General features: G+C 45.5%; 2 protein-coding genes and 3 non-coding genes across 7 annotated transcripts; all 5 read right to left on the reverse strand.

Moving 5' to 3' along the window:
- Positions 1–5914: 5914 nt before the first annotated feature.
- On the reverse strand, positions 5915–118619 carry LOC117005073 (60S ribosomal protein L17-like). Its single transcript, XM_033076313.2, is given in 8 exon segments — positions 5915–6004; positions 6520–6711; positions 7334–7432; positions 7841–7975; positions 9111–9151; positions 9241–9293; positions 9897–10064; positions 118575–118619. Coding segments are annotated over 6 exon segments (555 nt in total). The 5' UTR covers positions 9281–9293; positions 9897–10064; positions 118575–118619; the 3' UTR covers positions 5915–5956.
- LOC117005103 lies at positions 6363–6434 on the reverse strand. The gene has a single exon (XR_004419771.1). It is a non-coding gene; the product is annotated as a small nucleolar RNA SNORD58 (small nucleolar RNA).
- Positions 6928–6997, reverse strand: LOC117005105. The gene has a single exon (XR_004419773.1). It is a non-coding gene; the product is annotated as a small nucleolar RNA SNORD58 (small nucleolar RNA).
- On the reverse strand, positions 9391–9459 carry LOC117005104. The gene has a single exon (XR_004419772.1). It is a non-coding gene; the product is annotated as a small nucleolar RNA SNORD58 (small nucleolar RNA).
- Positions 110154–118925, reverse strand: LOC117005072 (nuclear factor interleukin-3-regulated protein-like). Of its 3 annotated transcripts, none has more exons than XM_033076311.1 (2): positions 118727–118925; positions 110154–112329 (listed from the first exon to the last, which is right to left on the reverse strand). In XM_033076311.1, exon 2 carries the CDS (start codon positions 112318–112320, stop codon positions 110962–110964), a length of 1359 nt encoding a protein of 452 aa, XP_032932202.1. In that variant the 5' UTR covers positions 112321–112329; positions 118727–118925; the 3' UTR covers positions 110154–110961. The 3 variants fall into 3 exon arrangements, with proteins under 3 accessions (XP_032932202.1, XP_032932201.1, XP_032932203.1); XM_033076310.1 differs by having other exon boundaries at positions 110154–112517; XM_033076312.1 differs by lacking the exon at positions 118727–118925 and adding an exon at positions 118579–118635.
- Between the last annotated feature and the right edge of the window lie 25254 nt (positions 118926–144179).

Raw genomic sequence — 144179 nt, forward strand, 5'->3', positions numbered from 1 at the left:
CCACTGTATGATATCATTAGCATTCAGAGGAAATCTGAACCCTTCAAAAACTGGTGGGGTAGACCCAAAAATTTGGGTGAGGGGTTGGGAGAAAATTTCCCCTGGTGTTATTCCCTCACAGTAGGTGCCATTATTAAAGTAATCCCAAAAACATGCATTTAGTGTGTGGTATCCCTGAATCCATGTACCCACCATCCAAAGGAAGTTAAAAATCCATTAATTCCTCACCTTATCAACCCATAAAGCAAGTTCGATAACAGTCACAGTAGCCTTAGTTACAGGGCCCATGCTTATGTAAGGGTTTGCAAATGGGAGATATACATGTATGAACACGTGCAGCCCAAACCAGATTAAACTGGACCACATGTTGCTGGACCACATGTTGCTAGCACACAAAAAAACAATCTCAGGCAACTGAAGAACTGTTATTCCTTAACCTCATGCCCCACGTTCCAGGCACCAAGATCTGTCCTGGTTTAAAGGGACAGTATTGCCAGGAAAAGGAAATTCAGGAACTCTCAGGCAAAAAAGGTATAGGTTGGGAATAACAGTTCTTTACTGATATATTTACTAGACAAACAAAAACAGCATCAGCTATATGAAAGAGAACAAAAAACCCAGTGACAGAACAGAACGAAACAGTCTCAGTCCCTTTTTCCAGTCACCGATGCCCCTCCTCGTCCGCACAGTCGAGATGGAAGCAGGGCAGGGCAGTCTCTCAGTCGCAGTGGTTGCAGGAGCAGGGGAGCGAGGTGGCACCGGCCATCCCAGGTAGAAGAAAGGGTGAGGAAAGAACTCTGCTCACCGTGGGCGTCCCAGTTCCCAGTTGTTCAGAGGAAGCAGGAAGCTTTTGCAGTCCGAGTCCAAAGGAGCCTGCTCTCACCACGAAGAAGAAACAACCTCTCTCCTCTGCCGGCGAGCTGCGAGAGAGTGTCCTCCTACTCGCCGAAGGACAAAAGCAGGACTCCACCTTTCCCTAATGGAGCCATCGGGCTGGTTCAGCCATTCCTTTGTCTTCAGCTCTTAACGGCTAATAGGGGAGCCATCCCGGCTAGCTTAACATAATAATGGGAAAAATTTCTAAACCTCGACAGCCCACAACACCTAAATAACTCAAAATAATTAATTATGTACACTTTATAAATTGACTGCATAAATTTATAAATTGAAAGAGCCCTGGTACAGCTCTTGCTCTACTTTTTGTTGTGCTCACATCTGTTAGGGGTGGATATACTCTAAAATTTTGGCCTGTTTATGAGATGCCCAACATTTTAAAATGATGACTGAGGTTACCTGCCCTAGGACAGGAAGCAAAGCAGAAGGGACAGTATTTTCAGATATCCTCACAATGTCAGAACACATATTTCTGTTCAGCTGCATGCTTGCCATCAAACTCCATTTCTACAGCCATTTGAAATGCATGGGAGTGACTTTCTCAGGAAGTTTATACCTTTCTCATTGCAAGGTGATTCCAGACCCTTAGAAAGTTCCCAGTTTTCAGATTTAGAGCATGAACTGTGACAGTAGTGGTAGCAGAGGAACTTATTGTTTAGGGTGAGATGGGGGTTGATAGGTTTAGAAAACCCAATCCACTCCAGCAAAGATTACACCCACCTTTTATCATGTGAAGTTCTCATTGATAAGGGTACCATTTGTTGCAACAATGTGGGCAAAAATATCCAATGATACAGAGGTGAAAAACAATGGGAAAATAGCATAGCCTTTTTAGGCATACCTTAGGTAGGAATTTAGGGAAAATAAATCTTAAATAACAATCCAAAACTGCTGAAATGGTTTTGGTTTTGAATCTTTTAAAGAGCACTCTGTTTTGGCATAGAGGACAAAGTGGGAATTGATTTTTATTCTGTACTAAGCACAGGGACATCTAAAACGCTTCACAATTGGGATGCAGGTCAGTAGCAGAATGCATCTTCCCAGGAGGAGGCAAAGATGGTCTTTATTATGAAGTCAGTAGTTTTATGGTCTCCTGCCTGGGACCTGTCTCCAGGTTTTCAAAACTTTGTTACCACTTTATATATTTATAGTTCAGAAGTCTAAGAACAATTGTATGAAGTAACTTATTTTTAAATAAAATTGTGGTTTATTAAAATTCAAATTCCTCAAGCATGTTAGAGATTTTAGTTGGAAGATGGGGTTTTCTTTGGAAGACAGGACTGCAGCATTCTAAACCACTGCAACACAATATAAAGCAACAATTCTCTTGCATCATGCCTCTGCTGCTCCTCCAGAAAAGAAAGGCACAATATTTCCAGGAAAATGTTTAATGGAAGTATCATATCAAGACTTTCTGCTTTTAGTAAGTTAATTTTACATATAGCATAACTCCTTTAGCTCATCCCTAGATTTGACATGAAAAATCTAAACTCTTCATAATTTAAACATGACACGTCTGTCACCACAATGCAATCCGTAGTTCTCAAGCAAGGACAAGAATATCCATAGCTTTTAAGGTGAAAGCCTGAAGAATTACACTAGCAGTTAATGCTAAGATACATTTACCATTCAAAGTTAGATTTATTCATAAGTTATTAAACATAAACTCCAATCACACCAAATAGATGATAGATGAAAAGTAGTTCCAGTGAGGAAAATAGAAGAACTTCAGTTTTCAAACATTTTAAATTAATAAATGTGCTAGCCGCCATTTTTGTGACAAAAGAAACTCTCTCCTGTAAGTGATAAGGGGTTTTATTCAGCTAAAACATACAAAGAAAAAAAGTCTCAGCATGAGAGGAGAAATACCTCTAGTTCATATCGGACACAAGGGAATAAAATCCTTAAGACTGAATTCCTTTAATCCATTTTCTTGTCCCAAAATTCTGTGGACCTCTCTGCGGCAATTCCAATTACACCACCATTGCTTTCAAACTGCAAATAAAAGACAGCATGATAAATGGGATGTCAAAAAAGGACTTCACACCCAGAACATTAACAGCTGGTGATGAAAATGACTTTTAAAAGCAGGGCCAGTGATCTATGAAGAAATTTGCAGCAAAAATCAAAGTGGTGGTGCCTCTTTAGATTTAGAAATAATTATTACTTCAGGAGATGAACGAGGGCAGAGACAAGATATATAAATCTTTGCATTTCCATAGAAGAGATAAATAATAAACACACAATTTAGATGCACTAAACATTTTCCCCATTATAAAAGGCAGAGGTGGTTAAAGAGTGTTTTTTGGGTTTTTTAAATTCTGCTTCATGTATCTGGTATGATGTACCAATTATTTGACTTTTTTCTTCTCTTTTTTATTCTCTGAAAGAATAGTCAGTCATTAAAAAAAATTAACTAAGCTGTTTCAGAAAACAAGTGCAATTCCTATCCTCCCAAGACCTACCAGAAGCTGTCTTGAAGCAACTATTTCTAGTTGGCTCAGTACCAGTAACTCCCTTTCATAAGAAAATAGCCACAAAAATGTCTAAAAACATGCAATGATTTACTTTTTTGCAGTGTTCCTGCTTAACTATGGCTGGGTACTTTTTCTGCACTTTCCCTGCTTAGCTAAACGCATTAATCTTACTTTATAAATTCCAGATTCATTCTCCTGATCTCTTTTCATGGCTGAAGGTGCCTGTGGATTTCCACCGCTACCTCCTCGACCTTGTTTTGTGGCTATTGTTTCTTGCACAGCTTTCTTGGGCCACACATGCTTAATGAAAGGTGCGATAATGGGATAGATATATGGTTCCAGGAATTTCTTGTAGACCCAGAGGAGGACTGGAAGGAATGCACACCATAGTTTCCTCTTGTTCTGTGACAAAGCTGGTGAGGAAAAAAAACAAAAACAACTTAGGATGACTGTTTGTATGCCATGAGCTAAAAAAAGTGTCTTTAAATAATGAAGAAAGATTTTACTTGATATTCAAACATAAAAGATTCTTAAATTTTAGACTAGCTGTTAATGTTTCAGAACTGATGCATGTTTCAATTTTATAAAGTTCTCAACAAGGGAAACATTCTTGATATTTTAACAAAAAAGGAGTTTGCTATTAACTCATCAGTCCTACAGCTGCAACTTTGAAAAACAAATTCAGAAAATAAAATTTTTTGCTTAAACCACACAAAAACAGTTTAAATACCAAGCTGCGGATATTAGCCCAGTTCTTACTATATTATAACAGTGGGTCCAAAAGGTTTGCTTTTCATATTTCCCTTTTTATTTAAAGTGAAATTTAACAGCAGGACTCCAATCTACCCAATGGCTGGCTACCACTGAAGGGCAGGTCAGTGGGAGGGGGGAAGAGAATCCCGGTCAGGATTTGAGACAAGCAAAATATGGGTTACTTCTTCCTGTGCAAGAGGAATCACTTGATCTCACACCAATCCCATACAACTGGCCAAACTATTAGAAAATTAATCCTTCCCTCTCTCCCCAAACCAGGAGGAACTCATCAAAAACAGGAGCCTGAAGTCCACAATGAAAAAAAAGGGGAAAACCAAAGCACAGGTGCAGAAAAGTACAACTGGGAGAGGAAGCAGTTAAGTAGGATTAGAGCTGTCCCTCTCAGTGCTGATGAGCAATATATATTGCATTATATTATATATATCACTGATGAGCAATATATACACTCTTCTGCACAGCAGCAACTTTGCCCTTTACATTCCTCCTTTGTAGGCTGCTATCTGAATTCTTACATTAAGAAGCAAAACAAAAGTTTTCCAAGATGGAGAATGAAGAGGCAGATATGCACACTTCATCTGGGATCAGTTTCACCTTTTTTTTTTGAGCTATCCTAAAGATTTTTAGCCCTATGGAAGAACAAAATATCAATTTTCAGTTGACTACTTCCAAGTGTAGCTTTAGCTGCTTCAAATATAGTTTTACAGGATCGACTTTCTGAAGTCAGAGAGAAATCTTCAGTCAAGAGAACACAAATGAGTTAATCCTTTAAAAACATTCAAAAAGATAATTCAGATACTCTCTCTGCCAGAACTTCCTAGATATAAAATTTACAGCAATATCTTGTAGATTCGTCCACCAGCTAAAGAACGTGGCTGGAGAAAACACCCCAGGCTGACCTTCTGAGCCAATTATACGTGTCTCTGCAGCCAGTTTGTGTGAAGATTTCAGACCAAAAAATAAGTCGTACCTCTGTCAGATGTAAAAGCAAGCCACTGGAAGTATAACACCCGTTCTAATAGAGTGAAATACCGTTCACAAGTTTCTTCTGTGATTTGGTGATGCTGTTCCTTGGTTAGCAAAAAACAAAAAACAAAAACAAACAAAAAGTGGCAGCGTTTCCCCCTCCCGCTGAAATAAAGGCAGGAGCACATTTTTCCGAATCGGTGAAGTTCCACTCAAACACGCGTTGAAACCTAAGAGCTCCACACCTTACCATAGGCTATTACATTTTGGGGTTCACTCCGTCCGCTCCCGGTTAATGAAGCCGCTCCGGCCTCATAGAAGGGCAGCCCCCAGCCAGGCTAGAGAAGCGGCAGACCATGAAAGGACCCTGGGGGAGCAGTCCAAGTCCCGTTGGAATCTGCCCCACACTCACCTCCGTCAGCACTGACAGCTACAACTTCCTCCACCACACCGAAAATAATCCCCACGTTTTCGACTCCCTCGCGGTCAATAGGAGAAGGCGGCGTTCGCGTCATGTGGTCGACGCCCCGCCTCAGGAGTTGCATTAGCGCCCGGCGGTGGCCGTCAGCCACCGCACTCGGGTCGCAGCCACCATCAGGCGCCCCGAACGAGCCAGGACAGTGGGGCAAGGAAAGTGAATGCCTGCGCGTGTTCCAAATTATCTCGCTTTATATATGAATAGCGGTAAATCAACAGCATCCCCAGCGTTGCAACAACAAGCATCCCGACTACCGTGGTCACTGCCTGTGGTTGTCCCACAGCAACACCCTGCTGAAGCCAAAGCAGAAAACCACACACAATAAATCTAAACTTTCTCTTTTTATTTATGTACATCTGTCAGAGCAGATTTAATCTCGAGCCATTAGCTTTTGCTTCTTCAGCTTCTTCTGGGATATCTGAAAACAAACACAGAAATGAGAAAATGACAAAATGAGAAAACATCTTCCCAAAAATGAGACAACACCTTCCCAAAACATGCTATATATAAATTTGCAGTTATCTTTTGAAGATACTGAGAACTCTTAGAAATTTCTTTACCTGTTTACAAAATGATCCACTGATCGTACTTGTAAGTATATAAGTGTCCCTACAAGTACTACATTGCTTACAGGCTCGCAACTTAAAATTTATTGCAGCACCTGCCAGTTTCACACAAATGGACTGACGAAGGTAAGAACAAACTCCCTGTATGATATAAATCCCTGAAAACCATTTTCTGAAGTTATTAATGTTGTGTTCACAGTAAGTATTAAGATTGCTCAGAAAGAACTTATCGGATTTTTTCATAGGTATTCCAAAGGTGTCCTAAGATAGTCATCACAGCAACCCTTCTGCCTGAAAAATGCCAAGTATGAACACTCGGCTCTCCTTCTGCTGACATTAAAGAGGACTTAAGGGTATGACGCTCTACCTTTTTCTTTTGAGCAACTTCCTCCTCTGGCTTGGGTACGATCTGCTCCTTCTCCGTGAGGATCATCTCGATGTGACACGGGGAGCTCATGTAGGGGTTGATCCTACCATGTGCTCTGTAGGTGCGTCGGCGCATTTTGGGAGCCTTGTTGACCTGGATGTGCTCAATGACCAGAGAATCCACATCAAGACCCTAGCAGGGAGAGGAATAAAACTTGTGACTTGTTTTTTATCTTCAAATAAATAACCTCCACAGCAAAACTGTGAATAATCACCCCCCCCCCGACACATACCACTGCTGGCAAATAAAACAACTGAACTTGGCAGTGTCACAGAACTGAGCAAGCTCCAAAGTCAGAAAAACAGAGACCACCCTTCTACACATCATAGTCAATTCAAAATTATGCCAATGGTTCAGAAAGAGACAATTATTATTTCACGGTTACTCCAAAGGTGTCCTAAGACAGTCACCACTGCCATCAAAATTACTAAATTAAGCACTAAGTATATTACAAAGACACAAACTTACCAAGAGTTCATATTTTGCTTTGTTTTGTAGTTTTAGGAGACCTAAACACCACTTAAACAGTTGATAACCATGTGCCAACTGTCTCCCTGTGAAAAATTATTACTCCCATTTAAACTTGAAAAACACACAGCCTAATTCAAAGAGTATACCAATACCTTGATACAATTCAGTTTCATTGACAAAGCAGGCATTGCCTGGCCTTCCATGTCAGAGACACCCAGTTCAGGAGTGCTGACATGCAGCATGACATAAACACTTTGCATTCAGTAATGCTGACACAGCCTACCTTGAGCTCAGCATTGCTCTCTGCATTTTTGAGCATGTGCAGCAAGAATTCTGCACTCTTCTTGGGCCAGCGTCCCTGCATCCAGCCCCACTGCTTGGCCTGGAAGAAGACAACAATAATTCCATTTTTGACCCAGTACAATACAATTTACCCTTCAGGCACCATTAACTTACCATTACATCCCCTTCCATTAAGACTGCATAACAAAACAATTAAATTTGATCAATTACTTGACACTGCAAGTAGATGCAATGCTGTACTAGAATTAAGATCAACTCTTTTCTCCCTCTTGAGCAACCTGGTCTATTGGAAGGTGTCCCTGCCATGGCAGGGGACTGGAACTAGATGAACTTTAAGGTCCCTTCCAACACAAAACAATCTATAATTCTATATTATAATACAATGATATAATCAACAATGACAGACTATTCTCTATACCATCTCAAAATCATCTTTTCCGCTTAACCAGACACAGCATCCTTCCCACATTTTCATCTTGAACCTCACCTGGGCGCATCTACCGACTCCCCCGTTGTAGCGCCAGAAGGGGACACACTGCTTCTTCAAGGTGACATCCTTTAAGTATTTGGTGGCCTTGCGGATGTGCATGCCCTTGATGGCCTGGGCAGTCTCTCGAGTGTTCTAGCAATACAGAGCACAGAGAAGTTGTTAACACATCTGTACAAGTTACAATGTGAGCAAAACTACTCCTCTGTCCTGGATCCTATTCTTTTTGCTACAAACTCAATTTAAAGGAAGCACTCACACACATAAAAAAACCCCACACCTAATTTAAGAATGAAGAATAATTAAGAACACTTTTTTTTTTTTGCTACCTACATTTCTAACACTTGGTGTGACTGCCATTACTGAATTTGCAGCTCTAACACATCTTTATTGTTTTTTACCTAATGCCTAGATCTTTCCAGCCAACAAAATTAAAATTTGAGTAGTTATACTTTTCATAGCTCCTCCTTGGCCACTAATCCAAAGAAGCAGGAGTGTGAAGGATAAATTCCTAGCAAAATGTCAGATATGGTACCTCAGAGGAAGTGATAAAAACACAAGATAGAAACAATTTAAATATCTCTGTAAGTGAATTATAAAGGGAAGAAAAAGAAAGAAAAATTAAAGCTAAAGTATCAGTGCTTAAGACATTAAATACAGAAGTCAGAGAGTAACTATAATACTACCTGATCATACTGAAAAAGCAAATCAAGATAACTGAAATCTCTTTTCACATGAATCATGTACCACTGTGGAGCAGAAAAGCATCTACTCAGCTTTGGTTTCATGGTTAACTCAAATGTGTCCTGGATTTACTGCCATACCTAAACCTTTTCCAGAGGGATCTATGCCCTCATGCCAAACACCACATGCCTCCCCTGTCATACTTCTTGAGCAGCAGCATAAGCAGGTGAATCCAATGTTCCTTCCAAACAACCAGAAAGGCAGAGTAAGACAAATGAAATAAATGTCACATCTCACTCTAGCTCCATTCCGCCTGGTAAATTCACTGTAACTGTTTTCCTAGTATATTTTATTTTCTGTATTAGAGAGAAAACTCTTTAGGACATGTTATCTTATTTTTGATCCTATGGATGAAAACCATTACAAGCAGCTAAAGCAAACATAGGCCATAACCTACACTACCACCCTTAAGTAACCATGTAATGACACACAGTGAGAGACACTTCAAAAAATGCCCAACAAAAAATAACAAAACCAAACCAAAAACAAATGAAATTGCATTTCTTACTATGCACACACTGCCTACCTTGAAATGCACTCACAGGTTGGATCCCCGTGACTTGCATGCTGCAGGAGAAAAAAAAGATGAACTTTCAGAATTAAAATCTTAATGACTTTGGTCAAGTTCTACTCAAACATTCACAAAAACAACTCACATTTTGTGGGATTGTCTGGATCCAGAGAGTAGTGCACCATTTTTGCATCTCAGCTGCAAAAAAAGCAATTAAAAACCCCATATTAAAACTTCTAACAATGATAAGCAGAACCTGGATTGTTCACCTTACTGTCGATAACTAACTACAGCAGCTGCTCAGAAATTACACGGTCATTTCATTATTAAATCCAAAGGTGTCCTAAGAAAGTCATCACCACTGCCATAGCCTCTCCCTAGGTCCTGCTTCTACCTCATGCCATCCAACTACCCCCAAGCTCGCCATCTCCAACCCCTACCTGTCCTCCCCTGCGCCAGCCCCGCAAATACCAAGGGGCAAATACATTGAGGCAGACCAAGACCTCAAGCCCTCGCCCCCTCATCGTCTCTTCAGGGCGCCCTGAGCAGGATGCGGGCAGATTGAGACGGTTCACTAACGGCCGTAAGTCCTCACCTCCAGACACTGTCAGGCAAGAGGAAATGTAGGAGGTGACCGGAGCATCTAAGGCCGCCCCCTCTCGCGAGAGTCCTGGCGAAATTTCGGGCTGGGAGCGTGAGGGAGGTGCCGCGCTGTGCCGCGCAGAGCGAAGGGAGATGGAAGGACTGTCAGTAAAGGCGCGGCGACAGGAGGGGTTAGGGACCGGTCAGGACGGTACATGCCTATGTGCGAGCCCGAAGTGTGGAAGTAAACCGTGCGTGCGCATCAACCAGCGTCCTCCAGTCTGTGTCCGGTTCACACGGTCTGTTCACTCGCAGTTCAAGGTCACTGTTGTTTGCAGACCACAAATCAGCCGAAACCAGACTCAGGAGAAAGGTCAAGGGTTGCAGCTAGATGGCAGCCCAGGATGAGAATAGAGAAGCATATAGTTTAACAGATATCCAGCAGACGAGACCGAAGAGATTCATGCTTATAAATCGAAACTGGTATTTATTGCACAATTTTGAAAAAATTTAAATTACTTGTTAAAGCAAAAAGTTTTGGGTTTTTTTTCCACCCATTTCAGACAGCGTTTGTGTAATAAGGGTAAAACATAGTTTGTTCATCAAACTTAGTATAAGTTTATACTGCAGCCTTAGAAACTTAGTTTTTATTTACTAACAAAATTCTGTTTACTAACAAAGTTTAGTTTGTTTACTAATAAAGTAAAAGTTTTAAGTTGCTTAAACTATATAGCTTTAGAAGTTTATTTTTTTTGCTACTCAGTATAACTAGGGCCCCAAAACCTTATCAAACAGGGAATAGATAAGCTTGTAGGCCAATTATCTTTAACCGTATATGGTAAAGTTGTTTCAAGTTTGCCAGGACAGCAAGACCTGAGACCCCAGCCTCCCCCTTCAAGCACCTGGAAGACTACTGCCTAGCAAATGAGACCAAGCACGCAAACAAAGAAGTTGAAAGAGAGAACAAATCCAGGAAACGATTCCAGATAAAAGGGGGGAGAAGAAAGGGAGATGTGTGAATTGCTGGAGAAAAACGGAATTGTAACGGGTTTTCTCAGCAACACCCAGATCTGTTGGTTCACTTGTTATTGCCTGCTCTAATTATAATAAATTACTTTTAATTGACTACTGCTGATTCGCTTCAAATTTATCACAATTTGGTGCCGTGACTCGGATCAAGGTGTGTGTGGGGAAAGGAATCCTCAGGGGGGGCACCCCACCTGGAGTTAAGGTGGCCCCAGGGCGGTCTCCTTTCCTCCTGCCTCAACCGACGAACCTAAATTCAGTAACAAGTGAGAGGAAAGGTCGGCAACCCCTTAATCTTTGTGCACAAGGCCCGGGTGAAGACACAGGATTACGTGAGTATATATATTGAAAACGGTAAAACCGTCCGGGGGGGGGTGGGTATCCCGGAGCGTGGCGTGTGAAACGTCTCCAAGAGAGACGGCGCGAGTGAGGACCCCGAAGTAGTGCGGTTCTTACGATCCCGCGAGGGACTAGGCCACGAAACGGGGGAAGCGTGTTTTGTGTGTGTGTGACTGAAGGCACTCCGGAAGATGGGACAAAGGAAGAGCAAGGCCTTTGATCCCATGGGGGAAATGGGGGGTCGTATTCAACTTCCCCTGATTCCGCCAGATAGTCCGTTAGGATTGATGATTAAATACTGGAATGACTTTCCCTCCTGAAAGGGGAAGGATAGAGCAAAAATTATTCATTATTGTATGGAAGTTTGGGGAGGACAGAAAATAAGAGCAGATAATATTTATTGGTCGGTGTTTGGATCATCGGAGGATTGGATCTGTCAGGCTTTAAATTTATATGCTAATTCTAAAGAAACCTTTAGTCGGGAAGAAAGAGAATATGCAGCTCTATGGGTAGCAAATGAAGCTAGAGTTCGGCTGTTCGTTTTGAACGAGGGGGAAAAGAAAAAGAACAGGGAAGATAAGGATTTTGAATACTCTCCCCCGCCTTACCAACTGCCTCCACTAGATAGAGCTCCTGCCCTACCTCCAGATCCTCCTGTGAACCCAATCTATCCAGCTTTGTCACCTACCGTCCCAGACAGGGACTCAGAGTCTGGACCGGACTCGCCGGCAGAATCTAGGAGGATCACCCGGAGTCAGCTGAGGGGGAGGCAGGATAACACCCGGTTATTTCCATTAAAGGAAGTTCCCATGGGAATGATCCCAAATCCCAATGCAGGACAGGTGGGGCAGCCTGCACAGATTCCAGGGGTGGGCTATATAGCTTTGCCCCTGAATTCGGGGGACGTGAGGGACTTTAAGAAGGAGATGGGGCATCTCCTAGAGGATCCCTTAGGAGTTGGGGATCGGCTAGATCAGTTTTTGGGGCCTAACATATATACTTGGGATGACTTGCAAGCTATCCTGAGCATATTATTCACCCCAGAAGAACGGGGAATGATTCGGATAGCGGGAATGAGAATCTGGGACAGAGATCATCAGGCAGGCCCACAGGTAGATGTTAAGTGGCCTATACAAAAGCCCAATTGGGATAATCAGAACCCAGAACATCGGGCACACATGGCAGATTTGAGAGCAATGATAATCCAAGGGTTTAAGGAGTCGGTTCCCAGGGGGAGAAATGTGGGGAAAGCCTTCAGTGAACAGCAGAAGCAAGAGGAAAATCCTACTGGATGGTTGGAGAGGCTAAAGAAAAGTTTTCAACTATATTCAGGAGTGGACCCTAATTCGGAGATAGGACAGGTTTTACTCAAAACGCAGTTTGTAGCTAAATCCTGGCCAGATATTAGGAAGAAGTTGGAGAAACTGGATGATTGGCAGGATAAGGGACTGGATGAATTGCTGAAAGAGGTTCAGAAGGTGTATGTTAGAAGGCCTGAGGAAGAGGAGAAGAGGCAACATGAGAGACATAAGTGACAGATGAGAATAATGGTGGCTGCTATCCAGGAGAGACAAAGGAAAACATTCCCTAAGCGGAATGAGGTTTCTGGTTCTCGAGGAAGGGAAGTAGCAGGGAGAGGAGAAAGGGACCGAGGGATGGTATGTTATTATTGTGGAAAGAAAGGACACATGAAGAGAGAATGTAGGAGAAAGAAGGAGGATGAGAAACAATTTAGTGATTAGGGGTGTCAGGGGCTCTATTTATTTGGGACCAGAGTGGAAACAGAGCCCTTGATAAAACTTAAAGTAGGTCCCCAAGGGGAGGTGTATGAGTTTCTTGTGGATTCCGGGGCTGAAAGGTCAACAATCCAGACCCTCCCCCAAGGCTGCAAAATCTCAGCAGAAATGGTACAGGTAATTGGAGCTAAAGGTGAACCTTTCGGGGCTCCTGTGATTAAAGATGTTTTGATTGAAACACAATCCAAGATAGATATAGGATCTCTGTTGTTAGTCCCAGAGGCAGATTATAATCAGCTGGGGAGAGATCTGATGGTCCAATTGGGAATTGAAACAGCACTCTGGGGGCCTGGTGCTGTACCTCAAATATCCTGCAGAGCTAGCCTGGGATGCTGTTTCATGTAGAACAGAAGAGATATTAGAGGCTCTTATCCCAGGGTTGATATTCTGTTTTATTCTTAGGCTTCCATGTGGTCAGAGCGGGAGATGAGGATAAAGAGGAAGTTCCAGTGGAGGGCTCAGGTTTTTAAGGGTCAGGAAAGGGGAGGGGTCAGCCTTGGCTTCAGGCCAATCCCATTGCAGGGGTCAGTCCATTGGTCTTGCAGGGGTTACAGGGTTAAAGGGACATACCATTCTTAAAACAGTAGGGTATTGGGTTACAACATCGCACCCTTTTTTTGTTTAAAAGGAGAGAGAAGGGTATTAGGTTGTTAAAAGGAAAACAAACATTTTAAAACATGTTAAAAGTCTCTGAGTCTGCCGGAAGGTTGTCTTCCATGTTGGTTCTCTCGCCTCTCCGGCGGCGTCTTCTTTTCGAAGCAACTGCGACTTGCTTCTCTTCCTCTTCAGCTGGTGCTGGTTGTTTGGGGACAAAAGGCTTCACCCATTTCTGGGGAATCTACCGAGGGCCTGAGGGAGTGGATACGCACGCATAACCACGTCCCCAGGTAACAAGCTCATAGGGACTTTTGGTTTCCCAGGTTTCTGGATCCCTAATCAAAACTGGTGGATGCTGAGACAGCTTGAACTGTTTGCCACTGTTAAAATGACGAACCACAGGAGGATTCATGTTTTCAAATGAACAGTTCAAGAAATTGATAGTGAACAGGGCTTTACACAGCTTCTGCTGTGGAGACATCCACACAGTTGAATTGCTCTGTCTAGCCAGAACATGCTTGAGCGTCTGATGTGCACGCTCAATCACAGCTTGGCCTGTGGGGGAGTGGGGGATGCCTGTCTTATGTTCCACTCCCCACTGCTGGACAAATTCCAGGAACTCCCTGGACACATACGCTGGGCCATTATCTGTTTTGATTTCCTTAGGGATCCCCAATACTGAAAAAGCTTGCACTAGGTGTTGTTTGGCATGCACAGCTCTTTCTCCTGCGTGGGCAGAGGCATAAACCGCACCTGAATATGTGTCAATGCTTACATGAACGTATTTGAGGCGACCAAAACTGGGAATGTGTGTGATGTCTGTCTGCCACACCTCACAGCTGCCAAGGCCTCGGGGGTTAACCCCTGCACCCAGCGATGGCATGGCCTGGAGCTGGCAGCTGGGACATGTGGCCACAATGGCTCGAGCCTGACTCCGTGTTAGCTTGAACTGACGGATCAGACCTGACACATTCTGATGGTATTGCTGGTGGCTCAGCTTTGCCTGTTGAAGTTGTCTGGGAGGCGTGCTTGTTCTGCTGGGGTGGCAAGAGAGTCTGCCTGACGATTCCCTTCTGCGATCTCACCTGGCAAATCGGTGTGTGACCTCACATGCATCACATAAAACGGATGTTCTCTATGAGAAATCAGATAGATTAGTTTTGACAGTAACCTGAAAAGCTGCTCATTGTCAACCTCTTTGAGCACTGCCTGCTCCGCCCTGGACACTACTCCCGCTACATAAGCTGAGTCTGTTACCAAGTTGATTGGCTCTGAGAACTTCTCAAAAGCTCTTACCACTGCAGCCAGTTCAGCTACCTGAGGCGATCCCTCCACAAATTCAACATCAGCTTCCCAATGCTGAGTCTGAGGATTTCTCCAAGTCATCACCGACTTGTGGGAAGCCCCAGAAGCATCTGTGAACACTGTGAGAGCTTTGAGTGGTCTCTGACTCCTCTTCTCACGAGGAATGAGGTGGAATTCCTCATTGAACAGCTTGTGAGACGGGGCATGGACTGATATTTGTCCACTGTAGCTGTCCAGAGACAACTGGAGACTGGCATTGCTCTGGAGCAAGTGCTCAAACATCTCCTTTGTCAGCCTCTCAGGAGAGTTCCTTCCCTCCTCAGAGAGTTTGACTGGAAGGTGAATACATGTGAAGTCACAACCTGCCAGCTCATACAGTCTCATCCTTGCCTTACGAATCAGCTGAGCTATGAGTTCTTGTGGCTTAGTGATGGTTTTGGATCTTTGGTGGGAGAGGAAGACCCACTCTATGATTAAGAGCGAATCTCTCTGCCCCTCGATCCACTGGAATATCAAACCATGTAGGTGTGGTAGTTTTCCCAGAATTATGAATTTGAAAGGCAGTTCAGGCTTGTAGCGATGAGCCTGCCTCTCTGCTAGTGCTTTCTGTACCTTTTCGATTGCAGTTTTTGCCTCTGGGGTCAGTTCCCTGGGAGAAATCAGCTCTCTCTCCCCCTTCAATAAATTGAAAAGGGGCTCTAGGTCCTCATTAGTGAGGCCTAGCCAGGGCCTAACCCAATTCAAAGACCCACACAAGGAATGGAGATCTGCTAAGGTCTTTGGGTTACAATTAATGTCCAATTTCTGAGGAACAATGGTCCTTGCAGTGATTTCCAGGCCCAGGTACTTCCAAGGTGGCATCCTTTGGACTTTATCCTCCTGCAATCGAAATCCAGCAGAGGTTAAAACCTTAATCACTAGGTCAAGCGTGTGTTGGAGTATAGAGTCATCGGGGGCACACACAAGCAAGTCATCTACATAATGTAGGATGATAGCTTCCTTTCTCTGAGCACGCACTGGGGACAGCAATGAGGCCACATACCACTGGCATATGAAGGGACTACACTTCATCCCTTGAGGGAGCACTTTCCAGTGGTAGCGCTTCATTGGGGCTTCTCTGTTGATGGTAGGAACAGAGAAGGCAAACCGTGGAGCATCTGCTGGGTGTAAAGGGATTTGAAAGAAACAATCCTTAATATCTAAAACTGCCAATTTCCAATTTTGAGGGAACATCGTTGGAGAGGGCATCCCTGGTTGAAGTGATCCCATGTCTGCTATAATTTTGTTTATTTCCCGGAGATCATGTAACAATCTCCATTTGTCCTTCCCTGGTTTCTTAATTACAAATACCGGAGAATTCGAAGGACTTGTAGTTTCTTCTATGTGTCCTTTTGCCAATTGTTCTGCTACAAGCTCCTCCAGCGCCTTGAGTTTTTCTTTACTCATCGACCACTGAGCTGTCCAGATTGGAGAATCATCTAACCATGTCAATTTGTGGGCAGGGCGCTCCTCAGTGGCTGCCTTTAAAAATCCTGAGGACTTTTGGGGATTACCATTTTCATTCTCCACTGGGACATGGTATCTCTTCCCCACAGGGGGTACTTATAGTCTGTAACAAACAGACGGACACTAGCTATTTTTCCATCCGGCCCCTCAATTTGCACAATGTTTTTTGATATTTTTGCCAATTTGATTCCCCCTATACCTTGGATTTTGCCTGCCACGGGTTGCAATTCCCATTGTGACGGCCACATCCTTTCGGGTATGATCGTCACATCTGCCCCTGTGTCCAGAACCCCCTCCACATAGAGATGGTCTGAACCATGGGTCAGATTGCATGCCAGAGAGGGTTTTTCCTCACCCACCACCTCTGCCCAATAGACTTCAGGTGATTTTCCTTCTACTGTGATTTCCTTTGGAACAGGAATGGCCTGGGCAAGGATTTGCCCCTCGTTCAGGTAATAAGGTGGTTGTGAGCAGCGTGCTAAGAGAACGAAACCTGAGACATTTTCCTTCTTGGATAATGGAAGTAATTCCATCTCCAAGGGTGTGTGTGCTGTGTCCCCCATAACTAAATACTCACAGCGCAGTTCCAAATGCAACAGCGTCAGGTCCAGTGAAGTGCTAGACAGGTCCACTGTAATTGCTGTCCACTCGGTTGACATAAAATAAACAGCTTTAGTGGTCTTAAGATTGAGACAACCAAAAGGCATCCAACCTTTGCTAATTGAATATTTAACATTAATGCTATCATTAATCCCCACACCATTTGTCCCGTCCTCCCCCTTATTTTTAAAGAGAGAGGTTTTTTCCCGTGTGGAACCCGCAGTATTTATATCTTTGCGCGTGATGATATTTATGGCGGGTACGTGCTGTACACCTAGTTCTTTTTGTTTGTTGTTCTTCTTCTGTTTCTGGCTGTGTGGGCAGTCCCTTGCATAGTGTCCTGTTTTCTTGCACTGGAAGCAGGTGATGTGTGGCAGCTGCCTCGGTGGTACCGGTTGCTTCCTTGGTCCTGGTGTCATAGCTGCTGCAGATCTTGATTGTGCTGGTCCTGGATTTCTCTCTGGTGCACTGAACAGTTCTGCTTTTCTGGTGCAGGCTTCTATCATCTGTGCTAAGCTAGGTGGTGGGTCGAGGGGAAGACTAAGTATGACCCTGCGACATGATTCATTAGCATTTTTCTGAGCCATCTCCTTTAATATCTCTACCTGCACCTTTGGGTCCAAGACTTGTCTCTCCACCTGTGCACGGAGGCGATCCAGAAACTGTAAGAAACTTTCGGAAGGAAACTGTTTAATATTAACATAACTACCTGTAACTTCAACAGTAGGTAATTGATGGAAAGCTTTTTCTGCTGCTAGAGAGATCTTATCCAAAACAAATTTAGTTAATAAACGTGCCTGTTTATCAGGGGTTTCATACTCTCCTTCTCCTGTTAGGTGTTCCTTTATAATATCATTATTATCCTCATCTTTTGCACTGTCTGGGCTTTGTTGTAGTTCCTGCAAAAGCACTCTTAAAGAACTTTTCCAAATACTTTCCCATAAATCAAATACAGAAGGGGATAATAAACATCTGAATAAATCCTTAATATCATTGGGTACCATCTCATTAGAACTAAATGTTGCTCTTAAAAATCCTTTAAACATTTCACTGTGTCTGCCAAATTCTCTTTGAACCTTACAAATTTCCTTTTTATCTTGGTATGGTAGCGGTTGATATGTTCTCCTGCCATTTCTCCTACCCATATAAATGACAGGAGTCACAGACGGAATCTGAGTTTCCAGATCCAGGGTTTTAGGGATGGGCTCTACTCCTCCCTCTGCTTTGGGCTGTGTTATCTGTTGGTTATGTGCCTCTACAGAGACAGTGTCCTGAGGAATGGGCGGAGCCGAGGACCTTATCTCAGAGGGAGGTCTTGTAAAACCTGTAAAACCAGTATTCCCACACCCACCCCCACCCCCACCCCCCTCTGTGCTAGCCTGATAGCTTGGGGGAAAGTATTGTGAAACGTGAATAGAGTGAGAATTGCCCTGAATACCCAGGGGCCAGGATGAGTTTGGGGAGGGGTTTGAGGGTGTTAGTAGGGGAGAAGGAGTATTATGGGAAGAAGAAGAGTTGAAAGCCATGTGGCTGGAGCCATATTGGGGTCTGCTTTCAGCAGGAGACACGTGGCCGATAGCCTGAGTTAGAGAGACAGAGGAGTCAGATTTCTTAGGTGAAGAGGGAATATTACATGCAGAGGGACAGATAGAAGAACTGGTTGACTCTGAAGTAGTTTGCTGTGGCTGGCTGTTAGTTTCTGTTTGAAGTAAAAGTTTTCTAATTTGCAAAAATATTGGGATGAATATTAAGGCTTTTTTATCTCCATTTTTGACTTTTAAAGTTAATAAATCTCAAATTTCATTCCAAAATAAAACCGAATTCATATCTTCCAAATTAAGATCAGATCTTTCCATAGACAGCCACTTAGCAAGGCGTTCTAGTTCTCTGTTAGTAATATGCACATTTGCAATCTTTAAAAGTTCTCTAATTTGTGAAGCCACGCTCTTTTTCAAATTAGAATGCTGGGAGCCCATATTTCCACAGCAAGTTACTCTAATATCTCACTACAATGCACAGTTAAAACACAGTAAGAGAAGGTTACTAGCTGCCGACAAAGCTGGCACCTCCCCCCACAGAGACTCACAGGCTGCAGCAAAAACGGAGCGTCTCTTTGAAACCAGCTGTCTGGCGTGATACTGTACACACGGCAGAAACTGTTTCAAGGCTACCTTCGCTACCCCCACCAGCGTCTCCAGCTGCATACAGCTCCAAAACCCCCAGGGAGGACGCTGTGCAGCCCAGCTCCCGGCACCTCGATGTTACAGAGAAAGTACCTCAAAATCTCCCTCCCCACAGAGGAAAATTTATACTTACCAATCTCTGCGAAGTACCAAGGAGCTGAAAAACTGTACTTTGTAATCTGTTCCGAAATCTGCTCACCCTTGGGCTGGATGAGTTGTAGATTCCCCCCCTGTAAGCTAGACCTGCTAGAAAGCAAGTTTCGCCCACAGGGCAGTTGACTTCCCGTCGGCTTCCTAACCCTTCAAGGGTCACAGCCTCTCACGTGGGTTTTAATTTAAAAAGCACCACGGACCGGACGCTAACTGAAACAGCACTCTGGGGGCTTGGCCCTGTACCTCAAATATCCTGCAGAGCTAGCCTGGGGTGCTGTTTCATGTAGAACAGAAGAGATATTAGAGGTTCTTATCCCAGGGTTGATATTCTGTTTTATTCTTAGGCTTCCATGTGGTCAGAGCGGGAGATGAGGATAAAGAGGAAGTTCCAGTGGAGGGCTCAGGTTTTTAAGGGTCAGGAAAGGGGAGGGGTCAGCCTTGGCTTCAGGCCAATCCCATTGCAGGGGTCAGTCCATTGGTCTTGCAGGGGTTACAGGGTTAAAGGGACATACCATTCTTAAAACAGTAGGGTATTGGGTTACAACAGGGAATTGGATTGTAAATTATAGAAAATAAGTTAACTATAAGGCTATGTCCACTGCGGACAGTGGACGAAGAACAAATAAACACTGAAGTGTGGTATACACCCGATCAGGCTGGGAAATTGGATATTGAACCTTTTGAAGTAAACATTAAGGATCCAGACTTTCCAACTCGAGTAAAACAATACCCCTTGTCCAAGGAGGGTAGGCAGGGACTAAAGCCTGAAATTAACAGGTTGTTACAGCAAGGGTTATTAGAACCCTGTATGTCACCTTTCAATACACCGATACTGCCTGTTAAAAAGGCAGATGGAAGTTATAGACTTGTCCATGACCTCAGGGAAATTAATAAAAGGACCATTGAAAGATTCCCAGTGGTAGCTAATCCATACACACTGCTAAGCCAACTGGGACCGGAGGACAAATTCTACAGCGTAATAGATCTTAGATGCATTCTGGGCCTGCCCCCTTAAGGAAACCTCCAGAAATTATTTTGCTTTTGAATGGGAAGATCCGGATACCCATAGAAAACAGCAACTCAGATGGACAGTACGCCCGCAGGGGTTTACAGAATCCCCCAACTTATTTGGTCAGGCCCTAGAGTAAATTTTACAAGATTATCAACCTGAAAAGGGGACGACTCTAGTGCAATATGTGGATGACTTGCTAATTGCGGGAAAAGAAGAAGAGTCAGTAAGGAGAGGAAGTATAGCTCTTCTAAATTTCTTGGCTCTAAAAGGACTGAAAGTGTCCAAGTCTAAATTGCAGTTTGTGGAGAGGGAGGTAAAATATCTGGGGCATTGGCTAACTAAAGGGACTAAGAAACTGGACCCGGAGAGGGTCCAGGGAATTCTCTCTTTATCATTGCCAAGAAATAAAAGGCAGATTAGACAATTATTGGGACTCCTTGGTTATTGTAGACAGTGGACAGAGAATTTTAGTGGAAAAAAAAAGTTACTACATGACAAGTTTACTAAGGAGGGATTAATAAAGTGGTCCAAAGAGGATGAAGATCGATTGAAAGAATTGAAGGGTGGATTGGTAAATGCACCCGTGTTGAGCCTTCCCGATTTAAAAAGACCCTTTTGTTTGTTTATTAATGTGGAACAAGGGGTGGCTTACGGAGTCCTGGCTCAGGACTGGGCCGGAAGTGAAACAGCACCCTATGGGCCTGCCTGCTTCCCAAATACCCTGCAGAGCTGGCCTGGGATGCTGTTTCATGTAGAACAGAAGGATATTAGAGGCTCTTTATCCCAGGGTTGGTATCCTGTTTTATTCTTAGGCTTCCATGTGGTCAGAGTGGGAGAGCAGGATAAAAAGAGGAAGTTCCAAACCGGGGCACAGGTTTTTAAGGGTCAGGAAAGGGGAGGGGTCAGCCTTGGCTTCAGGCCAATCCCACCGCAGGGGCCAGTCCACCGGTCCTGCAGGGGTCACAGGGTTAAAGGGACATACCATTCCCAAAACAGTAGGGTATTGGGTTACAACATCTCACCCTTTTTTTGTTTAAAAGAAGAGAGAAAGGTATTAGGTTGTTAAAAGGAAAACAAACATTTTAAAACGTGTTAAAAGTCTCTGAGTCTGACGGAAGGTCGTCTTCTGTGTCAGTTCTCTCTCCTCTCCGGCGGCGTCTTCTTTTCGAAGCAACTGCGACTTGCTTCTCTTCCTCCTCAGCTGGAGCTGGCTGTTTAGGGACATAAGGCTTCACCCATTTCTGGGGAATCCACCGAGGGCCTGAGGGAGTGGATACGCACGCATAACCACGTCCCCAGGTAACAAGCTCATAGGGACCTTTGGTTTCCCAGGTTTCTGGATCCCTAATCAAAACTGGTGGATGCTGAGACAGCTTGAACTGTTTGCCACTGTTAAAATGACGAACCACAGGAGGATTCATGTTTTCCAATGAACAGTTCAAGAAATTGATAGTGAACAGGGCTTTGCACAGCTTCTGCTGTGGAGACATCCACACAGTTGAATTGCTCTGTCTAGCCAGAACATGCTTGAGCGTCTGATGTGCACGCTCAATCACAGCTTGGCCTGTGGGGGAGTGGGGGATGCCTGTCTTATGTTCCACTCCCCACTGCTGGACAAATTCCAGGAACTCCCTGGACACATACGCTGGGCCATTATCTGTTTTGATTTCCTTAGGGATCCCCAATACTGAAAAAGCTTGCACTAGGTGTTGTTTGGCATGCACAGCTCTTTCTCCTGCATGGGCAGAGGCATAAACCGCACCTGAATATGTGTCAATGCTTACATGAACGTATTTGAGGCGACCAAAACTGGGAATGTGTGTGATGTCTGTCTGCCACACCTCACAGCTGCCAAGGCCTCGGGGGTTAACCCCTGCACCTAGCGATGGCATGGCCTGGAGCTGGCAGCTGGGACAGGTGGCCACAATGGCTCGAGCCTGACTCCGTGTTAGCTTGAACTGACGGATCAGACCTGGCACATTCTGAAGGTATTGCTGGTGGCTCAGCTTTGCCTGTTGGAAGATGTCTGGGAGGCGTGCTTGTTCTGCTGCTAGAGAGATCTTATCCAAAACAAATTTAGTTAATAAACGTGCCTGTTTATCAGGGTTTCCAAATTCTCCCTCACCTAAGAGAAGTTCCTGTGTAATATCATTATTATCCTCATCTTTTGCACTTTCTGGGCTTTGTTGTAGTTCTTGCAAAAGCACTCTTAAAGATCTTTTCCAAATACTTTCCCACAATTCGAATTCCGAAGCTGAAAGTAAACATCTGAATAAATCCTTAATATCATTAGGTACCATCTCATGAGAATTAAATGTTGCTCTTAAAAATCCTTTAAACATTTCACTGTGTCTGCCAAATTCTCTTTGAACCTTACAAATTTCCTTTTTATCTTGGTATGTCAGTGGCTGATATGTTCTCCTGCAATTTCTCCTACCCATATAAATGACAGGAGCCACAGACGGTATCTGAGTTTCCAGGATCGGGGTTTTAGGGATGAGCTCTATTCTGGGCTGTGTTATCTGTTGATAATGTGCCTCTACAGAGACAGTGTCCTGAGGTATGGGCAGAGCCGAGGGCCTTATCTCAGAGGGAGGTTGTGTAGAACTTGTAGAACCAGTTCTCCCACACCCATCCCCACCCCCACCCCCCTCTGTGCTAGCTTGATAGCTTAGGGGAAGAGATGGCAAAACCTGAATAGAGTGAGAATTGCCCTGAATACCCAGGGGCCAGGATGAGTTTAGGGGTGGATTTGAGGGTGGTAGCAGGGGATAAGGGGTATTATGGGAAGAAGAAGAGTTTAGTGCCATGTGGCTGGAGCCATTTTGGGGTCTGCTTTCAGCAGGAGACACGTGGCTGATAGCCTGAGTTAGAGAGACAGAGGAGTCAGATTTCTTAGGTGAAGAGGGGATAACACATGCAGAGGGACAGATACAAGAACTGGTTGTCTCTGAAGCAGTTTGCTGTGGCTGCCTGTTATTTCCTGTTTGAAGTAAAAGTTTTCTAATTTGCAAAAATATTGGGATGAACATTAAGGCTTTTTTATCTCCATTTTCGACTTTTAAAGTTAATAAATCTCAAATTTCATTCCAAAATAAAACCGAATTCATATCTTCCAAATTAAGATCAGATCTTTCTACAGACAGCCACTTAGCAAAGCATTCTAGTTTTCTGTTAGTAATATGCACATTTGCAATCTTTAAAAGTTCTCTAATTTGTGAAGCCACGCTCTTTTTCAAATTAGAATGCTGGGAGCCCATATTTCCACAGCAAGTTACTCTAATATCTCACTACAATGCACAGTTAAAACACAGTAAGAGAAGACTGCTAGTTGCCGGCAAAACTGGCACCTCCCCCCACAGAGAATCACTGGCTGCAGCAAAAACGGCGCCTCTCTTTGAAATCAGCTGTCTGGCGTGATACTGTATACACGGCAGAAACTGTTTCAAGGCGGCCTTGCTACCCCCACCAGCGTCTCCGGTTGCATACAGCTCCAAACCCCCAGGGCAGATGCTGTGCAGCCCAGCTCCCGGCACCTCGATGCTACAGAGAAAGCACCTCAAAATCCCCCTCCCCATGGAGGAAAATTTATACTTACCAATCTCTGCGAAGTACCAAGGAGCTGAAAAACTGTACTTTGTAATCTGTTCCGAAATCTGCTCACCCTTGGGCTGGATGAGTTGTAGATTCCCCCCCTGTAAGCTAGACCTGCTAGAAAGCAAGTTTCGCCCACAGGGCAGTTGACTTCCCGTCGGCTTCCTAACCCTTCAAGGGTCACAGCCTTTCACGTGAGTTTTAATTTAAAAAAACACCAGGGCCCGGGCGCCACATGAAACACCACTCTGGGGGCCTGGCCCTGTACGTCAAATACCCTGCAGAGCTGGCCTGGGGTGCTGTTTCATGTAGAACAGAAGGATATTAGAGGCTCTTTATCCCAGGGTTGGTATCCTGTTTTATTCTTAGGCTTCTATGTGGTCAGAGTGGGAGAGCAGGATAAAAAGAGGAAGTTCCAAACCGGGGCACAGGTTTTTAAGGGTCAGGAAAGGGGAGGGGTCAGCCCCGACCTCAGGCCAATCCCACCGCAGGGGCCAGTCCACCGGTCCTGCAGGGGTCACAGGGCTAAAGGGACATACCATTCCCAAAACAGTAATTTATTGGGTTACAACACGGAAGCAAGAAACCAGTAGCATATCTATCAAAATTCCTAGACCCAGTTAGTAGGGGGTGGTCCACCTGTTTGCAGGCAGTGGTGGCAGCAGCATTACTGGTGGAAGATGTGGGAAAAATTACATTTGGGGGAGAGATTCAGGTAAAATCACCTCACAATATTAGGGGAGTTTTGCAACAAAAGGCGGAAAAATGGATCACAGATGCTTGGATTTTGAAATATGAGGGTATTTTGCTAGAATCTCTGAAGCTGAAATTGGAGGTAACCTCAATACAGAACCCTGCCCAGTTTCTGTATGGAGAGCCTCTAACAGAAAACACACGATTGCCTTCGGCAAATAGAGGAACAGACAAAAATTCGGCCAGACTTGGAGGAAGAAGAATTAGAAGATGGGGACAGACTATTTGTAGATGGTTCCTCACGGGTAATTGAAGGCAGGAGACGGTCAGGGTATGCAATAGTAGAGGGAAAGACATTGTCTGTAATAGAATCTGGGCCTTTAAGGCCCAGCTGGTCGGCCCAAGCATGTGAACTCTATGCAGTATTAAGGGCTTTGATGTTGTTAAAAGGAAAAGCAGGAACAATTTACACAGACTCAAAATATGCTTATGGGGTTGTGCATACCTTTGGCAAGATATGGGAAGAAAGAGGCTTAATCAATTCCCAGGGGAAAGGTTTAATACATGAGAAACTCATAAGGGACATCCTAAAAGTCATCAGATACCCTAAAGAAATAGCAGTAGTTCATGTGAAAGGGCATCAGAAGGGGGTAGGAATGGTAACTAGAGGAAATAACCGAGCAGATCTGGAAGCCAAAGCAGCAGCCTTGAGAAAAAGACCAAAAATTAAACAGATAGAAACTAAAAGAGAGGACTGTTCAACTTGTGGGAAGGATTTAGAAGAAGACCCCTGTTATGGGTGTTGGAAGGCTTTCGGGGTAGATGCTATACAATGTGCTTGTGACACTCCATCTAAGACCAGATGCTGGCATCACGGCCCAAAATATATTCTGTCCTTCACAATTCAAGAAAAAGAGAAGTTGAGACAGATGGGGATTAGGGAAACTGAGGCAGGCAAGTGGGTACTACCAGATGGATGGGAAATGCTTCCGAAATCTCTTGCGCTCAGAATACTACAAAATATACATGATAAAACACATTGGGGTACACAAGCCTTAGTAGATCAATTTGCTATTAAATACATGTGCATTGGGGTGCATGATTTGGCAAAACAAATTACTCAACGTTGTTTAACTTGTCAAAAAGTTAACAGAAGACAAATGAGAAAACAGCCCCCGGGCGGGCGGCCAATAGCACATAGGCCTTTTTCTCACATACAAGTTGATTTCACAGAACTCCCAAAGGTGGGCAGATACAAATACCTATTAGTTCTAGTAGATCACTTGATGCATTATGTGGAAGCATTTCCTGTAGCCAGAGCTACGGCTCAGGTGGTAGTCAGAAAAATCCTGGAAGAAATAATTCCCAGATATGGGCTAATAGAGACCATTGACTCTGATCAAGGACCTCACTTCACATCAAAAGTGATTAAAGAGGTGTTCTCAGCCTTGGACATAGTATGGCAATATAACACTCCTTGGCATCCTCAGAGTTCTGGGAGGGTGGAACGAATAATTGGGGAGTTAAAGAAACACCTCACTAAATTAATGTTAGAAACTAAAATGTCATGGGTAAAGTGTCTGCCGTTGGCTTTGCTAAACATCCGCACCCAACCCCGAACAGATGTGGGAATCTCCTCTTTTGAAATGCTGTATGGGGTTCCCTATGATATTGAGGTCCCTGGGGATCACCCGATGTTAGAAAATAACCAAATAAAAGGGTATATTATACAGCTAATGAACTGGAGGAAGGAACTCTATAAGAAGGGGTTAACAGTGCAGAGACCGCCCTTAGATGTGGCGATCCATCAACTTAAGCCTGGAGATAAGGTACTAATTAAATCCTGGAAAGAAACTTCTTTAACCCCTCGTTGGGAGGGCCCTTATGTTGTACTACTCACTACAGAAACTGCGGTCCGGACAGCAGAGAAAGGGTGGACACACGCCAGCCGAGTGAAAGGATCCGTTGAAGCTGACAACCCGTGGAGAGTAGAGGACGACCCCAAAAATCTGAAACTCAGGATCACTCGAACTTAATTGACTCATGAACTCTGTATTGGTTATTCAAATAGCTCCCAGGGGAGAGAGAAACGGATACCCCTATCCGCTGGTTAGAGATTACATTATATATTGTGGAACCAAGGGATGCAACTGTTATCCATTTGTGTATTTTGTCTGTAAGGTTTGCCAAGAACGGTGGTGGGTCCATTGCCATAAAGGGAAACCACCAGTTGGGGTGTGTAGAGAGTGTTATAGAACGGAAAGGAAACAGATGGAAACTGCTTTGAGGATTGGAGAAATTTTGGGAAGTGCGAAAAAGGATCCCCTGAATGGTGGGAAATATTTACTAAAGGAGTAAATCCGGAGAACTTCTGTTTCCATTCAAACGAGCCTTCCCCTTTCGTAGCTCATCTGGTAAAGAGCTGCTGTCGGCACAGAGTACCGGGAGTTCCCTGCAATGCGCTTCCTGTAAAGGATAGGAATTGGGAACAATACCGGGTGAGGCAGGAGCTGAAAGGGAGACCCGATAGTGAGTACCCCTGCTGCCGAGAAGATGGTACACCCCGCGGCTCGAGGCAACTGTGTCGGCGGGCAAGGCAGAGGAGGGAAAGCAGGGGTACTTACCCAGTTGAGCCGGACATGCTCCAGATGCTCCAACAACTACCAGCCGACTATTCAGACTTACCACGGAGCAATTGGTGAAGGAAAGGGGAAAAGCGGAAACAGGAATCAATCAAGAGTATCCAAGGGACAAAAGGGTAGAGGAAAATTGAATACTGGGCGATTTGGACTCCACCCTTGTTGGCAAACTATCTTAGTCCATGTAATTTTGTGGGGACAAGGGTCATCGGAGGTGATAGACCACCAGCCCTTTAAATGGATACTGGAACGAGCTGATGGTGAAATACTCCAAGAATGGGTAGGGTCAGGATCCCCTAGTTTTCGTCTTTCAGGATGTCAGTTAATTCCCACTAAACCATGTCCGTACAAGTGGTTTTATATGTGTCCTGCTTCAAATCCTGGTAAAAGCTATTGTAACTATCCAGGAGAATACTTCTGTGGGTACTGGGGATGTGAAACTATTGCACTTGCTTGGATTGGGAAAAAGGGAAATGATAGATTATTACAGGTAGCATATGGTCCCAGTGGGTGTACCCCCCCCTTCAAGCAAAGTACCTGAAAATGACTGGGATAATAGCTGCATGGTGAACCTTTGTCAGTATATTTACATAAACATATCAAATCCCACTGACCAAGGGTGGATAGTAGGGAAGACATGGGGTGTTAGGTTCTGGGAGTCTGGCTCAGACCGAGGAAATATGTTTACTATTCAGAAACAGCCTGTACCCCAAGTCTCATAGGCAGTAGGACCTAACTCTGTACTCAGTAACTCCATAATCCTTATAACTAGGCCTCCTGAAGTGACTATTCAGGCTACTGATTTGCCCAAGAAGATAAATATTACTGAAAATCTAAAGAGTGAGCTCCCTACAAATCCCCTCTGGGACTTACTAAAAGGAGTTTACTCCATGCTGAACCAAACCAATCCGGAAATCACCGAACACTGCTGGTTATGCTATGATGTAAGACCCCCATTTTACGAAGCAATAGGCATACCGGAGAGGTTCCAGTTATCCAATTTAACAAATCCACCAGAGTGCAGTTGGGGAGAGACCAAATCATCAGGTATCACACTTACAAGTGTGAAGGGGAAAGGAAAATGTATAGGAAATGTGCCTCCTTCCTCAATGTCCCTCTGTTCAACAAGGACTCGCAACATTCACAGGCAATCTAAATGGATAATCCCAGCAAATAATACAAAGTGGATCTGCTCGAAAAGTGGCCTAACCCCTTGTCTCTCTAATGATCTCTTAAATGAAACTGCAGAGTACTGTGTTCAGGTGATGATAATCCCCCGCATCATTTACCATCCGGAAGAATTTGTGTATAACTACCAAATGACTCCCTCACACTATATGCAACGGAGGGAACCTCTTACTGCACTCACAGTTGCTGCTATGATGATAATGGGAGGAGCAGGAGTAGGAACTGGGGTGGCTTCCCTGGTAAATCAACACAAGGAATTCGGTGTTTTAAGGAAAGCAGTAGACGAGGATTTAGCACGAATACAAAAGTCCATATCTGACCTGACTACCTCGTTAAACTCACTTGCAGAGGTCGCATTGCAAAACCGAAGAGGATTAGATCTACTCTTTTTACAGCAGGGGGGGTTGTGTGCTGCCCTTAAGGAAGAATGCTGTGTTTTTGTAAATAAAACGGGTGTAATTAGGGATACTATGGCACAATTGAGGGAAGGTCTTGAGAAGAGGAAGAGAGAACGGAAAATGCAGCAAAGCTGGTATGAATCCTGGTACAATGCCTCCCCCTGGCTAACCACGTTGTTGTCTACAATAGCGGGTCCAGTAATATTGATGGTTTTAACACTCACTTTTGGTCCTTGTATTTTCAGCAAAATAATTGAACTAGTGAAAAGCAGACTGGAAGCAGCTCATCTAATGTTAATTTGGGCAGAATATGAACCTGTAAGAAGAGATCCAGAGGTATGGGAAGAAAGAACTTTGAGTCAGGAGGTATTAAAAAGATTTGATGAACAAAATGGTTAAAAAGAAAAGGGGGGAATTGTAATAAGGGTAAAACATAGTTTGTTCATCAAACTTAGTATAAGTTTATACTGCAGTCTTAGAAACTTACTTTCTTTTTACTAACAAAATTCTGTTTGCTAACAAAGCTTAGTTTGTTTGCTAATAAAGTAAAAGCTTATGTTGCTTAAACTATATAGCTTTAGAAGTTTATTTTTTTTGCTACTCAGTATAACTAGGGCCCCAAAACCTTATCAAACAGGGAATAGATAAGCTTGTAGGCCAATTATCTTTAACCATATATGGTAAAGTTTTTTCAAGTTTGCCAGGACAGCAAGACCTGAGACCCCAGCCTCCCCCTTCAAGCACCTGGAAGACTACTGCCTAGCAAATGAGACCAAGCATGCAAACAAAGAAGTTGAAAGAGATAACAAATCCAGGAAACGATTCCAGATAAAAGGGGGGAGAAGAAAGGGAGATGTGTGAATTGCTGGAGAAAAACGGAGTTGTAATGGGTTTTCTCAGCAACACCCAGATCTGTTGGCTCACTTGTTATTGCCTGCTCTAATTATAATAAATTACCTTTAATTGACTACTGCCGATTCGCTTCAAATTTATCACAGTTTGCAACTATAACTGCTTGGGAAATCTCACAAAGCAGTGGTTTAATAAAACCAGAACATTTCTTGAAAGTGGAACCCAGCTCCAAAAAAAGACTCATAGAGAAAAGTTTGACAGAATGGGAAGAAAAAGAGAAATTACTTCCCGAACAGCCAGTAGTCTGGTGTCCAGGCACCTCCCTGGCACAAGAGTCTGGGTTTAACTCTGTGTTTAGAAATACACCTTACTCTCTATATAAATGCTCTGAGCAGGAGGCTATTTTTGAATCTCTTGTTTAAGGCTAAAATCTCCCATACCTCTGAAGCTAGGATTTCAGACAGATGAGAAGAAGAAAATATTTGAACTATGACAAATATTTACATGGCTGGAAACTGTAGAGTTCTAATTGTGACCGCAGCTCTCTATTTACCTGCCTTAAAATGTGCCTTTGCTTTCAAGGGAAAGCTTTCTACAAATTACATGTACTGCCAGTGGAGCAAATAGGCCTTTTTATGGGAAGCACCTTCACATGCAGCTTCTTGTTAGCAGCAGATCACAGAAACAACAAAACATTCAGAAAAAGCTGGAAGAGAGATGTGAAACATAAGCAGTTGACACATGGTGGGAATTATTACCTGGTCATTGTGTTCATCAATCGAGTCCAAAACAAATGGCACATTTTTTGTTACTTAATTCTGCTTCCCCGACACATGGAATTGTTTACACTCAGCTGCTGAGGGCTTGTAGTGGTGGAAGTGTAAAGGTAGGAGCTTCTGCTGCTGGTGTCAGGAAATGAGATGCATGTTTTCAGCTTTGTTGGGAGGTTAACAACTGCTCTCAGAGGTAGCCTAGCACATATCTGGTGCTGAGATCAAGAATGAGGCAGCTGAGCATGTCCCCTTCTTGAGATTTACCCAGATTATTCCCCTAGTTCACCAGCTGCCTTGGATATTTAACTTGTATGAGCTGACTCAAAAAGATCTTTTGGCATGTAAGTCCAAAATAATGTTCCTGAAATTTGCGTAGGAGGCAGCCACCTCCTAATCCTACTGGAATCTCAATTCCATAGGCTGTGCTGTGCATGCCCAGGAAGACCTCAGTCTTTTAGTGGGCATTGAACACAAAGATCCAACGCTGTTCAGACCTGAACTGTTCCTCTACTTTGTGTTCTTGAAGCTTCTGCCTGTAGCATCCTTCATCAAAGGGCTCATCATAAGGGTGATGTCGTCTTGATTTTTGCCCTTTTTTTCTTTTGTATATTCTCTGTATTCTTTACACATATATTTATCACTCTGTAATCTATTATTGTAACTTAGCTTCAGTATTTTCCTAGGCAGAAAGACAAAACAAACTCCAGAATTCCTATGCTATCTTGGTTCTCCTTAGAAACCAAGGTTGAGACCAGTTCTTCGAGACATATTTTTTATAAAAAGAGTTTAGTCCTCATCTGAGGGGGGAGGATTTAGAAGGTGCTGGAGCTGAGGAGCATGACTTCACTGAGTGTCCTTCTAATTGGGGACTCTTGTCAGATGCTAATTTGCAAAATCTATAAAAATTGTACACACATTATGCGGGGTGTGCATCTTCGGCATTTTCCACCTGACAAATTGTGCACCTAAGGATCCTTATATAAAAGTAACACCTTTTTATCACCCTGTGTCTGGCTTCTATTTCTGGAGCCAGAGAAAAAAGCATCAAGGGCAGTAAAGGTTTCTACCATCTCCTGATGGTAGAGACAGTGCCAATCTTAATCCAACAGCATGGTGGCCACAGCACAATACCAGGACATGGGAGATCCACTTTGAATTTTCTTCCCTTGAGAGATTTCAAAGCTTCTCCCTAATCACAAGGCCAGAGACTTCTATGGCAAAGATGTTCCCACCCTGCCTGCTGCAGGTTTTCTGCCAAGCAGCCCACAATGTGCCTGCTTCACATCTCTCCTCTGGATGTGCTCCTAGGGCTGAAGGGGGCTGCATCCCTTAACCTTAACCTGTCCTGGAAGAGACCAGCAGGCAGCAGGGAGTATACAGATACAGGATTGTTGTCTCATATTAAGTCCTTTTGTGACTTTAGTTGTAAACAAACAAGTGGTCTTATCAGTCCTACTGGAATTGCCAAGCCCAATGTCATCCTAAGTGACAATCAACCACCATCCCTCCTGTCCAGAGAGAGAAGTGAGTTCCTAGACTGGCTAGGGTTATGTTTTCACAGCAGGTCTGGAACCAAAAAGAAAACTCCATTCCAGCCTGTCTTGGTTTGAAAGACAGGTGTCTGGCAAGGAAGGCAGGAATCTCCCTTGGAATTGAAAATATGACCTCTTCCCTTCAAATTATTATAACTTTTAAATTAAGGGGCCTTCAGGCAAATATACGGGAAAAGGAATAACAGTTCTTGAGTAGTATGCATATGTATAACAAGACAAACAAACAACAGCAACAACAAACAGAAAAAAACCAGAAACCAAATAACAGCCTTCTGTGGGCTGTCAAGCACTTTCCCCTTTGGTGTAGTTATGGCCACAGCTGGCAGGGGCACTGTTGGCTCCTGTTGTGGGCTGGCAAGGTTTAGAAATTTTTCCCATTATTATGTTAAGCTAGCCGGGATGGCTCTCCTATTAGCCGTTAAGAGCTGGAGACAAAGGAATAACTGAAGTAACCTGATGGCCCCATTAGGGAAAGGTGGAGCCCTGCTTTTGTTTTTCGGCAAGTAAGAGGACACTGGGAGTAGGAGAACTCTTACAGCTCGCCGGCCGAACTCGAGGAGAGAGGTTCCTTTTCTCCTGTTGGGATCAGGCTTCTTGGATTTGGACTGCTAAAGCTTCCTGCTTCCTCTGAACAACTGGGAACTGGGACGCCCACGGTGAGCAGAGTTCCTCCCTCACCCTTTCTTCCACCTGGGGCAGTGAGGTCACCTCGCCCCCCTGCTCCTGCAGCAGCCGCGACTGAGAAGCCGCCTGCCCTGCTCCATCGGAGAGCCATCGGTGACTGAAAAAGGGACTGGGACTGAATTCCGTTCTGTTCTGTCACTGTTTTTTTTTTTCTTTCATATAGCTGATGCTGTTTTTGTTTGTCTTATAATTATATCAGTAAAGAACTGTTATTCCCAACCTATACCTTTTTTGTGCCTGAGAGTTCCTGAATTTCCTTTTCCTGGTAATACTGTCCCTTTAAACCGGGACAGCTCCTGCCCAGGCAGGGCAGGTGTGAGAGACTGAGACAGAGACTCAGACTGGCAGGGAATCTGAATTATATATTCAAAGAAACGAGCTGGTTTTATACACTTTTTCAAGGTACAGTATTTCCTTACATAGTAATTCTCACTATGTGACCTATCCCATGTTGCCATGTCATCAACATGCTTTTAAAATGTCCTTCTGTGGGATGACCACATGCTGTTCACCTGTCTGTCAGCTTCCAGCAGGCTCCTTTCTGCAGGGGTCTGCCACGTCACACCTCCTCCCCCCCCAAGGTCAGGCAGAGACAAGCCTCTCTTTGCTGCCATGTGCTCCTGCAAACGCATCCTACCACCTGCAGCTCAACTGCATCCCATCTCTTCCCACGACTCCCTCTTTTTTGTTTTACACAAATAAGAATCATAGAACAAAACACTTTTAACATTATAACACATTTGACCCACCGTCGGAACCAAACAAGCTCCATTCCTCACAAAAGCAGGATCTTTCCTATGAATAAGGGGATAAATGAAAACACCCAATAACTGGGAATCACACACATCTTCCCATGAATGGAGACAGTGATTAAAGAGATAGAACCTTGAGAAACAACTTCAAATTATCTAAAAACATTACCATCACCGAGAGTCTGGCATTGCTGGGGAGCCCCATTTCATAGTGAAGACAGAGAGCCTTTCCCAGGAAAGACTTCCAAGTTTACCTTGATAGGAGGTCCAGTTTTTATAAGATCAGATCAGCAAGTCAAAGTGACTTGATTACACTTTTAGTGGCAGAAACACCTGGGTCTGATGGTATAATCCCCAGTTAGCCAGGGTTAGGGCATGGCCAGAGCCTCAAGCCTTGACTGAGAGGGTTTCCCTAAAACACCTACAAAATTGCCTAAAAACCTTTATTAATATCAGTTAGGAACATGACTTCAGAAGATTTTATCTTCCCCACAAGATGATTATGAAGGTGGAGTATCCAGCTCTTGCAAGTACCAATCTTGGACCAGAATCTGTGGAAACACTAGCATATCCCTCACCCCCAGGTTATCAGTGGAAAGGGGCCATGCCATTTTTTACTTTCAAGATTCCTAACAAGTACCTTAGCTTTTTCTAAGTGAACCTGTGATTCAACAAAATGTTGTTGGATGGAGGTTTGGTCATTTTGAATGCGATTCAAAAAATTGATAACACATGGGACTTTCTGCAGTCCTTCATGGGAGGTATAGCCCATTCCCGCACTCCCTCTTTTTTGTTTTAACATCATGGACTTGAGGTCACTGCAGCCGCATTGCACAGCACCGCCTCCACTAGCCGACATAGCCCTGCTACCGCAACCTGGCACTCAAACTCTGCAACAGACAGGGGGAGAGTGGAATGTGCCAGCTGCCTTAACTCATATAGGACAGACAGAGAACTATTTTACACATGCAAATGCTAACCCTTTGATCCCAACACAAAAGAATTCCAAAACAGAACTGGCGCCATTCCCTAAGAGCTCCATAGCCCCACCAGTGTTTGGGACTGATTTCTCAACCCAAAATGATACACAAACCCTGGAAATTCACTAGCATTACTGCCAAAAGTAGAAAACACCCAAAACTGTTTGGATAATTTGCAGGTAACAGATTGGCATGAAGTAAGACGCCAAATTTGCAAAGAGTAAAGCCTTGATATTTTAGCTATGCCAGTAATATTCAGCCAACAAGCTGGGGGTCCTAGAACATGGGAACCCCCTCAAAAAGATTTGTTGTTAATAATTGAATGGGTTTTCATTTCTTACAGGTTACCAAAGACAATCCACACACCTTTAGAAATGATGTCTCAAATCATCATCAAAGGCAAAGCAAGCCTTCTTTTGATAGCAGGTTGTGAATTTGCAATTATCTATTTGCCCATGAAGAAAACTTATTTTGAGTGGGAAATGCAAAAGTCAGAGGACTTGCTGTATGCCTTGCTCAATTTTCCAGACATTTGCTCCATTCATTATCCTGCACACAAAATGATCAAAGCTAAATTATGCTACAAAGAAAAACCTCTGATCAGTGAAGAACCCTTAGATGCAATTACGGTCTTCACTGACGGGTCAGGGCAAACGCACAATTCACTAGTTACGTGGCAGAATAAAGACACAAAAGTCTGGGAACAAGATGTCCAAAAAGTTGAAGGTTCTCCTCAGATTGTAGAATTAGCAGCAGGTGTGAGAGTTTTTCAGCTCTTCCCAGAACCTTTCAACCTGATCACTGATTCGGCATATGTCACTAATATTATTAGGAGAATTGAGGGATCAGTTTTAAAGGATGTGAACAAAGACAAGTTGTGTCTTTGGCTCACCTGTCTCTATGAAATTCTGTCTCACTGAACTAATCCTTGTTTTGTCTCTCACATTAGAGCCCATTCGGGCCTCCCAGGATTTATGGCAGAAGGAAATGCCTGAGCCAATGCATTGGCATCAACAGCATCTGATGAAGAAGGTGCAGCAGACATTGCAGATTCTATCTCAGTGCCTGCTGCAACTACTCTGCCTAACACTATTGAACAAGCCAAATTGAGCCATGCATTTTTTCACCAAAATGCACAGGCAATCAAACGAGATTTCCATATTACTTTGGAGCAAGCACAAAATATTGTACAAGTTGCCCAGATTGTCAACTTGTTCAGCCTCTTCCTGCTTCAGGAGCCACCAACCCAAGAGGGCTGGAGAGTTTAGAGAAATGGCAAACAGATGTTACTAAATATCCCTCTTTTGGGAAGCTTAAAAACATCCATGTGTCTGTTGATACATTCTCAAATGCAGTTTTTGCTTCTGCACATACAGGAGAAACAACTAAGCATGTTTGGCAGCATTTTTCACAAGCCTTTTCTTATTTAGGTATCCCCCATTAAATTCAAACAGATAATGGTCCTTCATATACTTCACAAGAATTAGTTGCATTTTTAAATGACTGGAGTATTTACCATACATTTGGCATTCCCCACTCGCCCACAAGTCAAGGAATAATAGAAAGAACACATCAAACTCTAAAACGCATTTTGGATCAACAGAAAGGGGGAGAAGTTCAGGCTACACCTCAAAGGAGGTTGAATAAGGCTTTGTATGTTTACAATTTTCTGAACAGCTCTGCAGAAGAACCTGATCCCCCCATTTATAGACACTTCTTGAACAACAAAAAAGCAAAACTAAAAAAGCACCCCGCAGTTCTGGTTAAAAACTTAGGACAAATAGAAGGACCAGACAATCTTATAACATGGGGAAAGCAGTTTGCATGTGTTTCCACAGATGGAGGACTCAAGTGGGTTCCAGCAAATAATGTGAAGCCCTACTGCGCATCGAAGCCTACTGACGCCTCCACATCAACCAGTGACCCCGCAAGAAGAAGCCAGGAAGCAAGCACCCAGACCTGAACTGTGCAGAGTCTTCAGGGAAAAGCAATCTGCCAGAAACAGCTCAAGAAAAGAATGGAGTTTTATCGTTTGCGCAAATGCATGTTGTTCTTCTTCTTTTGTTTTAGTTTGTGTAGTGAAACTTTAACTGTAAATCAACCAAAGACGAATGTCTGGGTTGTTTTGGCTAAGTCTGCAGGCTCTGATACCATCTGACAATCTGACACAAATCCTGACAAACCTTTCTCAACCTGTTTACTTGGAGTACCTTTCCCAGAGGGTTTTGATAATGTTACTCTTGAGAGATATTGGCCATATGACTATCATCATGTATTCCCAAATCCCAGCCAGAGACGCCAACCTTATATTGGTGATTTTAAAGTTGATAAATCTGATCTTCAAGAGCTCGAAATCCTAGGCTCATTAACTATGGATACATGTTACTTCTTTCATCTCCTGGAAGAAGACAATCCTCATTTAAATGTCACCCCATATCACTCAGTTTATAGCAATGTGACATTTTGGTGTAATCAAACCAGACTTCTTACATATTGTGAACCTTATGGAGAGTGATTTAGCAAACTTCCAATACGATTTTCCAAAGGAATTTGGCTTATCTGTGGAGACAGAGCCTGGCAGGTTATACCCTCATATCTAGAGGGTGGCCCCTGTGCCCTGGGACAACTTACAATAATTGCTCCCTGTGTCAAAGAGGTAGTCAAAAAGAAAAACAAAGATTACATCCCCCACAAGACTTCAATATCAGAGTGACTGTGATAGTGACTTTCAACCTTGGAACTCTGGAAAATCAATTGTCACAAGCATTTTTTTACCTCAGTTGAGTTCTTCAGTTGCACTGAGACTGTTAAATGAGTTGGGGTGTTGGCTCAGTAAGTAAGTAAATGCCACCTCAACTGCGATCAGTGATTTGTTGGCAGATGAAGAGGCAGTCAGACATGCCACTTTACAGAATAGAGCTGCCCCCGATTATCTTTTAATAGTTCATGAACATGGGTGTGAAGATTTTCAGGGATTGTGCTGCATGAATTTATCAGATCATTCTGTTCCCATTCATAAACAGCTGCAAAATCTAAGGGATTTAACTAACCAAATTACAACACATGACCCATCATGGCTAGACAATTTGTTTGAAGGTTGGAGCTTTGCACCATGGCTAAAGGAACTCTGTAAAATAGGCTTGTTTATTCTAATAGTAATAATTGTAGTTTTAGTATTGGTACCCTGCATACTCCAGTGTGCACAGCAAATAATAAGTAAGACAGTGTCCAATATCTTAGTTGTTCAACCAAACAGGGGAGATGTTGGGGAGGATGAATCAGGAAAACCTTATAAATGTGATTGTCTAGCAAAGGATTTTGAGAATATGGAAACCCTAAGCAAGATAGAAATGATAGCAGTTTTTGACTGTGTGGTTGAGAGCAACAATGTATATGCTTGACGGACTCCTTCCTTTGTTTAGGTAATGCCAGATGCCAGAAATACCAAAGAGCCAGCAGAGACCCTCTCCAGGAGTAACAGGAAGGGTCTGGGATAAGGTTTAGAGATAAGAAAGCAGTAAAACATGGTAATAAAGCGATTTCTATAGGTTGCATGCAAATGTTAGAGAATTTGCATCTTGTATTAGATTGGTTAGTGGAAATTAGAATATTCCACACAGAAGACGATTTATTGTACTGTAACGGGAAACTCGCTCTCTTAAGCTCTGAATTCCTTCTCTGAATTCCTTCTCTTAACTCTTGCTTACAGTAATTTCACGAATATAAGCCGCACCATTTTGTCTAAAATTTTGGTCTCAGACCGGAAGTGCGGCTTATAATCAGATGCGGCTAATATATGAACAAAGTTCAGAAATTTGCCAACCCAGAAATACGGGCCCGCCACCCCCAAGGAATGGCACCAAGCGGCGGCAGGCATGCCCCAGCCCTGTGGAGGTGGGGCGAAGTGGCGGCAGGCATGCCCGGGCCCCGTGGTGGTGGTGCCAAGCTGGGCCCGCTCACCCCGAGCCCAGTCAGTAAACCCCGCGATCCCACGATTCTGTTACTAATTGGCAATTTTGTGAAAGTTGCGTGAGGATCCTCACTGTGAACGAAAGTGCGGCTTATAATCCGGTGCGGCTTATATACGGACAAAGAACGAAATGTTGCCGACACCCGGAAGTGCGGCTTATAATCAGGTGTGGTTTATAATCATGAAATTACTGTACTTCTCTTACCTCTCTTACCTCGTCCTCTTACTTAGAACTCCTACCACCCCACACTCTCCTTCTGCCCTGCTCTGAGCTGTGGCTGGCAGCTCCAAACAGGGCCCTCTGTTCCCACGCTGTATGCAATAAACTGCAAACATCAAGATCTGCCTATAGAGATCTCTCCGTTTGTCCCGACTGTTCAGCCTGTCACTCCCCTCATTAATCCCACAGACCAACCCACAAAGACAATTACCACATTTCAAGAAATCATGGCACACCTGATCAGAAAAGCCTGAACTCTCCTACGCTCCCTTGTGGGTTGTGAGTTCACCTGCATTTACCTGCCACTCACCACTGGAGATCTGGAGCACTTTCTCCAAACCAATTATAGTCTCCAGTTTGCCCTAGATAGCTACACAGGTCAAATTTCCATCCATTTACCAAAACACAAACTTTTCAATCTAAATGCAGTTTTTCATTTAGTCACAAAGTTAGTCCAAAGCAGAGCACCCCTCAAAGCTCTGACGCTTTTCACAGACGGCTCAGGTTCCTCTCACAAATCTGTGATAACTTGGAAAGATCCCAAAACCCAGAAATGGGAATCTGATGTCCAGATAGTGAACGGGTCCCCACAAATTGCTGAGCTAGTAACTGTCATCAGAGCCTTTGAGAAATTCAAAGATGAACCCTTCAATCTGGTCACGGATTCTGCCTATGTTGTTGGTATAGTCATGAAGGCAGAACACGCTTTCATCAAAGAAGTTTCCAATCCCAAATTACACCAATTGATTTCTGAATTGACTCAATTGATTTCTAGCAGAAAACAACCCTACCATGTTATGTATGTAAGATCGCACACAGATCTCCCCGGTTTCATCACAGAAGGAAACTGGAAAGTGGATGCACTGGTCATGCCAGCACAATCTGCAAATGTTCCTGACATATTTGCCCAGGCAAAGCTGTCGCATGCATTCTTTCACCAAAATGTACCTGCTCTCATCAGGATGTTCAAACTATCAAAAGATCAGGCAAAAACTATTGTAGCAACATGCTCAAATTGCCAAAATTACCAGATACCCTCTATGGGTACAGGAGTCAATCCCAGAGGCCTGATGTTGTGGGTTGGGGGAGGTTTTAGAAATTTTTCCCATTATTATGTTAAACTAGCTGGGGTGGCTCCCCTTTTAGCCTTTAAGTGCTGAATACAAAAGGATGCCCGGGTGGGCCCTGATTTTCTTGATTGCCAAAAGTGGAGTGTTGCTTTTGTCCTTCGGAGGGTGGGGGGACACTCGCAGCTCGCCGGGCGAACTGGAGGAGAGAGGTTGCTTTCTCCGTCGTGAGATCATCAGGTTCCTTGGACTCAGACTGCCAAAGCTTCCTGCTTCTGAGAACTGGGACGTCCACGGTGAGCAGAGTGTTTTCCTCACCCTTCTCCCACCTGGGACGGCCAGTGCCACCTCGCTCCCCCTGCTTCTGCAGCAACCGCGACTGAGAGGCTGCCTGCCCTGCTCCATCTCGACTGTGTGGATGAGGAGGGGCATCTGCGACTGGAAAAAAGGGACTGAGACTGAGATTCGTTCTGTTCTGTCACTGGTTTTTTTGTTCTCTTTCATATAGCTGATGCTGTTTTTCTTTGTCTAGTAAATATATCAGTAAAGAACTGTTATTCCAAACCCATACCTTTTTGCCTGAGAGTTCCTGAATTTCCATTTCCTGGCAATACTGTCCCTTTAAACCAGGACACCTGAACAGCTACCAACTGTGGCAGACTGATGTTAACCATTTCCCATCCTTTGGGAAGTCAAAATATGTGCACGTGTCTGTTGACACATTTTCTGGAGCAATTTTTGCATCAGCTCATACAGGGGAAAAGGCCACTCATGTTATCAAGCATTTCCTCCTTGCATTTGCTACTCTAGGGGTTCCAAAAAAGATAAACTGATAATGGGTCCACTTAAAAATCCCCAGAACTAAAAAGGTTCCTCAATGAATGGGGAATTGAACACATTAGGGGAATTCCAGAAAACCCAACAGGACAATCCATTGTAGAAAGAACCCACCAAACACTCAAAAGAATCCTCAACCAGCAGCACAGAGACACAGAAATTTTGTCTCCAGTTGAAAGACTCTGCAAAACTCTGTGTCATCAATTTCCTCATTGCACAGCATCAGAACCTGATCTTCCTAACCTCCGTCACTTTGCAAACTCAACCCAAGCTAAACTCACGGAGGAACCACCAGTGTTGGTAAAAGACCCAGAAACACACCAAGTTTCTGGACCTTTTCAATTGATCACCTGGGGACGGGGATATGCATGTGTGTCCCTACCTTCAGGCCCCAGGTGGTTCCCAGGGAAAAATGTAAAATCATACCTAGACCCTGCAAAAATCACACCTAAAAATACCAACAAAAGTTCTCCTGAGTCAAACAACAAACCTCCTCAAAACCAGACCAGCTCGGTCTGGAGAAGGAGACGCCGCAGAGCTCCCACACAACAGAAAATAAATCGTCCTATCACATGACAGCAGACGAAACAGAAAACTAAGCAACCTTCTGCTCTTTCAGTCAAATCGTAGGCCAGACTTAGCCTGGCAACAGAACAGATGTTTAGATGTTGTTAACCCTGTTGAAAACCGCATTGCTCCCTCCTTAAAAACCCTTAACAAGCTCCTAACCCTATACCCACTCCCTTATCCTTAGAGTTAAGTCAAAAGAAAAAAAAAAAAACAACAGGCGGGGAGACAGGAGGGACGAAGGAACTCTATTCCTCCTCTCCCAACTTAAAGTTAACAAATTTTGCTTGTGTTCCTATCAGAAGCCACACCCTTGTCCTGGGATGAAAAGCATCTCCGTTGGTGTTGCCCTCAATGTTGCCTGGATGCTTCTCACCGCACTGCATGCCTGTGGCTGGATCTCCCCACAGCCCAACCAAAATGTCTGGGTGACTTTACCAAAGACGCTAAAACAAGATAATCTGTGTTTATCCATAGGAAACCTTGATAACCCACTTTCCACCTGTTTAGTAGGAATTCCTTCAGTAGCAGATTATTGGCCAGTTTATAACTCAAAGCTCCTTCGCACCACAGGTAAGAGACCCAATCTAGTGGACAATTGGGATGTGTGGACAAAAATACTGCCAAATGCGCAGGAGGAACCCCAAGAATTGGATTTGCTGGGGTCCTCCAAGGCTACATTTTGTGTCAAATTTTACTTTTGACGTCCAAAACAAAATTTTACCGATTTGGATTTGACAAAAAACACATACAGAAAAGATATCTCACCCATCAACAAAGCTTACAATTCCCTGGATTGGTGCAATTACACTGCTCACACACTTTCAGAATCCTCTCTCCACCCCAAAACTTTGCCCAGAGGAATGTTTTTGATTTGTGGTGATTGACTTTGAGCCAGAATTCCCTCCTGCCTTCAGGGAGGACCCTGTAGCCTCGGCAGGCTTTCTACCCTCACCCCAAACATCACTCTGTTGCACAATTGGAAAAAAGATAGTGAATCAAAACGTGAAAAAAGATCCTACACTGAATATGAGGAAAGTTGTGACCCTAAATTGTACAATTGGAACAAACCCAAAAGAGTTGCTGTCTCCCTGTTTCTACCCTGCGTAGCAGCAGTAAAAGCCCTTGACGAAATTGATCATTTGGGGTGCTGGTTTAGTAAGTAGGCCAATGCTACATCTGTTGCCCTGAGTGATCTCTTGAAGGATGAAGAGACCACAAGATATGCCTTCCTGAAAAATCGTGCCGCAATCGACTTCCTGCTGCTTGTCCATGGACACGGTTACCCATGGAATTTGAAGGGATGTGCTGCTTCAACCTCTCATCACACTCCACATCCATTCACACCAACATCCAGGAGCTGCACGAACTTGTGAAGGATGTGAAAATGGAAACCACCCCCAATTGGGTCCGTGACCTTTTTGGCTGATGGGGACTGACGGGATGGGCTGTATCTTTGGTCAAGGGAATTTTGTGGATTTTAATTGTAATTGTTGTTGTGTTAGTTATGTTTGCATGCTTTGTTCAATGCTTCAAGAAAGTTGCAGAAAGCGTCTTTTTAGTAAATACAGAGAGAGGAATTGTGGATGATACAATTCCTCCAAAGCCCTCTTCCCCTGGCCCCTGGAACTTACTATAATTGATAAGGTCTCCTAGATACCAAGGTTGAACCAAATTCCTTAAGAATTTGGTTACTCTCCTAAGACCTTGGAAGATAATTGGTTAGAAATTAGTTTGTGTAATTGGTCAGTTAACCTTTAGAACTTTTGACTTAGATTGGATGCTGTTCTTTGTATAACTTTCTATTGGTTGCATTTTGAATCCCCCTTGAACCTATTAATATGACTGTCTCCCCTTTGTCGCTAGGGATCCTTACTTGACCACCCTTCTCATGAAATAAAGATTCTTGTGGAACGTGTCTAGTAAGGTCTCTGGTCTTTCTCTACTGGCTAATGTAAGTTACTGAGAGGTTGCTGATCGATATCAGCACTCTCAGGTCCTGGTAAAACACCTACCAGAGACAGGAGAAAAATTACAATTCCCTGCTGAAATTTGCAAAATTGTTTGGAATAATGCCTCTGAAATGAAAAAAGAGCTTCAATCTTGGTGAGTCTTGATCAATTTTACCTATGACCCTGTCACAAATATGACAACAGCTTTCGTTTTAACTATACACAATGTATCTGTGATCTTGATACATCCAATAGTTGCTCTGGGACTAAATCATGAAGGGACTGTATTGTACCCTTCTGAGCACAGAATGTGGGCACGAGAAATTGAAAAAAATGGCAGACCATTAACCTAGAGCCCTGTTCTATGAGGAAACAATTGAGATATATGTGAAGGAACTTCAAAATATGACAAAAATATTTGCCTGAACACAAAAGAAAGCATTTGCCACTTTAAAATGCATCTAATCAGCCAGACAACTTCACTTGTGTGTATAAGACAAGGTTGTGTCTGTCTCAGAACAGCATGTACCACCATAATGATAGATGACCAAATTGTTGATGAAACTCACTTTAATTTATGTGTTTGCAATTTTGCTAAAATCAAAGAATGTGACTTTTCCTATCAGGCACCTGTAATATCACATCAATACATAAAGGCAAACCTGGTTATTGTGCAGGAAATATTGTTTGTGCCTATAGGAATGAACTTAATCCTAGTCGTTCAGCTACTGAAACATCATGAATTAAGAAAAAATTTAAGAAATATTCAAGATGCAGGGAAAAGGACTTTGATCATGATACACCATGACGCGGAGTCCATAAAAGGGGTTTTTAAACTATTTGAAAAACACCTGTCTCATCATTGGTAGGATGTGCTATTTGGATGGTCACCAACCGCAAACGGTTTGTTTAATGCCTCAATTCACCCAATCAGTGTGCTGCTTATTTCAGTTAGTATAAGTTTGATTTTGTCTATTGCACTACTTGTTTGGAATTGGAGGGTACTATGACAAGTGACAGACTCAGCATCACTATTGAAGGCATATAGTTTAGTTTTAAGAGATTGCTGCCATGTGTCTTCGATGGATGAGAAAAAAGCCCCATATTGAGTAAAAGAATTTACTCATTTCAAAGGAGAAGTGAGGGATGAAACACTGATCTTAAAGAAATTAGGATTTTAGTTAAAAGTTAGAAGAAACTGGGCTTGAGATAGTTATCTGAAACTTAAATAATTAATTGCCTGTCATTTTATGTATGTTTGCAATGGGAAAGGATGAAACTAGTAGGTAGGTCCAAAGAACACAAACAACTGCAACCAGAAACTCATTCTTTGCAAAACTGGAGTTGCCCCAAAAGCCATTTGTACTGTCATTGATAGAAAAGGTTGAGAGTTCATGGCGAGGAAGACTCACCTTACTTCCTCCTTTAAAGACCCCTCCCCACAAAAACAACCCCAGACTTAATTCAGGAAGCCAACCATGCATGCTTAATAGCCATTCAAGCTAATTACCATAGGAAGTGGGGAATGGGAGGGGTTGGTATTATGAATATATATTTGTTTGAAGCTTTTGTCAATAAAGACTCTGTGACTACCTGTAATTTTGCAGTGCGTATTAGGGGGCTACCCCACGCTGCTGCCCAGCACTGAATAAACATACACTTTCTAACTTTAAATTTTTAGAGAGTCTTTTGTCCATCACAGTTGAGTATCAATATTAGACCAATACTCATATTTTGGTAAATCAATTCTACTTCAAAAATTCTAAACTCATTCAATTTTAATTTACTCAAAATTTGCAAGAGAACAGAAATTGAAGAAGACACAGAAATAGAGAAAGACAAATAAGATACAGAGAAACACACACACAGCTACCAACTCCTGGATTCCAGCAGTGTTCAGATAGAAATTCCAAGAGGAGGTAGGGTCAAGATGTGTGCTTGCCTTGTGGTCAGCCTTAAATACCCCTTGGTGTTCCTGGGCCCTTCTCCCAGCTGGCACTTCCAGTCATTTGGTCACTCAGGAACTGGGCTGGGGCTCCAGAGGTGGGAGTGGAGCATTGCCTTTGCTGTGCCAGGGTCTGGCAGATGCTGCTGGGCTGGGATAGAGGCTCTGGGGGGATTGGGGTTACAGGGCAGTGCAGTGGTTGGGTTACAGGGCCAAGTAAGGTTGCACCTGCCCCTTCCTCCCACACACATGAAATATTTCAAGTCAACAGTCTCTCACAATAAGGAATGTTGGAGATGGAATCCCAATTCTGGTCATGGGTGCCTGGAGAAGCAGGACAGTTCTTTCCCATAGGAAGGAAAGCACTGAGCCTTCCTCACGGTTTCAGGGACAAATGAGAGGTGACCCTCATGAAACCATTGCCAGTCAGACTTGTCCTGGCAATATTCCTATGGGAACAATCCCTGGATATAAGGAAATTTGGCAGTGAAATCCCAATTCTGGCCATGGGTGCCTGGAGGAGAAGGACAGTTCTTTTCCATAGGAAGGAAAGCACGGAGCCCCCATGTTTCAGTAGCAGAGGAAAAAAGACCCTCAACATACCAAGGTCAGCTGGACCAGTCAGGTGACCTCCAGGAGGCCAAACCAACCAGATCCGTTCTGTGTTCCTTTGGTTTTATGGGGCCCCATGGTGTCACAATGGCACCTTGGCTCCATGGGACCTGGCAGTGTCATAATGGCCCCGAGGTTTGATAGGGTCCCACAGTGTCACAATGGTCCCAACAATTCCATGACGCCTTGCAGTATCACAATAGTCTCTGTGGTTCCACAGGCCCCACAATGTCATGTGACTCCTCTGTTCCATGAGACCCGCAATGTCACAATGGACCTTTGGACCATGGGGGTTTCTGGTGTCACAATGGTCTCCTTTGGCTCCACAGTGTCACAATGGACCACTGATTACAAGGCCTCGCAATGTTACAATGGACCTTTGGTTCCATGCAGCCCCACAGTATCACAATGGTCCTCTTGCTTCTGTGGGAACCCCCAGGGTCACAATGGTCTCACTGGTTCCATGAGGCCTCAATTTCACAATGGTCTCCATGATTCAATGAGGCCCCACAGTGTCACAATGGTTCCTTGGTTCCACGGGGCCCTGTGCTGGTGCATTACCCCCTCCCCTTCTCAGGCCACCCTGTGAGCTGAGAAATGCTCGTTCGACCTCAACCTTGGCCAACAGTCCCTGGGCTCAGCTCCTCTGGAGCTCATCAGAAACACTGTCTGCTCCCAGGCACTGCTACTTCCCAACGAGCTCCTGGTTTCTGTAGGAGCAGCCCTGGGAACTGTTTTTGTTCCCTCAGTGGCACAGTATCCCTGTTTTCACCCTTCCAAAGAAAGCTGTTGATGCCAAGTGCAGCCAGGATGAAACACTGCTGTAACTAAAACCCCTCTCTTGGGGCCCTAGAAACAGTACAGTAATTTCACGAATACAAGCCGCAGTAATTTGACAAAAATTTTGGTGGAAACCCAGAAGTGCGGTTAATAGTCGGGGGCGGCTAATATGTGAATAATTTTCTGACATTTACAACCCCAGACGTGCCAGCCAGGGCGCCGAGCCAAGCACCTGCCAGTAAAAGCCGGCATTCCGCGATTGTTACAGTGTTACTGTGTTGCCCTGGCTCCCTGCAGGCAGCACGGGGGGCGGGGAGAGAGGTGGGAGAGCTCTCTTCTTCCCTCCTCTGCCGCGACTCGGGGAGCCGACGGGGGTCCTGCGCCGCCATTGCCGCGGCCCGGGGAGGACAGGGGGGGGGTGCGCCGCCATTGCCGCGGCTCCGGGAGCCGACGGGAGCCCCGCGCCGCCATTGCCGCAGCCCGGGGGGGGGGGTGAGTGCGCGCCGCCATTGCCGCGGCCCAGGGAGCCGACGGGAGCCCTGCGCAGTCATTGCTGTGGCCTGAAGAGGCGGGGGGAAGCGCGCGCCGCCATTGCCGCGGCTCGGGGAGGAGGCGGGGTGCTTTGTCCGCCCCTGCCGCCGGCGCCACGGGCGTGGGAATGCTCCATCCCCGCCCGCCGCCGCTGCCGTAGGAGCGGGGGAAGCTCCGTCCCTGCCTGCCACCGCGGGGCAGCACCGACCCGGGGTGACCGAGTCAAGTGGCAGCGGCGGCCGGCCCCGAGCGGCAGCACCGGGCTGGGCCACCTGACCCCGTCAGCAACCCCTAGTGGGCCGAGCCTGCACAACCTTTGCTCAGCCAGTAAACCCCGCCCTGCCGCGGTTCTGTTACTAATTGCACGCGGGTCCTCGCTGCGAACGACAGAGCGGCTTATATTCGGGTGCAGCTTATTTATGGACAAAAACCGAAATATTTGCCAACACCCAGAGATGCGACTTATACTCAGTGCGGCTTGTATTTGTGAATTTACTGTACTCCAAAAGGAGCCCCTTGGAGTTCTCCTGGGCCAACGACCTCCCTCTGAGTGGCGCCTCTCCGAGCCAGGAACTCTCCCATTTGCTGCACTTGGGGGATCCCCGAACAAAGACAGAGTCTGGGTCAATTGCCCCACTCCTCGAGGTTCAACCCTTTGCCCACTGGGGAGATGCCAAAGCATCCAGAGTGAATATTTCCCTGCCCTCCAGGGGAATTTCTCACAGGTCCTGTGCACTGACTCTTTCTGTCTGTGCACACATGAGCGCCTGTGCCCTGTCAAATGTGGCAGAAATGCTGCTCTCTGAGGGGTTTGAGTGCCTTTGATATCTGAATCAGTCAGGCCTGTAAGTACTGTTAAGTCACAAGGTGCAAGTTAAGATAAATGCTGCTAAAAGTTGTTCTTTTACTAAGTTGTTAGTTTTAATATAAGTTATTAGATAAGTTAAATAATGTTGTGTTATTCCTCTGTTAAATTATTAAGTCATAGGTTATAAGTTAGGTTAAATACTGTTAAGTGCTGTTCTTTAGTTAAACTGTGAAGTTGAAGGTATCAGTTCAGGTTAAGGTATAAGTCAAGTCCTGATAAGTTTGAGCTCTGTAAAGTTTTTAGACCGTATCCCTTTTATCCTTGCCCTCACTGTCCTTTTCTCACACACACCTGAGCACACACACACGGACATGTCTCGGTTCATTTCTGGTTTGATTCCCTGGATTTTGTTTGGTTTTGTTGTTGCTTTGTTTCCTTGGTGTGCCTGAAGTGTCCATTCAGGAGTAGAGTGACCCATGTCAAGGAACTATGCAGTGTTGTTGCTTAATATTAAATCTGTTTTTTGCTGATCCCTTGCTGGGGATTTTTTAAGGACTCTCAATCCCTTGTTCGTAACAGGATGAAGGAGCCCTGGTACAGACTCTGGCCCTGGGGGACACGGAGATGTTGTTACTGGCCGTTTTAAATGGGAAACAAAACTCACGGCCCCAGTTTGCTAATGTCAATTTGGAGGAGGCGTTTGGTACTCATAAGGCAGGCAGGGTTCTAGGTGGTGGTAGTTTGGGTCTGGGAGAAATCCTGGGGCATTCAGAATTTTAGCAGGAAGAAGCCCAGACCCAGGAACAGGGACCTGGACATGAATGCTGGTGAATTCCCATGGGAAACAAATCACATTTCCCAGTTACCGGATGTCAGTTTGGAGGAGGCATTTGGCACTCCAAAGGCAGCCAGGATTCTAGGTGGTGGCAGCTTGGGGTTGGGAGAAATCCTGTGGTATTCAGAATTTTAGCAGGAAGAAGTCCAGACCCAGGAACAGGGACCTGGACATGAATGCTGGCGAATTCCCATGGGAAACAAACCACATTTCCCAGTTACCGGATGTCAGTTTGGAGGAGGCATTTGGCACTCCAAAGGCAGCCAGGATTCTTGGTGGTGGCAGCTTGGGGCTGGGAGAAATCCTGTGGTGTTTGGAATTTTAGCAGGCCGAAACCCAGTCCTGTGAACTGGGCCCTGGACATGAATGGTGGCCCTGTGCCATAGGAAACAAAAGTCACCGCCCCCCCCTCGCCCCAGTTTCCTGTTGTCAGTTTGGAGGAGGCATTTCATTTGGCATACCATAGGCAGCCAGGGTTAAAGCAGTGGCAGCTTGGGTCTGGGAAAAATCCTGTCCCATTCGGAATTTTAGCAGGCAGAAGCCCACTCCTGGCCACAGGCCCCTGGACAGGAACGGTGGCCCTTTTCTCTGTGAAACAAAACTCACCCTACCAGTTTTCTGATGTCAGTTTGAAGGAGGCGTTTAGCACTCCAAAGGGAGCCAGTGTTATAGGTGGTGGTAGATTGGGTCTGGGAGAAATCCTGTGCTGTTCAGAATTTTAGCAAGCAGAGGCCCACTCTGGGTCACAGGTCCCTGGACACGAACAGTGGTCCTTTTGCCTGTAAAACAAAACTTGCAGCCTCAGTTTCCTGATGTCAGTTTGTAGGAGGCGTTTTGCACTGCAAAGGCAGACGAGGTTCTAGATGGTGGCAGATTAGTAGAATCAGCAGCCTAGTAGAAACAATAGCAGGGCCTCATGTCACCCAGGAGACCACTGTGATGCAATGCAAGATCTGGAAACCAGGAGTCAACTGCAAACATAGCCAGGCCTCATGGAATACATGTGCCACTTGGATATTGCCAGGGCAGGTGGAACTCATTGTCCATTGTGACATAGCACAGGCTCATGAACAACAGGAGAGCACAGTGACACCATGCAATCTTGGGGAAGCAAGTGTCAGTTGTCACAGCTGGACCTCATAGAAGCCAGGTCACCATTTTGACATAATGGAAACTCAGAGAACAAAGGCTCCAAACTTACTAAGAGTTACTAGAGTGATTTAAAGTTATTTGTGTGTATGCAATGTGGTAAGATCTATCCTTTTAAACAGAAATGTTGATAATATTTGTTATATAGAATTACACTAAATTGATACTGAGTTTTTTGCTAGGTTGTGATTTGGAAACTTATATACTTAAAATATTTATAGGTGGATAATATTTATATCTCTTTAGTTTCAGGAATTTTTTTGCAAATATTTTACTTACAGTAATTTCACGAATACAAGCCGCACCAATTTGACCAAAATTTTGGTGGAAACCCGGAAGTGCGGCTAATATTCCGGGGCGGCTAATCTATTAACAAAATTCTAAAAGCTGCCAACACGGAAGTGAGAGCCCGCGGCAGCCCCAAGCCAAGCTGGAGCCCGGCCGGCCCCGGCAGAGGTGGGAAAGCCTGGCAGAGGCGGGGCCAGCAGTGTCGGGGGCGGGCGGCAGAGCCTGAGCCAGCAGGGCGGAGGAGCCCGGGAGAACTGGGGCTAGCAGTGCAGGGGAGCATGGCAGAAGCAGGAAGGCCGGCGGGTGGGGCTGCCTGGCAGCGGGGGAAGCCCAGCATAATCGGGGCCAGCAGCGTGGGGGAGCCCGGCGGTGCGGGGGCCTGCAGTGCCGGCCAGGGCGAGGAAACGCGGCGGCGGTGCAGACGGGAGGGGGCGGCCGGCGAGCGTGGTGGCGGCGGCGGCAGCCCTGCCGGCGGGGCGAGCGAAAGCGGCGCTCGCGAAAGCGCCGCCCGGCGAGCGAAAGCGCCGCCGCGAGCCGCGAGCCGCGAACCGCGAGCCGCGAGCCGCGAACCGCGAGCCGCGAGCCGCGAGCCGCGAGCCGCGAGCCGCGAGCCGCGAGCCGCGAACCGCGAGCCGCGAGCCGCGAACCGCGAGCCGCGAGCCGCGAGCCGCGAGCCGCGAGCCGCGAGCCGCGAGCCGCGAACCGCGAGCCGCGAGCCGCGAACCGCGAGCCGCGAACCGCGAGCCGCGAGCCGCGAGCCGCGAGCCGCGAACCGCGAGCCGCGAACCGCGAGCCGCGAAAGCGCCGCCGGGAGCCGCGAACCGCGAGCCGCGAAAGCGCCGCCGGGAGCCGCGAACCGCGAGCCGCGAAAGCGCCGCCGGGAGCCGCGAACCGCGAGCCGCGAAAGCGCCGCCGGGAGCCGCGAGCCGCGAAAGCGCCGCCGGGAGCCGCGAACCGCGAGCCGCGAACCGCGAGCCGCGAGCCGCGAACCGCGAGCCGCGAGCCGCGAGCCGCGAGCCGCGAACCGCGAGCCGCGAGCCGCGAACCGCGAGCCGCGAGCCGCGAGCCGCGAGCCGCGAACCGCGAGCCGCGAACCGCGAGCCGCGAGCCGCGAACCGCGAGCCGCGAACCGCGAGCCGCGAACCGCGAGCCGCGAACCGCGAGCCGCGAACCGCGAGCCGCGAACCGCGAGCCGCGAAAGCGCCGCCGCGAGCCGCGAAAGCGCCGCGGGTCGGGCGCGGCGCGGGGCGGGCGCGGCGCTCGCGAGGCGCGGCGCGGGGCGAGCGAAAGCGGCAGCGGGGCGGACGGCGAGCCCGGCGGCGGCAGCCCTGCCAGCCGGGCGAGCGAACGCGGCAGCGGGGCGGTGCTGACGGGAGAGGGGGGCCAGCGAGCCCGGCGGCGGCGGCAGCACCACCCGGCCAGCCCCGCCGAGCCGTGGCGCTGAGCTGGGCCACCCGGCCCCGTCGGCAACCATGAGCGGGCCGAGCCTGCCTGGCCCCGCCCCGAGCCAGTAAAGCCCGCTATGCCGCGATCCTGTTACTAATTGGCCAATTTGTGAAAGCTGCGCACGGATTCTCGCGACGAACGAAAGTGCGGCTAATATTCGGGGTGCGGCTTATCTATTGACAAAGACAGCAACATTGTCGAGGCACCGGGGGTGCGGCTTATAATCCGTGCGGCTTGTATTCGTGAAACTACTGTACATTCTAGTAGAGCAGTAATTAATTTTTGAGCTCAGACAGAAGGGCAATTATCTAGGTTCTGTAACCTTTAATTTTATCTACTAAGCATAGCTATAATTGGTACATGGAATTCCACAGCATGGGCAGACAATATCGTGTTAATTTTACTTTTTTGCTTGCTTTTTGCTTCACAAATTCAATAATTTCATTATTTATTTTGCTATGATTTTGTTTCAATGGGTACAATATAGTGTATTTCAAAACACCTGGAGACAGTTAGCTGAGCAACAGGCTTTAGAGAAATCTTTTACTAACCTGGACTTACAGACCAGGTAGGATCCTTTAGTCTTGGCACAGGCTCAACAGTTAGGCATGAGTGCTTTAACTAAAACAATGGAAATGGCATCTCCGAAACAGATATGTTACTATACAGTAAGGTAGCACAGAACTTTTTTGCAGTTTGTCAAAAAGATTGCTGCAGCTGTTGAGAAATAAGTAGATGATGAAAATTTGAGGAAAATTTTATGTAAATAATTGGTTAGAGACAGTGTAAATGAGGATTCCTGAAAAATTATTGAAATAAAAATTATTATGCCAGGGGATCCCTCATTAGCTGATATTATAATTGTTTGCTCGAAAACTGGTACTGTTACGCATAAGATGGCTGCTTTGGCAGTAGTCCTAAAACCCTCACAGAGATGCTTTACTTGTGGAGAGCCAGGGCATTTGATGGCACAGTGACCATGTAATTATGAACAAAAAGTAAAACCTAAGATAAATCCAGGTAATAAACTGTCGTCGCAGACATAGTGACTATTTTGACAAAACAAATATGTAAGGTGCCCTTTGGTGCCTATGGTCCTATAGGGGAGAGTTTAAGTGCTCTTTTATTAGGAAGATATAGTACTACTATTCAGGGTATTAATGTTGATTTTAACGTTATTGATTCTGATTATTTGAGACAGATTTATGCTATGGTATCGGTTAGTGACCCTCCTGTTGTTATTCAAAAAGGAACTTATATTGTTCAACTTATTCCTTTTGTGAGTTGTGTTCCAATTGCAGTGGACTGGAGTCATGGCACAGGAGGGTTTGGATCTACAGGAGTATCTCTGGTATTTTGGACTTGAGAAAATGACAGATCATCATCTGGAAGAACAGTGACATCATCCAGAGACTATAATTATCACAGATTTGATTGACATGGCAGCAGATGTGACTGTTATTTCACAACTTTTTTGACCTTCATCGTGGCCCCTCACTCGAGCACATTTTGGAGTTGTAGGGTTGGATGATGCTACTGTAGGGGATATATCTGCTATTGTATTTAATGTGAAACATCCTGAGGGCCAAACAAGCTAACATCAGGTCTTATGTTACCACTGTCCTGTATAATTTATGGGGACAAGATTGTTTATCTCAATGGGGTGTAGAAATCACTATGGGCTTTTAGAAAGGGCCACTGTGCTGCAGGGTCTTAAGCGTCTGGTTGTAACCTTGACATGGTTAACAGATAAGCCTGTCTGGGCCCTCCCTATTGAAAAGTTTACTGCCCTGCAAAATTTAGTAGCAGAACAGCTGCAAGATAAGCATATCGAAGAATCATTCAGCCCATAGAATATCCCTGTTTTCGTGATAAAAAAGAAATCAGGAAAATTGAGACTTTTGCACGATTCATGGCAGATAAATGCTGTGATGACCACAATGGGAGCTTTAGAATCAGGTCTCCCAACACCCACAATGATTCCACAGGGATGGAAAATAATTATCATTGATTTAAAAGATTGCTTTTTTTACTATTTCATTGACTGAACAAGATACGGAAAAATTTGCTTTTACTGTGCCTTCTTTTAATTATGCTGAACATAGCAAATCATTTCATGGATGATATCTTGTTGGCATCTGAAAATGAACTGCAATTATCAGTTCTTGAATAATCGCTGTCACAAATTTGGAAACTTTTGGTTTGATTATTGCCCCAGAGAAAGTACATAAACAAATGCCTTGGAGATATTTGGGGTTGATAATAACCGATACACAGATTGTACCTCAACTTGTTCAATTAGACATTGAAGTTAAAATTTTTATTGATGTACAGATATTGGTTGGTGCAATAGGTTGGATTAGGTCTCTCAATTTAAGTTATCACACAATGAAGCAAAGTCAATTATTTCTTCTTGTCCTGATTGTCATATGACTCATGTTTTGCAATATTATGGTTCCAATCCTAGGGGATTGGAACCATAATATCTCCCTTTGCAAGAATGGTAAACTGATGTTACAAAAATGCCTGAATTTGGTCGTTTAAAGTATGTTCATGTTATAGTTGATATTTTTCTCATGCTATAGTCACATCAGCATTTGCAGGTGAAAAAGCTCGATATGCTATTCGTCATTTTTGTCATACTATTTCTATTTTAGGTGTTCTCTTGCATATAAAAGCAGATAACGGCCCAGCATATGTTTCACAGAAATTGCAAACATTTTTTCGTGTCTGGGGGTTGAACATTCTACCAATATCCCCCATACCCTGATAGGTCAAGCAATTATTGAACACGCTCATGGTGTTTTGAAGTGCCAAATTAAAAAATAAAAAAGGGGGAGTGTAAAGGGGAATCACCTGAAGTGAGGTTGGATAAAGCTGTTTATGTATTAAACTTCTTGGGCCCTTCGCCTGATTCACAGTTGTCTCCTATATTTCATCATTTTTCTTCTCTAAATTCTAAACAGCCAAATTTTGGTAAGGATGTTAAGGTATGAGTTAAGGACTGACCCAGTAGAATTAATAATATGGGGAAGAGACATATGCTTGCGTTTTGACAGAGAATGGCCCTCGTTGGGTTGCTGCTCATCGTGTTAAGCCGTACTTGGTGCACACTGGAAGGAACAGGATGGACGGTTCCATAACCGAAGTAGAATGCGTGGGAGACACCGGCCACCAGATGGATTGAAGCATGGACTCTTAAAGAACGTGCTGTGAATATGATCACTCAGGGCAAAATAAATGGGGATATTGACACAGGTAGAAAACTCAAATTTAAATTGGTGGATATTACCCTTACTTTGGGTTTTTGCTCTCCTGTACAGAGAGGGTGTCAGTACTGAGTAATGTGTCTTGTACCATTTCCCTTCACATAGCATTTACTGCCCCAAAATAGAGGAACTTAATGTACCTTGGGGAGAGGTTTTGCTTTTGCATAAGGGTGTTGAATTAGTAGCTGAAAGTCCACACATTAAACAACTAGGTTGGTTACCCATTATGATAGCAGCTGCCAGTTGTAAAGAGGATGCTGCTTAGTTCTAATCGGTGACTGGACAGATGACTTGGTCTTTTGGCCACAAAATGTAACTCTCTGTGGAGGAAAATTTATTTTACTAAAAGTGAAGGTATCATTCTGCCACAAATGTATCATCAGTGGATTGTGGCATCTGCAATGGCATTTGAAAATCCATCTTTTATGTGCCTTGTTAATGTACTTTTTTATTGTTAGCGCATGGTCATGGATGCCAGGGTTTTGAGAGTACAGTAATTTCACGATTATAAGCCGCACCATTTTGACTAAAATTTTGGTCCGAACCCGCAGTGCGGCTTATAATCAGGTGCAGTTTATATACAGACAAAGAACAAAAAGTTGCTGTTTTAGTTTGGAGGATAGGTGTCTGCTGAGAAAGGCAGGAACTTCTTTTTGAAATGGAGAATGTAAACCCCCTCCCTCCAAATTATTATAATTTTGAAATCAAGGAGCTTTCAGGCAAAAATATGGGAATTAGCAATAACAGTTCTTTTCTAGGGAAATTAAAATAGAAATACAGTACTACAAAGAAACAAACTCCAAGCCCTGACAAAGTCAGAGTACAACCTGACACCCCGTCAGGCAGGGTGTTGGTAGCAGTCCCATTAAATGGTGGCTGCATCCTCCTGCAGTGACAGATGTGATTCAGTTGGAGCAGTGCTCCTGTAGAAGGTGCAGTTTCCCTCCGGAGGTCCAGTGGTGATGTGGAGAAATCCGGTTTTCCTCTGGAGACCAGTGGAGAAAGGGGCTCCCTTAGTGTCCCAAAGCCTCTGTTTTTATCTTGGTAAGAAATGTTGGGCTCTTCCCCCTGGCTGGAGCAACTTCCAATGAGATGAAGTACAGTAATTCCACGACCATAAGGCGCACCGGACTATAAGGCGCACCCCGCGGGAGTCGGCAAAATTTGCAACTTTGTAGATCAGATAAGGCGCACCGGACTATAAGGCGCACTTTTTTTTTGCAGCGAGGCTCCGCCCCCAACTCACTCCGCTCAGTTGCTGACCGAGGCCCTGCCTCAACCCGGCAGCCATGGGCCCCCGGGACTGCCTGGACCCAGGAAGGGGGTTGCCGCAGGCCCCCTGGGCGGCATTCACCCGGCAGACATGGGCCCCTGGGACTGCCTGGACCTGGGAAGGGGGGTGCCGCAGGCCCCCTGGCCCACCTTCACCCGGCAGGGGCGGTGCCGCGGGCCTCCGGGCATGCCTCCACCCAGCTGCTGTGGCACTTCCGGCTCCCCCCACAGCTCACAGCTCACACTTCCGGTTTGGTAAATTTTGCAACTTTGTACATCAGATAAGGCGCACCCGACTATAAGGCGCACTTCCGGGTTCGAGGGAATATTTTAGTCAAAAGGATGCGCCTTATAGTCGTGAAATTACTGTAATTTTATCAGTCACACAGTGGGACTCAATGGGCCATTAGCAGAAAATGACTCCCTGGAGGAAGGATTGGTTGTGAAAAGATAAAGAACAATGCCCTGCCTGGTTTCAATGGATGACCCATTAGCAGAATATCTGCCACTGAGATAAGGATCACTGCCCTCACCCTCAACAGATGATGATAGAATAGATACCTTTTATCACACTCTTTATTGTAATGTGCGGCTTATAATCAGGTGCGGCTTATGTATGGACAAAGAATGAAAAGTTGCTGGCACCCGGAAGTGTGGCTTATACTCAGTGTGGCTTATAATCGTGAAATTACTGTATGTATTGTAAGGACTTGTTAGATTGTAATGGGTCAGTTTACGGGAATATTTTCAGTTTAAGGATGAGAATAATTGAATGGGGTTTTTTGTAAGTTGAGCTATTGCTTTGTCCCCCTGCTGTCTGCTTGGATTTCTGCAAGGACCCTGCAAAATCCTTAGCAGCTGCATTCATGGTTCAAATAACAAAAAAAGGGGGAATTGTGGAGAGGCTTACAGTTGGTCTGTGAGCCAGAGAGGGTTAATGAATAAGGGTTATTTCTGAAACTCATACTATCGAGGCCATTGGCCTGGAGACCAAGAAGAGAAGAAGGAGAAGGAGATAAGCAGGAAAGAAAACCAACAACTGGGAAAAGTATTTTTAGAAAAGTCTTGGGAAAAAGGGAGGCGTAGATGTTTTACATCAATGAACATTACGTTGATTTATTGTAACCAATGAATAAAGTGCAAACTTTGTAGAGCGTATCAAAGACAGTTGACTGCTGTAATAAATGGAATATTAGCCTTCTGAAATGTAGTGCGTCTCTTTGTATGTTGCACCTGCCTCTACAGCGACAGTAAAATTCTGAGCAAGCATGAGCTAAGTCCCTTAAGCAAGGGGTAGCTCAAGCATTACTTTTATTTTATGTAAAAAACATGACTTGGCCTGTGTTTATCTCATCTACTCCATTAAAAACTTACAGTAATTTCACGACTATAAGGCGCACCCTTTTGACTTAAATTTTCCCCCAAACCCAGAAGTGCACCTTTTAGTCCGGTGCGCCTTATCTGATGCACAAAGTTCAGAAATTTGCCTACCCGGAAGTAAGAGCTGCAAGCCGCAGGGGGAGCCAGCAGGGCCATGGCTGCCAGGTGGAGGCGGGGCGGAGCAGCGGCGGGCACGCCCCGGCCCCGTGGAGGTGGGACGGCTCCTCCACAGGCACACCCCGGCCCCGTGGAGGCGGGACGGCCCCTCCAGAGGCACGCCCTGGCCCCGCGCAGGCGAGACGACCCCTCCAGAGGCACGCCCCTGCCCCGTGGAGGGGGCACGGAGGGGCGGTGGCCATAGCCCGTCCCCGGAGAGGCGGCACGGAGCAGCGGTGGGCACGCCCCGGCCCCGCCGGGTACAGGCAGGCCCGGGGACCCATGGCCGCCGGGTTGAGGCAGGGCCTCGGCCAGCAACCACGCAGGGGGAGCTGGGGGCGGAGCCTCACTGCAAAAAAAAAAAAGTGCACCTTATAGTCCGGTGCGCCTTATGGTCGTGAAATTACTGTACTCTGTCTTATATTCCTTTTCAGGGATACCAACTCAGGCTGTGAAACTGCATGAAAATTATGATTTAAAGAATGATATATTTGACGAATGGAATAATGGTTAATTTTCTTTTCCTTTTAACTGCTTTGTAAGCTGCTTTTCATTTTTAAAGGACATTGGTCTCTTCTATTATTACCATGGTAGCACTGTAGCAAGTGTTCTAAGTTGTCCATATTGCCAGCTTCTGGACTACCTTCAGAAAACTCCCCACCGGTTTCCTACAGAAGTTGCAAGCATTAAAGATGACTAAGACTGTACAAATCTCATCTAAGTCACTCTCCTTCTAGAAAAGGACCATGTCTTTGATGCACTCCTAATTAGAAAACTTTCACCAGTCATAAGGGAGTCTCACATTCAGGAGCTAAGCAATGACAACTCTAAATGACAGATGTAAATGACAAAATGCGCATTGGAATTCTCTTTGGACTTCAACGTACAGCAATGACGGAGGTTGAATTCACATTCTTGGGAGGTTTAAAATGCACATTAACTTTAGGACTTCAGCTAAACCACCCTAGCCTTTGTTGCACATGTCTGCGTAGACAGTCTCCAAGTTTACTGCAGAAGGAATGTCATTTAACCCACATTATCATCACTGGATGCTAAGCTGCAGATACTGCAGAGTATAAGCAATGTATTTTACAGGGTAGGCTTTTATGTTTAAACCCTGAGTAACATTTCAGAGAGAGGTATTTTATGGGAGGAAATAACCCAACCTTTAAAATATTCAAAATAATGGTTATATTTAAAAGTAAAAAACCGATCAAAAATCTTTTATTTCTAGATGTATTGCCAGCACAAGTTGTACCAGAATTAAGGACACTTTTGATTATGACACATGACTCTAACCCTGGACACTCTTACTCTGGAATATTGCTTAAGAAAAAAAGCCTTCACTAGAAATAAAAAAAATAGCCAAAATATTGGACTTGATTTCAAAGACTATGTGCTGAAGGCCAAACAGTTAGGACAGTAATTAGTAGACTAAAAGTTAAATCACTACAGCATAACATAAATCAAAGATGTCTTGCGCCCTAATGTTCTCATAGCAGACTGTACACACCTCTGTTTTTGTGGGTTTATTCTATCCCTTTAGATGCACCTTATCTCATTCCCACAGTATGAGAATGTTTATGACAAGGTTGAATGACCTCATACAACTTTCTATAAGTAAAGAATGAGAAGTCAGAAAAGAAAGGAAAAATTGTTAATTGCAGATGGAAAGAAGGAGGCAGACAAAAACAAAAGAAAGAAAAAAAACCAGTTAAAACTCCCACTATTTTCTGTGAAAAGTAAGTCACAGACAAGAAAGAACAACTTCAAAATCCTCACTAGAAAAGTGCAATTTATCCAGCTCAAGTATTTTGTGGTACATTCCTTGCTGTTTTCTCATGTCAAACAACTTAACCATTGAAGGTGTCCGTTTTTCTCTTTTTGTACTTGTCTCGGGTTGCAATACAGGATGTGATCAGAAGTATCTATTCTATCACCATCTGTTGAGACCAGCTGTGGCAGTGATCCTTATCTCCATGGGAGATATTCTGCTAATAGGCCATCCATTGAAACCAGATGGGGCATTGTTCTTTATCTTTTCACAACCCATCTTCTGCTAATGGCCCATTGAGTCCCACTGTATGACTAATAAAATGACTTCATCCCATTGGGAGATGCTTCAGCCAGGGGGAAGAGCCAAACCTTTCCTACCAAGATAAAAACTGAGATTTTGGGACACTAGGGGAGCTCTTTTTCCACTGGATTCCAGAGGAAAACCGGACTTCTCCACATCACCACTGGACCTCCGGAGGGAAACTGCACCTTCTACAGGACCACTGCTTCAACTGAACCACATCTATCACTGCAAGGGGACTGTATGCACCATTTAATCGGACTGCTACCAACACCCTGCCTGACGGGGTGTCAGGTTGTATTCTGACTTTGTCAGTGTTTGGGGTTTGTTCTTTGTCGTACTGTATTTCTATCTTAATTTTCTTAGTAAAGAACTGTTATTCCTCATTCCTATATCTTTGCCTGAGAGCCGCTTGATTTCAAAATTATAATAATTTGGAGGGAGGGGGTTTACATTCTCCATTTCAAAGAGAAGCTCCTGCCTTTCTTAGCAGACACCTGTCCTCCAAGCTAAAACAGTACTACAGCTAGAAAGAATGCTGTGTCATTGCTGACAAACTGCTATTCTCAGAGGTCTCCAGCTGAAAGTCCTATATAAACTGTTTTGCTGTCTTACTTTAATATGACATGTCCTCAAATGCTTTCAGTTTCAGCACCGGCCCAACCCTACAATTCTTTGCCCCTTGAATGACTACGTTCCTTGGCAAGTGGCATTTTTAAGTACCTGAAACTATGCAGAATTTGCACTATTAGATCATACCAAATTAGTCACACCGTCAGATTAACTAGGGTACGCAAAGGAGAAAGGGGGGAATGAGAGCACAAGGACAAAGTACACAAGAAGAGAGTATCGGTTTTTTTCAATTCTTAAGCAGCAGTGAAACCAGCAACAGGGCTAACACCTTAGAAATCAAAATTAAAACATATCCTCCTAGGGATAACTCTTGCAAAAACCAAAGACTGGTCTTCAAAGACCTGGAATATTTAGCTTTGGAAAATCAACTCATTTATAAATGCAACTGCAGGGACGAGTCACCATTCTTTTAATTAACCTTTATATGTTTATAACCTTTAGTGGGGATCCATCCTTGTGACGCACATCACATTTTATAAGTAAAGAGGCATTGTTGAATTGCTTCAGTGAAAAAAACCTTGGATGTACTCTGAATAGAATTAGGATCAAAAAGAGCGAGTATATCAGGAAAGCCTGAGATATTGACTGGGATGAGATCCCTTCTAACAGGTTCACATAAGGTACCAAATGCTCCATGCAAATACTGGCAGATTAGTCAGAGGAGAAAAGTAATCTTTTTTAATGGTCCTTTGGGAAGGCAGGGCTTGCAGGGAATTTGGTACTTTCTGGTCTATTGCCTACATTTCAAGGAAGAGTATTAAATACTGAAACAACCTATGGAAGATGAAGTTATTGTGAATGGGAAAGTCCAGTGCATGGCAGTCTCAGAAAGGGACCCATCAAAGCCCTTGAAATTCCAACACACAAGTTGTGTTTCCAGCTTTTACCAAATCACGGCAAAATGTAGATCACAAAAAGAGGTCATTACGTCAGATACAGTATGAAGCAGTATGAAAGAGGAAAGCAGTTGAGAGCATCAACCCTGTTAAGTGGTATAAGAAATGTCAGTATTCTTATTGACATTAGCAGAAATTTGCAGTGAGTCTATGAAAATTACAAATTAGGCAAAAGAAGAGGGGACTGATGACTACTCTGGGATAGTGTTTCCTAACAGGGATTTTCAAAAGATAGAGATTTTATCATCCTTTAATCCAAAGGAAGGTATTAAAGTGATAGTAAGGAAACAGAATCAAATGCTAGAAAGACTCCGGGCATCATGCATATAGGTAGAAATGCCACTGAGAAAACTGACTCCAGTGCAGCAACATGGTACTAAAACCCAGAAATGTCCACTGTTTCACTGTCTGTCATTTCATTGATATGCACATAGCAGCTCTACAACATTTCTACTGATCATCTTCTTGGCACACCACTAGTTTCTTCAGTGACAAGATTTTAGGTAGATGATCTTAAAGATACAAATCTATGCCCTTCAAGTGAAACATTGTGAGGAGAAAATCCTGTCTGAGATGTTCAGTCTGTTATAAATGAGAAACAAAAGTCTCAATTTTTAGCAAAATTTGTATTGCTTTATTTTATATAGACAGAGCAAAGCAGCGCTGGGGAGGCATGAGTGGTCACCACCTACTCCATGCTCCATCGAATCTCGGTTGGCAGCTTCTTCTTATAGTGTGGTCTCTCATGGTAATCAATAATTTTTGTTTTCTTGCTGTCATAATTTTGCCAGGCAAGCAGTGGTAGTCAAAATAGACATCCGTGTGAACGTCTCTGGGAGTCAGTCCCATAGATAACAATCTGGTCTTGGTAGATAAAACTGCCAGAAATCAGGAAGTTCTGGTCTTGTAGATAAGTAGTCATTGATAAAACAAAGGCAAGAAGTCTGATTTTGCAAAATCAATCAGACTATTGGAAAGTCTGACTTTACAAACTTGCAGTAAATGCAAATTATTTAAAAACATAATATTCAGGACAGGGGAATTTAAAACAGAATTATTTACAGTAATTTCACGAATACAAGCCGCACCAATTTGACCAAAATTTTGGTGGAAACCCGGAAGTGCGGTTAATATTCGAGGGCGGCTAATACATGAACAATATTCTAAAAGCTGTCAACACGGAAGTGAGAGCCCGCGGCAGCCCCAAGCCAAGCTGGAGCCCGGTCGGCCCCGGTTGAGGTGGGAAAGCCTGGCAGAGGCGGGGTCAGCAGTGTGGGGGGCGGGCGGCAGAGCCTGGGCCAGTAGGGCGGGGCAGGGGGGGCGGCAGAGCCCGGGCCAGCAGGGCGGGGGAGCCCGGGAGAACTGGGGCTAGCAGTGCAGGGGAGCATGGCAGAAGCAGGAAGCCCGGCGGGTGGGGCTGCCTGGCAGCAGGGGAAGCCCAGCAGAATCGGGGCCAGCAGCGTGGGGGAGTCCGGCGGTGCGGGGGCCTGCAGTGCCGGCCAGGGCGAGCAAACGCGGCGGCGGTGCAGACGGGAGGGGGCGGCCGGCGAGCCTCGCGGCGGCGGCAGCGGCTGGCCTGCCGGCAGGGCGAGTAAACGCAGCAGCAGGGCGACCGGCGTGCCTGCCAGCGGTGGCGGCGGCTGGCCCGCCGGCAGGGCGAGTAAACGCAGCAGCGGGGCGGTGTTGACGGGAGAGGGGGGCCAGCGAGCCTGGCGGCGGCGGTAGCCCTCCGGCCGGGCGAGCAAACGCGGCAGCGGGGAAGCCGGCGTGCCTGGCAGCGGCGGCGGCGGCTGCCCCGCTGGCAGGGCGAGCAAACGTGGCAGCGAGGCGGTGCTGACGGGAGAGGGGGGCCAGTGAGCCCGGCGGCGGCTGCAACACCACCCGACCGGCCCCGTCGGCAACCATGAGTGGGCCGAGCCTTCCTGGCCCCGCCCCGAGCCAGTAAACCCCGCTATGCCGCGATCCTGTTACTAATTGGCCAATTTGTGAAAGCTGCGCATGGATTCTCGCTACGAACGAAAGTGCGGCTAATATTCGGGGTGCGGCTTATCTATTGACAAAGACAGCAACATTGTCGAGGCACCGGAAGTGCGGCTTATACTCCGTGCGGCTTGTATTCGTGAAACTACTGTAATCACATTTTTCCTCCATCAAGGGTCCATGTTTCACTTCAGACCTTTGTATTTTGGTTTATACAAACTCCAATACTTTTATGATTAACACGAATCTTTTATCAATTATCACAATTTCCCCACTTCTTTTTTTTTTATCCCATTGATTCGTCTTTGGGCTTCAAATTTTTTAGTACAGTAGTTTCACGAATACAAGCCGCACGGATTATAAGCCGCACCCCCGGTGCCTCGACAATGTTGCTGTCTTTGTCAATAGATAAGCCGCACCCCGAATATTAGCCGCACTTTCGTTCGTCGCGAGAATCCGTGCGCAGCTTTCACAAATTGGCCAATTAGTAAGAGGATCGCGGCATAGCGGGCTTTACTGGCTCGGGGCGGGGCCAGGCAGGCTCGGCCCGCTCATGGTTGCCGACGGGGCCGGGTGGCCCAGCTCAGCGCCACGGCTCGGCGGGGCTGGCCGGGTGGTGCTGCCGCCGCCGCCGGGCTCGCTGGCCCCCCTCTCCCGTCAGCACCGCCCCGCTGCCGCGTTCGCTCGCCCGGCTGGCAGGGCTGCCGCCGCCGGGCTCGCCGTCCGCCCCGCTGCCGCTTTCGCTCGCCCCGCGCCGCGCCTCGCGAGCGCCGCGCCCGCCCCGCGCCGCGTCCGCCCCGCGGCGCTTTCGCGGCTCGCGGCGGCGCTTTCGCGGCTCGCGGCTCGCGGCTCGCGGTTCGCGGCTCCGCTTTCGCGGCTCGCGGCTCGCGGTTCGCGGCTCGCGGTTCGCGGCTCCGCTTTCGCGGCTCGCGGCTCGCGGCTCGCGGTTCGCGGCTCGCGGTTCGCGGCTCGCGGCTCGCGGCTCGCGGTTCGCGGCTCGCGGTTCGCGGTTCGCGGCTCGCGGTTCGCGGCTCGCGGTTCGCGGCTCCGCTTTCGCGGCTCGCGGTTCGCGGCTCCGCTTTCGCGGCTCGCGGTTCGCGGCTCCGCTTTCGCGGCTCCGCTTTCGCGGCTCGCGGCTCGCGGTTCGCGGCTCGCGGTTCGCGGCTCGCGGTTCGCGGCTCGCGGCTCCGCTTTCGCGGTTCGCGGCTCGCGGTTCGCGGCTCCGCTTTCGCGGCTCGCGGTTCGCGGCTCCGCTTTCGCGGCTCGCGGTTCGCGGCTCCGCTTTCGCGGCTCGCGGTTCGCGGCTCCGCTTTCGCGGCTCGCGGCTCGCGGCTCGCGGCTCGCGGCTCGCGGTTCGCGGCTCGCGGCTCGCGGTTCGCGGCTCGCGGCTCGCGGCTCGCGGCTCGCGGCTCGCGGCTCGCGGTTCGCGGCTCGCGGCTCGCGGCTCGCGGCTCGCGGCTCGCGGCTCGCGGCTCGCGGTTCGCGGCTCGCGGCTCGCGGCTCGCGGCTCGCGGCTCGCGGCTCGCGGCTCGCGGCTCGCGGCTCGCGGCGGCGCTTTCGCGAGCGCCGCTTTCGCTCGCCCCGCCGGCAGGGCTGCCGCCGCCGCCACCAGGCTCGCCGGCCGCCCCCTCCCGTCTGCACCGCCGCCGCGTTTCCTCGCCCTGGCCGGCACTGCAGGCCCCCGCACCGCCGGGCTCCCCCACGCTGCTGGCCCCGATTATGCTGGGCTTCCCCCGCTGCCAGGCAGCCCCACCCGCCGGCCTTCCTGCTTCTGCCATGCTCCCCTGCGCTGCTAGCCCCAGTTCTCCCGGGCTCCCCCGCCCTGCTGGCTCAGGCTCTGCCGCCCGCCCCCGACACTGCTGGCCCCGCCTCTGCCAGGCTTTCCCACCTCTGCCGGGGCCGGCCGGGCTCCAGCTTGGCTTGGGGCTGCCGCGGGCTCTCACTTCCGTGTTGGCAGCTTTTAGAATTTTGTTAATAGATTAGCCGCCCCGGAATATTAGCCGCACTTCCGGGTTTCCACCAAAATTTTGGTCAAATTGGTGCGGCTTGTATTCGTGAAATTACTGTACTTCTTGTACTAGATTTAATTCATTCACTACCATTAGTTTTGTTGCTGACTCAGGATCTATTGGTATTGTAGCAACTTGCATTCCTTGAACCACCGATTGGATTAGTCGAACGAAGTATGGAACAAGACAGGGGATGAACAGTAGTCTTAATAATGCACATGTTAACATAAAACCTAATTTCTTCCATCAAGCTCCTTCCAACAGGTTATTCCACCAATTATCATTAAGTATAGAGTTCCACGTTTGTGCAGGTACATGGGCTATTCATTTTACTTCTTCTGCAATTTTAGTAATTACTTCACCATTATCATCAATTTCTAAGCAACATTCAGAATTATTGAACTTCCCACACACTCCTCCTTCTTCAGCTAATAGATAGTCCAGGGTTAGTTGATTTTGATATACTGCTGCTCTAGTTTGAGATAGTTGTTTAGCTATTAATTCCACTGCTTGGGTTGTTCGGTTGGAAGTAATTTCTACTACGGCTTGTAGCCTGATAATTCTATTTAGCATATAAATTGAAGTGTGATAGCCCCAGTTCCCATCTTGAGCCCAGGTAGCTGGTCTGTAGTACTCAATAATTCGTTCTGGGGGCCATTCATCATCCTTCCAGATTTGTGTTCCCCCTATGGCGGGGCTCCTTTTGTTTCAATACAAAGTTTCATACAAGGGAATTCCTAACACTCTATTACCTTTCCCTTTTGTTAATGTAAAAAACGCAGGCTGGATAATTCCTAGAGTACATGTTCCTCTCCATCTTTCTGGTAGGGTATTATAAGCTCTTTTCCCACAGATCCAAAATATTCCATCTGGGGCTTTCCAGTTTAGTTTAACTGATTCAGGTTGTTGCCAATAGATTCTTACATTCTTTACTTCTTCGTATGGGTTGGCTTTATTCTTATTATACTAACATAGTCCTGTAAAATTGTTCTTTATACAATTAGCCTTTCTTAACTTTTCCCAATATCCTTTTGGAGCTTCAGGCCACCAAGACTGATTGTTTGTATTTGTAATAAGGATAGTCTTTCAGGGGGTGTTGTGCCCCACATATTGGGTAAAGTTGGTTCCCTGACGTGTTATACATACTTCTCCTATTACCTCATGACTTAAAATCCACCCTTCAGGTCTATCGACTCCCCTCGATATTTCTGTTTGATTCCACTGTAATAACTGCTCTGGGCCTAATTCTTCCCCCCTCCATGACCATTGTTCAGTCATCTGCATTCCTCCACAGATCCAACAGTGAGTTAAATTCAGTTCAGTAGTAATTTCTTTCATTAATTCCACAAATAAATTCTTTCCCGAGGTGGGTAAATCCCATTCACTGAGTTGCTGTTTTAATTTCTTGTACAAGTTAAAACTTCCCTCATGGTTTGTCCTTGTTCCCTTAAATGCTTTAGTTACAGTAATTTCATTACTATAAGGCACACCCTTTTGACTAAAATTTTCACAAAATTGGGCAAAAGTTAGGAAATTTGCCAACCCGGAAGTGTGAGCCACAAGCCGCGGGGGAAGCCGGCAGGTCCGCGGCTACTGGGTGGAGGCAGGGTCGTGGGACCGCGGCTCCCAGGTGCAGGGGGGCCTGGGGTCCCACGGAACCCCTCCTGCTGGGTACAGGCGGGTCCGGGGGCCCGCAGCACCCTGGTAGGCATGCCCCGGCCCCGTGGAGGCAGTGTCAAGCGGTGGCAGGCATAGCCCAGCCCCGGGGAGGCGGTAAAGAGCGGCAGCGGGCATAGCCCAGCCCTGGGGAGGTGGCATGGAGCGGCGGTGGGCATAACCTGGCCCTGGAGAGGTGACGGCGAGCAGCAGCAGGCATGCCCCAGCCCTGTCGGGTACAGGCGGGCCCGGGGGCCCATGGTTGCCGGGTTGAGGCAGGGCCTCGGCCAGCAACCGTGCGAGGGGAGTTGGGGGCGGATCCTCACTGCAAAAAAAAAGTGCACCTTATATAATGTGCAAAGTTGCGAAATTTGCCCACTCCCGGAGGTTCGCCTTACAGTCCGGTGCGCCTTATGGTTGTGAAATTACTGTATATTCTTTATTAATTTCATACTTGTAGTGATCTTGCACTCCCCCGTGATCTGAATATCCCCACATACCTTCTTTTGTGAAGCAGAGGTATGTTTCTCCTACTGGGAAACTTTGGTATGCCGATGGAGCCCATCCTCCTTTTCCCAAATTGGGGGCTACCCAGTAACTTTTTCCCATGATAGTGCAGGTTTCTAAGTTGTGCTTATCATAGCAGACCAAATTGACATGCATGTGGAAGGCAAGGGTGGATACCATGCGTCCGCTACTGTACTTAATTGTCTGGTAACACTTGGAACAAGCATCAGCACTATTTCATCATTATTAGCAATAGGATGACTCCCATGACTATTTTCATCCCACTGCCTCCCTCAAGGCCTACGGGGTTGCTACTACTAGCCAAGGTTTGTTTAATCTTCTCGGCAGCAGGGAGTATGTCCTGGGGTCTCCCACTTTGTCTTTCTCTGTTCCTTAATTTTGTCCCAACTTTTAACTTTAACATTCCAGTCCGAGGTACAACAGTGACTGCACAGTATATGCAACCCTTTCCGACACTCTTTTGCCTCTGTCTTTGCTTTCTCTTTTCCTCTCGTTCCATTCTTAAATAACTCCCACCAGTTATGATCATCAATTTCAATTTTTCCTTGTGCTGTTAGGGTATTAAGTACCTTAATAGTTTCCTTATGTTTATTTCTTTCACATTGGACATATAATGTGAATGGGATATACCCACCATAGGAATAACACTACTACAACTCAGTACAACATGGACACCCCTTTTATTTTGTTGGTGTTATACGGTTTACAATCACATCTAGGTTTGGGACAGGTGATTTTTAGTCCTTATTGGGAGACCTTCAAAACAAATTGATCTAGTATCAACATTAAGTTCTCCGAATTTGCACTTTGAGGTCTCCAGGCTCCGATGTCACTGCCCAACCTGCAGTAGGAGGGGTTACGGGACCTTTGACTCTACTCACATGTGTTCATCCCTTTTCAGCTGTCCGCACAGCTGTTTCAGTCATTAACAGAACTAAATACGGTCCTTCCCATTTTGGATCTACACTTTCTTCTTTCCATACTCTGATTAACACATATTGTCCTGGCTTAATGTATGTATGGCAAATCTTAGAGCGACGGTTTGAGCTAGAATTCCCTTCTCCCTTAGTTCTTGCAAGTTTTTGTTGATTGTTATTATGTACTTTTGAAGAGAAGGGTCCTGGACTAAGACTGGATCAAGGCATACTCCTTTAGGGTAAGGCATACCATACAGCATTTCATATGGTGAAATCCCTGTTTTCGAATTTGGCATTGTTCATATATTAGACAGAGCTAATGGAAGGCACTTTGTCCATGGCATTTTAGTTTCAATCATTAATTTTGACAGCTGTTGTTTTAAAGTTTGATTCATTCTTTCAACTCTCCCAGAACTCTGAGGGTGCCAAGGTGTATGATACTCCCAGTTGATGCCCAGTGCCAAGGTCACTAACTTAAGTACCTTTGATGTAAAGTGCGCCCCCTGGTCTATTGCTCGGACCAGGCCATGCCTTGGGATTATGTGTTCTATCAATATTTTGGCTACTACTTGTGATGTGGCTCTAGTCGCAGGGTATGCTTTTACCCAGTGAGTTAATTGGTTTGCTATGACTAGTAAATATTTCTATCTTCCTATTTTTGGTAATTCTGTAAAATCTATTTGCATTCTTTCAAAGGGTCTGTAAGCAGTTTTCCATCCTCCTGACAGACCTTGTCGCATACTTTTTTTATTAATTTTTTGACAAGTTAAACAACCCTGGATGCTCTATTTTGCAATATCAAAAATGCCAATGCATCTAAAAAATTTTGAAAACTGGTCTGCTAGCGCTCTGGTTTTCCAATGAGTTCATTGATGTAATTGTTCAATAATTAGTCTGGCCTGGGTTTTAGGTAAAATTTCCCTGCCATCTGGTAAAACCCATTTATTCTTGTGCTGTTCTGCCTTTAATTTCTTTATTGCTTCCTTTTCCTGAGGAGTAAATAGCTTCTTTAATTCCTGGTTGGAGCTGGGATCTCTCACTGTAGTACTTAATACAGAAACTGGTTTTGGCTCCACTGCTGCTTTTCTTGCTTCTTTGTTAGCCAGTTTGTTCCCTCTTGTATAATAGCTTTTCTTTTTGGTGCCTTCTTATATGGACCACAGCAATATTAGTGGGACCCCTGAGAACTTCTAGGATTTTAACAATTAATTTTTGATGCATCAATCCCCATCCTTAAGCGTTAAGTCCCTTTCTTCCCAAATTTTACTGAATGTGTGAACTATGCCATAGGCATACTTAGAATCTGTATATATACAGTAATTTCACATGTATAAGGTGCACCCTTTTGACTAAAATTTTGGTCCGAATCTGGAAGCATGCCTTATACTCCGGAGCACAGTTGGGAAATTTGCCAACGCGGAAGTGCGAGCTGCCAGCCAAACCATGCGGGGCCGCAGGGCTCGGAGGGGCTCGGCACATGCCCTGGTTTGGAGGACAGGTGTCTGCTAAGAAAGGCAGGAATCTCTCTTTGAAATGGAGAATGCAAACCCCCTCCCTCCAAATTATTATCATTTTGAAATCAAGGGGCTTTCAGGCAAAGATATGGGAATTAGGAATAACAGTTCTTTACTAGGAAAATTAAGATAGAAATACAGTACTACAAAGAAACAAACCCCAAACACTGACAAAGTGTCTTGGGTTACAATACAGGATGTGATCAAAGTATCTATTCTATCACCATCTGTTGTGACTAGGTGGGGCAGTGATATTTATCTCTGTGGGAGATACTCTGCTAATGGGCCATCCATTCAAACCAGTAGGGCATTGTTCTTTATCTTTGCACCCCCCATCCTTCCTCCAGGGAGTTATCTTCTGCTAATGGCCCATTGAGTCTCAATGTGTGACTGATAAAATTACTTTATTCCATTGAGAGTTGCCCAAGCCAGGGGGGAGAGCCAAGCCTTTCTTACCTAGATAAAAACTGAAATCCTAGGACACTGAGTAGCCCTTTCTCTAACGGGACTCTAGAAAAAAATGAGATTTCTCCACATCACTACTAGACGTCTGGAAGGAAACTGCACCTTCTACAAGACCACTGCTTCAACTAAACCATATCTGTCACTGCAAGAAGACTGCAGCCACTATTTAATCAAACTGCTACCAACACCCTGCCTGACGGCGTGTCAGGTTGTACTCTGAGTTTGTCCGGGTTTGGAGTTTGTTTCTTTGTAGTACTATATTTCTATTTTAATTTCTCTAGTAAAGAACTGTTATTCCTAATTCCCATATCTTTACCTGAGACCCTCTTGATTTCAAAATTATAATAATTTGGAGGGAGGGGATTTACATTCTCCATTTCAAAGAGAGGCTCCTGCCTTTCTTAGCAGACACCTATGCTCCAAACTAAGACACAGAGTACAACCTGACACCCCATCAGGGTGACACCCGTCAGTCAGGGTGTTGGTAGCAGTCCCATTAAATGGTGGCTACAGTCCTCCTGCAGTGACAGATGTGGTTCAGTTGAAGCAGTGGTCTTGTAGAAGGGTGCAGCCTCCCTCCAAAGGTCCAGCAATGATATGGAAAAACAGTCCGGTTTTCCTCTGGAGTCCAGGGAAAAGAGGGCACGGGGAGGGCACCTGGGGCTGCGTTTAAAGGTTATGCCAATTTGTGAAAAATGTTTGCAAATTGAGCACCTGGCAGTAAACCCCGCAATCCCATTACTAATTCGTTACTTTGTTGCACACGGATCCTCATTGCAAAAAAAAAAAAATGTACTTTATACACCGGTGCAAAGTTTGGAAATTTGCTGACACCCAGAAATGCGCCTCATAGTCCAGTGCACCTTATACTCGTGAAATTACTGTAATTAAAAAACAACACATTGCAATTCCTCCTAAGGGAGGCAAAAAATGTATTTTCTGCTACAATATCAGGTTCCAAACTACAGGTCTACTAGTACAAGTTATGATGAAGCCCTTCAATCTAATGAGGAACTCTAAGGTTAGTACATCCCAGAGAAAAGGAGACCTGACTATATAACTGCTTGTCTTTTCACGCATTTAAAAATGCCTTTCTCACCCTGACCCAAACTTGTTCCAAAGAGAAGGCAAGAAATCAGCTCCTCTTCGCTCCCATGCTCTGAGCTCCCAGAGTCTCTCACTTGTTTCTAGACCATTGGACTGCTCCAGCTGAAAGGTGGCAGATCAGCACAGCACCCAAAGCACCATTACAACCACAGTGCTTTAACCCACTAGAGCTCAGAAAGTAACTTCTGGTCAGTAATCCCAAGTCCTTGGCCTCAGAGCTGCACTCAGTCACCCAAGAAGGGAGAGGAACACTTTAAGTTTTACCCTTTCAGTTAAGAACTTCTAAATAGCAGCTGTCTCTCACTTAGGCTCACATCTTTTCTCTTAGATGCTGTTGCCAATTTCATAGGGAGTCACCTCATTCTCAGCTCTGAGTCTGGGTAACACAGATGCTTCCATCTTTGACATAGACCTGGACTCCTGAAGAATGCACCTAGTTTGACGTGTGTAGCACCATAGCTTCCAAACCACTTGGGGAACTGGTCAGACCTGGTCTGCTGTATGGAAGAGAACTGGAGAGTCACCACTGCTAGGAAGGACTCATCAAAAGTCTAGAAAGCCACCAAGGATTACAGAATGAGAAATTCCCAGAAACGCCATAAGCCACATAAATTGAAAGATGCACATCTGGTCCATTTTCAAAGTTTGGAAACATGTGTAGGACAAATCTGAACTGTATGAGATTTTTTTGCTCCAACTCTCATCCAGCATATCAACAGTGAGGTACACCTTGTTGCATTTGAGCTCTGAGGAGCGGTGAAAAAGGAATAGCAACAAAGTTCCTTCATGCAATGGAGAAGCAAAAAGCCCTTTATTTAAAGAAACACTACACTTTTATAGAACAGTTCGTGGAGAGAGGATAGACATAATTTCATTGGTTTAAGGAAGGTAACACTCCTTGTAAGTATGCTTTTATGAAAATATCACGTATCTCACGTATCCAGCAGGTGTTTAATCATTGTTATAATTCCTTCTCTCGTGTTGTCCTTGGGTAGCCTGAGAAAATCCTAAGACTGCTTCCCTGGCTTCCAGCAATATCTAACGACACACCTCTTGCTGGTAAAGTTACACAGTCTCTCCTTTGATCTGTCATACACAATTAAGAAACTGCTTTGTAACAAGATGAGGTATCTTGAGTTCTAGTACAGTAAATTCACGAATACAAGCCGCACTGAGTATAAGCCGCATCTCTGGGTGTTGGCAAATATTTCGGTTTTTGTCCATAGATAAGCCGCACACGAATATAAGCCGCTCTGTCGTTCGCAGCGAGGACCCGCGTGCAATTAGTAACAGAACCGCGGCAGGGCGGGGTTTACTGGCTGAGCTAAGGCTGTGAGGGCTCCGCCCGCTAGGGGCCGTTGACGGGGCCAAGTGGCCCAGCCCGGTGCTGCCGCTCGGGGCCGGCCGCCGCTGCCCCTGGGCTCGGTCACCCCGGGTCGGCGCTGCCCCACGGTGGCAGGCAGGGACGGAGCTTCCCCCGCTCCTACGGCAGCGGCGGCGGGCGGGGACGGAGCTTTCCTGCGCCCGTGGCGCCGGCGGCGGGCGCGGACAAAGCACCCCGCCTCCTCCCCGAGCTGCGGCAATGGCGGTGCGCACTTCCCGCCCCCCCCCGGGCCGCGGCAATGGCGGCGCGGGGCTCCCGCCGGCTCCCCGAGACGCGGCAATGGCGGCGCGCACTTCCCCCCACCTCCCCGGGCCGCGGCAATGGTTGCGCAGGGCTCCCGTCGGCTCCTGGAGCCGCGGCAATGGCGGCGCCCCCCCCCACGTCGGCTCCCCGGGCCGCGGCAATGGCGGCGCGGCCCCCCCGAGCCGTGGCAATGGCGGCGCCCCCCCCCGTCGGCTCCCCGGGCCGTGGCAATGGCGGCGCTCCCCGCCCCCCCCCCCCCCACCTCTCCTCCCCGGGCCGCGGCAATGGCGGCGCCCCCCCCCCCCCCTCCCCTGGGCTGCAGCAGAGGAGGAAAGAGAGCTCTCCCGCCTCTCTCCCCGCCCCCCGTGCTGCCTGCAGGGAGCCAGGGCAACACGGTAACACTGTAACAATTGCGAAATGCCGGCTTTTACTGGCCGGTGCTTGGCTCGGCACTCTGGCTGGCACGTCTGGGGTTGTAAATGTCAGAAAATTATTAATATATTAGCCGCACCCGACTATTAGCCGCACTTCTGGGTTTCCACCAAAATTTTTGTCAAATTGCTGCGGCTTGTATTCGTGAAATTACTGTACTTTAAGCATTTGGAAAACCAACCAAACCAGCAAACAAAAAGCCCACTTTCCATCTCTCACCCAATGCATCTGTAACCTAAGTAAGAATCAGTCACTGAGCAAGGAGTTCTTAAACTCAGACCTCAAAACCCTGAGACAACCCTACTGAGATGGACTAGGACTCCTGAAGTAGCTACTGAACTGGTTGACAAAAATGAAAGGGGAAAAAAAAAAAAACACTACAGAAAAAAAAGCCAGAATGAAGAGGAAAAAAACTTTAGCTCAAAAGCAAACACAGTTCAATTGCAGTGCACAAAACAAAAGTTACTAAGCAATCTGTAGTGATATGACTAGGTTAACCATGGGAACATGACTAGCTTTCTCAGGAAGTTTCAAAGGACATTTAGTAAATAAGTCAATTTTAAAGGCACAGATTTCTTGCTCTAAACCCATCAATGTGTCACAGCTAAATAATGAGTACAATTCCTTTCATGGTCTTAATAATCCAGTAGTAGCAACACTAGTTTTGGAGAATTCTTTGAAGTGCTATGAGGACAGAAGAAGGGAAAAACCCCACCAAAGAAAAGAACAAATAAAGAAACTTCAGGATTAAATCTATCTACATTGTTGAAATGTATCACCAATATGAATAGACTAAGAAGCCAAGACAACAGTTTTCCTAACACCTTTGTTTCTTAAGGCAGGTAGTAATTAGTTTACAAAATGGTTTCTATGTATTGCAACATACACATCTCAAGATGTCATGTAAGAACAAAATACTGCAAAAATTGAACACGGCAAGTTCCTGGGATGCAAGATAAATCCAGAAACACTGGCACAGGAAATCAGAAAACTGAAAGCAATGCTAGGAGTCACAACACTGACAGAACCACTGTAGTCACGGGTTCAAAAGGAAGTCAGAAACACTTCCATGCATGTTCCAAGCATTGTTCCAGACACTGGAGTACCTGAAGGACCTGCATGGGTTGCCAGATGTGCCACAGAACTTCAAGGACACTCTCATTACCTGAAACTGACCCTTGAGGTCACACAAGATAGGGTGAATATGGCAAACTGGGTCTTCAGGCATACTAACTGCAAGTTAATAAAAAGTGCCTCCACAAATGTAGATCTTGAAGAATATGTTCTGGGTTTATCATATTGAAATAGAAGTAAAGAGAAAAGCTCAAAGAAATGTTAAGTGCTCCACTTGCTAAAAAAATCAGTATTTGCAGCCCACAGATGCTTGCGTACGTCTCAGGCAGAAGTATAGTACAGTAATTTCACGAATACAAGCCGCAGCAAGAAGACTGAAATTTTGGTGGAAACCCGAAAATGCGGCCAATATTCCGGTGCGGCTAATCTATTAACAAAAATGTGATATCTGCCTTTACCTAGTATCATGCTGGTCCAGTCCCGAGCCAAAACAGTCTGAAATCCATGGTTTCCCGTTGTTCCGACGATGAACCAATCAGAGAACAGCTTATTGTCTGCCTGTGGATGACGGCATTACTGGGGGACGGGGGGGTATTTAACAGGATGAGTTCCCGCGCTTCGTTCTTTTTCGGCGTGCTCTGCCCTCAGCGTGTTCTCTTCTCGGCTCGTTCTCCCCTCGGCGACTTCTTCCCTCGGCATGGCTGCGGAGAAGAGAGTAGCGTACGACGCGCAGTTTAAATTGAAAGCGATCAGCTATGCAAAAGAACATGGGAACAGACCTGCAGCTAGAGCGTTCCACATTAATGAATGCATGGTACGTAGGTGGAGACAGCAAGAAGACGAACTTCGTCTTGCAAGGAAGACAAAGAAAAGTTTCCGTCGCCGCAGAGCACAATGGCCAGAGCTGGAAGAAAGACTTTATCAGTGGATTTCTGAGCGGAGGGCAGCTGGCCGAAGTGTATCTACTGTTGCCATTCGGATACAAGCCAAAGCAATTGCAAAGCAATTGCATATAGAAGAATTTAAAGCAGGAGCGTCTTGGTGCTTCCGCTTTATGAGGCGACAGGAGCTCTCTGTCCGTACACGGACCACGGTGTGTCAGCGGCTGCCGGCGGACTACAAAGAAAAGGTAGCCAGGTTCCGGAGTCACTGCAAAGACAAGATCTCTGAAAATAGTATACAGCCGCACTGTATTATAAACATGGACGAGGTACCCCTCACATTCGATATGCCGCTGACGAGGACCGTGGACCACACCGGAACAGCGACGGTGCCGGTAAGAACCACGGGGAATGAAAAGACATCGTTTACGGTCGTCCTCGGCGTTTCTCTAGCTGGGCAGAAATTATGCCCCATGGTAATTTTTAAAAGAAAAACCCTCCCTAAAGAGAGATTTCCAAAGGGAATAAAGGTTCATGCTAATTCAAAAGGCTGGATGGATGAAAAAGCAATGCAGATTTGGCTAACGGACGTTTACGGTGGCACATTGCATAGGTTCTTTAATCAGTTACCGGGACTGCTAATTCTGGATTCCATGCGTGCCCATACGACGAAAACCGTGACAGAAATCGCGAGAAAAAAGAAGACGAAGCTTGCTGTAATACCGGGTGGCTTGACCAAAGAACTGCAGCCGCTGGACATAGGTATTATTCGTTCCTTCAAGTCTAAAATGCGATCTTTGTGGGAAGAGTGGATGTTGGAAGGCGAGCACTCCTATACCAACACCGGGAGGCTGCGGAGGGCAAGTTACGCTACAGTGTGCCAGTGGATACTGGATGCCTGGGGTAAAGTAACTACCCGAACTATCAGCCGAGGGTTCGCCAAAGCCGACATCATTCCTGGACTGACCAGCAATGCCATCGAGAGTACCGAAGGTGATAACTCTGATGGTGAAGGTGCCGGCGAAACCGCCTCACGTTCGCTGGATCCTACAATTGCCCAGCTGCTGGTTTCCGATACGGAGGACGAAGACTTCGACGGTTTCACGGAAGATGAAGCCGCTGATGAAGCGGCTGATGAATGAAAAATGAAACTGTTTAAAAGTTTAATAAAAGTGTGATATTTTTCTGTATTTTTTTAAGTGTTTTCAGTTTTCTGCGGCTGCGCGGTTGGCCGCCCTTGTGCGGCTGCGCGGGTAGCTGGGCTCACGCGGAGGAGGGGGTGGGCGGCTGAGCGCGCGGGGGCGGGGTGGCTGAGCGGGCGGGGGCGTACGGCTGAGCGCGCGGGGGCGTACGGCGGAGCGCACGGGGGCGGGGTGGCTGAGGGGGCAGGGGGGGTGCAGCTGAGCGGGCGGGGGCGGGGCGGCGCTCGCTGAGCTCACAGGACAGGCGCATTTGCGCCGATGCGTGTGGCAGGGAAAGAGCTGAGTTCGGGCACCTCAGCCACTCGCCCAAGGGGCTGAGGGGGCGGGTGGCAGGGCAGCGCTCGCTGAGCTCACAGGACAGGCGCATTTGCGCCGATGCGTGTGGCAGGGAAAGAGCTGAGTTCGGGCACCTCGGCTGCTCGCCCGCGGGGCTGAGGGGGCGGGTGGCAGGGCGGCGCTCGCTGAGCTCACAGGACAGGCGCATTTGCGCCGATGCGTGTGGCAGGGAAAGAGCTGAGTTCGGGCACCTCAGCCACTCGCCCAAGGGGCTGAGGGGGCGGGTGGCAGGGCAGCGCTCGCTGAGCTCACAGGACAGGCGCATTTGCGCCGATGCGTGTGGCAGGGAAAGAGCTGAGTTCGGGGACCTCGGCTGCTCGCCCGCGGGGCTGAGGGGGCGGGTGGCAGGGCGGCGCTCGCTGAGCTCACAGGACAGGCGCATTTGCGCCGATGCGTGTGGCAGGGAAAGAGCTGAGTTCGGGCACCTCAGCCACTCGCCCAAGGGGCTGAGGGGGCGGGTGGCAGGGCAGCGCTCGCTGAGCTCACAGGACAGGCGCATTTGCGCCGATGCGTGTGGCAGGGAAAGAGCTGAGTTCGGGCACCTCAGCCACTCGCCCGAGGGGCTGAGCGGGTGGCCGTGCCGGCGCGGAGATGTGGCTCCGCTCGGTGCTTGGCTGCCCGCCCGCGCGGCTCAGCGGCTGTTTAAAGGCAACCCGGATCCGTTGGGAATGCTCGCAAAATGACCACACTATTGTTCCTGTCTTTTTCGGCTTGTAAATAAAACTTGCAGGGAACGGTGCCGCAGCTATCGTCTGTGTCTTTTTTCACTTGGAAACAATGTTTCCGAGGTCGGCAGTAAGCCAGTAAACCCCGGCAATACGCGATTGTGTTACTAAATGACGACTTTGTGAAAGTTCGCTGCGAACTAAAGTGCGGCTAATATTCCGGGTGCGGCTAATCTATTAACAAAGGCAACAATGTTGCCAGCACACCAGCAGTGCGGCTTATATTCCGTGCGGCTTGTATTCGTGAATTTACTGTACTCAGTTTTATAAAGGCAACCTAGAGCACATTTCACTACAAGTAAAAGAAGGGGGTTAAGAGGAAAACTAAAATTTCAAGTTTAAGCAAAGATTTCATCAAATAAGAACATCCAAGATCAAATACAAAGGAGAAGAGTAAACACTATGGTTTTTCCCTTTACCCACACAAGCGTAGACCAAACCTTTCCTTTTTTAGCTAGCAGTTCTATTTACATATTTATACTGACTTGAAACGGTCTAATTTTTCTAATATTTCCATACTGAAACCTGACAAAGAATTTTGAAAAGTGTCAAATACATAAAAACCCCAAGCAAACAGGTAAACAAACATGGGGTCTTTATTAGAGCATGTATCAGGAAGTTTGAAAATAATCTTGTGAAGGTCAGATGGATGCTCAAACATTACTGACTTTTTAAGGAATTGTTTCATCCCTGGGTCTTTCCATAGACAAAAAAACCAACCCAAATCCAGTTTCCACATTTATACAGAAAAAAGAACAAATCCAACTTTTGGATCTAGTTGTCTTCCTAATACCATCAGCAGAAGTTTGACCTTTATTGACCTTGACATTTGTTTGATTGAGTGAAAACAGCCTGGTCCTATTGGTCTGGACTCCAGACCACAGAATCAAGTTGCTGAATATACCAACAAATCCCATTAGTCTGTAAAAGGTCTGAATGACTTTTCAGTCACAACTTTTTAGAATTTCAGCATGTTCCATTCTCACCAAATGAAAGCACCTCCAGATGGAGCAGATGTAAGGCTGTGAGTGAAATTAAAGCCATACTTTTACTGCAATATATAATAGATAGAGACTCATAGTCTCATCTTCCTGATCTCTCAACTCCATCTAGTCTTCACTATAATAGAATTATATGGTTATATTTCCAAGTGTTCATTAAAAATGGCTTCAAATTTTGAACCTGTGTATAAATCTACTTCGTTAATATTTGTTGGTTGAGCAATGCAGTTGTTTAAATTAATAAAACTGAATTTTCCTAACAGCTTTTTCCCCCCTCCATGCTTTATCATATCATCAAAGGGCAAGAAATTGTCTTCCTGCTCCCAAAATCTCCAAGTTACTTTCCTCCTTCCTGCATCAGGCAAAATGCAGGATTACTAAGGGTTTTTAAATCCAAAATTAATCCAGGTGGGAAAAATGAAGAACAAGAAACAGAGAGGGATTCGGACATCAAATAAAAAATGGCACAGCACTAAAGGGCATTCAACTCGAAAAGGAAAGATGAAGCATTAAAATTCAGGTGTCCTGCCTGACGTGGAGAAGACAAATCAAATAACTGAGTTACATCCTGTATGATTCTCCTAACCACTCACTGTAATTCCAGCATGGATCAATTCTGCTTTTGCTAGAAGTAGCACTGATGTAGCTCATTTAAGCATGTGCCTGGCATCCATTAGCCATGCAAATTATTTACCCTGCTTTACAAATATTACACCTGGAATAAACACTCAAATATCAGCAGGAATAATTTTCTGCTTCCAGAAACCCACATTTGTATGAAGAACCCCCTTGGAGGTTGTAGCAGTACACTGGAATGGAATTTGCAACATTCATAGAGGGGAAAATTAAAAAAATAGAAATCAGCTTTTTGGCTTGGAAGACACTTTGTGAAACACAACTCCTAACTAGCATCAGGAAGAAACATTTTGAGGAAGTTAACCCTCAACAACCTAAACTTCAAATATTTAGCAGTTTCTTGAACAAAGCTGACCTTTTTAGAGCGCTACAGTCTGTTTCAGCAGCATACATTTGCAGACATTTTGAGATACTTCAGACATGCAACACATTCAAGTAATTTCCATCCACATTACATGGGATGGTAATCCATATTAGCCTTTTAATTTGATGGCTCTAAACCAGTCCTGCAACTTCCAAATACATCAATAAAAGGTGGAAAACCAAAGAAAATAAATTCTTGCTTTGTGCTGCAAAGTAGCTGCAAAGCTGTTCTGCAGAGCTCTCTCGCCCTGTTGCTCACATGGGTACTGAAAGCAGTCTTCCCCATATAGATGATGAGAAAATCTCTGCATTGCCTATCAGATTGCTACTTAAATTTTCCTTCATACCATGCACATAGAAACAATCTGTTGTTTGCAATCTTCAAAGTGTGTGAAAGAAAATCAATTCACACCATTTGTAATAAACAGAGGCATCTCTTCCAGTCCAAGTAATTTTGTAATCCTCTTTGTAAACACATTTATACACAGAAGAAATTACAGTGATATGACAGCCTTTACCACAGCAGCCTGAAAAACTGCAACATCAAGTCAATTAGGGATTTTTTTCCCAATATTAACTACCTGAAATTGAGATTAAACTGGATAGGAGATATATAACATAGTAAATCCATGTTCACATATCTATTTTGAACATTTGGTACAATTAACTCCTGTTCCTTTGGAGCTTTGAGACTCTTCTAACAGTTCTATCACTACGTAATTATGAGTCAGGACATTTGAACATTTTACAGAATTTTTGCCTACTCTTTTTCATGGGAAGAATCCTTGGGCAAAAATATGCATATTTGAAATCTTTTTTTTTTTTGCTAAAATTGAAATTCAGACACCCTTATCTTCTGTAGTTAAGTAATGAAGATGCCATCTCCATGTGCAATAAAGCCCAGGAAGTGCTTCATGGGCTAGTTGAGGTGACTGGCAATTCAGTTTGAGCCAGCATCCCAAATATAAAAAACAACCAGAATGATTTAAGATAATGAATATATACCTGAATATTTTTCCTCTGACAGCAAATCGAACAGTAGATTAGACTTGGTTTGACTCTGTCACCTTTAGTTGAACTGTATATAACATTTCAACCCTCAAAAATATCCTGCTCATTTCTCTGAGTCAGGTTTGGGAGTAGTTGATGGGAGATAGCAATAGCTGGAGCTGAATCTCACCTTGCTGCAGAATCACAGTCAATATCTCTGTCTTGTAAAATTATTTGAACACTTTCATCAAGTGACTAGCCATTGGAAAATCCATTACAGTAGTTTCACGAATACAAACCGCAGTATTTTGACTAAAATTTTGCTCCCACACCGGAAATGCGGGTTATACTCAGGAGCGGCTAATATGTGAATAATTTTCTGACATTTACAACCTCAGAAGTGCCAACCAGGGTGCCGAACCGAGCACCTGCTAGTAAAAGTCGACATTTCGCGATTGTTACAAATTGTTACTCTGTTGCGCCGCAGGTGGAGCCTGGTTCCCTGCAGGCAGCACGGGGGGCGGGGAGAGAGGCGGGAGAGCTCTCTCCTTCCCTCCTCTGCCGCAGCCTGGGGGAGAGACGGGGGGGCCCCGTGCCGCCATCGCTGCGGCCTGGGGAGGAGGCGGGGGCCCCATGCCGTCATCGCCGCGGCCTGGGGAGGAGGCGGGGGCCCCGTGCCACCATCACTGCGGCTCGGAGAGGTGGAGGGGGCCCCGTGCCACCATTTCCATGGCTCGGGGAGGCGGCGGGGGCCCCGTGCCGCCATTGCCGCGGCTCGGGGAGGAGGCAGGGGGGTCCGTCCCCGCCCGCCTCCGCCGTCACAGGAGCGGGGGAGCTTCGTCCCTGCCTGCCACCACGGGGCAGCGCCGGGCCAGGGCGAGCGAGCCCAGAGGCGGCGGCCGGCCACGAACGGCCCCGTCGAGCGGCAGCGACGGGTTGGGCCACCTGGCCCCGTCGGCAACCCTGAGCGGGCTGAGCCTGCACAGCCCGAGCCAAGCCAGTAAACCCCGCCCTGCTGCGGTTCTCTTACTAATTGGCAACTTTGTTGCACGCGGGTCCTCGCTGCAAACAACAGAGCGGCTTATACTCAGGTGCGGTTTATTTATGGACAAAAAACAAAATGTTTGCCAACACCCGGCGATGCGGCTTATACTCAGTGCGGCTTGTATTAGTGAATTTACTGTACATATCTGTACATTAAATCACGTTCAGGATAGGAATGTTAACTCTCTATATTCATTTCCCAACTGGGGACTTGGGGGAGGAAAAGCAAACTCCCCATACATTGAGTGATTTGAGAACCTTTCTTAAAACAATAAATAAAATAAATAAAAAAGGGAAAATAGTCAAAGATTTGTAGTGGAATGATTGTTAGACAAGAAGGCACAGCAGTGCTGCACTAGAAAGTAAAAATTGTTCTGCGGTGGTCCTATCTACAGATAGATATGGAAAAAGAAACAGTATTTCCAAAGAAATCTATACCACTCTGTAAGTGCACCCAAATAAAGACAATTGCTGTATTTTAAGCACGGTTATTGATTTTAGAAGGTTCAGTAGGAATTCGTTCAACATGTGGTTATTCAAAACCTGTTTGCACTCATTACTGTTGAACTGGTTTCCAACATGCCTTCTCTAGGCTTAGCTGATGATTTTATTCACTCCCTATTGCTTAGCCATGCAGAATTTATTATTGAAATTATTTACTAACTTCAATCCAAGCTCTTTTTCAGTTTTAGTAAGGTTACACTTAACATGCACTAGTAGTTAATGCAAATTCTTTTCACTAACTTATCAAAGGAAAACATTACCATTTCAAGACAAAATAATATTGATGCTCTAAAAATCTATATATTTTGTATAAAAACATCCATACTCCCTCCCTATACCTTTTCAGAAACCTATTTGGCAAAAGGAATTCAGCCCTTGTCCACAACCTTCCAAAAGCATACCAGACAGTAAAGGAAGTCTTATGTACACAGGGACTTAAGTACATCCCCAACTCTGTGCAATCACACCTATTGAAGTCAGTGTAAATTAAAACTTTCATTAGCATAAACAAAAAATTTACTTTATTTTCATCTCTTATATAGGAGTAAAATCACATATAAAGACACAAATATATTGAAACAATTGACTTATACTATGGGTTTCTGTACAAGTTTGCCATACTACTCACAAACTACTATTAAATAGAACTCACTTTGAGATTTCTAAGAGTAAAATATATCTATTTGTGCTGTATCCAAAACTGCATGTTAAATTATTTCAGATATTATGGACAAAATGAATGCAATAATCATACAATAAGAATTTGAAAAGTCAAGTAGGCAAGAGAAAACTGTTGGGCATGTATGAGCCCACATTCTGGACCATGACTGCGTGAAAATGGTCAGTGAGTCAGGCATAAACATGGACGGCAGGGACAGCATTGTCACACAATAAATACCCCAGGTTTCTTTATCAATAACTCTCACAAGTAGCAGAATGTTTAACGTTTTCTACTGAGATCGATTTCAGGAGGAAAAATCTTTCTGAGAGAAGAAAAATCACAACAGTTCCCACAGTAGCCTACATTCCAGATTTATTGTATCATTTTACTTCAGAAATCCATCTGATCCTGACCACTTGAATTACAGGGATGCACAGAACCTATTTCACCTCTGCTCAGTGTGATATGGGAATCGCATATGCATACGTTAATTCAGAATTTTAGAAGCATATAAGGTGCTTAGGTAGGTGGAGGGGAAGACAGAAATACATAGTTTATTTAGCAATTTTTTAAAAGTAGAGAAACAACTTGTAATAGAACATATAGGAATGTCACTTCTTAGGTAGAAACAACTTGCCACTTGCAACGAAACACATAAAGAATTTAGTTGCTAGGTAAAGGCCATAGAGATAAGTAGTATTATGAAAACTCAGTAAAGCAGAACTTAGGTATTGTGAAGAATCGATAAAGCAGAACCTGTGGATTGAGAAACCAGCAAGAAACAGGCTCCTGGTTTTGGCCATGACAAGCTGACCTGGGAACTAGCCAAACCCCCACTGCGCCTGCCCAGGGATGGGGTCAAACAGCAGACACCTGAGGAAGACATCTTTACTTCATCAGAAGACCCCTAGCCGCGACCACCAGGAGGTGTGGCACCGCAGAAGACTAATATGAATCACAAGGAGGTAGAGAAGGGGCAGGGATGGGGGGGCAGGGATGTGTGGGTTTGTGGGATCTATGTGTGTTTAAATCTGAAACCTGTCTTGACCAGGTACGCATGTATGGTGGAAATATCCCCCGTGGGTCCCAGTTGGAAATAAAACATACCACTTTACAATTTTAAATTGTCAAATCCTTATTCCACAATACAGTTCTGGTGCCGTGACTTGAATTCTCTTCGCCTGGCTGCAAGATTTCCGGGGAAATGGACCTCCTAGGCACACCCCAGGTCTTTTCTGGAGGAACTCTGCTTCCTGGAGCACTGTCTGCAGGGGCGAACAAGAACCTTCTATACACTGGATAAGGTATGTTTTATCAGAATTAAGGAGGGACCAAGGCGTGCCTATAAGACACTGGGGATGCTTGTGCTTAGTGGAGGTAGCATGTCAGAGACGTCTGACATCCAATGCTGACCTTTTAGGAAAAGGTGCTGACCACACAGGGCAGCCACTAGTGAGACTGGGGGTAGCTCGGGCAGAACCCAAGGTATTATCGGTATTTTGTGTGATCTTGCTGCTATAATTCTTACTACCACAAATATCTTGTGTAAATTGTGTTTATATTAATAGGTGGTGGAATGTATGGTGTTTTAAATTTAAGCTTTAATCTTTGCTGGTGGAAAATTTGGTTTTGAGTAACTAAGTTTCTTTACGGATTCTCTTGTTTGGTAGAGTGGTGGTTCAGAGTTTGTATTCATTTTTGTGGTAACACTGTCCTCTTGTGTCAAAAGATATAATTACAACAGGTCAATAGTTTTCTGAGTTGACAAAAGTGGCTGAGGCTCAAGTTCAAGCCTGGAGAACCTGACCAACTAAGGAGGTTCTTACTAGATGGTTTCAGCTCGAACCGGGCAAGTTTCTGAGTCATAAAGGGCAGTGGACCCTTGTAAGGTGAGAGGACAGAACAGAGAATCGGGTGTACTTAGGAGGAATATAGTCAGACTCAGCAGGTTATTATCTGGCTTTTGGCTGGGAACAACCCCCAGTTGAGAGAGAACTGAGAAATCCCAGTATACAGGGAGAAAGGGGAGTAATTCCCTGTTTTGTGTGTGGACTGAAAGTCTTTCGTTGGGGATTGGGGTGGCATCCAGCCTAGGTTCTCCTCTGATGTAAACAGTGTAAAAAGAAATGGTATTGCATATCTAATAGGCAAAAGTCTATATGACCCAGGTGTACCCCAGAGGGGTCATGACATTATAATCAGAACTTAGCTCACGATGAATGTGAAATAGTGAACTTGATCTGTGGAAAGAGTCATTTGGTCCCTGAGATTTGGGACATTTTTGAAGACAACTGGGAAAAAGTGAAAGATCACTGTAAGCAAAGGTTTCGGTGGAAATTAAAGAAGACAGAGAGAAAGAAAAATAAGGAGGCAAACAACGGGAACCCAGAAGAGTAAGGAAGTCCCCAAAAAGGGCTCTTTAGGATGCATACTAGCCCATTGGAAGGAAAATGTTGGGACAGGAGGAACGGAGAGTAAAAGGGTTTTGATTAAATATTGTAATCAGTGGTAGCCTCTGTATAAGTTAGAGGATGGAGCAAAGTAGCCACTGAGTGGGACCACAGATTACAATATCATGTTGCAGTCAATGTTATTTTTAAGATAGGAAGGAAAATGGGATGAGGCATCATATGTAGACATGTTTTTCACTTTTTAAAACTGTCCAGAACTGCAAAGGGACTGTAGTATTATTCCACCACAAGATTCTATGGTTTTAGCATTGGAAAGGGAAAACAAAAGGGTCTCACATAAATTAAGACGATGCTGCTCAGCCTGTAGTATTGGCCAGTGGTGCACTCAAAACAATAAGATATATAAGGAAAAAGACTGACCTGGATGATCTATATAGACCCCCTCCCCAACCACTGGAGTTAGGTGGGAACTCAGGGAGGGCACCAAATCGAGACCCAACAACACCCCCGGGAAGCCCAGTGTCCTCCCACACAAGGATGAGACTTAGGGAACAACCATCAGTCTTGCAAGTACCGCTTCGAGAAGCAGTAGGACCAGCCGGGACAATTATGTTATTAAAGGTCCCTTTTAATACCAGTGATTTGGAAATTAGGAAAAATAATGTAAAGGACTACCAAAAGGACCCTGTAAGTATAGCTGGACACTTTCAGTTAATAATAAAACAACATAATCCTGATTGGAGTGATATACAGTTACTGTTACATGCAATGACAGAAACAGAAAAACAGCTGATCCTAAAGGTAGCAGGGGATTTGGCCTAGGAACGCTACAAGACATGGGGAATGGATGTGAAGGAATTCTTTCCCCTCCAGGATCCAAGGTGGGATGTGAACAGAGCAGTCAAAAGGCAGAAAGTGCAAGAATATCAGGAGTGGATTGCAAAAGGAATAGAGAGGACCATCCCCAAATCCATTAACCGGTCAGCTTTGTATGCTGTTGTCTTGTGTTGTAATGCAGGATGTGACCAAAAGTATATATTCTATCATCATCTATTAAAACCAGGTGGGGCAGTGTTCTATATCTTTTCCACAACCCATCCTTCCTCCAGGAAGATATGGTCCGTTAATGGGTCATTGAGTCCCACTGTATGACTGATAAAATTATATCATGCCATTGTGAGATGTTCCACCCAGAGGGAGGAACCAAGCATTTCCTACCTAAATAAAATTTGAGATTTAGAACATCATAGTAGCCTTTTTTCCACTGGATTCTAGAGGAAAACCAGTCCCTTCTACATCATCACTGGACCTTCAGAGGAAAACTGCACCTTCTACAGGAGCACTGCTTCAACTGAACATCTCTCACTCCAGGAGGACTGCAGCCACCATTTAATCGGACTGCTACCAACACCCTGACTGACGGGGTGTCAGGTTGTATTCTGACTCTGTCAGTGTTTTGTTGTTTAGTATTGCTCTATTTTTATTTTAATTTTCCTAGTAAAGAACTGTTATTCCTATTCTCATATCTTTGCCTGAGATCTCTTTAATTTCAAAATTATAATAATTTGGAGGGATGGGGTTTACATTTTTTCCATTTCAAGAGAGGATCCTGCCTTCTTTAGCAGACACTTGTCTTTCAAACCAAGACAGCTGTCAAACAAGGTCCCTCTGAGTCTCCATCTGAGTTTTTGGCTAGGCTAAGAGACACAATGCATCATAGCACCCCCTGGGACCCAGAATGAGACATATGACTACAGTAGTTGGTGTCACTGTTTTTAGGGCAATCTACCTGTGATATAAGATGCAAACTTCAGAAATTAAGACCCACAGAAGGAAGAAATTTAGAAATATTACTGCATGAGGTCTGGAGAATGTTTAGTAACTGTGAAGAAGGGAATAAGGGGAAACAAGGAAACGTGATCACAGTGGTTAAGAAAGAACACAAAGGTTCTAAAAAGGGGACCCCACTTCCCTGCCTGGGACGAAATCAATGTGTTATATGTAAAAAATTAAGCCACTGGAAAAATGATTGCCCAGAACGTGAGGGGGGGAGGAAGAAATAAAGGAGCACAGGTGGTGGCAAGTGTGAATGAAGACTGAGAGGAACCAAGGGCATCTGCCCTAGCAGATCAGTTGGTTACAATAAAGCTAGGGGAAGGGAGAGAGCAAAAACAAGTAGAATTTCTAGGTGATATGGGGGCAACATATTCAGTCTTAAACAAAGCTCTAACACCTGTGAAGGGGGATTATGTTATGGTTAAAGGAGTCACTGACCAAACTGAGAAGGCTTATTTTTTTCAACCACTAAAATATAAGTTGGGAAAACTAATGGGTATACGGAAATTCTTATATATGCCTAACTCACCACAGGCACTCCTGGGAAGGGATCAACTTGAAGAATTAAAGGCGATAATTGGACATCATAGCCCAAGTGTACCCTGGAGTATGGGCCACTGAGAAGCCAGGAAGAGCTAAAGGTACATCACGGGTAGAGGGACATCCCTAAAGAGGGACAACGACCAGTAAGGATAAAACAATATCCCTTAAAGAAAGAAGATAGGGAAGGAATCCACCGATAATAGAAAAGTTTTTGCAATGTGGCTTGTTAAAAGAATGTGAATCTGATTTCAACACTCCCATATTATCGGTCTGAAAGCCTGATGGGATGTATAGAGTGGTCCAGGATTTGAGAGCTGTCAGTAAAATAGGAGAGGATTTATAGCCTGTAGTAGTAAATCCATATACAGTAATTTCACAACCATAAGGCGCACCGGACTATAAGGCGCACCCCCCGGGAGTCGGCAAAATTTGCAACTTTGTAGATCAGATAAGGCGCACCGGACTATAAGGTGCACTTTTTTTTTTTGCAGCTAGGCTCCACCCCCAGCTTCCCCTGCGCGGTTACTGGTCGAGGCCCCGCCTCAACCCGGTAGTCATTGGCCCCTGGGCCTGCCTCCACCCGGCAGGGAGGGTGCCGCGGGCCCCCTGGCCCGCCTTCACCCGGCAGCCATGGGCCCCCGGGACTGCCTGGACCCAGGAGGGGCAGCACCACGGGCCCCCTGGCCTGCCTTCACCCGGCAGCCATGGGCCCCCAGGCCCGCTTCCACCTGGCAGGGGCGGTGCCGTGGGCCCCTGGGCCCACCTCCAGCCAGTTGCCGTGGCACTGCCAGCTCCCCCCACGGTTCACAGCTCACACTTCCGGTTTGGCAAATTTCGCAACTTTGTACATCAGATAAGGCACACCGGACTATAAGGCGCACTTCCGGGTTCAAGGGAAAATTTTAGTCAAAAGGGTGCGCCTTATAGTTGTGAAATTACTGTACTTTGCTAACAGTATTAACACCAGAACTAACTTGGTTTCCTGTTTTAGATTTAAAGGATACATTCTTTTGCCTCCCTCTCAATGAAACCAGACAAAAGGTATTTGCCCTTGAATGGGAAAATCCTAAAAGTGCACGAAGGACCTAACTCACCTGGACTGTGCTGCCTCAGGGATTCAAAAATTCACCCACCGTATTTGGCAATCAACTTGTCAAGGATCTTGAGTCTTGGGAAACCCCACCTGGGAAGGGAAGATTGCTACAATACATAGACGACATCCTGATTGCCACAGAAACAGAAGATGCTTGCATGGCCTGGACAGTGAGTCTCTTAAACTTTTTAGGACTCCAAGGGTACTGGGTGTCTGAAAACAAAGCCCAGGTAATGCGGCGAGAAGTCATCTACTTGGGCTATAATATTAGTGCAGGGCAAAGGACCTTGGGACAAGCCCAGAAGGAGGCTATATGCCAAACATCAAAGCCAAAGACTGTATAAGAGATGATAACTTCTCTTGGGATGACAGAGTGGTGTCACCTTTGGATCTATAATTGTGGACTACTGGTGTGCTGGTTTTGCATGGAAGTCACCTAAGAAGAAAGCACACACATACACACACAGAGGGTTTTTTTAATAAGAACTTCTTCTACAAATTGCTGGGACTAATTGGAAAGATGATTTAATAATTAAAAGCCTGAGAAACCAATTAAAAAGTTACTTCACTGTGGGAATATTGAGGGGAGTGACGGGCTGGAAGGTCGGGACAAACAGAGAGATCTCTATAGGCAGGTCTTGATGTTTGCAGTTTATTGCATAGGGCGTGGGTAAAGAGAGCCCTGCTTGGAGCTGCCAGTCGCAGCTCAGAGCAGAGCAGAAGGAGAGTGTAGAGTAGTAGGAGTTTTAAGTAAGAGGACGAGGTAAGAGAGGTAAGAGCTAAGAGTTAAGAGATTAAGAGAGTTAAGAGAAGGAATAAAGAGCTAAGAGAAGGAAATAAGAGAAGGAATTAAGAGCTTAAGAGTTAAGAGAGAGAATAAAGAGAGCGAATTTCCTGTTACAATACAATAAATTGTCTTCTGTGTTGAATATTTTAATTTCCGCTAACCAATCTAATACAAGATACAAATTCTCTAACATTTGCATGCAACCTATAGAAATCGCTATATTACCATGTTTTACTGCTTTCTTATCTCTAAACCTTATCTCAGACCCGTCCTGTTAGCCTGGAGAGGGTCTCTGCTGGCTCTTTGGTATTTGTGGCATCTGGCATTATCTAAACAAAGGAAGGAGGCCTTCAAGCATCCACACTGATGCTCTCACGAACACAGTTGAAAACTGCTATCATTTCTATCTCGCTTATGGTTTCCATATTCTCAAAATCCTTTGCTAGACAATCCCATTTATAAGGTTTTCTTGATTCATCCTCCCCAACACTTCACCTCCATGAATCACATTGGTTAAAGCGAAAAGCTCTTTTTTGACTTCCGAATTTCAAGCAGGTAACACTTGGCCCGGCTCTGGCCCAGTCCGGCCCTCGCCATGCGGCCCAGGGGTGGGCTCGGGAGCCGCTGGGCCCCGTTTTTTATAACCAGGGGCCCTGATAGCCAGGGGCAAGAGAGAGACAGAAAAGCCCTTGCCGCAGGATCAGAGCAGCCGTGGGGAGGTGAAACCTCCCACAGCGTGGCCTGAGACCACAGCGTGGCCTGAGATCCTGACACGTGCTCCAGCATGGCCTGGCCCAGTTCCTGCACCTGTTGTGTGGAATATTAACCCTTCCAATGCTCGGATAAGACTTGCAGACCTCCTATCCTCCTCCTTTGAGTAAAAAGTAATAGAGTAAAAAAAAAATACACTAAAGTCAATAAAGTAAGAGCCCAGTTTCCAGAATGGAAAGAGATTAAGGAGACTCTGTAAAAGTTAGTTGAAAAAACCTTTTTGTAAGCTATGGGGTGGACTGGACTACATTGAAAATTCCTATAAATTGTAGAGAAAACACATGGGGGGGTTAAAGTGTTTGAGAAAAAGATCCTTTGCCCCAAGGGAATGGGGGTCTCTGTTTTGAAAGAAAAAAGAAAAAAAGACAAATAGAAACATTAAAAAAAAAAAAAAAGATGAAAAGAACTTTTGCCTTTAAACAGCTTGTCCTTAAAAGTAATACCCCATGAGTTTGCCATGGCCCACAAACACAGCTCTGGGAAGGCTGTGAAGATAGGAGTTTCACGATTTTGCAAATTTTCCCAGGCACATGGAAATCGTGAAGGTAAAGACACAAGAAAACTTTATTTGTTTCTTGGAAAAGATCCTTATAGTCAAAACAAGAAAAAACTTCTCTCTCTGAAGTAAACTGAAATAATTATTTAAGTAAAAAACTGACTAAAATGTCTCTGCATGTTGTTGTTAAAAAATGTAGAAAGTGGGGGGAGGAAGGAGTAATTTAAAAATCTTGTTCTGAATTTCTTATTTTCTCTATGTTATTAATAAATTTCTTCTTTATACCCTTTGTCCTTGTTTAGGGAAAATTTAGGGAAAACCTCCGGAAGGAGCCCCCAGAAAACAAAACCCCCACGACTCCTCCCCCCCACCACCGGGTTCAGGAAGAATTTCCTCAGAGGAAAAGTGGAAAAAACATGTTTATTAATCAAACAAAACACTCCCCAACACAAGAAAAGAAAATGAACAGCCCCAGATGACAAAAAAACTCTTCCACCAGTGTGAAAGGATGACAAACTCAGAAAATCTCTCCTGTGAGTGGTATCAGTCTCCGGCGCTGGGAATGACTGCTTCAGATCACAAATTGCAGACTCCCGGTGTTCCTTGGTGTTTCCCAGGTCCCGGTCCAGAACAGGTTCAGATGGTATATATAAAGGGAAAGAAAGAAAGAACAACAAAAAAAAAAACCAGTCCAGGGAAAGAGATTGGACTGCCTAACTAAACTAACTAATAAGCAAAAGCAAAGGCCAGCAAAGCTAAAGCCAGCAAGCCAAGTAATCAAGTAAGCAAGCAAGCAAAAGCCAGCCTGAGCCAGCAAACTTAGCCTCCCCTAAGCACAGATGATGGGGGAGGGGAGCCAACTGATAAGTAGACAAAACAAACCTTCACTGAAACAGAACACACGATTGGGGATACAAGCACCATAACATCACCCCAGGACACCCTTTTAAGTTTTAATCCTGCCTTGTTTTTGCTCCTAAATCCTATCTCAAAGAAAAATTAAGTACAGTAATTTCACGATTATAAGCTGCACCATTTTGACTAAAATTTTGCTCCTAACTCGGAAGTGCGCCTTACACTCAGGAGTGGTCAATATATAAACAAATTTTGGAAATTTCCCAACCCGGAAGTCTGAGTCCACCCGGCCCCGGGCAGCGGGGCAGCAACGGCACAGCGGCAGCGCTGCCCGGCCCCGGGGGGGCATGGCAGTGCTGCCCGGCCCCGGGGGGTGCGGCGGCGTTCCCTGGCCCCGGAGAGCGGAGCCGTGGAGGCACTGCCTGGCCCCGGGAAGCACGGCAGCGGCAGCTGCCGGGCACACCCCACCCCCGCTTCCTGGCGGCAGCGCCCAGGCATGCCCCACCCCCGTTTCCTGGCGGCAGCAGATGGCCACGCTGCACCCCCGCTTCCCAGCGGCAGTGGCCGGGCATGCCGCTCTCCCGCTTCCCGGCGGCAGTGGTCAGGGACGTTGCACCCCCGCTTCCCGGCGGCAGTGGCCGGGGACGTTGCACCCCCACTTCCCAGCGGCAGTGGTTGGGGACGCCGCACCCCTGCTTCCCGGTGGCAGGGGCGAGCGGGGCCAGGGCCACTCCCTGGCGGCTGCCCCGAGCGGGATCCCGAGCCAGTAAACCCCGTGATCACGCTATTCTGTTACTAATTGGCAACTTTGTGAAAGTTGCACGCGCATCCTTGCTGCGAACGAAAGTGCGGCTTATAATCCGGTGCGGTTTATATGCAGACAAATACCTAAATGTTGCCGACACCCGGAGCTGAGGCTTATAATCAGGTGCATCTTGTAATCGTGAAATTACTGTATATAAAAATTAGCAAACTTAAACTAAATCAAGACAACTGGTTAAGCCCCTGTATGCACTAATCAACAACAAGCAGTTTTATAAGTTGCAAAAATAAGGCAATTGCAGAACAGCCTCTTCCTTTTAGAATGTCTTCTGTGTGATCAGCTGCTCAACATGTAACTCACAGGCACTAACTTCATCCACCTCCCTGGAGGCATGCACTTTCTCTCAAGCTCCATGTACCATTCTACCCTCTCAGTCTTGTAGATCCCAACCCCCTTCAAAAGGTCAAGCAGTTGCTTGCAAAGAAAAAGTCCTACAACAAAAAGCCAGTGCTGGCTTTCATAGTTCCTTTGCAGTCTGTAAACTAGACAAAACACACTAGTAATTCACACTTTCCTTCTGAGCTACATATAGAGCATCAAGACATTTTCTCAAAGTGGCAGAGTCCATCATTACAGCAAAGCATTTACAGCTGCAGTTCAGACTGAGAGATGTGCCAGGACAGAAGGCATTTGCTGCTCTGCCTTCTTCCATGTGAAACACGATATCCACATCTCAGTCACTTTAACACACTTTCCACGTTGCTGAGTCCAGGCAGTTAGAGATCACACAGATGGAAGTGCCAGGACAGAAGACATATCCCCTTCTATTAGCAACATTTAAGTTGTACATATAAACTGTGGCGTTGTATCGTCTTTTCCAAATAGACCTGTTGTCCCTTTTCTCACTCTCACATCTTCATTGCAAATGTCCATCAGATGTGCCTATAGATAAAGGCTCTAGAAGTAAAAACCAATGGAGAGTTGCACCTTCCCCTGGCCCCACATAAGCCACATCAAACTCACGTGTGCACTCTGTCCAGCCTTTCTCTGTTGCATCTACCATCGAGTGCTTCTGATGCCTAGAGGAGCTGGAACAGAGGCTACACAGAGTAAAGGGGAATAAAATGGGTATTTATTGAGAGGTTTTCAAAGGCCACACCCTGGCAGTACCAGTGCCACAGTCATGGCCCCTGCCTGGATGGTTCCAAGATGGAAGCAAAAGGGGGTTTGGTCATAAGATCTCACATCTTTATAGATTTTAGCCCATTTGCATGCAAGCATCAACTGTCCAATTAATAGCCTCAAATCATGAGGTTTCATCCTTCTTGCTTGCTTGCTGGCCCACCCTCCTCTTTCCATGTTGTTTATGTTTATGGTCTGAAGTTTGAAGAAACTGTCCTTTAGTCCCCAGCTGGAATAGCACTGTTTTGTCTTCATCATCCGGGCACAACAGAAAAGCACACCCAAGCAGAACAGAAAAACTTAGAACTTAAGGCATCAATTTCCCCCCTTCAGAGGCTCAACAAGGCCTCTACCTTGTTGATTCTCTATTCTAAATTTTACTGACAACGAGTATTTAATGACAGATAAGTGTCTAATAATAATAAATATCTAACATTAGATAAATATCGAATAGTAAATACAGTAATTTCACGATTATAAGCCGCACTGAGTATAAGCCGCACTTCTGGGTTTCAGCAACTTTTTGGTTTTTTGTCCATATACAAGTCGCACCTGATTATAAGCCGCAGGTTACAATACAGAGTGTGATAGAAGGCATCTGCTCTATCACCATCTGTTGAGGCTGGGGACAGTGATCCTTATCTCAATGGCAGATAATCTGCTAATGGGCCATCCATTGAAACCAGGCAGGGCATTGTTCTTTATCTTTTCACACCCCATCCTTCCTCCAGCGAGTCATTTTCTGCTAATGGCCCATTGAGTCCCACTGTGTGACTGATAAAATTACTGCATCCCATTGAAAGTTGCTTCAGCCAGGGGGAAGAGCCCAACATTTCTTACCAAGATAAAAACAGAGGCTTTGGGACACTAAGGGAGCCCCTTTCTCCACTGGACTCCAGAGGAAAACCGGATTTCTCCACATCACCACTGGACCTCTGGAGGGAAACTGCACCTTGTACAGGAGCACTGCTCCAACTGAGCCACATCTGTCACTGCAAGAGGACTGCAACCACCATTTAATGGGACTGCTACCAACACCCTGCCTGACGGGGTGTAAGGTTGTACTCTGTCAGGGTTTGGAGTTTGTTTCTTTGTAGTACTGTATTTCTGATTTCCCTAGAAAAGAACTGTTATTCCTAATTTCCATATTTTTGCCTGAAAGCCCCTTGATTTCCAAATTATAATAATTTGGAGAGAGGGAGGTTACATTCTCCATTTCAAAGAGAAGTTCCTGCCTTTTTCAGCAGACACCTGTCCTCCAAACTAAAACAGCAACTTTTTGTTCTTTGTCCGTATATAAGCCGCACCTGATTATAAGCCGCACTTTGGGTTCGGACCAAAATTTTAGTCAAAATGGTGCGGCTTATAATCGTGAAATTACTGTACATTCTTAGTAACAAACATAAACCTATCAACAATAAACATCTAATAAGAATAATATCTTACACAATCCAATATTATATAAAGAAGAATAGTAATTAAACACAGAAGAGGAACCACGTAACATATATTATCATTTGCATAAAACCATTAAATAATAATACTGCAAATCATGTTTCCTCTTCATCTGGGTTGTATGTGAACTTTTGTTGCTTTACCATGAGGATGATCAAACAATGAAACAGGTTTGTCTGGAGAGGTTGTGGAGTCTCCATCTGTGGAGATGGTCAAAGTCCAGCTGAACGCAGTCCTGGGAAATCTGCCCTAGGTGACCCTGCCTGAGCAGGTGGGTTCAGACCAAATGAAACCTTTCAAGAGGCCCCTTCCAACCCCAAATGCTCTGCGGCCCATGCCATCCGTAGGCTGCTCGGCCTGTCCTCCTCTCCTGGATGGCTCTCTGGTAACAGAGAAGGTCATCCCTCTCATCAAGGTCTGGCATGGCGTGTGTCCCCACCACTCAACGCCTACTGGGTTGCAGCCAACAGCAGAGCCAAAAGATCTTCTTTGTGGCAAACACAGAGGCCAACCCAGTCTTGCCCTTGACTACCTCATGAGGGTCTTGGCCAGCCCCACTCCCTTCACCTGGCCATCAAAGCAGAGTTTCACCTGCCCCATCTGACAACAAGTGGCTACCATAACAAAACACACACAGATCTGCACTAGCAGCGCAACTACAATGGGGTGCAGCCATGTGCTGAAAATGCCAGTGGCCGTGGGGGACCAGCCAAAAAACTCACCAGTGGTGTTCTCCCGTCCTCTTAATTTGTTCCATCACCAGTTTCATAACTTTACCATCATGGTGAACTGTTATTAGGATCTTTTTAGCTTCAGCCTTGGCATTTTCTAGCAGCCGCTGCAAATTCACATGTCCTAACATTCCTTTTACAAGTGATAAATCCATATTGATGAAGGTTGGGGTTACACTACAATACAAGGTATAGTTTCTGATTAGCAACTGACTAGTAAACACAAAATCACAGTCTTTAATTATAGCCACATTGCAAATACACATGAGTCACTAAACACAGTCTGGTTATAAACTTCCAATTTTCTAGCAAGTTCCTCCCCAGCAATGGTTTTGGGGAGTTAGGCATGGAAAGGAATTGATAGGTTATCCAATGTTTCCCCAATTTGAATGTTAAAGGTTGAATGAAAGGTTGTGTTTCACTTACCCCAGTCGCCCCCAACAATATGTACAGTGTTGTGACTCAGTTTCCCTTCTAAGGTATTTAACACAAAAAATATGCTACTCCTGTATCTACCAAATACTCGATGTCATCTTTCCCCAGCTTGGTTATAACCAAGAGCTCTGCTGGGGAAATAGCCCTCAGTTGCCATCACTCAGAGCCTGAGCAACTTGAGGTTTGTACTACTGGGAGTTGGGAAACAGGATTTTTCCTTTAGCACTGGACAGTCCTTTTTCCAATGTCCCCACTTTTTACAGTATGCACACTGGTCCTTCTCTGTAGGGGAAGTTTTGTTGGGTGACTTTTCCTGAGCTGCCTTCTTACTAGGTTGGGATTGAACTCTTTCAGTTGGACCCCTATCTTGAAACACCTTTCAGGCAACCTCAAGCAGTTTCTCCATATCTCGGACTCCCTCTAATATCATTTGAAGTCTGACCCATAAACAACAAAACCAGATGTGCTTTACCACGGGTTGACTCGGAGTCTAGATCTGTATATTTGATAGCGGTTTCTCTTAACCTGTTTAAAAAATCAAATGGTGATTAATCATCATTTTGTCTCACTTCATAAAGCTTTGACCAATTTATAGCTTTAGGTACACCATGTCTTAACCCATATACCACAAGACTTTGATATCGTTTTAACCTCGCCATATCTTCTGGTATATTTGGATCCCACCCAGGATTCTCAAGGGGGAATATCTGAGTGACAGTACCTTGAAGTAGTCCACTGGCTATGCTCCCCTCCACTGATGTTGTGATGGCTTTATTGACCATTTGTCTCTCAGTGGGATCGAGTAATGTATCTAACACAGAGTTCAAATCTGACCAGTCAGGGTTTTGTGAGTTAATAGCCTGTTCTACTAATTTTGCCACTTTATCTGGGTTCTCTTTATATTTCCCCACAGTAGTTTTCCAATGTTCTAACTCTATAAGGGAGAATGGAACTTTCACATATATCAGCCCCTGATTACCAACTGCTTGTTGTAAGGGGGCTTGCAAAACTGGTTCTCTTTCTTTCTCCCTTTTTGATCTAGTACAGTGGGCAATTGGGCTACGTTCTCTGAGGGCTTTTCTTGCTATCCTTCCCCTCCTTCGCCTGTTTAAGTCAGCAATAATCTCGTCCATTTCAACATCCTCTTCTTCCTCCTCAGAGTCATTTCAGTAAGAGCTGTTTGACTCTGTTGTAGCAAACAGTCTACCTCGGCTAGCCCCCATCCTAGAAAGCACCATGCAGGACCTATTGCGATGTTGCTTCCCGGCTGTGTTTCTGCGATCTTTGATGGTGTCATCTCCCGGGGCAGCTCCCTGGTCTTCGGGGTTGCCATGGTATCTCACAGGCCTGAGAACGGAGGGGGTGCCACTCCCACTATGGGACGTTCCCTATCTGCCTTCTTGGCCCTGCCCCCCAGCCCCTCCACTCAGTAGAAGGCTTTAGCCTGTAGCCCTTCCTCTCGGGGTGGTGCTGAGGGCTGCAAACACAGGCTATCTCCTCCCCCCTTTCCGATCCCTCGGGGTGGTACCGGAGACAGCGGCGAGGGCGGTGTCCATTGCTGCCAAGGCCCGCCTTTCTCCTCCTTCACTGACTGGGGTCCCGCCTGAGCTGTGCCCCCCCCGCCCCTCTTTGCGGGGGTGCAGAAGGAGGGGCCGCGCTCTGGCCCAAGCCCATGCCCTGGCCCAAGCCCGGGCCCAGCGCAGCCGGGACCGATCCTGTTCTCATGGCAGGCACAACCACGTCCATCTCTGCCTCCTCTGGATTTTTATGTATGCTACTGAAAGTTGACTCTTTCTTTTTACCTTTTAAGACTAATATATGTTCTTTCTTCTTATCTAGGTTCTGCTCACATGCTAATACCATAAAAAGCCGGGCATATTCTAACTCTAAAAAATCTGTCTTCGCGTATTCAGGATATTAAACTTGATATTAATTTTCAATCTAAACTCCCAAATTTAAGCCATGTTTCTCCATTATCTAGTACATACTTTGGCCACATTTTCTCTGAGAGTCTAATAAGTTTAGATTTTTAAAGCATAGACTCTTCCCCAATTAAATTTGCCCAGTTTTTCAATATTAAACCCAAAGGGCTATCTCTTGGAATACTACCTTTATCACATTCAGAAGAGAATACACAACCCATTCTGATACCCAAAAATAAAGAGCAAAAACCACAAACAATTGGGATTATAACTCATGACCCTCAGAGTCACAGCACAGACACTAGTCAGCTGCACCACCCTTTGGCTCCAGGCCACTGTCACTACAATTTAAACCTACTCTTTAAGAAGGCATTCCTTCTTACCCACAGATACAGAGCAAAACAATTCTACTTATAACCCTAAGGTTCTCCAAAACAAATTTACAGTTTACAAAATGCAATTCACAAACCCTCTTAGCACCTAACCCAGATGCTAAACAAACAGAATACCCTTTTATTTGGTCACACGTGTGTTGCAACCCACTACCCAAGATGTATTAAGAATGGTATGTCCCTTGACTCCTGTGACCCCTGTAATACCTATGGACTGACCCTATCTCCTCTGCTTTACCCTATTGTCAGGATGCCAATTCCCCCACCCTTCCTGACCCTAGAAAAGACCTCTGTCCTTAGGAAACTTCCTCTTTGCCCCCTGGAAGCCATGAAGAAATAAACCAAGGAACCCCCTGGGAGAAAAGAGTCTCTGTATCTTTCACCCTTGTTCATGCTGCTCCGGTCCCAGGCTTGCCCTGCTACAGATTTACCAGGATGCAGGGTGAGCCTCAAATAGAAGTAGGAATTTGCGGTCCAACGTGGGGCTTTTCATTAGACATCCCACACGAGTGACTGGGAGTCCTATTATAAGAATTCAGTAAGTCCACGAACAGGTCAATTACCCTGAAGGTAAAAAAACTGCTTTTAGAGTACAGTAATTTCACGAATACAAGTTGCACCATTTTGACCAAAATTTTGGTGGAAACCCGGAAGTGTGGCTAGTTCTCCGGGGCGGCTAATTTATTAAGAAAAATGTGATATCTGCCCTTACCTGGTACCATGCCGGTCCTGTCCCGAGCAAAAATGGTTTGAAATCCATGGTTTCCCGTTGTTCCGACGATGAACCAATCAGAGAACAGTTTATTGCCTACCTGTGGATGGCGGCGTTACTGAGGGGCGGGGGGTGTTATCGGGGTGACTTCCCTCGGCCCGTTCTTTCCGTAGTTTGATAAAAGTGTGTGATATTTCTCTGTACTTTTTTAAGTGTTTTCAGTCTTGTGCGGTTGAGCGGCTGGCCATGTTCGCGTGGATCAGGGGAGGGGAGGGGAGGGGCCGGGCCGGGCTGGGCCAGGTCGGGCCGGGCTATGTTCACGCGATCAGGGGAAAGGAAGGGAGGGGAGGGGCTGAGCCGGGCCGGGCTGTGCTCACGCGGATCAGGGGAAAGGAGGGGAGGGGCCAGGCCGGCTGAGTGGCTGTTTAAAGGCAACGCGGATCCGTTGGGAATGCTCGCAAAATGACCACACCATTGTTCGTGTCTTTTTCGGCTTGTAAATAAAGGGTACGCTGCCACAGCTATGGTCTGTGTCTTTTTTCACTTGGAAATAATGTTTCCAAGGTCGGCAGTAAGCCAGTAAGCCCTGACGATCCGCGATTCTGTTACTAAATGACAACTTTGTGAAAGTTCGCCGCGAACAAAAGTGCGGCTAATATTTGGGTGCGGCTTTTTTATTGACAAAGACATCAACGTTACCAACACACCGGAAATGCGGCTTATACTCCGTGCGGCTTGTATTCGTGAAGTTACTGTAGTTTCAGCTTGCAGGGACAAAATCGGGACCTCGCCCAGCCCAGGACGAGCGATTTCTGAATGGGGACCTATCCACAGTTTTCACAGCCCCAGGCACTCACTGAAAAACGGTAAGTACAGCCCCCGGGTTTAGGGGGAGCGGGCCCTTGAAACTCCACACAGTGAAACATGTGCAGCTCGCTCTGTGGGGGGGGGGGGGGGGGGGGGGGGGGGGGGCACGGGTGTTCGGTCGTGTGGCAGCGGGGTGCCGGGGGGAGCGAGCGCGAAGTGTGTGCACGGCTGGCCTGGGGCCCGACCGTGCACAGAGCTCAGCAGAGACACGCAGGCACGGGGCGTGTGAGAGGCCCGGAGTCGGTCCACCTGCGAGAGGTTTTGCATGCCAGGATCGGTCCCAGAAGCGGAGACAGCACCCTTGCGGCAAGCATGGTCTCCCAGTGGGGGCGGGGGAAAGCGGCGAACGGCGGCACCCCCTCCCTACAGTCAACACTGGGCGGGGAAAGACCAAAAACCGCATTTTTCTGTGTTTTAACTGTGAATTAAGAGTAGATATTAGAGCAGATTGCTTTGAAAAATGGGCATACAGTAGTCTTCTCTTCAAAAGAACATGATTTCCCAGATTAGGGAAATCTTAGATTCTGGAGATGTTATAATCTCTAAGAAAAAATTAGTACATTTTACTAGCTGGTTGTCTGTGGAAAAATCAAATCCTTATTTAGAAAATATAAATTAGGTTCTATTTTAGAATGAAATTAGAAATTTATTAACATTAAAAGTAGAAAATAGAAATGAAAAAGTATCTGTATTCCTCCCAATATTTTTACAAATTCGGAAACTTTTACTTCAAACAGAAAACAACAGACAACAGCAGCAAAACACCCCAGATTCCCCTTCCCTTTTTCCAAAACCCTCTAACCTAGAGCTGGAGAGGACCTGTAAGTCACTCCGAGATCCGCAGGGCACTCGACACGGCTGTAGCAGCTCTGGGCCCCCGAGTCCTCCCCAGTACCCTAGATCTGATGATTTTTCAAAAATTGTCAGCCGTTCTTTCTTGTATCCTTCTCTCCCTATTGTCTTCCCGTCAGTGCAGAGTTCAGACTTTCCTTCCCCTCAAGGCACTAGCCACAGAGCTCAGCCTGAAGGGGCTGCAGGCAAAGTCCAAGGTGACTCTAGTCATATAGTTTGTCCCCGAGAGGCTACAGACTGCATGGTGGGGGGTCAATATGATGGTAGCCACATGCTACCTCCCTCATCCCATAACCCCTTTTTCCCTCTGGTCCCAGTCCCCAACTCTTTCCCCTCCCATAATCCATTCCTGCCCTCGGCTGCCCTGCCTCGTCCTCCCAGACCCTACCCTTCGTGACACCACCATGCAACCCTGCCCCTATGTGTAACCCTAGTTCCCATGGCTACCCCTCCCCGGCTCCGGCTCAGGTTACACATGCCCGTCCTCCAAGCTACTATGGGAGCAGGGGAGAGGGTGGAGCCCCTGCAGGGCTCAGCACCAGTGGGGATGGAGATGGCCAGGGTCCAGCTCACAGCCCCTGCGGGACAAACAGTGTCCCTGCAGTGGGGGAAGGTGCACAGCCTCCAGGGCCCGGTGCGGGGGGAGTGCCCAACCCTAGAAGTCAAAACCTGGAAAAAAATTATATCCATTAGCCACTCCAGTAGTTTATCTTAGTAGGAAAAATAGCATAAGAATTTATCAGCCTTTGTCCTATCAAAATAAAAAAGAAATTTGTAAAGTCCAAAGAGAGTTTGAATGAAGCAGTAAAATTTTTAAGAGCATTATGAAAGCCACATTTAGTTCAAATGAGATGGTACCCAATAATATTAAAGACTTGTTCAGATGTCTGTTAACTCCCTCAAAGTATGATCTGTAGAAAAGCACGTAAAAAAGATCTTTAAAAGTGCTTCTGCAGGAACTTCAACAAAGCCCAAATAGTGCAAAAGATAAAGATGATAATGATATTGCACATAAACATCTATGTAAAAAAAGCAAAAAGCATTGCCAGAAAACCAAACACGAGTATTAACCAATTTTGTTTTTAGATAAAATCTGCAATATAGCAGAAAAAGCCTTCAATCAATTACCTACTGTTAAAGTTAAAAATAGTTATGTTAATATTAAACAGATTTCTTTAGAAAATTTCTTACAGTTTCTGGACTGTCTTCCATACAGGTGGAAAAAAAGGTGCAAAACCCAGTAGTGCAAGCTAAATTGATCAAAGAAATAGCTCAGAGGAATGCTAATAAAACCTGCCGCAGGGTCATACTTAGTCTTCCCCTCGAGCCACCACCTAGCCTACCACAGATGATAGAAGCCTGCACCAGAAAAGCAGAACTATTCAGTGCACCAGAGAGGAACCCAAGACCAGCACAACCAAAGTCTACAGCAGCTGTAACACCAAGACCAAGGAAGCAACCAGTGCCACCACAGCAGTTACAGCATATCACCTACTTCCAGTGCAAGAAGACAGGACACTACACTAAAAACTGTCCAAACAACCAGAAACAGAAGAAAACCAACAAACACAAAAACTAGGTTTACAACATGTACCCGCCATAAATAGAAATACAGCGAGTTCCACACTGGCAAAAGCCTCTTTCTTCAATACAAAGGGAAAGGATGAGACAAATAGTGTGAAAATTCAAAATAACATAAATGTCAAATATTCAATTAACAAAGTTTGGCAGCCTCTTAGTCGTTTCAAGCTTATAACTACAAAAAGGTTTTATTTCAAGTCAGCAGAGTAAACAATTATTACAGTAGACCTGCCTAACACTTCACTGAACGTGACGTTATTGCATATAAAGCTAGACAGTGAGTATTTTATTAGAAACACAGCACACACACCCCTGGAGATTGAGTTGGTTCCCATGTCCTTGAAAGAAAATATCTCCTACCTCATTCTCCTGGCACACTGTTCTCAACCACCATTTTACCTGGTCGAGGGGCAAATCCTCGCCCAGGCCATTCCCGTTTCAAAGGAAGTCACAGGAGATAGAAAATCACCTGAAGTCTACTGGGCAGAAGGGGTGGGTGAGGACAAACCCTCTCTGGCTTGCAACCTGACCCATGGTTCAAACCATCTCCATGTAGAGGGAGTGCTGAACACAGAAACAGATGTGACGATCATACCCAAAAAATGTGGTCGTCACATTGAGAATTACAACCCGTGGTAGGCAAAATCCAAGGTTTAGGAAGAGTCAAATTAGTAAAAATATCAAAAAGTATCGTGCAAATTGAGGAGCCGGATGGAAAGTTAGCTAGTGTCCGTCCGTTTGTTACAGATTATAAATGCCCCCTGTGGGAAAGAGATACCATGCCCCAGGGGAGAATGCGAATGGTTATTCCTAAAACTCCCCAAAATTTTTAAAAGCGGCCACTGAAAAGTGCCCTGCCCACAAATTGACATGACTAGATAATTCCCTGAGATGAGTAGCTCAATAGTCGATAAGTAAGAAAAAACTCAAGGCGCTAAAAAGCTTGTAACAGAGCAATTAGCAAAAAGTCACATAAAAAAAACTTCAAGCCCTTAGAATTCCCCAGTGTTTGTAATAAAAAAACAAAAAACAAAAAAAAATAAAAGTTGTTACATAATCTCCAAAAAATAAACAAAATTATAGCAGACATGAGATCACTTCAACCAGAAATGCCCTTCCAAACGATGCTTCCTCAAAATTAGAAATTAGCTGTCTTAAATATTAAAGACTGTTTCTTTCAAATTCCTTTACACCCAGAAAATGCTCCACAGTTTGCCTTCTCTGTTCTTACTATCAACAGAAAAGCCCCAATGAAGCGCTACCACTGAAAAGTACTCTCGCAAGAAATAAAGTGTAGTCCCTTTATATACCAGTAGTACGTGACATCGTTACTGTCCCCGGTACGTGCTCAGAAAAAAGAAGCTATCATCTTGTATTATATAAATAATATTCTTGCGTGTACCCCCAATAACTCTATACTTCCACACACACTTAACCTAGTAGTTAAGGTTTTAACCTCTGCTAGATTTCAATTGCAAAATGATAAAGTCCCAAAATGCCACCTTAAAAATACCTGAGTTTAGAAATCACTGCAAGAACCAATGTTCCTCAGAAATTGAAAATCAATTGTAATCCAAAGACCTTAGCAAATATCCATTCCTTGTGTAAGTCATTAAATTGGGTTATGCCCTGGCTAGGTCTCACTATCGAGGACCTAGAGCCCCTTTTCAATTTATTGAAGGGGGAGAGAGAGTTGGTTTCTCCCAGAGAACTGACCCCAGAGGCAAAGGTTGCAATCGAAAAGGTACAGAAAGCTCTAGCAGAGAGGTAGGTTCATCGCTACCAGCCTCAGTTGCCTTTCAAATTCATAGTCCTGGGAAAACTGACACACTTGCACGGTTTGATATTGCAATCGATCGAGAGGTAGAAAGATTAACTCTTAATCATAGTGGGTCTTCCTCTCCCACCAAAGATCTAAGACCATCACAAAGCCACAAGAACTCATAGCTCACCTGATTCGGAAGGCAAGGATGAGACTGTATGAGTTGGCTGGTTGTGACTTTACATGTATCCACCTTCCAGTCAAACTCTCTGAGGAGGGAAGGAACTCTCCTGAAAGGTTGACAAAGGAGATGTTCGAGCACTTGCTCCAGAGCAATGCCAGTCTCCAAATGTCTCTGGACAGCTACAGTGGACAAATATCAGTCCATGCCCTGTCTCACAAGCTGTTCAATGAGGAATTCCACCTCATTCCTTGTGAGGAGTCGGAAACCTCTCAAAGCTCTCACAGTGTTCACAGATGCATCTGGGGCTTCCCACAAGTTGACGATGACTTAGAGAAATCCTCAGACTCAGTTCTGAGAAGCTGATGTTGAGTTTGTGGAAAGATCGCCTCAGGTAGCTGAACTGGCTGCAGTGGTAAGAGCTTTTGAGAAGTTCTCAGAGCCAATCAACTTGGTAACAGATTCAGCTTATGTAGTGTCCAGGGCGGAGCAGGCAATGCTCAAAGAGGTCGACAATGAGCAGCTTTTCAGGTTGCTGTCAAAACTAATCTAATTTCCCATGGAAAACATCCGTTCTGTGTGATGCATGTAAGGTCACACACTGATTTGCCAGGTGAGATCGCAGAAGGGAATCGTCAGGCAGACTCCCTTGCAACCCCAGTGGAACAAGCACGTCTCCCTGACATCTTCCAACAGGCAAAGCTGAGCCACCAGCAGTACCATCAGAATGTGCCAAGTCTGATCCGTCAGTTCCAGCTAACATGGAGTCAGGTTCGGGCCAGTGTGGCCACCTGTCCCAGCTGCCAGCTCCAAGCCATGTCATCGCTAGGTACAGGGGTTAACCCCTGAAGCCTTGGCAGCTGTGAAGTATGGCAGACAAACATCACACACATTCCCAGTTTCGGTCACCTCAAATATGCTCACGTAAGCATTGACACATATTCAGGTGCAGTTTATGCCTCTACCCACGCAAACAAAAGAGTTGTGCATGCCAAACAACACCTAGTGCAAACCTTTTCAGTATTGGAGATCCCTAAGAAAATCAGAACAAATAATGGCCCAGCGTATGTGTCCAAGGAGTTCCTGGAATTTGTCCAACAGTAGGGAGTGGAACATAAAACAAGCATTCCCCACTCCCCCACAGGCCAAGTGGTGATTGAGGGTGCACACCAAACATTCAAGCAAGTCCTGGTTAGACAGAGCAGTTCAACTGTGTGGATTTCTCCACAGTAGAAGCTCTGCAAAGCCCTCTTCACTATCAGTTTTCTGAACTATTCATTTGAAAACATGAATCCTCTGGTGGTTGGTCATTTTAACAGTGGTAAACAGTTCAAGTTGTCTCAGTATCCACCAGTTTTGATTAGGGACCTAGAAACCTGAGAAACCAAAGGTCCCTATGAGTTTGTTACCTGGGGACATGGTTATGCATGCATATCCACTCCCTCAGACCTTCAGTGAATTCCCCAAAAATGAGTGAAGCCTTTTGTCCCCAAACAGCCAGTCCCAGCTAAAGGGGACGAGAAACAAGTAGCAGTTCCTTCAAAAAGAAGATGCCACTGGAAAGAAGAAAGAGAACTTACATAGAAGACTACCTTCCGGCAGATTCAGAGACTTTTAACATGTTTTAAAAATATTTGTTTTCTTTTTAGAGAATACCTTCCTCCCACTCAATCCATGATGAACCCCATCCAAGTTGTCTTCTTGTTAACAATAAACAGTCTAGCAGCTGCATGAATCATCCCTCAGCCACATCAAAACGTCTGGGTGACCCTGGCAAAGACACTCAAACAGGAAAACATATGCCTGTCCACGGCAGCAGTAGAAAATCCTATGTCCACCTGCCTGGTAGGAATTCCCTTGAAAGCTAGAAAATATTCGTCCAGTTTTGAAATACAAATGCCAAATGAACTTCCCGAGTCACACACTATTTCATTATACAAACCTTGTAAGCAGCAAGCAGTAATGAGTAAGAATCCTGTAGAGGAACTGTTGCCAAGTTTGCCCAAAGCAGCTCAGGAACCCCAGGAACTAGAGTTGTTAGGTTCCTATCCAGCACAATACTGCATTCATTTTATAATCTTTCCAAAACCTTCTGACACCAAGGAATTCCACAACATAAGGCAATACAGACAGGAATTCATAGCCAAAAGGTGGTGCAATAGTCTGAGTCATATTGCAACAAACACCCCATCTCTAACAAATCCCAAGAGCCTCCCTAAGGAATTGATTTGTAGAGATCAGGCACGAGCAAGAATTCCTTCTCGGCTATTAGGAGGGCCATGCACCTTCAAGCGACTAGCCCTGTTGGTACCCAAATATTAGCCGTACTTTCGTTCACGGCGAACTTTCACAAAGTCGTCATTTAGTAACAGAATCGCGGATCACCGGGGCTTACTGGCTTACTGCCGACCTTGGAAACATTATTTCCAAGTGAAAAAAGACACAGACCATAGTTGCGGCCCCTCCCCTCCCTTCCTTTCCCCTGATCCACACAAGCACAGCATAGTCCGGCCCGGTCCGACCTGGCCCCTCCCCTCCTTTCCCCTGATCCGCGCGAGCACAGCACAGCCCAGCCCGGTCCGGCCCGGCCCCTCCCCTCCCCTCCTTTCCCCTGATCCGTGCGAGCACAGCACAGCCCAGCCCAGCCTGGCCCAGCCCCTCCCCTCCCCTCCCCTCCCCTGATCCACGCGAACATGGCCAGCTGCTCAACCGCACAAGACTGAAAACACTTAAAAAAGTACAGGAAATATCACACACTTTTATCAAACTGCCGAGAGAACGGGTCAAGGGAAGTCACTCCGATAACACCCCCCGCCCCTCAGTAACGTCGCCATCCACAGGCAGGCAATAAGCTGTTCTCTGATTGGTTCATCGTCGGAACAACGGGAAACCATGGATTTCAAACCATTTTTGCTCGGGACAGGACCGGCACGGTACCAGGTAAGGGCAGATATCACATTTTTGTTAATAAATTAGCCGCCTCGGAGTACTAGCCGCACTTCTGGGTTTCCACCAAAATTTTGGTCAAAATGGTGCGGTTTGTATTAGTGAAATTACTGTACTTTAAGAGAATGGGAAATTATCTTGAGAAGGACTTCTGCCAAATCTATTTGTTACCAAAAATTTGTAGAAATAAAACTCCTAAATACCAATGTAGCATTAAGAAGCAGGCATTTATTATTCAGCCAGATGCACAAGGGGATATCTCCTCCAGAATATCGTGCATGCTGAGTACAGAAAAAGTTCCTGTTTATATACTATATTTTACATACATATTCATAAGTTTTCCCAGAAGAAACATACATATGATAGTAATTTCCCCAAAGTCATTAGCATATTTTCCCTCCCATTGGCACATGCGTTCTTCTGTCCTGGGGGTCTCTTTGGTGATCCCTGGTGGTCAGCAACCCCATATTCATACTTGACTGCCCAGTGAACAGCTAAAAAGTTGGTATAACTGGGCTGGTTTCTCTCCAGTTCTTCTTCTTGGTCAATGTTTAACATGATCCTACAGAATAAACATAGTGCAGTTCCATAGGCCAGTGATTTTTGAAGAATAAGCATTGTATTAACCCACCAGGTGCAAACAATTCTTCATCTAGCACTATATTTGTAAATGGTTTTTAATTTTTGAATTAAAGACTTTGATAAGCCCAGCCAAGTGGGTATGATGCAATACAATCTCCATGATCCAATGGTTCTTCTCAGACAAGAACATTAAAACCCTATACAGTTATCATATGAACAAGTCCTTGACTATGCAAATTTTAAGGGGCTAGTACTATCTGGATTGTTCTCCACATATTCTGTTTGTTTTATATATAAGAATTTCTGGCAAAATGCCTTGTAGTCAGCTAGGGTATTCTAGTTCAGTTAACTAGACCATTAAAACCAAAAGTCATATTGGTTGTAAGCCTTATTTCATACTTACAATTCTGTTACTCACCACAGTTAGAGCTGAAATACCAGATTCTCACCTCTAATGCTGATACTTACTATTCTCTGTCCTTATATAGATTTTGCCAAGTTAAGGTCAGATTTTACAGATTCATCAGCCTTTCACTATCCTTCTTTCCATGCCTGGACAGACATAAGCACAACCCTTGGCAAAGATGACATTGTCCAATTACTTCAGGACTCTTAAAACTTGAAGATGCACAAGTCCAATAAAACTACAGTAATTTCACGATTATAAGCCGCACCATTTTGACTAAAATTTTGTTCCAAACTCAGAAGTGCGGCTTGTAATCCGGAGTGGTTTATATATGGACAATGTTCTAAAAGTTGCCAATCCAGAAGTTCAAACCCGCGGCAGCCCCAAGCCGAGCTAGAGCGCGGCTGGCCCCGGCAGAGGCAGGGAAGCCTAGCAGAGGTGGGGCCGGCAGCGCCAGGCCAAGGCAAGCAAACGTGGTGGTGGTGGTGCAGGTGGTGGGCGGGGACAAGCAAGCCCGGCGACGGCGGCAGCGTCACCCGGTCGGCCCCGAGTGGCCCCACCAAGTGGCAGCGCCGAGCTAGGTCACCTAGCCCCGTTGGCAGCCCCGAGTGGGCCAAGCCTGCCCGGCCCCGAGCCGAGCCAGTGAACCCCGTGATCCCGCAATTCTGTTACTAATTGACAACTTTGTGAAAGTTGCACACAGATCCTCGCTTGGAACAAAAGTGCGGCTTATAATCTGGTGCGGCTTATATATGGAGGAAGAACAAAACGTTGCTGACACCCCAGAAGTGCGGCTTATAATCAGGTGCAGTTTGTAATCATGAAATTACTGTAAATTAATCTAAACCACAAAACTATATGTCCTGGTTTAGGGGACAGTATTGCCAGAAAAGAAAAAGACGAGAGCTTTTTTCCCAAAATGGAGAGTGAAAATTCCCTCCCTCCCAGTTTACTATAATTTGGAAATTAAGGGTTTCTCAGGCAAAAGGTATGGGTTTAGGAATAAAAGTTCTTTACTGATATATCTACAAGACAAAACAAGAACAACATCAGCTATGAAAAAAAATCGGTGACAAAACAGAACGAAACTCAGTCTCAGTCTTTTGTCCAGTCAGATGCCCTCCTCCTCCACACGGTCCCGGTGGAGCGTGGGCGGAGTGGTCTTCTCTCTTCTCTGTGTCACGGCAACTGCAGGAGCAGGCAGGCAGCAGCAGCAGGGGGGTCACAGATGGGAGAAGGGTGAAGGAAAAAAACCTCCGCCCACCGTTTGCATCCCGGTTCTCAGCGGTTTTCTCAGAAGCAGGAAGCTATAGCAGTGTCGGAGTGCAGGGCCTGGTCGAACCACAGAGAAAAAAGAAGCTCTCTCCTCCGTGTTCAGGCCAGCGAGTGTGAGTGGCCCAAGGACAAAGCAACTTACAGCTATTCATCCCCACCCCCTCTTTTGTCTTGAGCAATCAGAAACCAGGGAGTTGCCCGGGCCAGGTTCCTTTAACATGTTAATGGAAAAAATTTTCTCCACCGAGGGAAAGAGTAAAAACTCCCCCAACCCCCAACACTATAATAATGAAAAAGTTTGTTATAGTAAGACATTCAGGAAACCCAACACTCTCTCATTTGAGACACAAGAAAAATCCTTGATACTACTGTGTTAGAATTTGTGTGGCTTTTGTTTAATTTATACTAAGAAGTCATTTAAAGAAAGCTAAGGTTATGAATTGGATACTGTTTCATTTATAAATATCCACATATTTAAATTCTCCTCTAAAAAGAGGTCTTAAAGAAAAAAATAATTTTAAAATAGTGTAAGTTTGGCTATAAAAACCAAACATATAATTTAAGTTGAACACTGTAAGAAGTAAGCCTTCTTTCTTTAAATTAACAACATATTTACAAGTTCACAAAAAACTATTGAACTGAAGTAGATATTTTGTACTTGTCATCAGTGTTTTATTGTAACTGGTTATTTCTACAGTTTAGAAGAAGAAAAAGAAAGTTAACTAAGTTCACTATATATATCATTTGTACTGGTTACTTGACTATAAACAAGTGTCCTGGTTCTGGCCAGGATGGGGTTAATTTTTGCAGTAGCCAGGAGGGGGCATGGCCAGGACCTGGAGGTTATTCTATACCACCTTAAATTGTATCCAGGAGCAGGGGAAAGGAACTCTCTTCCGGGGAGAAGGGGTTCTTCTGGTCAAGCAAGCACGGTGGATGGAGCGGTGGGCTAATGCTGGTTCCAAGCCAGATGGAGTGGTTGGATGGTGCTGATCCCAAGTTGGAGGGAGCAATTTGGGGGTTGCCAGTCCCAGGGAGGGAGCAGTTGCTTTCTCTTTTGTACACTTTTGTTAGTAATACTGTTGCTGTTACTGTTCATTTTCTTATCTCATTGCTATTTCTAGTAAATTGTTCTTATCTCAACCCATGATCTTCACATTTTGTACCTCCAGTTCCCCTCTCCAGCTGCCATAGTGAAAAAAAGGAGAAGGAGGAGTGAGCAGGCACCATTGTGGTTTGGAGAGTCTCAGTGGGAGCACTAAATTAGAGTACCATTCCTAAATCATTACAAGGCATAATGAACACAACACAGCTTAGTCTCTATAACAATTTGTGCACAAAAAGACACCAGACATTATATGAACATTACAGTGAAACGACATCACATGTCCAGTGATGTCAGCATAATGCAAAACAAATTTATGTACTGCAAATGACTTTTTAAAAATATAAAAACAACAATAAGCCTTTATTCAGTAGTAACTTAACCAGAGTCTGATGCTGAGATTTGTTGTGTAGTTATAATTCTTTTAAGGAAAGCAACCTCTGCAGATAAGTTTGCCATGCCCTGCTTCAAATACAGCTTCTTTGACTCAGAGTGACTGAAGATACTGTCTTTTAGTCCAACTATTTCAGCTTTGCAACCACTCTGAATTCTTACATTTAGTTCCTTTTGATGCCAGAGTTCTGGTTTGAAAGACCAGTCTTGGATATTAGTCACTTGAACTGAGAAAGGAGTGAGAGAAGAATGCACCAAGTTTTGTGCAGTGTGTTTTTCAAGCTCAGCATGTCTTATTGATGACATATCAATAGGCGATGATAGTTTCTGTGCAGTATCATACTCATTATCTACTGCTTCCACCTTAACTTGCATGGCATTGGCTTTAATTCGAAGCTTGTGAGGCAAAGCTGAAGAATTCACTTCTGGAACTTTAACTGTTGCACGAATATTTTTATGTTCAGCTGGGGAATGGATTGGACCCTTAGGAACCTGTTGTTCATCTTCACCATTAGATGACTTTCCAACTGCATTATCATCTGTTTCTGAAGTTCTGGGGGAATTACTTGAGAACCTATTGACTTGGAACAGAGAAGGAGAATGTGAGTACATGTTAAAGGTAGTTCCCATGTAGTGCGGATATACAGATGCTTTCTGTGAACTTCTGTCATCTCTTGTCTCTCTCTCTAATTCCACAGGCTCTTGTTTTATAATCTGGAACTTATTTTCAGGACTTCTGCAGTTGTTTCGCATACAACTTGATTGAGTATGCTCTAGTGATGATATTTCAGACATATCAGACATAGAGTTTTGAGGAGAATGTTTAATGACAGAAATATAACTGCTACAAACTATAGATGGTTCATGTTCATCCACAAATGAGTTAATATTTGATTTGGGACTTTGATAATCTTGAAAATATGCAGTTGTTGCACTACCAAGTTTCTGTATCTCTTGGGCATAGGCTGCAGAAGTAATTAAACCAAACTTCAGTTTCAAAGAAAGCAGCTCTGCCTTCAAAGTAGTATTCTCTTCTCCCAATGCGATTAGTTTGCTCTCTAAAACAAGGTCATTCAGTCGCCGTTTTTCACGAGATCTTTTAGCAGCTTCATTATTTTTCCGCCTTTTCTCCCAATACATAGCATCTTTCTTTTCATCTGGAATGAATTCTCGCTTTCTCCGGCAAGCTGAAGATTTGCTTTTTCCACTAGCTTCAGTGAGTAGCATCGCTACATTTGCAGACAATTCTTCAGACACTTCTGCTAAAGTAGATTTAAGTACCATAATTTTTTCCCCATTGCTACTTGTGTCAACAGGTCCATGTTCCTTTTTAAGGGTCTGCATTTTTATCAGCTGTATCAGAAACAATTTGTAATAGATATACAATGAGCAACAGAGCAAACTATTTCCCCAGTACTTCTCATAATACACCTTCAGTACTTTAAAAATGCACGCATATCCTTCCTTTTGTTTCATATTCTCAAACAGGAGTGTCTAGATTCAATTTTATTGGCAGAGATGATGAGAATCTTCTAAATAACCTTCAATAAATTGAGAATTTGATTACTGTTTCAGAATTTCTGGATTTTGGCATTCAAAGTACAGTAAATTCACGAATACAAGCCGCACTGAGTATAAGCCGCATCTCTGGGTGTTGGCAAATATTTCGGTTTTTGTCCATAAATAAGCCGCACCTGAATATAAGCCGCTCTGTCGTTCGCAGCGAGGACCCGCATGCAACAAAGTTGCCAAATACTAACAGAACCGCGGCATGGCGGGGGGTTTACTGGCTCAACTAAGGCTGTGCAGGCTCGGCCCGCTAGGGGCTGCTGACGGGGCCAGGTGGTCCAGTCCGGCGCTGCCACTCGAGGCTGGCCGCCGCCTCTGGGTTCGCTCGCCCCGGCCCCACTCCCGCTGCGGTGCCGGCCGGGCACGGAGAGAGCGCCCCGCTCCCGCCGCGGCGCTGGCCGGGCACGGAGAGAGCGCCCCGCTCGCGCCGCGGCGCTGGCCGGGCACGGAGCACCCCCTGCTCCCGCCACGGCGGCAATGGCGGCGCGCCCCCCCACCCCGTCCTCCCCGAGTCGCGGCAATGGCGGCGCGGGGCCCCCCCGTCTCTCCCCTGGGCTGCGGCAGAGGAGGGAAGAAGAGAGCTCTCCCGCCTCTCTCCCCACCCCCCGTGCTGCCTGCAGGGAGCCAGGGCAACACAGTAACACTGTAACAATCGCGGAATGCCGGCTTTTACTGGCAGGTGCTTGGCTCGGCGCCCTGGCTGGTACGTCTGGGGTTGTAAATGTCAGAAAATTATTCACATATTAGCCGCCCCTGACTATTAGCCGCACTTCCGGGTTTCCACCAAAATTTTTGTCAAATTGCTGCAGCTTGTATTCGTGAAATTACTGTAACTTTCAATAAAAAGCTTAGACTAGCATTTGATTCATTAGACTTGCTGTAATATGAAGGAAGTTTGACACTGAAACAACTGATATTCTAAGCTTTATGATACCTAGATAGCAGATTTGCTTCCAAAACAAATCCAATATGATTCAAGGGAAATTAATAAAAGAAATTATATCTTTGAATTTTGATCTGAGAAAAATGTCACACAACTTTCCATAATATCACTGACTGACTTAAACCTAGCATTTAACACTGCTGAATACCATACATGTTGATGAGCAGCACTGGAAAGTATCTTGTCATTCCAAATTAAAACATCGCTTTAGAATACAGCTGTGGTGCGTGATTTGGCAATGATATATAGTTGGGTTCTCCACAGACTAAAAATAACAATCTGATTTAGAGAAGCTGGAGTACTTTCTATTGTCTTAAAATAACACTGCTATCCATAAAGTTATTAAACATTTAACTAGTGCTTTTTGTATCCTATAAATTTATATATAAAATGCATGTTGTGTGCATGTGCATATACACACATTTCAAGTTTCAACATCCCTTTTTGATCAATCATATAAATTGAAACTAGTAAACGCACACATGATTCTGGCAAATACAGAAGCAATATGTTTTCTCTTAAATAAGACTGTTTCAGGACAAGAACTACGTCTTTGTATCTATCTGTTTAGTCTCCAGCTCACTTGCAATTAATAATTCCACTGGAAAACATTAGTATTTACATGTAAATTAATGAACTATAATGATTCCTCTGACTATATTTCAAATTCCAATCTTTCCCTTTATGAATAATTTTTCAATTGCTTTATCACTTCCTCATAAAGTATTATAAACCCAAAATTTAAGAGTACCTTACATTAGTCATTATTAAAGATGTTTTGCTGTTGTTGCATGATGTTAATAACATTGAGTGTCAATGTAACTGTAATAAGACTTGACCCTATCAATTACAGATTCAGTCTTGCTCCCATAGCAATTTTACCATTGGCTTCAATAGAAGCAGGATATAATCTCAGATCCAAATACTAGTGAGACTTCCATAGCATTCATACTATTTAAGCAAGAAATTACAGATACAGAAATCAGGAAAATTTATTTTATCAATGTCAAAATTGTACATTAAGAATTTTACCCTGGAGACTTGTGTACTTGAAATGTGTCAAAGTGTTGTGATCCAGACCTTCAATCGTGCCTCTGTTCTTTGTAATTTAATTAAATAATTCAGTTCTGCTTTACAATACACAAATAGGCCTCCACTCATACATATGTGTTTCTTCAGAGTAACTGCACATTATTATTTGTATTTATCAAAATACACATTATCTCCATGCTCAGTTTTTCAAAACATATTCTGTAATGAGATACCTAATTATTCAATTCTGTTGATCTAACATTTTGATAGCAATTCTACAAAACTATATTAAATCCCATTTCAAGCAGTCAGATGCTTTCAAACAAACTTTACTTTTGTCAGGCTATGTCTATAAAAGTTTACCTTGGTCCTTAAAAAAAAGCAAAATAATTTCTCATTTTAAAGAAGAACCATGCATTTATGAGTGTCTTTTTAATAAACAAAACAAATCACTATGCAGTAAAGTGTTGAAAAACAATAAAAGCTCACTTCTCACATTGATATGTATGCAAATATTTCTAGTTGTTGTTTCCATGTTCCACATATATATTGTTAATTGTTATTGATAGCATTCTGTCAAAGGTTATGTATTTCAAAACCTGTACATATACCAAAGCTGGTATAGAACCTGCTCATAGATATCCAAACATGAACAATAAATTTGTATTCTGTAATTTGAAAAACTGAAGAATATATTTTGTACTTTGTTGTAACCCAATACCCTACTGTTTTGGGAATGGTATGTCCCTTGAGCCCTGTGACCCCTGCAGGACCGGTGGACTGGCCCCTGCGGTGGGATTGGCCAGAGGCCAAGGCTGACCCCTCCCCTTTCCTGACCCAGAGAAAAACCCTGAGCCCACGTGTGGCTCGCTCTCTTTATCCCCATCTCTCGCTCTGACCACATGGAAGCCTAAGAATAAAGCAGAATACCAACCCTGGGAGAAAGAGCCTCTAATGTCTTACTGTTCTACATGAAACAGCATCCACGGCCAGCTCTGCAAGGTATTTGGGGGGCGAGGCCTAGGGTGCAGTTTCAGTACTTTCTATCTACAAAGCATTTAAAAAACATTTGCTAACTACTTCAAGGTTTTTATGAGATACAGAAATAATATTATGCACATAAAGTGGAGAAAACTAAGTTTAATTTTAGTTGATGGATACACAGTCTAACTAAACACTGCTTAAACATTTCAGAGCTACTCTACCACTACTGTTTTTCATAGACAAAAAGTATGCCATGAAATTCTGCACCTTTCAAATCTTTAATAATTAAGAAATCTTCTTTAACTGAGGATGTAGCCTCCAAAGTCCAAATCAACATCTACTGAAATCATACAACATACTTTTTCTTCCCTTATATCTAGCACCATCAGTGAAATTCTATTCCTGCTGAAGAAAAACATGGATGCTGACTCCACTGGAATAGCAAGAGGGTCTAGCCAATGGGGAATAAATGAAGTTCAAACTTTCTGGAAACACTGAGTAAGTAGACATTATGCTATTATAAGTTATCCAAGATCAAAGAAGGAAACAAAATTTACAGTGCCAATGTTAACACTAATTACTACTGAATCCATTACATCAACATGGAGAAATACAGAACTACTGCTCCTGCATTAGGGTTCCCTTTTCTTACAACTTAATAGGCATTTTAAGTGTTTATGACTCCAGGATCAACATATAATTAGGTCAGTAGAACACTAATGATGATGCTTCATATAAAATAAAGCATTTTTGATAACATGTTGAATTTCTTTGTCTTATTGAAAGAAAAGCAAATATCAAGAATCATTAATTTATGACACTTTTCAATCAAATATGAAAAAAAAAGCATAAGTTCATCATGGCACTTGGAGTACTATTACACTTTCATATTACCCAACTCCAAGTTGTATCCAGAAAAGGTGACATCATATGCAATTTGTAGAAAAGACTTCCATTGTAAAGAAAAGTAGTTAAGTTACTGTTTATCCTAATAACTACAAATTAACTCGTGAAAGTATAGGGGGTTTTTTCCCAATGGTAAAATACACAAATTGTGAAAGTAAAATTATCATTTGACGATATCTAAGCACATGTTAAAATTGCTGTTCTTCAGAAAGTTCAGTCAAGGTTAAAAGATGCAAATTCAACCTATATTTTCTTCAACTTGCTTAGAAAGTCAGACCTGTTCAATTTGTCCAAAAGCAGGAAAACCTTTAAATATTTATATAAAGTAATATATAAATTTCCAGTGCTTCTCTGAGTTTTAATTAATACATATATATCATACCATTTCATTTAAATATCACATCACTTGACAGTAGGAAAAACTAGAATGCACTAAGCAGTAACAGTAACAATGTTCTGCAAATAAAATCTGAGCATTCCTAACTTCAAATACTGAAATGCATTATTTCATTTTATTTTTTCCCCTAATTAAGGGCCACAAAACAAAAATACAAAATCAAATGTTAATTATTCTGACAAATAGCTTTTTATTATTTAACTTTTTCACACGGGTATAAATGATGTCACAACAAAAAGTCTGAAGTCAATTGAAAGAGACTTCAGAGCCCTGCGAAGAATGATAAAAAGTTTTGGAGCACAGATAGTATTTTCCTCAGTCCTCCCAGTAACAGGGGAAGACTTTGGAAGAAACAGGCAAGTCCAGGATATCAATAGCTTGCTCCAGGACCAGTACCTGCACCAAAACTCTGGGTGGGCGGGTCACGGCGGCGAGGAGTGATGGTGCATGGCGGCCGGCTCGCTCTGTTTACAGCGAGAACACCCGCACTATCTCTCCTCCTGACCTCTCAAGCCTCTGCCACCGTACTGCCCCAGGCCCAGAACGGCGGGTTGCAGCAATGCCCTCAGCCCTCGCCTGCTGCCACGCAAACATTTGAAAGGACCCAACCTGCCGCTATTCCCAGCAGAAGGACATAGCAACCTCCACACCCCGTGTTGTGCAAGTCTTCGGAGCAGTGGGAGCCTCTGGGGCGCGGGATCAGGACACCCCCTCACACCCCATATTGGCAGTGCTGTGATACACCCCCGTGACCCACAACGCCCGCATTCCGGTTGTGATCACGCACCAACTAACCGAAGATTAGTACTACCGAGAACGTCATAACTGACCTACTTCTGCTTTTGTTGCGTGCCACACTAAAATGCCTGATTTCGTGGGACTAGGGTATTCCCCTGCCCTCCGGGCCTGGCCTTACTTCTTCGCACAAGTCCCTGCAGCTGTCAGGACATAGGCAGGCCATCTTGCTTCTTCAGTGCCACTGACATTTTCTTAAATTCATTCCTCTCTTAAATTACATGTTTCCCTCTTTTTAAATGATGACAAATAAAAATCAGTACCAAATACATTATTTAGTGTCTAGGTAAAATGCATTCCTAAAAATGCAGCCTTATGAAAAAGGCTGTTAAATGCATGGAGTTAAAAATCCAAGCAAATGGCCTTGAACGTCTGTATGCATAACTCTGGAGAAAAGACCAGGAATAGCACATGAAGCAACAGTTGCTAAAATGTGATAGGACTAAATACAGATTAACACAAATTTCATTTTAAGGTACACAACACAGTCAGTAAGCATGAGTTACCTCCCCTCTCACCTAGTTGTCTAGTTTCCTTATTAAATGTACTTAACAAAATGTTAGTTACATTTTTAAGTGGGATTGTCCCAGTTTCTTTGTAGTAAGATGATAAAATTGCATAATTAGGTCCCTATTCTAAGCCTGACTGCCAGCAAATTCTGTGGTTACATAATGCAACGTTTCCAGGAAATATTATGTGATCGGTCCCTTAGAGTCTGAAAAACAGCGACAAAAGTGACGAAAATGGCTTAAAGTAAACACAGTCTAACAAAACACGGGAGCTGTGGGGCAGACTGCTAACATTAATTCAGTTTGCCCACAAACAATATCCTTCAACACCGTGTGAAAGTGGGATCTCTCCGGCAGCCTCTGGCATCGGCACAAAATTCTGGTTTTTCTCGTTAACGCACAAAAGGGTTGTAACTAATGACCTTAACTCTGCACCGAAATTACTATGGTTTTTCATACTCACGCACACGTAGTGCCTGCTACCTTTAGGCGCGCCGAGCTCCGGCACTTATACGCCAGCAAAACGTTAACTGCTCCACATCCACACGCGCACGCACGCCCCGCCTTCCCCCAGGCTTCCTCTCAATGACGCCGCTCCGAGCGCGCGTTCCCTACCTTCAGTGCCGCGCGGTAAGAGGAGCATCTGGTCGAGGTGAAGCGGGTAAGGACAGGCAAGCAACAACGTCCCACTTATCCGGGAGCAGAGTAAGCTGGAGTGAGGGAGCATGTGACAACACGAAAAGATGTATGTTAGTAGGTCAGAACTACGGACGGAGGCATGCAGGCACGCAGGCGTTCTTACGGCCGACCAGCTGGCCTGTCAGTCAGCTACAAGGAACACCAACAACACCCCAATCCATGCCGAGCTCTCTCGGGGGCTGGCCAATGAAGGCTGCGGGGGGGCGGGGCCGGACATCCCGCCCCTTGCGCTGCTGGGGCTGTATGTGGTACTGTAGGTCTACGTACTGGTTATTGTATAACCCTCCAGGCGGAAGGCAGCGCGCAGAAGGGGGATGGGGCTGGCATTTATGTAATCGCCCCTAGCAAACTGGGGCAGTGTGGAAAGGAATGTTCTTTCCAACGTTTTGCGGGACCGGTGGGGCGTGCATGGTGGGCTTCCACGGCCACGAAAGGCTCAGTGAGGGCCGCAGTGAGCTGGTGCGTTCGTGGAGAGGACCTTTGCCCTTATTCCAAAGAAGATTTATGCAGAGGTTTGAGTGCTGTCAGTTTTATAGGGAAAATTAATTGAGCTGTATCTCCCACAACCTTACAGTTTACTTGGTATGTAGTGCAATTCTGTTGTATCTGACCAGAATGTAAAAATAAAAATCTGATCTGACAGAAGCACCATTTCAAAGTAATTACACAAGACTGAAAAACTGTTTTTAAGGCACATCTCTGTCATCTAGCCATGGCATATGGGTAATCCTTTAATTAATTATACTTAATCTTTGATTTGCAAACAAAAAGAGAAGGGAAAAAAAAACTTGCTGAAGATAGGCTGACAGTGTTGGATGTGTTTCCTGATGTTATACCAGTTGGCATTTTTTGCTATGAGCTCCAAAGCTCACACTGTATGCATCAGAGTATAGTCAGTTTTCTTTTACTGATCTTCAAGGATGAAAGATTTTACTATATTTATTCAATTGACTTCATTGCTGCTCTCATCCCAGTGCTGAAATACTCAAAAGTGAGGAAATATTTTGGAGAATCCATTTACATTGCTTCTGATCCCAGCACTTTCCCTTGTTAAACTCGATATGGTTGGTGATTTCCCAGCCCTCTAATTTGTCAAGGTCTCTCTGCAGGACCTCCCTGCTTTTAAGGGAGTCAACAGCTCCTCACAGTTTTGTATTGTCTGCAACCTTGCTTAGCATCCTTTCCCATCCTGTGTCTAAGTCATTTATGAAGATGTTGAAGAGCACAGGGCCTAAAATGGAGCCCTGTGGAACCACACTAGTGACAGGTTGCCAGTCTGATGTCACCCCATTCACTAGAACCCTTTGCACCCAACCCATGAGCCAGTTGCTCACCCATAGCATGATGTGTTTATCCAGTTGTGTGCTGGACATTTTGTCTGGAAGGATCCTGGGGGAGAGTATTGAAAGCTTTAGTGAAATCCAAAAAGATTACATCAACTGGCTTCCCTTGACCAAGTAGGTAGGTTACCTTGTCATAAAAAGAAATCAGATTTCATAAGCATATCTGTCCTCTAATGAATCCATGCTGGCTGTGACCAATGACTGCATTGTCTTTACGGTGTTTTTTAATGCCTCCCAGAATAACCTTTTTCATTACTTTACTGGGCACTGAAGTTAAGACTGACAGGCCTGTAGTTTCCAGGATCCTCCTTCTTGCCCTTCTTGAAAACTGGGACAACATCTACCAGCTGCCAGTCTGCTTGGACCTCTCCAGATTCCCAAGATTGCTCAAAAATCATCCAGATTTGGGATGTTTTTTATCCCATATCCATTTGGGGGGAGGGGTTTGTGTCCATTATGGTCACTGTCCCACCCTCCCAGCTCCAGTAGTATCATGATGGGTGCGAGCCAGCCCAGGATCTAGTGAGGGTTGGGGACGCGAGGGGCTGCAGTTTCCTTCTGGTGGGACAATTGTCTTGGCCGCCATGCAGCACGGTGCCTCTGACTGGAGAGACTGTTGCCTTGCAGTATTTGCCTGTTTAATTTTTTTTTCTTTTCCTTCGACACTGTTACTGGGCTTGCCGGCTTGCTTCTCTGCTCTTCTGTTTGTTTGGGAGCCCAGAGCCAGTGTGTGCTGTGCCAAGAGCCCGCCATACACCACCAGGGACTCTGCATGGCCTGACCCTGGGACCAGCCATTGCCGATGAGCTATCCAGCAGTGCACTTCCCTGCCCAGCCCTGCTGTCTTCTGCTGCTGCTTCAAGGCCTCTTGCTACACTTTGACACCCCATCTCCACCTGATCCCTGCAGCTCCTGCTACAGCTGTGGAGTTTCTGCTACATTTTGTTTGCCACCCTGGGGTGTGCTCGCCTCTGCCATTCCTGCTTCCTGCTCTGAGGTTCCTACTACAGCCCAATTTGCCATCTGGAGGGGAAGCAGGATAGGCTGCTGTGGGGAGGCAGCTGAGCAGTGGAACAGGGAACTTGCCTCAACCCTCCCCCCCTTCCCCTGGGAAACTTGGTATTAATCAATGTGCATATTCTAAGAGAGACAGGCATTGGAAAAGGGATTGCCCTCAGTTGAAACATAAAAGGCCCCCTCTTGTGGCTGTCCCTGATGATGACTGAGGGAGACTGGAGGATTCTTCCCCGGCAGAATCTCTACTTACAGCTAAACTGGGGAATGAGGAGGTACAGTAATTTCACGACTATAAGCCGCACCTGCAGGAGTCGACAAATTTCTGAACTTTGTCCATATATAAGGCACACTGAACTATAAGGCGCACCTTTTTTTGCAGCGAGGATCTGCGTGCAACAAAGTACAGTAAATTCACGAATACAAGCCGCACTGAGTATAAACCGCATCTCTGGGTGTTGGCAAATATTTCGTTTTTTGTCCATAAATAAGCTGCACCTGAATATAAACCGCTCTGTCGTTCGCAGCGAGGACCCGTGTGCAACAAAGTTGCCAAATAGTAACAGAACGGCGGCAGGGCAGGGTTTACTGGCTCGGCTCGGGCTGTGCAGGCTCAACCCGCTAGGGGCTGCTGACGGTGCCAGGTAGCCCAGCCCGGCGCTGCCGCTCGGCGGGACCACTGGGGGCCAGCTGCCGCTGCCACTGGGCTCGATCACCATGGCCCGGCGCTGCCCTGTGGTGGCAAGCAGGGACGGAAACCCCCTCTGCTCCCGTGGCGGCGGCGGCGGGCAGGGACGGAGCCCCCCGCCGCCTCCCCGAGCCGCGGCAGTGGCAGCCCGGGTCCCCCGCCGCCTCCCCGAGCCACGGCAATGGCGGCGCGGGGCCCCCCCGTCTCTCCCCCGGGCTGTGGTAGAGGCAGGAAGGAGGGAGCTCTCCCGCCACTTTCCCCAGCCCCCGTGCTGCCTGCAGGCAGCCAGGCTCCACCCGCGGTGCAACAGAGTAGCAATTTGTAACAATCGCAAAATGCCGACTTTGCAGCAGCTCGGCTCGGCACTCTGGCTGGCACTTCTGAGGTTGTAAATGTCAGAAAATTATTCACATATTAGCCGCTCCTGAGTATTAGCCGCATTTCCGGTTTAGGAGCAAAATCTTAGTCAAATTGGTGCGGCTTGTATTCGTGAAATTACTGTAATGAATTAGTAACAATCACACCAGCTGTACTGTCTTGGGTTGCAGTACAGGATGTGATCAAAGTATCTATTCTATCACTATCTGTTGTGACCAGGTGGGGCAGTGATCCTTATCTCCGTGGGAGTTATCTTCTGCTAATGGCCCATTGAGTCCCACTGTGTGACTGATAAAATTACTTTATCCCATTGAGAGTTGCTCCAGACGGGGGAGAGCCCAGCCTTTCCTACCTAGATAAAAACTGAAATTCTGGGACACCAAGTTGCCCTCTTTTCCCTGGACTCCAGAGGAAAACCAGACTTTTTTTCCATATCATCGCTGGACCTTTGGAGGGAGGCTGCACCCTTCTACAAGACCACTGCTTCAACTGAACCACATCTTTCACTGCAGGAGGACTGTTTAATGGGACTGCTACCAACACCCTGACTGACGGGTGTCACCCTGATGGGGTGTCAGGTTGTACTCTGACTTTGTGTCTTAGTTTGGAGGACAGGTGTCTGCTAAGAAAGACAGGAGTGTCTCTTTGAAATGGAGAATGTGAACCCCCTCCCTCCAAATTATTATAATTTTGAAATCAAGGGGGTCTCAGGTAAAGAAATGGGAATTAGAAATAACAGTTCTTTACTAAGGAAATTAAAATAGAAATATAGTACTACAAAGAAACAAAGTCCAAATCCTGACAGAGTACAACCTGACACCCTGTCAGGCAGGTTGTTGGTAGCAGTTTGATTAAATAGTGGCTGCAATCTTCTTGCAGTGACAGATGTGGTTTAGTTGAAGCAGTGGTCTTGTAGAAGGTGCAGTTTCCTTCCAGAGGTATAGTAGTGATGTGGAGAAATCTATTTTTTTTTCTAGAGTCCAGTAGAGAAAGGGCTACTAGGTGTCCTAGAAGTTCAGTTTTTATCCAGGTAAGAAAGGCTGGGCTCTCCCCCCTGGCTGGAGCAACTCCCAATGGGATGAAGTAATTTTATCAGTTACACGGTGGGACTCAATGGGCCATTAGCAGAAGATAACTCCCTGGAGGAAGGATGGGGGGTGCAAAGATAAAGAACAATGCCCTACTGGTTTGAATGGATGGCCCATTAGCAGAGTATCTCCCACAGAGATAAATATCACTGCCCCACCTAGTCACAACAGATAGTGATAGAATAGATACTTTGATCACATCCTGTATTGTAACCCAAGACACTTTGTCAGTGTTTGGGGTTTGTTTCTTTGTAGCAGCTCACACTTCCGGGTTTGGGAAATTTCTGAACTTTGTCCATATATACAGTAAATTCACGAATACAAGCCGCACTGAGTATAAGCCGCATCTCTGGGTGTTGGCAAATATTTCGGTTTTTGTCCATAGATAAGCCGCACACGAATATAAGCCGCTCTGTCGTTCGCAGCGAGGACCCACGTGCAATTAGTAACAGAACCGCGGGAGGGCGGGTTTTACTGGCTGAGCTAAGGCTGTGCAGGCTCGGCCCGCTAGGGGCCGCTGACGGGGCCAGGTGGCCCAGCCTGGTGCTGCCGCTCGGGGCCGGCTGCCGCTGCCCCTGGGCTCGGTCACCCCGGGTCGGCGCTGCCCCACGGTGGCAGGCAGGGACGGAGCTTCCCCCGCTCCTATGGCAGCGGCGGCGGGCGGGGACGGAGCTTTCCCGCGCCCGTGGCGCCGGCGGCGGGCGCGGACAAAGCACCCCGCCTCCTCCCCGAGCCGTGGCAATGGCGGCGCGGGGCTCCCGCCGGCTCCCCGAGACGCGGCAATGGCGGCGCGGACTTCCCCCCACCTCCCCGGGCCGCGGCAATGGCTGCGCAGGGCTCCCGTCGGCTCCCGGAGCCGCGGCAATGGCGGCGCCCCCCCCCACGTCGGCTCCCCGGGCCGCGGCAATGGCGGCGCGGCCCCCCCGAGCCGCGGCAATGGCGGCGCCCACCCCCGTCGGCTCCCCGAGCCGCGGCAATGGCGGCGCGGACTTCCCCCCACCTCCCCGGGCCGCGGCAATGGCTGCGCAGGGCTCCCGTCGGCTCCCCGAGCCGCGGCAATGGCGGCGCCCCTACCCCGTCGGCTCCCCGGGCCGCGGCAATGGCGGCGCCCCCCCCCCGTCGGCTCCCCGGGCCACGGCAACGGCGGCGCCCCCCCGCCCCCTCCCCCCCCCCACCTCTCCTCCCCGGGCCGCGGCAATGGCGGCGCCCCCCCCCCTCCTCTCCTGGGCTGCGGCAGAGGAGGGAAGAGAGCTCTCCCGCCTCTCTCCCCGCCCCCCGTGCTGCCTGCAGGGAGCCAGGGCGACACGGTAACACTGTAACAATTGCGAAATGCCGGCTTTTACTGGCCGGTGCTTGGATCGGCACTCTGGCTGGCACGTCTGGGGTTGTAAATGTCAGAAAATTATTAATATATTAGCCGCACCCGACTATTAGCCGCACTTCCGGGTTTCCACTAAAATTTTTGTCAAATTGCTGCAGCTTGTATTCGTGAAATTACTGTAAGGCGCTCCGGAGTATAAGGCACACTTCCAGGTTCGGACCAAAATTTTAGTCAAAAGGGTGCGCCTTATAGTCGTGAAATTACTGTAAATGAGGAGGTAGAATTTTTAGCAGATATGGGAGCTAGTTACTTGATGCTAAATACAGTAAAAGGAAACTTGAGTAATGATTCTATAAAAATTGTTGTGCAACAGGGAATCGTCAAACTCAGCCATTTTTCAAGTCCATTGATTTGAAATTAGGAAAACAATGGATGACTCACCAGTTTTTGTATCTACCCAATTTGCCAAAGCCTCTCCTTAGGATGCTGAAATCAAATTTAAGAATGACAAAATTGGATTAATACCAAGTTTCCCGGGGGAAGGGGGGGAGGTGTTGAGGCAGGTTGTCCATGCCCTCATCTCTTCCTTTCAGGGGGCACCATTCCTTTGGAAATTCCTTCCATAACTGCAACTACTTTTTGTTTAGTTATTTCTCACTGGTTTTCTCTATTCTGATAAATTTCCCAGGCAAAATCTAACAGCTTCCTGAAATCATGCTGGTCTTGTCCCTGAGCCTTTTGTAATTTCCTTCTAATATCATCTAAGAATTGCCTCACAAATATGGGGGCTAATTAAATTTTTCCTTCTTCTATTTCAGGATCAATATTACTATATTTTCAAGCTGTTTCTTTCTGATGATTTAAAAATTTGGCAGGAGATTTCTTGCAATCCTGCTTAATTTCAAAAAATTTGACCTATTGATAGCCTTTGGTATGGCATGTCTAATTCCATATAGTATCCATTTTAGATATCTATTTAATCTCTCTTGAAACATGGGCACATTAGGGTCCCACTCAGGATCCATGGTGGGAAAATTAATGTCTAATGTACTTGGTGAGTTACCTGTCAAAATTTGCTCTTCTACAAACCTCCTACTGGTTTTAACAACCATCTATAATGTTGAATGGAGTCAAGGCTGGAGACAGACACAACCGTCTAGAGATTCATGTGACAAAAGCTTCCTTTATTCTTCTGGACCCTCCCTAAATAGAGGGTTTGAATTTCCCAGGTATACACATATGATTGATTGCTGTCTTAAGACGCCTATTTCCCTGGCCAATGATACATCTGCACTTAGGTTTCAATGGATTGGCTGGGATCCTTTGTATATGTTAAAATCTATCCTATCATCACTCAGGGACTTGTTTACTTCTAGGCTGGTTGAGTTCGGGCTGCAACTTTAGGCTAGCTGAAATGTGACAACCATCTCTCTTTCTGTAATATGAAATAACATCTCTAACATAATATCTGTATCCTTCCAGTCTGATCCTGGGTTTTAATCATCATTTCAAATGTACAGTAATTTCACGACCATAAGGCGCACCGGACTATAAGGCGCAACCCCCCAGAGTCGGCAAAATTCGCAACTTTGTAGATCAGATAAGGCGCACCGGACTATAAGGCGCACTTTTTTTTTTTTCAGCGAGGCTCCACCCCCAGCTCACCCCGCGCGGTTGCTGGCCAAGGCCCCGCCTCAACCCGGCAGCCATTGGCCCCCGGACCCACCTCCACCCGGCAGGGGGGGATGCCGCGAGCCACCGGGCTCCCCTGGACCCGGCGGCCATGGGCCCCCGGGACTGCCTGGACCTGGGAAGGGGGGGGGGGGCCGCAGGCTCCCTGGCCCGCCTTTACCCGGCAGCCATGGGCTCCCGGGACTGCCTGGACCCGGGAAGGGGGGTGCCGCGGGCCCCCTGGGCGGCATTCACCCAGCAGCCATGGGCTCCCGAGACTGCCTGGACCCGGAAAGGCGGGTGCCGCGAGTCCCCTGGGCGGCATTCACCCAGCAGCCATGGGCCCCTGGGACTGCCTGGACCCGAGAGGGGCGGTGCCGCAGGCCCCCTGGCCCGCCTCCACCTGGCAGGGGCGGTGCCGTGGGCCTCCGGGCCTGCCCCCAACCGGTTGCCATGGCACTTTCGGCTCCCCCCACGGCTCACAGCTCACACTTCCGATTTGGCAAATTTCGCAACTTTGTACATCAGATAAGGCGCACCGGACTATAAGGCGCACTTCCGGGTTCAAGGGAAAATTTTAGTCAAAAGGGTGTGCCTTATAGTTGTGAAATTACTGTATTTGCCATTTTGTCTGGGTCATCTCAGTAGGTGCCAGACACTGACTTCCAATTATTAAAGTCTGTTATTGAAAATAGAACTTTTGTTGTGATTGGACCATTCATACCTACCCCTTATGGAGGGTAGCTACTGTCACATGTCTGTGTTTAGCTCTAGTTCTCCTTGCAATTGGACTAAATCCCCCTGCTCCTCGATACATCTCTATCTTATCTGCTCCTTGATACTTCCTCACTACCCTCTCTATCTTCTCTTCTAGACATGTGTATTGGATTTGCACAGTCTGGTGTTTGGTAGTGGTGGGGAGGACCACAGAGGTGGCTTCTGTGAGAAGCTGATAGAAGCTTCCACCATGTCTGGCAGAGCCAATCCCTGATGGCTCTAAAGAGGAATATACTGCTGGCCAAGGCTGGGACATTTAGAAATGATGGTAATGCCTCTGTGATAATGTCTTGGCCTGATTTTATGATGATACTCTATTCCTGATCATCTGATTTATGCCCAGAAATGGTTGCTGTAACTTTAGGGTGGGTCCGGGGGAGCAGCAGGAACCTTGGGGCTATTGTGCAGGCTTTGTTCAAAGACCCACTCCAGGGCATGCTTGGATGTGTCATGGATCAGACATTACTTTGTTGCTTAATTGGCTTGGTTTTTGTTTTAGCTTAAGCAAGAATTTTGTTTTTTTCCCTTTTCCCCTGGCCTGGAGACTGCAGCAGCAATCCTTTGGTAGCTTTTTTTTTTTTTTTTCTTGAACTGTTTAGTTTGGTTTTGGTCCAAGATCAGACAATCAACAGGAGTCGATTGTCCAGGATCACAGGAACTGCTCCACCTGGCCTGAGACCTTGAGAAAAGCTGAACCAAGAAGAGAAAGGACACCAAAATCCACCAGCTTCATCTGCTGTGAGAAGGAGACCAACACCAGAGGTTCAACAGGTTCCCATCTGTTTTGCCTGAGCTGCTGTGTGAATTTTTTTTTCCTTCTCTGAGACAAAAAAGCTGGCACCATTTTATTCCCCCTGAAACACAGCTGGTCAGTTTGTTTCTTTCCCTGGAATTTTGGGTTTTTTGTTCTGCTGTGGGTGGGTGTGAGCATGATGGGGGGGGGGGTAAGGTTCTGATTTATTCAATTTTTTTTCCTGTGCCTTGTGGGTGCTTTGTCAATAAACAGGGTTGGGTTTTCCTCTTTTTTCAGTTTCACCCACTGGTATTCATTTTTCTCACTGGCAGAAAAGAGATTCCTGAAGCCCTTTTTCTTTAGAGGAAACACTCATTCCAGAGCATTTTCACCTAAACTTGTATCTAAGCAGAGACATAACATATTTAGGAAGAAATCAAAACAGAGGTTGTTGCACAGTTTATGACCTGAGGCTTCTCCGACTGCTCAGGGAGAGGAGTTGCTCCCCTGCTGCACCATGGGGTCCCTCCCTTGGGAGACACTTCTCCACCTCTTTACATGCCAGTTCACGCATAATATGAGTCTCAGCAGCCTGATTATCTGTTCCCTCATCCAACCTGCAATCAGGACTGATCATAAGATCCAAAGCTCCATGTCTCTCTTTGTTGGGGGTTGGGGGGGGGGAGGGGTTTACTCTTTCCCTCGGGTGGAGAATTTTTCCAATTATTATGCTAAGGAAGCTGGCCAGGGCGAATACCCTTAGCTTTTAATTGCCCAAGACAAAAGGGATGGGTAGAGGCTGTCTCACTGGCTCAATCGCTGGCGGGATTTGAGGGGTCAGGGTGGATGATCGTTTGTTCTTTTTTTTTTTCTTTCCTTCCAGGGGACACTCTCTAGCCAGTCGGAAGCCGAGGAGAAAGGTTTCTCTCCGGTTGGATCTGCCCTGCAGCCCTGCACTGCTACAGCCTACTGCTTCTGAGAACACCGCTGAGAACTGGGACCCAAACGGTGAGTGGAGTCTTCCTTCACCCTTCTCCCACCTGAGACACGGACCTGCTGCTGCCTCGCCTCCCTGCTCCCGTCTGCTGCTGCCGCGGCTGCGAGGGGCCCGCCCCACTCTCCACTGGGACTGTGCAGAGAAGAGTGTCTATGACTGGAAAAGGGACTGGGACTAAGTTTTGTTCTGTTTTGTCGCTGATTTTTTCATAGCTGATGTGCTAGTTTGTCTTGTAGATATATCAGTAAAGAACTGTTATTCCTAAACCCATACCTTTGCCTGAGAGCCCCTTAATTTCCAAATTGTAGTAAACTGGGAGAGAGGGGATTTTCACTCTCCATTTTAGGAAAAGCTCCTGCCTTTTGTCTGGCAGTACCTGTCCCCTAAATCAGGACACTCTTGTACTGAGGAGCCCAGAACTGGACACAGCACTCCAGATGTGCCTCACCAGGGCTGAGTGGAGAGGCAGGATCCCTTTCTTTGATCTGCTGGCAACGCTTGTCTTTGTTTGAAAGACAGTTGTCTTCCAAGGAAGGTGGTAACCTCCTTTGGAATGGAAGATTTGACCCCCTTTCCTCTGAATTATATTAACTCTGAAATTATGGGGCTTTCAGGCAAAGATATGGGGGAAAGGAATAACAGTTCTTTACTAGTATGTATATGTATAAAAAGAGAAACAACAACGGCAGCAACAACAAACAAAACCAGAAACCCAGTACCAGCCTTCTCTCAGCTGTCAAGCACTTTACCCTTTGGTGTAGTTATGATCACAGCCGGAAGGGGTGCTCTTGTCCCCCAGCCAGAGCAGGTGTGATGATTCCCCTGCAACTGCAGGGGGTGCTGTGACGTGAGCTCAGCTGTCTCTCACTTGGGTAATGGCAGCACAGCTGGCGGAAGAGATGGAAAAGGGCTTCCTTTACAACCTCACAGGAGCAGCTGGTCCCAGTGCTCCTCCGGATAGTGAAATGAGCCGTAGCAGAAACCTCGGAAGCAGCAAGCTGGAACGGTAGAGGTGAGCAGACCCTGGAGAGGCAAACAAAATATATCAGAAACTCTGCAGCTGTAGCAGGAGCCGTGGGGTGTCCCAGCAGGCAGGGGGTGCTGGGTTACAGTGTATCAAAAACCCCCAGAGCAGTGGCAAAGAAATGGCGGGGCTGGGCAGCAGCAGCTGGGCTTCCAAACACTGCCGCGAGAGGCTCCCTCAGAGGGGCTCAGGGTCCCAGGTTTTCCCTGAGGCACTTGAGTAGATGATGAAGGTCCCTTCCAGTGTGGTAGGGTGTTAATAAAGTCCCAGTCCAATGGCTGCTCTTATGAGCAGAACTCCACTCACGATAGGAGAAGACCGCAGGAGACAGAACCCCACAGTGGTGGTGAATTCTTCCTACAGTGACTGCAGCCTGTCTCCCCTCCGATGCAGAGAGAGAGCACGAGAGAGCTAGAAGCTGCACCCAGCCCCTCACCCCCAGCCCAAAAATCTCGAGGTATCTCTGCCCTTCCCGAGAGAATGCCCCTCAGCTACGATAGTGTAGCCAGCTGCCCTCCTCCCCCTCCCCCTTGACTCTTAGCAACAAATGGAACAAAATTCCATGAGAGAAAGAAAAAGGAAAAATTCTAACCCCCAACAATGTTTTTCCCAATGCACCCCAGGTTTCACTGTCCTTCTTGGCCTCAAGGGCACCGCTGGTTCATGGATAACTTGTCCACCAGGATCCTCAGGTTCTTCTAGGCAGAGCTGCTTTCCAGCAGGTCACCCCCAGCCTGTGCTGGTGTCCAGGGCTGCAGGAACAAAGGACTTCTGAATGACAAATCAATGTGATTATGCAGAAGCCGATTTATTGTTTGCCTTATACCCTAATTATACATTCTAAAACTACTGTCCACACGATCATGCATTTTTTGATTGGTGCCTCTATCTTGTCCATGCACTCTGCATGCACCTTGAAAGAAATATGATTGGTTACGGCCCAGTGCTTCACTACCCACCTTTATCTTGGTTTTTCTAATCTTGGTATTCTGTTTTTCAGCTTCTTCTCTCCCAATTTAGCAAAATTTATGTTTCAGTAGCCTTGACGAATTCCAGAGTGTTTGATAAAACAGCTTAAAATGGCTAGGCTGGTGCACCTGGTACAAACTATGGCCTAAACTATTCAAATATATTGCTACAAGGGGTTATTTTCTCCATAAAGAATATCATGTTGAATTAGTAGCTGGCAGTGGACACAGGACCGGGACTCATGTCCATGCATTATATAAAACAAAACAAGCAGCTCTTTGAATTGCAAGACTAGAATTCTGTGAAGGGCTTCTTCTGATGTAAAAAAAACCCAGAAAGCAAATCTCATGCACAGTTCTCAGAATCCTGAGACAGAACTGTTAACTAGTAACTCAAAATTTAATAATTCAAAATATACTCACATTTTGGATTTTTTTTTGTTTTTAATATAATACTTAGTATTTCAATATAGTACCATTTCTTTTAAAAACAACTCCACCTTTCAAATTTCTTCCTCTGCCTAAGTTTCCTTCTGAATCTTCCCTTAGCCTGCCTCTTTCTGTCCCCTTCCTTTGCTGTCCTTTACCAGTGTACTTTTGTCTACTATTCCATGTCAAACATTGCCAGAATCCTCCTCACTGCTCTGAGGTTACTGCTTTGGTCCTGCTCAGCAAAAGAGAAATAGTGTTGATAACCTCAGATCTGCCTTCTTCACTGATGCTTAAAAGTACTTCAACCTGTGAAGTTGTCCTGGTTTGGGGGACAGGTACTGCCAAGAAAAAGGCAGCAGCTTTTCCTAAAATGGAGAGCGAAAATCCCCTCCCTCACAGTTTACTATAATTTGGAATATAATGGGCTCTCAGCAAAGGTATGGGTTTAGGAATAACAGTTCTTTACTGATATGTCTACAAGACAAAAAATAACAACATCAGCTATGAAAATCAGCGACAAAACAGAACAGAACTTAGTCCCAGTCCCTTTTCCAGTTGCAGACACTCTTCTCCTAGGCACAGTCCCAGTGGAGAGCGGGGCAGGCCCCTCGCAGCTGCAGCAGCAGCAGACGGGAGCAGGGAGGCGGAGGCAGAGGCATCAGGACCATGTCCCAGGTGGGAGAAGGGTGAAGGAAGACTCCGCTCACCGTTTGGGTCTTGGTTCTCAGCGTTGGTCTCAGAGGCAGGAGGTTGTAGCAGGGCAGGGTGCAGGGCAAATCCGACCGCAGAGAAACCTCTCTCCTCGGTGTTGGGACTGGTGAGTGTGTCAAGCAGGAAAAAATGACCAGCCACCCTGACCCCCCAAACCCCGACAGCAACTGAGAGAGGGAGACAACCTCCACCTATCCGTTTGTCTTGAGAATCAAAAGCTGAGGGAGCCACTCGACCGACTTAATTAGCATGATAATGGGGAAAATTCTCCACAGAGGAGGGAGGGTAAAACCTCCTCAACCCCCAACATTATCCACCCCGAATTTTTCCCATGCTAACATAGTATATAAAATTAAAACCCTTTAATTATATACATACATGCAGTTACAGACACAGTGTCATAGATAGTTCACCCTAGAAAAAGGTCTCCTTGGGGTATGCATTGGGTCTCTCCAACCCTTTGCATCACCCACCAGGTACAACCTGGTCCTTGAGTGAAAACCACCCCATGGACAGGATTGTCTTTGCTGGAGGCAGAATTCACCCAGTTTTCCCTAGCATACCTCTCATGTGTACCACTGGAACCTTATCCCCATCTGGTGTTCCCAAGGGCTCAGACTGGGCAGGATCTGCTCGGTTAGTGGAACCTCAGGTATTCACTAACCATGTGGCCTTTGATAGGTTACTCTCCCAGTTCTTGAAAGTTCCCCCACCAAGTGCTTTTAAGGTGATTTTAAGCAGACCATTGCACCATTCAACTTTCCCAGCTGCTGGTGAATGGTAGGGTATATGGTACACCCACTCAGTGCCGTGTTCCCTAGCCCAGCTGTTTATGAGGCTGTTCTTAAAATGAGTCCCGTTGTGACTCAATTCTGTCAGGGGTACCATGCCTCCAAAGGACTTTTTTCTCAAGGACTAAGATGGTGTTCTGAACTCTGGCGCGAGGTACAGGGTAGGTCTCCAACCAGGCCGGTGGTGGCTTCCACCATGGTCAGCATGTAGTGCTTGCCTTGGTGGTTTTAGGCAGTGCGATGTAGTCAATCTGCCAGGCCTCCCCGTACTTATATTTGGACCACTGCCCCCCATACCAGAAGGGCTTCACCCACTTGGCTTACTTGATGGCAGTGATTTACCAAAATATGAGTATTGGTCTAGTACCGATACTCAACTGTGACGGACAAAAGACTCTCTAACAATTTAAAGTTAGAAAGGGTATGTTTATTCAGCGCTGGGCAGCAGCGTGGGGTAGCCCCCTAATACGCACTGCAAAATCACAGATGATCACAGAGTCTATTTATTGACAAAAGATTCAGACAAATACATATTCATAATACCAGCCCCTCCCATTCCCTGCTTCCTATGATAATTAGCTTGAATGGCTATTAAGCATGCGTAAATGGCTTCCTAAATTAAGTCTGGGGTCGTTTTTGTGAGGAGGGGTCCTAAAAGGAGGAAGTAAGGCGAGTCTTCCTCGCCCTGAACTTTCGACCCTTTTCTATTAATGACAATACAAATGATTTCTGGGGATATTCCAATTTTTCAAAGAATGGGTTTCTGGTTGTGATTGTTCGTGCTTCTTCAGGCCTACCTACCAGTTTCGTCTTTTCCCATTGTAAGCACAGCTGAGCAAACATAAGATGACAGACGATCAATCAACTATTTAAGTTTAACTAAAATCTAATTTTTCTAATATTATGTTTCATTCCCCACTTCTCCTTTGAAATGAGTAAATTCTTTTACTCAATATGGGGACTCCTCTTCATCTATCCAAGGCGCATGGCGACGATCTCTTAAGACCAAGCCATATGCCTTTGATAGTGATGCCAAATTTGCCACTTGCCTGTAGTATCTTCCAATTCCAAACAAGCATTGCAATAGACAAAATCAAACTTATGCCAACTAAAATCAGCAACACTGTGATAGGATGAATTAAGGCATTAAGCAGACTGGTTGTAGTTGGTGACCATCCAAACAGTGCATCCCACCAATGATGAGACAAGTGTTCTTCAAATCGTTTGAAAACTCCCTTTATGGTCTCCGTGTCATGGTGTATCGTGATTAGAGTTCTTTTCCCTGCATCTTGAATTTCCTTTAAAATTTTTCTTAATTCTTGATGTTTCAGTAGCTGAGTGACTAGGGTTAAGTTCATTCCTATAGGCACAGGCAATATTTTCTGCACAGTAACTAGGTTTGCCTTTATGTACTGATGTGATATTACAGGTGCCCGATAGGAAAAGTCACATCTTTTAATTTTAGCAAAATTGCAAACACATAAATTGAATTGAGTCTCATCTACGATTTGGTCGTCTATCATTATGATGGGACATGCTGTTCTGAGGCAGACACAACCTTGTCCTATATACACAAGTGAAGTTGTCTGGTTGGTTAGATGCATTTCAAAGTGGCAAATGCTTTGGTCCGTGTCCAGGCAAGTATCTTTATCATTTTCTAAAGTTCCCTCACATATATATCCTAATTGTTTCCTCATAGAACAGGGCTCTAGGTTAATGGTCTGCCACTTCCCTTCAATTTCTTGTGCCCACATTCTATGCTCAGAAGGGTACAATACGGTCCTTTCATGATTTAGTCCCAGAGCGACTATTGGATGTATCAAGCTCACAGATGCATTGTGTATTGTTAAAACGAAAGCTGTCACTGTATTTATCACAGGATCATAGGTAAAATTGACTAAGACCCACCAAGATTGAAGCTCTCTCTCCATTTCAGAAGCATTGTCCCAGACAATTTTACGAATTTCAGCAGGGAATATCCCTTCTTCACCTTCTCTAATGACTGCGGCAGCTACTGACTGCATCCACATTTGTGCTTGAGTACATCCAAGAGCCAAAGAAATGTTCGCACTAGCTGTGCCTAGTGCTTTAATTATTACCTCATGGTCTCGCTCTTCTGTATTTTCCCATTTTGGTAATATTTTAGTCAGTTTCCAATGATTGTTTCCTAATGCTAACAAGGAAGATTGCAAGGGCTGCTGTAATTTAACCAAATCACTTCCCATCACAGTCAATTTGTTCATTAGGACCTCTGAATCTATAGTGTTTAAAACTCCCAATCCTGTTCCTAATATTCCAGTGAGATCTCTCTTTTTCCTAAAACTAGGGGGCCTACGGTTTTGAAGCCAAGTAGTCCAATCCATAAAAGGAGTTTTGAGAAATGGGGCACATTCTGGCCGAATGGCAGAAGCATTTACCTGCATTTCCATTTCTACTCGCTTCAGAGACCATTCTGGATTAGTTAATAGTCTCTGAATTCCTGTTTTTTTGATAGCATATGGCCCAATTTTAGTAATTAAGGGAATTATAGGTTGTTCTTTTTCCATTGAAATAGTCAGGAGTTTTAATTGTTACAGCCCTTTCTGAGACTGGTGGGGTAGGTCTCGCCTTGGTTTTGTGAAACTCGATGCAATATTGAGTGATGTTAAAGTCGAGATTAAACCCTTTTACTGCGCACCCTTCAATTTTCAGTCTAAACTCAGGACATGTGGTCAAGCATTTGTCACAGCATCCAGGACCAACTTGGATGAGTTCCATGGGTGGATAGTGAGCCTCATGGAACCCATCTTGCACGAATGCATATTCGCATCCCCAAACATTTCTCCCTTCCCACATACTCGCATTTGTAACTCTTAACATTTTGCTCAAAGCTCTACGAGAGTAATAGTCATAAGCTTTCCCTTGACATTGGTAAATCTTGGTTACATTGTAGTGGTGTGGTGTCGCTTCAGCTCTTATTATAGTTGTGGCAATGACCATAAGGGTCACAACCCTTTCTATTATATCCATGATAACTATAAGTCCATTACTCGCTGTTCTTGGTGAACTTCAGCTTCAGGTCTAGGCTTCCGTCTGTTGGTGCAATCTTTCCAGTTTCCTCAGGAGCCTTCTTCACTCGGGAGGGATGGATCCAAGCCTTCTGTTCTTTAATCTTGACTGCTGTGAAGGTGGTGAGGAGTACCTGGAATGGTCCTTCCCACTGTGGTTCCAAAGTCTTTTCTGCAAAAGACTTAACATATACATAATCCCCAGGTTGTACATCATGCACTGGCCCATCTAATTCCCTGCTTTGGGCCCCAGCCACATATTTTCCAATTTCTCTAAGTTGTTTATTTAGGGCCACCATGTATTTATGTAGAGTTTCTTCCTCTACTTGAATGGGTGTTACTCCTTCTTGAACTGCATATGGTCTCCCATACAAAATTTCAAAAGGGCTTAATTTCCCTTTTGTTCTTGGTTTTGTTCTAATCCGTACTAGTGCCAGTGGAAGAGCTTGGGGCCAAGGCAAATTTGCCTCTTGCCCTAGCCTAACAATTTGTTGTTTGATCAAGTGGTTCATTTTTTCCACTTGGCCACTGGATTGAGGGTGATATGGGGTATGCAATTCCCAATCTATTCCAAGGTGGTGACTAATTTGCTGTACAATTTTTGAGATAAAATGTGGCCCTCTATCAGAAGATATAGTGGCTGGGACTCCAAAACGTGGTATTATTTCTTGTAACAATACTTTGGTCACTTCTCGTGCTTTAGCTGTCCGGGTAGGGAAGGCTTCTGGCCATCCTGAAAAGGTATCTGTTAATACTAATAGATAGCGATACCCTCCTTTCCTGGGCAATTCTGTAAAATCAATTTGCCATTGTTGCCCAGGTCCACAACCTTTCCCAATTTGTCCAACTTTAGGTTTTGGAAAGTTTTTAGGATTAGTTCGGAGGCAAAGACCACATTGACGAGTTACTTGTGTCACTGTACCTTGTAATTTTCTGGCCAAAATTCTATCTTTCAAGTAATTGTATAGGGCATCTATTCCCCAATGTGTTTTCTCATGTTCTTTTAGCACTAATGACCACAACAAGTAGGAAGGTACCACAATTCTTCCTTCTTTTGTTACAGCCCACCCTTCCTGGTTATAAGTTGCTTCTTCCTCCTTAATAAGTTTCTTATCCTTTTTGTTATATACTGGCTTACCTTCAATAGAGATCTTTCCATCTGGAATTAATGTTGCCTCTACTATTTCATTGGGTACCTCACCTTTGGCTGCGTCTTTTGCCTCTCTGTCCGCCAGCATATTTCCTTGTTCCAATTCTGAGCTCACTTTTTGGTGTGCCTTGATGTGCATAATAGCTACCTTTTCAGGTAGCTGAACTGCATCTAATAATTTTAATATTTCCTGTGCGTGTTTAATATTCTTCCCTTGTGAGTTCAATAGTCCTCTTTCTTTCCAAATGGCTCCATGTGCATGAACCACCCCAAATGCATACCTTGAGTCTGTATAAATGTTGATTTCTTTTCCTTTTGCCAATTCTAAGGCCCGAGTTAAGGCGATTATTTCAGCCTTTTGTGCAGAGGTACTTGCTGGCAATGGTCCAGACTCTATTACCTCTTTGCTTGTGGTAACCGCATACCCAGCATGTCTTTTTCCACTGATGATATAACTGCTTCCATCAGTGAACCAACTCTCAGCGTCCTCGAGAGGGGTGTCCTTCAGATCCGGGCGACTGGAGTAGGTGGCTTCAATGGTCTCCAGGCAGTCATGGATCACTGGTTCTCCCATACTCCCGCTGAGAAAAGAAGCTGGGTTCACAATGTTAGTTACCACAATTTCAACATCATCTTGCTCTACCAGTATGGCTTGATACTTTAAAAATCTTTGTGGGGAAAGCCAATGTCCTCCTTTTGCCTCCAGGACTGCAGACACTGTGTGGGATACTAGCACGGTCATCTTCTGGCCTAGGGTGAATTTGCATGCCTCTTGGATGTTCACTGCTACTGCTGCAACAGCTCTGAGGCACCCTGGCCACCCCTTGGCTGCCGTGTCCAGCTGTTTGGAGAGGTTGGCAACTGCCCTCCGGTATGGCCCCAGGTCTTGTGCTAGTACTCCCAGAGCAATCCCTTGTTTTTCGTGAGAAAACAGAAAAAATGGCTTACTCACATCTGGAAGTCCCAGGGCTGGAGCTGACATAAGAGCCTTCTTTAGTTGGTCAAAGGCTTGTGTTGCTTCTGTTGTCCACTGAAGATCCCTGCTCTCTTCCATAATTAAGGCATACAGGGGTTTGACGAACAATCCATAGTTATAAATCCACAGTCTGCACCACCCCATCATGCCTAGAAAGGTTCTCAGTTCTCTTACTGTCTGGGGCTTTGGGGTTTGGCATATTGCTTCCTTGCGGGCTTGCCCCAAGGTCCTTTGTCCAGCACTCACTTCATAGCCCAGGTAAATAACTGTTTGTTTCACCATCTGGGCTTTCTTTTGGGATACCCAATACCCCTGCAGACCTAAGAAGTTTAGGAGGCTTACCGTCCAATCCACACATGCCTCCTGGGTCCGGGTGGCTATTAAGAGATCATCCATGTACTGAAGCAGTTGTCCTTCTCCTGGTGGGGGTTCCCAAGACTCCAAATCTTTTGCCAGCTGTTTTCCAAATATGGTAGGGGAGTTCTTGAACCCCTGGGGTAGTACACACCATGTGAGTTGAGTTTTACGTCCGGTTTTGGGATTTTCCCATTCAAATGCAAAAATTTTCTGGCTGGCTTCATGGAGAGGGAGGCAAAAGAAAGCATCCTTCAAATCTAAAACAGTAAACCAGGTTAGTTCAGGTGTCAAACAAGTTAACAGGGTGTAGGGGTTGGCAACTACTGGGTATAAATCTTCAGTTATCTTATTAATAGCTCTTAAATCTTGTACTAACCTGTATGATCCATTGGGCTTTTTTACAGGCAAAATAGGAGTATTAAAATCAGATTGACACTCTTTTAATAGTCCTATCTGCAAAAAGTTCTCAATGATTGGGCTAATTCCATTTCTGTCTTCCCTTTTCAAGGGATATTGTTTGATCCTTACCGATTGTTTTCCTTCTTTGAGCCAGATTTGTACTGGTAGAGCATTCCTTGCTCTCCCTGGTATGTTAGAGACCCACACCCCAGGGAACACCTGATCTATTATTTTCTTAATAATTTCTTCTTCATTTTCCACTTCAATTTTTTTACTTATTAGCATTAAGCTTAACAGTTGCACATATTGTTCATCTTTTACCTCCAAACTAATTTCCCCATTTTCAAATATTACTTTACTTCCAGCTGCTCTAGCAGATCCCTGCCCAAAAGTGCAGATGGAGCTTTAGGCATATACAAAAATCGATGAATTCCCCACAGTTTTCCCAATTTATACTTTAATGGTTTACAAAAATATGCTTTTTCAGATTGGCCAGTTGCTCCCTTTACTACAACATAATCATTTGTTATGGGTATCAAAGCCTTGTTTAACACTGAATATGCTGCCCCTGTGTCTACTAAAAATTTCACTTTTTCTCATTGTTCCCTAGTTTGACCATAACCAGAGGGTCCTCTAGGGTAGGGCCCTCTGGTCCCCTTCAGTTCTCCTTCATGTGAGCCACCACCCCCTCTCCTTTTTGATCACCTTTTCTCTGTTCATCACCCCTTCTTAGTTCTGGACACTGTTTTCTCCAGTGTCCAAATTTCTTACAGAATGCACACTGGTTTTTCTCCAGTCGGGGTGGTCCTTGTTTTGGGGGATCTTGCTGATGTTTCCCTTTTACATTTTCTTGTATTGTTGCTACTAGTTTCTTTGTCCCTGGTTTACACCCCTCCTCTCGATTGCTGAAAACTCTCCATGCCTCATCCAGCAAAGTCTCTCAGTTCCGACTTGCTGGGGCCCGCATCTTCTGGAGCTTTCGCCTGATGTCACTTGCAGATTGCCCCAAAAACAAGTTTACCAATTGTTGTGTTCCCTCATCAGATTCAGGATCCAGGGTGGTGTGTCGGCGCATTGCCTCTCGCAACTGATCTAGAAATTCAGAAGGATTTTGAGAGGGATTCTGTTTAATAGCAAACAAGGCTGACCAGTTTATAGTTCTGGGAATTGCCCTTTCCAGTCCCTTTATTATTAATTCCTGGTATCTTGTCAGCCGTGCTCTTCCCTCTGATCTATTGGCATTCCAACCTGGGTTCTGGAGGGGAAATACATCCTTAACATCATCTTGGGTTATTCTACAATCATCCTCAGCCAGATCTTTAGCTACCTTTAAAACCATCTGCTTCTCTGATTCTGTTAAGGACTCAAGTAATATCTGAATGTCAGCCCAATCAGGCATATGTTGTTTGACCATAAATTTCATCCTTTTAGCAACACTTAGTGGGTCAACTCGATAATTTTTAGCAATCTTTTCCCAGGATTCTAAATCCCAGGCAGTAAAGGGGGCTCTGACTAACATTGTCTCCCCTCAGAGGTGGCTGTTTCCCTTAGAGGGGCTTGTATGGCCTCCCTCATTTTTCTTCGGGTCCTGGATGCTACAGGACCCTGTGGGGAGAGTTCTTCTTCCTCACTAGCACTGGAGGGTAAGGGTGGATACAGTCGAGTTGGCTCTCGTGGTTCGGGAGTTGGTGGGGAAATTTCCATATTAATTACTGTTCCCTCAAGTGAGGAGGAGGCAGGGGATGAAGCAGGGGTAAAACCTGAAGTCGATGGTAGTTCTAAATCTGCTTCCCCTCCCACCCTTCCCCTTCCTTGTCTTTTAGGGGGTGGTTTAAGCAATTCTTCTGTCTCCTCTTCCTGAGCTGCCATACGATATACTTTGTCAGGATGTGTACACCTCTGATTTATTGAGCATGTGCTACAACATCTCTTAGGTTTCCCATTATTAGTTCTGTTATCTTTTTCAAGAGCCAACACTAAAGGGTCAGAGGGTGGTCTAATTCCACAAACCCTTTGCCACTCAGGGTGATTCCTAACAGAAAAAAACATGTCAGCATAAGTAACTTCATGCCATTTCTGCTCACGCCTGAGGAAAAGCATCAGCTGTACTAAAGTGTTATAGTCCAATGTCCCTGACGGGGGCCACTTCGCCCCCTCCTCAAGTCTATAGAGGGGCCACCACTGTGTGCACAACTTAATGAGCTCTCTTTTAGTTTCTCTATTCTCATGATCTACCAATTCCTTCCAATGTGCTAAAACACATCCTAAAGGACTACCTTTAGGAATCTCTTTGCTTTCACTTGCTCCCATGCTGAAAATTCTTTTTCTCCCAACGCCTTTTGACTTTATCCCAGCTCCGGAGTTTTACCTGGTAGTAACTTGGTACAAAAATATTCTGAGCACACTCAACTCTAAGGATTTCCACCGGCTTCTGTAGGATTCCTGAAACTCCGTTTTCTAACAGTTCAAATATTCTTCTACTACCGGGGTTCTCCCGACCGGTCGATATTAAGACCCGTATAACTATCTGGGTAGCCTTTTGCTCCTTTCTACAACAAAGATAACAAATTCCACTTTTAGGTATCCTCCACTGAAACACTTGTCTGACCCACAATTCTTGACAAGCTACACAATGAAACACAACCCACGGATTACAGTCACAGCCCTCTCTGGGGCAGGGAAGGTCCTTTGGGCTGGGATCCCCCTCCCTAAACCTTCTATTCCTTGGCATATACGTTTATCGGCAGAGGAAAGGGGAAGGAGTAAAACCAACTGACAAAATAAAGGGTTAACAGTAAACTCAGTGAACCAAATTACTTAGAGTAACTCTTCCAAAGCTTAAGCCACTGACCAAGACAAATGGTTATTATATTTTTCTTTCTCTTTTTTTTTCGTTTTTGTTTTTCCCTGTTTTTTTTTCCTCAAAAATCTCCTCTTTATTTACTTCTAAAAGATTCACTTATCACAACCAAACACTCTCAAACACTCTATTCACAAACTTACACAAAACTTACACAGTTCAAACACACAAAGCTCACAAAAACAAACTGCACACTTAGACACACTCACATTCAGCATGCACAAACTGTGATCACCGTGTTCTACAAACCAAAAATGCAGTCATCACACCTCAATGCCCGCAACCAGTGCCTTAAGCTGGAAATCACTACTGTGCTGCCTTTAAATCACAAAACAAAACTTCCACCGACCCACTGCTGCACGAGCTCTACCTTTGATAGCTGCCACTGACTTGCCAATACAGCCCCACTACGGGGCACAAGTTCCAGCCTCGCCTGGAACACAAGCCAGCTCAAGCTCGACCAACCCACTGCCGCACGAGCTCTACCTTTGACAGCTGCCACTGGCCTGCCAATGCACCCCCACTACGGGGCACAAGTTCCAGCCTCACCTGGAACACAAGCCGGCTCAAGCTCGGCGGAAACTTACAAACAAATCCACTTTAGGCCTTTCCACTGTGTGCACAATGTCTTGCAGTATCATATGAATTTGGTTCTCTTAAAGGTACCTATCTTTAATTTTTTAAATATACCTTTTTTGTCCGTGTCTCCGGCAGTTCTAGTTCTGCTCCCCGGGGTGCTAGAGAGGAAAAGGAGCCCTCTCCTAGGAAGATCCCAGGTGGGCGCCCTAGAGGGGTCCTGAACCCCGCTGACCCCTCGGCCAGAGAGAACAGGGTCCCACCAGAGTCGCCAAATGATTTACCAAAATATGAGTATTGGTCTAATACTGATACTCAACTGTGACGGACAAAAGACTCTCTAACAATTTAAAGTTACAAAGGGTATGTTTATTCAGCGCTGGGCAGCAGCGTGGGGTAGCCCCCTAATACGCACTGCGAAATTACAGGTGGTCACAGAGTCTATTTATTAACAAAAGGTTCAAACAAATACATATTCATAATACCAGCCCCTCCCATCCCCTGCTTCCTATGGTAATTAGCTTGAATGGCTATTAAGCATGCATGGTTGGCTTCTTGAATTAAGTCTGGGGTCGTTTTTGTGGGGAGGGGTCCTAAAAGGAGGAAGTAAGGCGAGTCTTCCTCACCCTGAACTTTCGACCCTTTTCTATTAATGACAATACAAATGATTTCTGGGGATATTCCAATTTTTCAAAGAATGGGTTTCTGGTTGTGATTGTTCGTGCTTCTTCAGGCCTGCTTACCAGTTTCGTCTTTTCCCATTGTAAGCACAGCTGAGCAAACATGAGATGACAGACGATCAATCAATTATTTAAGTTTAACTAAAATCTTAATTTTTCTAATATTAGTGTTTCAGCAGCACACATCTCACAGTCATGGATAATCTGAGAAATACTGTCCATGGTTAGATCCACCCCTCGGTCTCTTGCCCACTTATACATGGCATCTTTGCCCTGATGACCTGAGGCATAATGGGCCTATCGAGCTAAGAGCAATTCTCCCTTGTGTTGCCAATCTAAATCTATCTTTGACACCTCTATCAGTGCAGCCTGATCTACCTGCTCATTGTGGCAGTGCTCTTCAATAGCCCGACTCTTGGGAACATGGGCATCCACATGATGGACTTTAACAGGTAACTTCTCTACCTGAGTGGCAATGTCTTTCCGCTCATCAGCGGCCCAGATTGGTTTTCCTCTACGTTGCCAGTTTGCCTTTTTCCACCTTTCCAGCCAACCCCACAGAGCATTGGCTACCATCCATGAATCAGTGTAAAGGTGTAACTTTGGCCACTTCTCTCTCTCAGCAATGTCCAAGGCCAGCTGAACAACTTTGAGTTCCGCAAGGTGACATGATCCACCTTCTTTTTCGGTAGCTTGTGCCACCTGTTGTGTGGGGCTCCATACGGCTTCTTTCCACTTCCGGTTCATCCCCACAATGCAGCAGGAGCTGTCGGTGAAAAGAGCATAGTGTGTTTCATCTGCTGGCAGTTGGTTATACGGTGGGGCTTCTTCAGCCCGGATCACTTGTTCTTGCTCCTCGTTGTCGGCGAGACCAAAATCTTCACCATCTGGCCAGTTTGTAATTATCTTGAAAATCTCAGGGCAATTCGGGTTTTCAGTTGTTGGGGATTGGGGGAGTTTTTACTCTTTCCCTCGGTGGAGAAATTTTTCCCATTATGATGCTAAGAAGTTGGCTGGGTGGCTGCCCTTTACTTCTTAAGTGCCCAAGACAAAAGGGATGGGTGTGGGGCTGGCTCGATGTCTCGATTTCTGGGGATGTTTGAGAGGTGGGGGTGGATGGTCGGGGGTTGCTTTGCCCTTCCGGGGGGACACTCTCTCTTGCTGACCTGAACGCGAAGGAGAGAGGTTTTTTCTCCACAGTGGGACCTCCTGCCCTGCACTCCGACACTGCTACAACCTCCTGCTTCTGAGAAAAGCGCTGAGAACCGGGACGCAAACAGTGAGCGGAGTTTTTTCACCCTTCTCCCACCTGGAACACGTCTGCCGCTGCTGCCTCGCTTCCCTGCTCCTGCAGCTGCTATGCGTGAGGAGGCTGGCCTGCGCTGCTC

The sequence above is a fragment of the Catharus ustulatus genome, chromosome W (assembly GCF_009819885.2).
Source record: "Catharus ustulatus isolate bCatUst1 chromosome W, bCatUst1.pri.v2, whole genome shotgun sequence".
Taxonomy (NCBI): Eukaryota; Metazoa; Chordata; class Aves; order Passeriformes; family Turdidae; genus Catharus; species Catharus ustulatus.

Bases quoted from the DNA above. Each gene is read 5' to 3' on its own strand.
- LOC117005072 (XM_033076310.1), bottom strand. From the start codon at position 112,452: ATGAAACAAAAGGAAGGATATGCGTGCATTTTTAAAGTACTGAAGGTG.